The sequence below is a fragment of the Plutella xylostella genome, chromosome 13 (assembly GCF_932276165.1).
Source record: "Plutella xylostella chromosome 13, ilPluXylo3.1, whole genome shotgun sequence".
NCBI classification, from domain to species: domain Eukaryota; kingdom Metazoa; phylum Arthropoda; class Insecta; order Lepidoptera; family Plutellidae; genus Plutella; species Plutella xylostella.
The window spans coordinates 7,234,493-7,374,884 of NC_063993.1; the positions used below are offsets into that span (position 1 = coordinate 7,234,493).

The window sequence follows — 140,392 nt, forward strand, 5'->3', positions numbered from 1 at the left end:
TTTAACTTAAAAAGATAACCCGTAAAAAAATATTCTTCGTCTTAAATTCAGTATTGTTGGTGACCACCAAAGACACATTAACATATAAACGTAACGTAAACGGATCGCCTTTCTTTTCGTCTGTCGCGAGCGCGCAAACGCTTGGCTGACAGAAGAAAAGAAAGGCGATCCGCTTACGTTACGTTTATATGCGCTGTGACTTTATACCCTGAAAAATCCACACTTATCAGTCCAAAGTTCCGTAGCGAGTGTTCGAAACGATATCAGTCGCGGCAAGCGGAGGCCTCAGCCCAGGAGGGTTACTCTATACTGACGAAAACGTACGAACGAGAGCCGTCGCGTCATTGGAATGTTTAATACAACGACATAGAGTCGTGGCTCGCGCAGCAGCGCCCCGAAACTTAGTTTTTCGTCATATAGAGTGACCTCCCAGCTGTATCGATCCTGGCCGGAGTTCACGAGTTTATTTGTTGTTAACGTGCTGGAGCCTCCGTGATCAGAATGCGCCGGCCGCTGAATCACGGCGATTGATTAGGGGGAGGGCGTGAGGAGCTCACTATCGCTGTCTGTCTCCCATTGAGGTTAATTACCTACTAGATGCCGCTTATGCCTAACTGTGCAGCTCGAAGTTGGCTGGTGGTTAACTAGGATGGATTTCAGTAGGTATGAAGACTACGGCGGAAACCTGCTCATCTAGATTGTACATATGTAGAATTGTAGATGTTTACTCTAAGTGCACTGTACTCATCCCAAAACGGCGATACGGCCTGCGACCTATCACGGGATCACGATCTAGCAAATGATGTACTGCAAAAAGTGGGTTGCAAGTCTCCTCTCGGGGATGCTGGCTCAGACAACTTGATCTCTAAGTTAGGAGAGGTTCAGATTCCAAAATAAAAAAAATTACATAATACGTGAACTATTTTCAGAACCGTTTCCAACATAAGAAAATCATTTCATAAATTAGTATTTTTTCCTTAATAATAACGTTTTCAAAGAATTAAAATTATTAATAAGTTCGTTTTTATATCTTAACAAGTTTTTCATAAAATACATAAATATTTTCCTACAATGCAAACGTTCCATTGTATTCTAGAAATATACGTTTATTAAAGCTGTTTTATTATTTACAGCATTTATGTTAGGAACTTAACAGCGTGGACGTGAATAGAAATCGATTGTTATCTTGTACACTCTGCTTACCTATTTTAAGCCTATTGATGATGTACACGACTTGCGATTTGTTTACTGACTTGTGAGAACGCAAGAACGCACGTAGATGCGTTTTCCGTTAGTTGGATTGTGTCTCAATAAATAATATGTCTACCATTTTATAATAATCTATTGAACAAACAATAGTCTAGACTCGAGTACTGTTAGGTACTAATACAATCGGTAGATAGGTACCAAATATTCAATGGAGCATGCATTAATTGTGCGATACTTTTAAGAAATCAAACGCAGGGATCGACCCGTGTGACTTCAATAATTCACCCCCGACTGGAGGTGAGCGGGGGCGGCGCTTGTTAAATTATGAAGTACAGCGGTTTATCGTTGTTTTATATCGACTTCTTTGTGAATGAATGTTGGTATTATTTGTTCAGCGAAGTTTTGTTATGCGCATAAAAACAACAATACAGAGCATTAATTAAAAACTTCCGCTTTAACACGTTTTAATTGTGAGTTGGATTTGGCTACAGATAACTACTAGGATGCTGTTTAGAAAAACAGTCGTTTGCTTTTCTAAACAGCATATATGATACGTATGAGCGCAAATAATTCTTTCGCTCCATTACTGTCCAAATCAAAGTGATTGAAATGAAAGTGAGTACATTTCGTCAGCCAAAATACCTTTTTTCTACAACCCATATAATTGTTTACGCTTGGTCCTCTGAAGGAAATGGCTTTTAGCTGATCGTTCAATTTCACAATGTGTCCGATAAGGCTCGGGTTATCTCGGAGGTAGATAATAGAGTGTCACAAGTGTGAGTGATCGCCCGCAGTAGACACGCGTGACCGCCATTTAGCTCCCTCGCTCGCCCCGGTCGGCCCTTCTTCAACAATATGTCGAAGACATCATACCTCCTTCAAACTTAAGAGTAGGTAAAATTAAATAATTTTATTTTGTCACAAATTTATGTTATTTTTGAATTTAAAAACACATATTATACATACTGTATGAAAATATACCCGGATAAACGTCCCAGGCAGCTGACAACGATGGCACCTACTGGATAATTATAAAAATATACGAGGAAAACAAGGAGTTTTACCTGATTGCCTATAAGGGACGTGACGCAATTCTGAAATAGTTCAGGAATATAGCTAAGTATATATTTATATAGAAATTGTACGTTTTCATCCGCATCCCCATAAACATCAAGCGTGATCGAATGCGAAACACGCGGAGTCTCATTCATATTACACGCTCGCAGTATTCGGCGCGAACAAATTTTTGATTACGCCGCGTATCCGATGCAAAACGAATGGATAATTTAATAGATCGTGACCTTCGAAGATATGAGGGGAGGAAAGACAATGTCGTACATATTTTAAGCGGGCACGCCTGGTTTGCACAAAGATGTAATTTATAGAGGCGTGAGGAGACGGCCGGCTGAGTTATGTCCCGGCGATAGCGTTGAGCTTTTAACTGCCTAATGGAGCGATTTACTCGGCCACCTTGCGCCTGCTCCGGCGGGTTTACTGCCGGCCGCGGCTCCCGTCGCCGCACCGCCGCTATCTCCGACCTGACCAATTAATTCACTGCTCAATTGTTTATGTAGTTGACTAGTTTACGGGTGCCACGTTGCGATCGGGCTTATCTAGCAACTCTGGCTTGAGTGCATGTTTAGATACGGGTACAGTGCTGTGTAATATAGATGTCGGTCAGCCAGCACATGTCGAAACCAGTCTATTAGCAAAATAAAATTAAACCAAAACAACTGATAGAATTGTCTAAAATAAGTTGACAAAACCCTAGCGAATAAACCAAGGTATCAATCGCACCAAATTGCAATTGATGCATGACGTGTCATTCGGTGGCTGAAAGCTATTTGTAGAGCGGAGGCGCGAGGCGGCGGGCGTGACGTGGAAAGTTTTTCAATAAAACGCCGCTCTCCCGAGACACAACATATCAATGGAACGGCGATGTTTACGGCCGCCGCGCCGCCGCCGCGCTCAGCCGGCAAAATATTATGCTAAGGTTTTAGAGCTGCCTGGTACATGCAGGTGTTGGTGGCTATATAGAACAAGTTGATAAAAGTATTCCAATAATCTACATGGACCAATTGTCGACCTGACCTGCCCGTGGTGCACATTGCTGACATTAGGCGAGTCTGTGGGGACACTGAAGCTCACATACCGGTGATGGGCAGCAGCATCACCAGTACAACAGTGTAGCCCCGCGGTCATCTACCAGCAATGCCAGGAGTCAATCAAAAAACCAAAATAATACCAGGATTGGCGATTTACAATACCTAGACATTTAGATTTTACTTACGAGCACATAACGAAAAACATGAAAAGGACACGACATACGAAGTGCCTATTATAGTAAAAGTATTTCAAGCCTGTAAAGACAACACCAGGTAGCAATCTAAAGGTATTGCCAAGCTAGCTTGTACACAGCATGTACATCACTATCCAATCTAAAGGTATTGATCAAGTGGTTTCCGGAGTGTATCGTAATGCGGTCACTTGTGCGGTGTCTCTTTGTTAAGTAGATTAGTTCTGAAACAAACAAGGTTTGTAACTAGGTAGACTATGATGAGGTACTTACTTATGTATAAGTTTAGAACGGAAAATAAAACACATAGGCAGAGTAGCCGCAATACTAAACGTACTTTTTGGCAATGTACGCCAAAATGTGATAGGGGCGATCCTTTGGGCTCGAAGGTCTTTGTAAGTAATGCAGTGAAATAAACAAACAATACACTGCAGAAAATTTAAATGTGACTATATTACTATCCATATTATTTTAGCAAAGACGCAGTTGCTAATGTTTAAAGATATGTACGTACTTATATAAATATACTGGGTGACTTTGGAACTGAAAATTGTTAATACCTAAGCGTGCGTATCTTGCTCTTACACTGAAGTTGAGCATAAGAGGCCACGTTGTTCCTGGAAGCTTGTTTCTTTGAGAGTGTGCCGAGATCCGCCATATTTAACCCGAAAGTGGATATCTTCTGTGAACTCTAGGTGTAACTGCTATTCAATAATTTAATGAAACTAACAATTGAGTAATTCCTTTCAGCTATGTGTTATTTTTGTGGTTTACAGGTAAAAAAAACATTTCTAACTAACACCGAGCAATCATTTCTTAAAGCTACAAAACTTTAAGATGCAAAAAGCTAGCACTTCCGCACAGCTCATGGCGTGAAAATGTAAAAAGAATCAAATTTAAATGAGTAAATATTCAGTGACCCAGTTGAGCGTCTCTTGAGGAACCTGCTCGCATATTTATCTCACTGCAAATCTAATCTGGAACTAAAACTTAGTTGTGAAGCCGGAGCACAAACGTTACACTGTTTTTCGGTCTCTGACAGCTTCATCTCCTATTCCTGAATTTCAAAACATATTGTGAGAATTATTATTAAATTTATATGAAAGTTGGCTGGAAGAAATTGCTTTTTGGCAATAAGCCCGCCATTGTATACTTTTACTGTGTTTTTCAATTGTTGTGTATTTATATTATGTTTCTGTGTCTCTCTCAGCCTTCTGTAGTCCACTGTTGGACATAGGCCTCTCCTAACGATCGCCACCCCAAACGGTCACCCGCCATCTGCATCCAGCGGCTTCCCGCTACCTTCCGCAGATCATCAGACCAACGGGTTGGGGGGTGACCGACACGCCGTTTGCCGACACGGGGTCTCCACTCCAGAACCTTTCTACTCCAGCGGTCGTCGGCTCTGCGGGCTACGTGGCCAGCCCATTGCCACTTCAGCGTGCTAATCCTTTTGGCTATGTCGGTAACTTTAGTTCTCCTGCGGATTTCTTCATTACGAATCCTATCTCGCAGGGACACGCCTAACATAGCCCTTTCCATAGCACGTTGAGCAACTCTGAGCTTGTGGATAAGCCCTTTGGTGAAGCACCACGTCTCGGCTCCGTAAGTCATCACTGGCAACACGCCATATGTTTCTGTGTACCTACAATAAAAAAGTGTTTAAATAAATAAAGTTGAAATATTATCAAAGAAGACAGGTCAATATTCCCAACACATTAAAGTTCACTGATAAACTACCACCCTATATTTTTGCACAGTAAGGTCTAGTTAGTACAAATACATAGGTGCTCCCTTTTTTGAGGACTGCTCAGTAATAAAGAAGGAGGTATACACACAGCAGCAACTTACAAACCATGTATTATTTCTCTAAATAATCCTACGATCTAAGAGTATACATCTGGTACAACCGAAAACATTCCGTGAAGTCAAATTCCACATAAATTATCTCTGAAAAACATCCCGAACTAAGCGCAGGATCAGTCCCAACCCAACATCAATTTGGCACTAGGCCTACGTAAAATTGTAGTTGCTACGCCAGTGCTTACTAAAAATACACGACGGCTACGAAAATTCGTAGCCGCTACGAGAGAGCTAAACAAAAGGGGATAAATAATTAGTTGTATTTTCGGGCCACTGGTTACGATGTTGCCATTCATTATTTCGTGTATTTAGTTAGTTATAGTACTTAATTACCGCTAATACACATGTTGACATAACTATTAAATATAGACGTAAGTATTGTATTTTTATTGCACAAACATCTCTCGTCCGTTTCCATATTAAAGTGTATCGAATATGCTTAACAATTCTACTCAGGTACCGATTAGCATTTAGTATAGAGGACAGAACTACAGACAGTGGGGGCTGGGGGTTGATCATGGTAGCGCAAATACTAAATACCTAACAAAATCAAAAATAAAAATATACCAACACAATTTTTTTATTATTGTTTCATTTGTTTAGCAGAAACATACCAGCTACCACATTTCGTATTATTAGGTGGCTAAAGGCTCTTATATAATTATGATCGAGCAACTGCTTCCGACGGTTAGCGTAAGGCAATCCGTGTACCTGTGGCTACACATAGACGTTACTGATACTCTACTGAGGCAGTTATACATTTACGATAATTAACCTCTAAGCTCCCGAAAGCGCGACCGAGATGCAATGGATTTTTATTATGTCTCATTTCACGGTATTCAAAGGGTTAATTAATCGTGTTCTTCCAGAATTATCCCCGTTGTCTAATACAGCTGCTAATAGTGTCGTCACCTTGAACTGCGACGGTGGCGGCGGCGGCGGCGGCGGCGGCACGTGCCTCCCAGGTCCCGGACCAACTGCTCAATAATTGTCACCCTAATCTAGTTCTACTAGAACTCAATGGACTGATTTATAATTGATTAATTCTATTCCAGCTTGATTCCAGAGGTCGAAATTTGAACATTGCAAAGGTAGGTACATCAAGTATATATTTTTATTCGTTGTCTGTTGTCGTTTTATATGTCCTTACGAGTAAACTTTAATCGATATAAGAGCAGCTCAGCATAAAGTAAGTTTTTTGTAATATGTATGTATGTAACATGGATATTTCTGTAATCATTTTATTTATGTGCAACATTATTCGTGTACTATCCGAAAGTAAGCACGCTATTTAATCACTTAATGTGTTCAGTAACCCAAAATTAATGGAAGGCCCACTCTATCTTTACGAAAATGGTATTTCGGGGCATTGCAGCGCTAACCACAACTCCACTCCACGTTTTATAACCGTACCAATCAATAATATTTATTTTATTTATTTATTTAATACTTTATTGCACAAATATAACATAAGTGTACAAAAGGTGGACTTAATGCTAAAAGCATTTTCTACCAGCCAACCTACAGGAGGTACAAGAAAACAAGTAGAAAGGTGCAAAAAAAGAAAAAAAAATTGAACAGGAAAAACTAAATATAGTCACTAGATAATTAAATTAATAGAAATACATAAAATATACTTACATATTATACTATAAATTATATATAAATATATACATACATAATAATAATATTCAAAGAGGTACACGAAAATGCTATTTATCTAACTTGCTGAGAAAATGAGCACGGGTTAGTCGCTTGAAGACATTGCGAGAAGGAGCTTTCCTAATGTTCTCGGGAAGATTATTCCAAAGACGCACAGCGGTGACAGCGAAAGAGTCTGACATGAAACCTGAATGGAAGGAGGGCAGTGCTAATAGATGATATGACAGCCCTCCGAAACTTTCTACACATTTCGTGAAGCTAGAGTAGCCTCCCAGGAGTCAGTTCAGCAGTAATCAGGGCGTGAATCCACTTCCCACTGCGATATTAAAAAGTTTAAATCCTGTTCCCGCGTCGTCCTGTCGAGAGACAGTTGTGACGTGCCGGGGCCGTGACGAAAATACCACGCAGCCGCCGTTGTGACGCTCCACGACGCAGGGACGGACTGCTCCAGTAAATATATAATATTACACTCACGGGCAAAGAAACGGTTCCACTTACAAAATACAGACACCAAACAACCCCAATTTTTAAAACATTTCATTTTAAATATGAACAAAATCATACAATTTTTTATTGTTAATATCCTGATACTCTGTAAAATGTACTTCAATGTTGCAGAAGAGCCTTTTCCGTTTAGGAGTAATTTGATGCTTTTCTCAGTGGAACCATTTCATTGCCCATGAGTGTATTAATAGACTCTGTTTGTAAATTCTGTTCTTGTGTATGTAAACATAAATAATATTCTATATATCTTTCTATCTAGACCTAGACACAAGGAACCCACGTGCCAAATTTTGACTTTCTATGCCCATCGCTTTAGGCTGTGCGTTGAGTCTCAGTCAGTCATCCCGGAAATTCGGACAAATGATAATACAAGTATAGTAGTAGGTCTAAATTGGAACATACAGTGTCAGAATCAAAAGTCCAGATAATGTTCATCTTCAAGTGGTGGTCAATTAATTTTATAAAGGAAGAAGAATATCGGTTTCATTATTTCATTCTGCTTAACTTAGGTTTTAGGTTTTAAGTTTAATTTGGTTAGTTTAAAATCTAAATTGTTAATTAATGTCATTTAATGTTCCATAATTTTATTATAAAGCCACCTAACGAATACCTGACCAAACAATACAAATAACCTGCCTACCGTCCCCCACGATACGGGTTGTACCTAGTGTAGGGGACACTGTCAACACTATATAGATCAACTCCTCACCAAATTATTGTAACCACCAGACTATTGTAAAAACGTTTTATCGGTGCCAATAAATGATTTTTATTTTATTTTTTTTATTTATTATTTAAATAGTGAGATTTATAAGAATTTTTGAAGAGTGCACTTGGACCAACTTCTGCGCTATTACCTAGTAGAACCCTTTGGGCAATTAATTATATGCTACTATTCAATTTTGTTACTACACTACACGCTGTAGTGAAAAATAATGGAGAAGAATTGCCCCTTTCATTCCGTGTAATGCCGAGTAAGCCTTTAATTACTGTGACGTAAAATTATTACAGCACTTTTAATACACGGTGTATAATGAATAGGACAGGTAACAACAACAGCACCGTCACCCTAAGAAAATTACAGTTTTTTTTTAAAAAACAAGGAAATATCTCTACTTTCGTAAGCAGATAGATTTAAACTTTATTACGCCCGTCACACCCTTATCAAGTTTTAAAATATCTACTCTTCTCTCTACTCTCTTTGGTGTTCTTTTACACTCGATCTTGTGGTAGGAATTTTGACTAAACCTAATCTCGCGTCTTGAATTTTAATTGTAGGGTTAATTATGTGTATTAAGATAATGTAAGTGAATATACTTGTAGGTACTGTTTCTCTGAAGCGCAATTTTCCTGCATCAATCCCGTGTATAAAAGTAGCAACTAAAATTCTTTTGTTTCGCTGCAGATCGAGAGAACTATCATTTACAGGATTATCATTGACATGTAATGCTCGCCACATATCGCTAGCGAGGCGCGTGGTTGTATTGCAAATTAAAATTTGTTTATATTCGGCGATTAATGGCGCGGGCTGCGCAGGTACCCGCGATATAACCGCCAGTTTCAGCCGTAGGCTTTATTCCGCTGTGACGCTATCAGTGAAGGGCGGCTTAACAATATGTGTAATATCATAATGCTGTTTGGTAACGTTTTACCTTTTATATAGTAGAATTGATGCAATGAGAATACATAAAACATGCTTTTGTTAAGTAATACATAGATAATTAAATGACATCGAATACATTATAAAATGTTAACTACTACGGTTAGAGAAGTGAGTACTAGTAGAATCATAGTAAAGACAATTCTACATATAATGTGTTTTCTCCACAAACAAACCTGTTCTTGCTAAAAGCTAGAGCTTCAACTCACGTAACACGAAGGTAACACACTCGCACTCAAACCACTATCGAATTTATATGAAATTTTCATCCCAAAATAGAATACGCCCGTGACACACACATGTACAACTAATTGAAATTACAACAGAGCACGAACAATAAACCTCTATAGAGTGAAATGTTTAACATGGCTTTTGTATGCTTCACTCTCGTATGTCGTGCTCCGAAGCTATTTCGCTACAAATTGGTTTTTTAACATCGTTCTTGATCACATACTCTACCAATAACTTTTTACTTACTGACTGTATTTAATTGATAAAAAATACATTTTCTTAGTATTTGCCAGCAAGACGGCCGTACCTCACTTCTAGAAAATAAACTTGATTCTTCGGTGTCTGTAGGCATTTCCCGGAAGGCAGACTACTTGAGCCTATCTACCTCGAGGAATAAAACCTTGAGTTTATATTCGCAAGGTCCGTAGTTAAAGTGCGCTGACAGTGGGCGCGGGCCGCTGAAGTGTGCTCGGCGCGTACTGACCGTTCAGAACCAGAAGTCCTCTACGTTTATACTAGCTACATCTCCCAGAGAACCTTATCTTACCCGGAAATACGTTAGTTATTGTTTGAAGTTTCCTCGTCGGACAGGCCAAGCTAAAGTGAACCGCTGGTACGTGTCGGATGAACGATGTCGTAAACCTTCAGGCACATAACTCAGACTCTTCCTCCGGTCCCTATAAATTATGCCTCGGCGCCCATTCGCTTACCAACACACAATCCTCTTATTTTTTTACTTTCGCAGCCTAAAACAAATAGGGAAAAATACCGCTTTATATATCCTAATTTGGATGGCGAGTGAAGTTTTATGAATCTTTCTTGGAAATACTGCGACCGAAATAGACACACGACCTAACCTTTTGTGATGTAGATAAATGCCAGAGTGGAAACAATAATAAATGTTTCATGAAATTTCTCACTAATTCCGAATAGTCTTAATTTTTTTACATAAATGAAAAGTACATTTTACTATCACTTGATAAAGTAGGTATGTAGGTGAAAACAAAGTGCGAACATAAACACCTCATATACGTTAAAACCTTCCAAGGTTCTCAAATTGTGAGAGGTACTTGTAGAAAGTAATGGTGTTCACGAGCAAATTTTGTTATACGACTTTCGTAGAGAACTTTATTGTCAGCAATAAGACCGCCACGGCAACAATCACCCTTAATCCATACGACAGCGACTGCTCGGTTCAATTGTAGGTACCTTTGTAAATGGATGAGTACCAGAACTTCCGGAACTACATGTATAGTACATAGGTAACCTTGGTTCTTATAATTTACTTTAGAATTACAAAATTACTGCCGGAGACAAATTACTGCTGCAGAAAGAACACAGAATTTTGTTAAAAGGATGTTAAACTTTACAGATGCATCGTAATCTCAGTCAAATTTAAATTTTCAGTTACCGCACTACATACTGCTTCATACTTTTCTTATACTACTTCGTAAAATATAGCATGAGCCCTTAAATACAAATAAAATGTATGGATAGCTGTCATAGGGCTCATGCTGTATTTTACAGAATATAGTTTGATTTGCGGGTTGATAGAAGGTGATTATAATGCCAGTCCAGGACTTCGGGAGTCAGCCTCTTTCTATTATTAAGATATCTTAAAAAAATATACATATACTTAATTTAGGATCGAGCATAGCTCAGAGCTTTCTATGTGTCTGGCCATTCCCTCAATTTTACTCGTTCATTGTAATCGACTCAACATTCGAACTTCATTTCCTCGGCGAGTGGGCAATCCCCGCTATCAGATCCCGGTCGGATTCGAGCGCCTGATTACAAAATCCCTAGGATTTAAATGGCCCACTTATTTACGTTCGTCGAACTAGCCGTCTCCGTAAATACGTGTAAATAGGACTAAGCTATTATCTAGGTCCCGCGAGGTTAAAATTATGTAAAGGATCTAGCGGGATATTTGAAAATGGAAATGCGTTAGGGAATGGGGTTGGTGTGGTTAACTGTTTGTGATGTGATATTACGGGCTGCACCTGAAAACAAACCCTGTGGCACTCGACAAAATGTAAAGTGTATTATTATATTTGTCACGATAGGACTAAGATCAACCTATCCATGAACCTACCTATAAGGTACAACAATTAAATTGCTAACCACACCTTTACTCACCATACCATAAATTCTATCACACAAAATGTCTCCAAGACTACCTTGTACCTACAGAATCGAATCTAATTATAGAGCCTACCTACACATAGCATCTTATGTAATTGATGTCACCGTTTGCAGGATGTGAGGGTTCCGTAGACCACAACGCTAAGCCGGTGGTTCGCTTCCATTAGCACGGATAAATCCATTATTGAACGCTTTCTGTAAGCACTGTACTTAGCCATGTTGCGCTTGCTTGCTCCAACCATCATTCGCTTTAACTTGTCCTCTACATTTGGTGGATGATACTTGCTCTTGACTCTAATCAACGTTAGTATAAAGACGATTTACGATTAACACTGCGAGGTGACGTCACGACGTGAGGGGACCACAGGGGCCGCCTCTCAACCTCTTCTTGGAAATTATTGATGTTCGTGCTAAGGTGACGCCCGAGTGTTTGGGTTTGTGGTTAAGACTCTAGTTTACGTGCTGGCGAGACATTTGTGCATAGGATGTAGTAAAGGGTAGGGTGCTAAGGTGCTATATGTGGTCAGTGCAACAGTGTGAGTGGGAGGACCAATGGCACTACATATTATATTACACAAGAACAGGTAAGTACATTATAAGTTAAGGTTACCTACGTGTTTCTCCAATAATAAACTCCTAAATACATGTTTTTTCCACAAGCTCCCTTGTTCAAAGTAGGTAACTAACCTACCTGTCTAAAAAAATGTTCCACTTAATTTTACGTTTCCTTACTAAGCTCTATTACGGTCTGAGAAATGTGAGAGGTGTAACTGTAGTTAGTTCGTTTTCCTAACGATCTGACTTCGCAGAGACGTGGAAGGAAAAAAACTGTTAATTACGCATCGAGCTCGCGAACAAAGGTTCCGTATTGCGGACCAAAGAAACCGGACGCTGCGGTCAAATCTAGAGCAACAACGTGCTAGCACCAAAAGAAATATTTAATAGGAAACGGGTAAGGGAAAAGTTTAAGTAATATGTTCAGGACATTTAGGTAATACAAGTTAGTAAGTATACTGAATTATGGTGGGGATTAAAATCTAGTAGAAAATACCACAGGTTCGGTACATGTGGAAATTAAACTGCAGAAGTATTTATATACCTACATACAGGAAATAGGTATATTAAAAAAACTTAGTTACCTTCGCACCACATACGTAACTAAGGCAATTTTCCTTCTATCTCAAACTCTAATTTACACAACCAAGGGTGGATCCCTGAAAAAGTAACGAATGAATCTGTCGACACCCACTTCTTCAAATCGTCAGGGAGAGAGTAAACGAGCTGTCTGATAATGGGGCCGGGGAAGGACTGATGTAGTCGCTTTATGCCAATCAATCTGTGCGGACTTACGGCCACTTCGTACCGTGCCCACCGCTCAGCTCACCACGTTCCTGCCAGATTGACTTAAACGTATTTACGTTGAACCACTGAATGATTTGGTGCCTCTCTGTTGTTTAGAGAGGTGGGTAATTTTATTTTAAAAAATGTACATATTTAAAAAAAATTCCCTGTACCTAAAGTGTACACTAGAATAAAAAATAGCCTTTTTTTTCTACATAACAGCGGTAAAAAGTCATGTTTCTATTTAGGTATTTCTTACTAGTAATTACCTACATAGGTACGCATAGTTACCATATTCCAGTGGGGATAAAAAAGCCAAATTTCACCCTTTTTTCGAACTAGCAAAATGTCCATGTCCAAGGTAACAAAAGAAACTTGTCATTATTAGAAAAAAAAACTTGTGTTATTTGTGCGAACTGGGGATCGAATCCAGGATCGTGCTACTTAGACCACTGCAGCAAAGCAGTAAAAACCGCCCAATCTAAGTAGACATCTATTCTACACATAAACTACGCTTATCTTGATACGTGCTCAAAGCCAATTTGGCTTAGCTTCATCACAGATACGTAATGCCGCGCTTGGATTCATGTATCTTCATGCAAGGATAATAAATTAATTTACGAGTAATTAAATCGAGACGACAGTTTGGCTTGGCGGCGGACCACGGAGGCAGGCTGAGCTACGCCTATAGATATAGCAACGTATTGGTCTAGAAACTCTAGAACTAGGTCTAGAATACGCTGAGACTATAACCTAGTACCGATACCAATACATTATGAAAGACTTGAAACCTTATAAAGTGTAAGATTATTCCAATATTTCCGATCAGTACCTAGAGAAAAATCACATAAGTACCTACGTTTAGATTCTCGGACATCAGAATCCACCCTAGGGTGAATTTTCAAGAGTAATCAGTAACTTTAACTTTTTTTTTGTTAAATATAAAGCAATGTTTCATTTATGTTTTTGCTTTTAGTTTCGCTCCAGGGCCCATCTTAACTTTCCTCACTGTATAGAGTACCACATCAGGCCATCAGACTTCAAAATATGTGCACCTAAGGCAGTAATTAGCTTGGTAAGTACTTACCTAGTTAGGTATATTCTAGTACTGTAGCTCTTCGAATTGAGAGCGGACTTCCTATAGAACACAGAAGTTCCCATAGAAAAGTTATCTTGTTTTCATCATACCTCTACAGCCCCCTACTAGAACCCGAAACGACTCCCAGGGGACATGGCGAACAGTTATTAGCACTTCCTCTCAATTGTAAAATGTACAAATTCTAATAGCATGGCGAGGAAAATAATAAAGAAAACTAACCTGGTGAATATGTTTGAACTTTTCCATTTTCCACTCGTTCTTCGTCAACACATCATGCTGATTCTCCTTGGCGCGGCCTAGGGCTACGGATGTCGTAATACGCGGCGGATATTTAGCTTTTACCATCGCGGGAGTGACGGGACAATGCATGTCGACCGAATCGAACCGTGGCGATTATAGAAGTACGAGGGTCGGTTGTTGAGGTTGGTAGATAATAATTTTCATCTACCTTCAGTAACACAGTAGTGATTTATCTTTATTCTTTAGGATAGGTTAGGTATAGGTACTCACAAAGTTGCTTGACCCTTATGCCTATGGCCCCAAAAGAATTTGAATAGGATATTACATACATTATAGTTAATACAAATGCTAATCAAAAAGGCACACTTCCATAAAATTACTGAAAAGAATTAGCCTCAATAGTAAACCACCTTGCATCTTGCTACTGCCACATTCCTATTATGAATAGCAAGCTGGTTTCAGATTTTACCCTAACCTCATAACTGAAATAATATTATGGTCAGTTCACTTCAAAAAACTTGAATGTTCACAAATCACCCTGTTCATTCTTTCAAAGAATGATTGCTGACTGCTGTATTCTGTTAACTTCAGGAACATTCAAGTTGTTTGGACCAAACTATACTTAAAATTTATAGTAAATAGGTAATAACTACTTTCTGGATTTCCCTAGGCCCTCACCACAAAAACACACTGGTAATTTTTATGCTTATGTTTATTCTTGGCTAGCGTCAACATTCTCAGTCTGCAGACCCTTGATGGATGCGACGGGCACGTAGGTCACCAGGGTGAACAGTTTGTTGGCGGAGTCCTCATCGTCATTGCGTCTGCGAGACAACCTCACTCGGACGCGGAAGGGGACATTTCTGAAATAAAATAAAACAATTATTAATTCTAACATGGTTTTTAACTCTCATTAAGTGATAGGTTGATATACATCGGTCCAAACAACTTGAATGTTCATGAAATTGGCTGCAATTACACTTTAGTAGGTACCTTGTACCGTACTAACAAACCACCTATTCATTCTTTGAAGGATTATTATTTATATGTATAAAATTAACAGTTAGTGGGTTTGACCAAGCACAAAATTGTGATCGCAGACCATTTCACGAACTTTGAGGTTATAATAATAATAACCAAACCAAACTACTACTATTTACTTGCATTTGTTTGGTTGAGGTTTGGTTTAGATTTAATAAATGTAGATATTAGGATATTCTATAGAATTAAAAGATGCTAATTCAATTCATCTCCCATCCATTAGTAAAGTTCCGACAGTGTAAATAAACAGAACTTATAGGTTAGGATATGTGAAAACGAAACATATAAACAATTAAGACATCCACATATAAATTATTTGAGGGAATACTAGATACGCTAATACAAGATGTATTTACCTAACTCCCTTGGACCAAAGGTACTTGTTCAGGCGAGTGTCTACTCGGACATCAGGAGTTCCCATTTGAACTTCAGCGAACTTTCTGATTTCCTTGATCGCACGGGGAGCTCGCCTCTTGAAACCGACTCCATGGAGACGTTTGTGTAAATTTACAGTGTATTCACGTGTAACTACTTCATTGATGGCAGATTTGCCTTTCCTCTCTCCCTTGGGCTTTGCCATTTTTGATCTGTAATAAAAATATTTTCAGTTATAAAAATAAGCACTTTTGTGGACGCTTTACACTTTTACCATCGTAGTTTTGAAGAATTGCTATAAATACAACAATTATTCACTGAGATTACATTGGATTTTTAAATAAAACACACACCTTAGCGTTTCTTCAGCCAAAATCGACACAAAAAGAAATGTCAGAATCGGGTGACCTGTCAAAGTGACAGCAAGTTGTTAATCTGTGTGTTCGCCGGTTTTGGCCCTCCTTTGGCACGAAACTATTTTCTGAGATAAAATTATATTTTTATAACAAAACCAATATGAAATTGTATTTCTAATTAAAAGCTGATTGATACAATCCAATACAGTTTTATTATAATAAGTGAATAAAATTTATTAAGTATCAGAATAAAAGTGAAACAAAACATATTTTACCATGACAAATTTCATTGCACACAGAATAATTTTAAATTAAAAAGTTACTAAATACAAAAAAAATACAATAACAAATCAAGCCACTGTTGTTTAATACTTTTTGCACAGTATTTTTATTTGTTTACTGAGTTTACGAATCCAGCACTCAGCTCTTTAGAAGCAATTTTATTCAATTCACCTACCTAAAACTATGGCTGAAATATACAAGTAAGACAATACTTCTGAACTTAACCTAACATAACCCTACTGTTATGTTTCTATCTTGATTATTTAATATTATCATTGCAGACTCATTCATCCTGTGAAGTACTTCAACGATTATGTATCAAGAGATACTCGACCCGATGGCAGGAAGTTTGATGAACAAAGAAATGTGCGACTAAACATTGATTCTCTCAAGACTGCCGACTCGTCAGCTGTGGTGAAGTGTGGGAACACAACTGTTGTGTGTGGCATTAAACTGGTAAGCAGCTCCTTCTATTCATATATATTTTTTAGTATATTACTCCAATAGAACCTTTGTGCACATAATGGGGAAAACTCTCTTCCTTAACTTTGATTATCATGGTTGATTCAAACGTCTAATCTGCTTTCCATATAAAGGAACATCGTAATCATTAAGAAAATAATATATAATGTGGACTATAAAAAGATATAAAATGTTGTTTCTGCAACAGAAAAATACAATAAGTAATATGTTTTATTGAAAACATAATTACAGACCAGCCAATGTATACTTATCTAACTAATTTTAATTTCCAGGAGCTGGCTAGACCAAAGGCTGAAGAACCAGACATAGGATACTTAGTAACAAATGTGGAGCTGCCACCGCTGTGCTCATCCAAGTACCGTCCCGGACCACCGTCGGATCATGCCCAAATCACTAGCACATTAGTTGCAGACATTATTTCAAACTCAAAATGCATTGATCTGAAAGAACTGTGTGTAGTGCATGACAAATTGGCCTGGGTTTTGTATTGCGATATGGTCTGTCTTGACAATGATGGAGCGTTAGTTGATGCTTGTTTGATAGCACTTATGGCTAGTTTAAAAACAAGTAAGTTGACTAATTATGGGATTGTTTAAAAAACCTCACACATATTATTTTTTAATTACTTACTAATCTACAAAATATATTTATTAATCCCTTTCAGTTTCACTGCCAGCAGTTACTTATGATGAAGAAACAGAAGAAATTACAGTAGACACTAGTGTTCAAACTCCACTGACTATACACTCCTTACCTGTGGCTACAAGTTTTGCTGTTTATGAATATAATCACGGGTAAGACTGATCTTGATTAGTAAGTCCAAAGAACCATAAAATATCCTTAGTATACCAAGATACCTAGTAGGTCTACTGTGGTTAACATACCTATTTAAAATAAATTACCCATTCAATAGATATGTTTTTTTGTCCGCTAACTACCTACCTAACTTTTTTCTATTTCAGCAATGTCATACTAAGTGACCCAACAGTGTATGAGGAAGAAATATGTGGAGGACTTGGTTCAAATCTGATTGTGTGCTGCAGTGATGGTATCCTCTGCGGCATCCATAAGTTTGGAGGTAGCAGTCTGTCTGAAAAATGCCAAGAAGAAGCCTTAAAAATTGCGAAACAGAGGTCTAAGATAATTAAAGATGTAATTGATACATGTATAAACAATGAGGAATAATGTATTACTAATTGGTTTTTTATTCGAGTCTGGTGAACTTGTCTACCCATTTATTAATATTATTCAATTATTTATTGCACAAATATACATACAAGTGTACAAAGGCTCATCTGAATGCTAAAAGTATTTACTACCAGTCCAACCAACAGGAGGTGCAAGAAATTTTTGTAGGTAGGTAAAACACCTCTCTCTGTCTCTCTCTCTCTATAATGAAATATAGTAGTGGCTGTGGTAGTGGACAGACTCATGCTAACTCAGTCTATCTCACTCTTATCGTAGTCCTATAGATAATCCCACTTATGTAATGGCCACCATTTTCATATCGTTCTTTATCTGCGTGAGTTATTTTGCAAACTCTAATACCACTAACGACAGGAACGGTAGAATATTATAGCAAGGGCTTTGATGACCATAGGTACATCTATCACTGTGAGCGGGGCGCGGCGAAGTGCTTCAACAGGGTTGAAAGCATAATTGTGACATAAAGGTGATCGTGTGTCGTTTAGCTCACTCTCACATTTTGTTCCTCTCATTGTCCAGTTCCCTTGCTCTGCAAAGCTTACTTAATCATAAGATTAAGAAACTGAAAAAAGTTGTGCGGCAGTGTTCAGTTAAAAAAACCCAGTGCGTACACTGCTATTGTCAATTTTAATCTGTGGACAGTAATAGTTTTTTGCCCTAGCAACACCACCGACACCGTATTAGTTGAAATTTAAAAGTTAAAATGTCACCACGTCTCAAAATATCAAGCCATGTTATTGAGGTAAATTTTAGATTATTAAGCTTTTCCTCTTAATTATATTGCATATAATGCTCAAAATACTAGATTCTACAACTTTTATTACTATGTAAAGTTAAAAAGTGTACAAAAATCACATAACCTCATTATGTCAATTTGTTTTGATCTTCATGGAAGTTGTGTTCTATTCTAGAGACTTTCAAAGGTAGAAAGTGACGAAAGTACAGGATGCCTGTACGGCCTTATGTACGACGGGACCCTCCTCGTCGTTGGACTGAGTTTAGAATTGTTTGAAGATGATAAGAACACCTACAAACAGTTGTTGTTGAACCTGCCTACAGAAGTTGAACTATGTGGTGTCATAAAATTCGGTGACTCGCTCACTATGGACAACCAGCTCAAGGATATTTTAAAGGTAATCCTTTACACTATACATAGTATTACACAGTACATAATAATAAGATGAATAAAATCTTTACTTTAAAAAAAACAAACAACTCAATTTGATATCATGCCTCTATATTTTTCGACATTTCAGGATGTAGATATAACAGATAATCCTCTTGTTATCATAATAAATAAGGAAAAAGATATGAAAGCTCACTTCTTAGTGCATGACAAGTTTGAGGAGACTCAGTATGAAGTGCTGAGTGCTGCGGAGATTCAGAAACAGTTCCTGTATGTACGCCTTAACACGGTCCTGCCACTGAGGTGTGAGGCCACCATTGCTGGTGTCAAAAATGTTATGCAGAATAAAAGGAAAAAGGTAATAAAGTGGAGAGTTTTTAGTAAAGAATTGATTACAAGAATGGCAGCAGCAGAGTGTGCAATGTAAATTTTTAAGTTTATACTTATATAAATGTCTACTATTGTCTACTCCTAAAGCAATCCAGTATTAAATATTACATTTATTATAAAAAAGTTACTAGATATTATGATGGTTAATTAACTCAATATGTAGTCGAAAATTACATACAAAATGTTTATAATTATTACAGATAGCCTCTGGCCAAGTGTCTTTTCATGTGCAAGGCACATCAGTGTACATGTTTGGAGTGGCATCAGATGTGGCTCTGACGGGCATCAGCAATGACGCCACCGTCAGCGAGCTGGTGGAATCACTGAGTCCTGAACAACCAGCCAAGAAGAAGAAGCAAAGCAGTAACACTGTGGTGAGTTTGTTAATAATTATACATATTTAAATAAAAATATATAGCTTTTATCATGCATTTCTTGGTTGAAGTAAGCCCAAATATGTATTAAAAGAAAAATATTGTAATCAGTAATTCAAACATGTTACTATGAAGATGCTAAGAAATATGGTGGTTCTGTAGTTACAGTTCAATCATAGAATAACAAGTACGTGAGTTCAATTAACCTTTTTCGCAGGAAATAGTGCCTGTAAACTTAGTTATGAAATCAACAAGGGATATATTATCAGAGAAACTTGTGAAAACGGCTGTTAAAATGATGACTACTCAGAGAAAACGTAAGTATTCATTTTACAATATATTTATTATCATGAATCGACAACGGTAAGAGACATAAGATGGTTAAGCGGCCGATTGCATAGTAATTTCATCCATGAGTTTGTCAATTTTATTCAGGGAAACCCTATGTGATCAACCAATTATGTTCATAGTTCTTAAAATCTTAGGTGACACCGCATAGTTTCTTACAAAATGAATAAAAACTTCAACATCCATCCAATCAAATTAACACATATGCTCTATAAGATAGTCACAAAACACTAACAGAATTGTCATTTACCTCCAGCCGCATTCTGCATCAGCATGCCGCTGCGGGTGGACACTCTGGCCATGATCCACCGGGGCACGAAGCTGCTGGAGCTGTACTCCGTGCTGGTGGAGGCCACGTGCCGCGCGCTGCGGCTGCTGGAGACCGGACTCGTTGAGCAGCTGGGTATGATATGTTTAATTATTGTTATGAAAATTCACTATACGCATAATCTGAATACAATTTATACTAACGTCTGCTAGTTACATCAAGCTTTCCACATCCACGAACTGGAATGTTACCTGTATAACATATAAGGTTGTTGATCCAGCAGAATTAGCCAGCAGGGAGTTGATTAATTCGTTTCGTTTCGAATCGTGTTGTTTACTTCGTTTAACAACAAAATAAATTAATTTTAGGTCAAGAAGGCATTGGCGATGGTGCAGGGTTGCGGTTACCGGAGACCTTCCACTTCTTGCCGCAGGAACTCGGCCACTTCTTGACGAGAGTCGTTCCCAAAGGCATTCCTGATGAGAGCATGGGTAAGTTATTCATCTCTTTACATCTAATTTGTAGTGCAACGCTACAGATGACAACAATACCTACTATACACTTATTCAAATTTAGTTCTTCAGATATTGCACAAACAAACTTCCCTCCATATTAAATGAATATTCATTAGAAAGTAACTCAATAATCCTGTAGTTTTAAGTGGGTCAGTAGTAATAACTTCATGAGATCATCATCATTCAAAGAACGCCACAACACTCTGACCTTAACCTTCCTCATCCACTACTGTAAATAAATAAATACTGGCTACCATTTCCTACGTGATGCCTTCATACAATAACCACGCTATTATATTCGCAGAGAGCGAGCGGCGCGCGCTGCACGAGCTCCTCAACCTGCCCACGGACCGGCCGCTGTTCCGACGCGGGAACGCACACGCAGACAGCTACGGCGGCCGACTCATCAACCCGCATGAAGGTACAACTACTTTGCCATATTAGTCAGACTAAATAGAGATAAATATCACACTAGACATGGAACATAACTGCTCCTTCCTGAAAATCCAGCTTTATACCTGTTTTGGCGTTGCTACTACCAACGCTCTGCAAATAATTATACACCATCACGTTTTTCAATAGGCCGCTAATCCATAATTTTCACTTGTAGTGTGAAACATGGAGTCACATATTTACACAGCCCAACAAACCCTTTCCCCAGCCAGCCCCCCCCTCCGGAGAGCGGAGACACATAGCTTCATAATTTTTAGAATTTCTACTAGGCTGGCCATGCATAATATTCTTCACAAGTGTGAAACATGCAGTCACAAATCTACACAGTCTAACCAACCCCCAGGCAGCCCCCCGCAGCCCCTCTCAGACAGCGTGGTGGTGCTGGTGCGGGTACGGTACATAATTTGTAGACTCGAATCAATTATTTCGCTGTTGTACTGGAAAATGGTCCAGGCTTAGGAAGGTAGTTTAGACTTACTGGATATGCTCAAAGGTTCCATTCGGGAGAGCCAGGTACAGGTACTGTAACCCCCACAGAGAATATAATTGATCACTTGTAGTGTGAAACATGCAGTCACAAATTGACAAACCCTCTTCCCGCAGCCATCCCTCTGCAGCCCCGCGCAGACTCGGTGGTGGCGCTAGTGCGCGGGCGCTACGCGTACCACCACTACCTGCAGGACGGCGCCGCCGACGACGGCTGGGGCTGCGCGTACAGGTCCATGCAGACCATCTTCTCTTGGTTTAGGTGAGTTTGACGCAGTTGTATTAAAGCAGTTTTTACCGAGAGCTTCTCTTGCAGGTTTTGTCGTGGGAATTTCGGGATAAAAAGTAAATATAAACCTTCCACTTAAGGCCGGAGGAGACGGTACTATATATCACTGTATTTATTAAAAAAATACCGCATCAAAATCCATGGTGTAGACTACTGTAGACTGTGTAGTTTAAATATCTAAGTTTACATATGCACACAGCTAGATGCGAAAAGCGACTTAGCATTATGCTATGTAGTGAAGTGATAGTGAAGAGCGTTTATATTGATTAATTTATGCAAACTGGCTATAGCTAAGTTTCACAAATCCACTCATAAAGCCACAAAGACAGCCGAATTTTCATGCAGCCTGCCATCATAGCCAGCCCGTTGTGTATATTGTGTTAAGTAAATTAACAAAATTCCAGGTATCAAGGCTACACGACAGTCGACATCCCGACACACCGCGACATACAGAAGTGCCTGGTCGACATCGGCGACAAACCATCCTCCTTCGTGGGCTCGAAGCAATGGATCGGCTCTACCGAAGTCATGTTCTGTCTAGAGACCCTGCTTGGGGTGCAATCGAGGATCATATTCGCTAACACCGGCGCGGAGATGTCGCTTTACGCTCCCGAGTTGGTGCATCACTTTCAGAAGCATGGCAGCCCTATCATGATTGGTGAGTTGATGGAATGTAGCTTAATTCTTAAGTGAAAACTGGCGTAGCTAGATGATTTTTGGCATCTATAAAATCTAATCTCCACTCTTTGCCTGCGAGTTGGGGATAAATTCCCCTATCCACCTTGCTTCTATGCATGCGGTCCGGTCGAAAACCCAAAAATTGTAACCAAGACTAAGGCTCCCATATAGACCAACAGGACCAACAAGGAGATAGCATGTCTATACACAGTATATGGAGTGTCTCCTAAATAGTAAACCAACGGAAAGGGGGTGATTCAGTGAGGTCAATCTGAACAACTTTACTTGTACAGTCGGTCCACTATTTACGGTACGCCTCTATAACGGGTGCAAATTCCAAGACCAATTTCTCTCCCCAGGCGGCGGCGTCCTAGCGCACACGATCATAGGCGTGGACTACAACCCGGCGACCAGCGAGGCTCGCTATCTGATCCTGGACCCTCACTACACGGGCGCGGAGGACCTCACTACGGTGGTCAACAAGGGCTGGTGCGGATGGAAGAATGGAGACTTCTGGAACAAAACTGCTCACTACAATCTGTGTTTGCCGCAGACTAAGCCTTGTGTTTAATCTCCTGGTTTAAGTTGAGCCGTTTGGGTGGTAGAATAAGTTAGGTTGGAATGGATAACAGAATGAATTTTACAGTTTTATGACCCAGCCCAGCGGCTAAGTTTTAAAGAGGCCAAGTTTATAACATCGTTATGGGAAAGAAATGTAGGTGGAGATTAGTCGTTAATGCAAGGTATAAGTATTAATTATCATTGCCAACTTTTATGTACAATTGCATCGCCACGTTAATTAATATTATTACTGACTTATTGAATTACTAATGATTGTTGAGGTCTCCTGTAGAACCTTAGTTATAACATAACCAACATTGCTACTTTATTATTATTACAAATGAATGTATTTATTGAAATATTTAGCATTTTCAGTAGCATAACCTGTGAAGCATTTATCAATTAAAAATGTGATAATAATTGTGATTGTTCTGTTTCACGACGCTTCATGTTATTTATCACAATGTTATTGTTAATTGCCATAAATTATATAAATATTGTAGTTGGTTGAGGAATTGTAAGCTAAGACTGCACTATATTGTTTAGATTGATAGCGTAGGGTAAAGGTCTGACCTATAAGAGAGAATTCCAATTCGGTATGTTAAGTAAAATTTTTTGATGCTAATTCCAAAACCGTTTCGAGATATTATCTTCTTAATAAGTGTCTCATTCTTAAAAATATAAAATATTAAAGGATTCCGATTATTTTATCAAAAATGAAAATATAATTTGTCCTTCAAGACGCTGTGCAAGGTTAAAGTTTCAACCAAAGAGAATAAAAATATTCAATCGTTAAATGTCACTTTTGTCAATCTAAAGTGTAAATATTCACAGAGTTACGATCTTGATGACGTCAGCGGCTGCATGGTAGCGAATGACGTCATAAAATCGTCGAAGAGCCGATCTTTAATTATTTTTTATTAAATTAACGAGAGCAGTAAAATAAAAAATATTCAAATTAGTGTCTCAAATTCCAATATACTTCAATTTAAAATTATTAAAACAATCACCATAAAATTACTTAACATACCGAATTATTGTGTCGAAAATAATTTGTTTACTAGTAACTTTTAGGTCAGGAGTCAAATGTATTACGATGTGAATGTGTCTAAAATACGAGATGGAAAGTGTATCTGTAATTCCTCACAATATTAGGAGCGAGGTCATGTAAGCGAAAGAAGTTATATTATATTTTTTATTAATAAATTATAATTGAATTTTCAAATTAGTTTTTGTCATACGTATCATTACGTCGTTTTTTAAAATGCTTTTTGTTGCGAGAAATAACGTATAAAAAAAACACGAGATGAAGTAAGGTGAAATAACAAAATGTAGGTGCAGGAAAATTTTTTTTATTCAATTAATTAACCTTTATTTACATAATGCTTAGAGAACTTACAAAATTAACTAAGTCCGTTTTCTTAACAGCTACTAGTATGTACAACTAAATCACAGAATATGAACCTATTTAAAGACAGCTTTAAGTATCATTAAATAATTACCCCCTTATTCATAGAAAAGTTACAATACGTTTTAACTAATAAACTGTTTTGTCGCTCTCTGTCAAAGAACAAATTGTTCTTTGTCGGAGAGGGACAAAACAGTTTATTAGTTAAAACGTTCTGTAACTTCTCTATGAATAAGGGGGTTAATATCTATGTCTAAATGATAGCCCTTTACCTTTATGAATGATTTTCTTTCAACATAAGTAAAGTTGTAGAAACTTCTTTCAAGGAGATATTTTATCATACACATATCTTATCGCGGTCGCTACATCTTCATTGTCGATTGTTTTACAATCATACTCTGTGTAATTTTCTTAATCATTTTAAATCTGTGAGATTTGAAACTACCCATAAATGATATAAGAAGGCGATTCTCAACCGCGCGCCTTCCGAGTGTTAGAATCACTGCAAAATGGTCACTATTTATATTGCGGTAGGGCGCGTCATTGTTTACATGTAACATGCCCAATCAGTGGCGGATTAAGAGCATCGGGGGCCCTAAGCACGAAGCCTGTGTAGGCCCCTAATTTAGAACAATTTGTTCCTTGAAAAAGAGTGACAAAACAGTTCAATAGCTAAAACGTCCTATAACTTTTCTATAAAAAAGGATGTAAAACATTTTTTTAAAAATTTGCTTGTCTTAAAGGCCTACGACACGCGCAAGTATCATCACAGTTACAACTGCACATGTCATTGCGATGTGGTAACGACGTGGTCGTGTGCAGTTAGTGTGAATTCACACGTACCACAACCACACCACGGTCCACGTCGCAGCGACAAAATGTGGTCAAGCTGTGGTTACGTGTGAATAGTGTCACAGCGACTTTTTGCAGTTGCGTTGTGGTAGCGACAAAACGTCGATGTGGTTGCGTTGTCGCTGTCGTCGCGAAGTGGTAACCACGTGGTCGTATACAGATAATAGGGAGAGCAGGTGGCCGCGGTGCCGCCGCCACGTGGCGGCGTTGCCGTCGCGATGTGGTTGCGATGTGGTCGTATTACACAGGTGCTCGATAACATCGGCAAAATGTGGCACGTGTGAATTGGATTATTCATTTTCAATACAAAATATACGCCCGACCACACGGCATAGTTGTGGTGTGGTTGTGGCTGTGGTGTGGTTGTGGTACGTGTGAATTGACCCTAAGTAAGCCTCATTTTTGTCAAAATCGTCGGCGTGGAAACTGGAAACAATGTTTCCCAATGAGGAACTATTTCTTCTACTGGTATATTTTCAATGCCTGCAAACAACTAGAATTTTTTCACTACAAAAAAGTCTCGTTGCCTGCTATTCCCAAAAATCAAACCGTATACACGATCGAAGTAGACAAAAAAATTGCTGGAAAATTTAAAAAAACATTCACATGTCGAACTACTTGAGGATTTAAGAGAAGATTCTAATGAATGGCAATATTGTTAAAATTTCAAACATGTCGAAAAATGCGCAAGCCGCGCTTCGGGGTTGGCGCGGTATACAGTTTTACCACCCATTCGCACTGTATTCCATGTACAGTACCTACAAGCCGGCCTGCGCAGGCAAACTCTGGTGATACTTACACGTGTGGTAGGCCCTTTAATCAGACCAAACTCATTAGGCACATCGGACATATTGTGGATGAATAAAATGTAGGTATAAAATGAAACAGCAGCAGAGGATGGGGGCCCCTGGAGGCCCGGGGCCCCAAGCACGTGCTTGTCGTGCTTATACGTTAATCCGCCACTGTGCCCAATACAGTGAGTAACAAAGTGAGGAGAACCGCACACTGGATTCAACTATACATCATATCAAGTTGGGTACAACGAAAGCAATAGTCAAATACCGCTCTTGTTATATAATATATGTTAACACGCAAGTACCTACGGTGGCCTGCGCCTAAAAGTATACAGGCGGAGTTTTAAAAATAGCGATCTCTAGCTCACATGCTGCTCAAGCACATCCACATAAACACCACTGCTACACACATCACACACAACACGTCCCCGGATTTATAACAGATGTAGCTGGTCCCTTCATCATCAGGGATCGCTATTTTAAAAACTCCGCCTGTATACTTTTAGGCCCAGGCCACCGTACATTAATTTAAAGTTAGTTTGCATAAAGTAATTTAACAAGCTAGCTAACATTCTTTACAAGAGGTATAACATACACCGATAAAGAATCAAAATGAAAATGGCGACAATTTATCAACAGGACTATATTTTTTTTGTGATTTATATTTTTTGCAGTATAGCGGACTGGACTAGCCAACGAAGGGTGCGAGATAGCATAAGTCGGCCGCCATTTTCATACGGTATAATTACGGTACGGTACGGGTACGGTATAACATTAAATATGAATCAGTGGATATTTTGCGATAATATTAACACTGTACAAGATCTCTAGTAGGTATAAATAACAAAATTACATCAAGAACTATTTACCATGTCAATCTTGGGTTCGAGTACGAAATACGAACTAGCTCATATTCTACTAATACCTCATTATGTAGAAATTGCTTGCATGCTGATAGGTATGACAGTCCCCAATATTCAAATATTTAAACAGTCTTCAAGAAACATATTATTCAACAATAACATCAAGTTACCAATATAGAGTCTATCTAATCTAAAGCATTCAGCAGACCCCTAGATGGACCTAGATATTGAAGAAGGTACAAGACATTGAAGCTAAGACTAGGTGAGTCACCATTTGCGTTTACAACACAGCAAGACCTATAGTATTCAAATTTCTTACAAGCACTAAACAGTTATATCTAATAACACTAGATTTTCACCAAAAAATACCAACGCATTGACTTAGAAACGCGCTATCTGTCATTATGATTATTGTCTCACGAAATAACAAACCCGCAGGTGGTAAGCAATTACTGTCTTTAAATCCATCAGTTTCTGATAAAATAAGACTGTGGCCGGTATAGAGGTAGTGTCCTTACAGAATCTCTAAATCGCAGTGACGTATTTGAGGGAACTTTTTCTGTAACAAAAAAAAGAGTAAATTATTAGATCAATCGGCGGAATAGGAAAACTAAAATAATTTAAATAATTGAAAATATAGGAACAGTAGCTACTGTTTACTTCTTAGCATTTTGTCGGTGACAATAGTCTAAGATAGGATTACCCAGTTGGACTTATGTAAGGTAGGTACATTTTGATATGCCACTCGAGAAGGCTGTTTTTATGCACCCCCATATTCAATGTTATGATTATGATAAATATAAGAGTGCATGAAATGAATGTTAGGTTAGCCAGTTCATCATCACAACCCACGTCACCCACTGCTGGGTCACGGGGCTCCTTGGAATGAAAGAAGGGTTTTAAGTCTAGCTGGCCTAGTGCGTGTTAGTGGACTGGCTATCCAGTTATGAATACCAATACCAATAGTCAACTGACCCGTAGTTTGAGTTCTATCCTGTCTATCTCCCCCCCGAGCATGTCCACGATGTTCTCGCCGTGCTTCAGCAGGAACGCCTCCACGTCGTCTATCGACTGCACCTTCCTTATATCCTGTAAGTTGAATAAGTGGTTGAATACAATCGTGATATTATGAGATTTTCTCTTCATTTAGACGGTATTTAAAGTTAAAATAACTTAGATGTTTCATTTAAAAACGAACAGTTCATTTCTTTATGACATATTTGTTTAGGTAAGTACCTTATGTTTTTGGTAGTAAAATAATGATATATGAGAGAAAAATATAAAATAATATAATTACCTCTAATAACATATTTAAATCGTGTTTCTCTAAATACGATCTTGTGAGCGCTCTGCCGTCAAAATCTACTTCAGCCTGAAACAAAAAATATTTTAAACAATATTTTAACATCATCATGAGCCCTTAGTCGTCCAATGTTACATAAAAAAATAGTAATGATTTATAATCATAAGTTTAGTAAGTATAGTGTTAATTGAAGTGTTTGTACCTTATATCTTATTAGATTGCTTCCAATATCTATGCCCTTAACATCGTGAATGGCGCGAATCATAAAGTCCCGTTCTAACACGCTGTTGATTTCGTCCAACTGCTCTTGAGGAATCGATCTGCAAATAAATAATAACGCATTACTTCTTTATCTCCTAGCCTAGAGACAAAAAATATGATTGTATAGTAACTTTAAAAACAGAATTATAAACTGTCAATGCGTATCGGTCCATACTTTTCTAAGAGTGTGCGTGCATCCACAGAAGTCCGATAGCCGCGGCGCTGTTTTCAACGTAGTATTATTTACACTTTCTACTCTCAATATTCCTACTTAACCTGTAATTTACAAAGCGCCAGACGGGACGGCAGTCAAGAACTATTTCTCCCTTCAATGATTATTTTCACCAAAATCATCACCGAAATCATCATCACAAATAGCACCGACTCTTGACAGGGGCCCATAAAGGTCACACCATTGCCACACTCATCATCATCATCACCTGCCGACCAGCGCAACCACATTGCGAGAGTAAGGCTGACTCACGCTAATACTGTAGTATGCTGATCATATAAGAGTGAGGGTGTCCCACGCTACACGCGGCCCACTACTGACCTGCCCACCAGCGCGCCCACATTGGACAGGATGATGAAGCTGGCCACGCCGCCGAGCAGCGAGCCCACCAGCAGGCAGCCGCACGCGTCGTACAGCGGCGACCCGGTCCACTGTGACAACGCCATGCACGACGCGGCCACCACCACGCCCGCCACTGCTGCCGTGTCTTCGAGGAGGACCACGTTGACGGACGGGTCGGAGCTGCGTTTCACTAAGGAAAGGGTAAACGTCACGTTATTTAAGTTTCCAAGAAGCTGCGTTTCACTGGAGGGGTAAACGTAATTTAATGTTTCCATTTATTCTTCGTTGTAAAACAAGAGGGAAAAAGAGAGTGAAGATGGAGTCGACATTTGAAAAATCATGTAGAGCATATCTTTCTAAAAGATGTACTGTAATACTTTAGAAGGACTAAAATTAGTATTTCATAAGACTCTCTACGCGCGCCTAAACCTACAACTCCAAGGAGATCTAAAAATGATCTTCTGTCTGAATAGATATTGGTCAAGACTATAATGAACTAATGTATGTATGTAACTAAATAAGTTCATATTGTTATGGTGTGTTGCGGGATAGAATGCTCTCTTGTGTTTACTGTCGCAACAATGTACCTAAAGTAAATTGTGCTTTACTGTAAATTCAGCATAGAAAGTATTTTTTACACTAACCATAGTCATACAAGGTCATGTTGGCTTCTTTTGCACCTTTCCTGATGGCGTTCAGAGCGACCATCAGTGTAGCGCCCTCCGACACCACCGCACCGCCCAGCACGAAGTAGGCCTGCGAATATGAACATATTCACAGTAAGGGTTTGAACACAACTGCCATGCGACATTGCATTGCAAAATCGTTTGTACCTCCCAATCGCAGGTGTTCACGAATTTGCAAAACTTGTTCAGATTGACCTCCGAGTCACCCCCTTTCGTCTTACTATAACTTATGAAACACCCTGTAGATAGACAAGTCACTCTTAAATCTTCTTAGCGCGTCAGCTAGATAAGAGTTTGAAACTGTTGCGAAAGCATTAGCCATAGATAGTTTATGACTGCTCTGGGTGCGCCGGAAGAAGCAGAGATTGTTGGTTGTGGTTGATTGATTGGTTGTGGATGCAAAGGTCAACGTTCTATTTTCTCTGTGCTTGCCGACCGGCCTATAGTGGCAAATCATACCCAGTAGAAGTCCTGCATGGGCTGCGGGTCCAGGATGCCGGTGACGCCGTGGTAGAACGACAGGCCGCTGCCCACGCAGAAGATGCCCACGCCCGATATCAGCGACGACACGTAGCGCATGTTGGTGTAGCCGTACGGGTGGTCCGGGTCCGCCATCTGGGGTGATAGACAGAGGTTGTGGTGAGTATGAAGGTAATTGAAAAATAAAATAAAGGGTTATAGGAATAGAGAGTAGAGAGAGAAGAAAAAAACAAATTTGAAACTAACAGACATTTGTAATTATTGATTATAAACTTTCAGCATATAAATGGATGTCATAAAAGGGAAACATATTCATCCATTGTAAAAATAACGTCTATCTGCCTACTGCCAATGCTATTAATATTCAGAAATTTACATACATTACTATACTGACTACATAGGTACCTATGTTATCTACCATGTAGATCTAAATGTTCTACTTAGATAGCATTGTCAACATGTTACCTGTACAGATTTGTGTATTCCATATGCTAATATGAGCTGGTTGACTGTATCGGCCAAGGAGTGGATGCATTCAGAGAACAAACTGTGGGATCCAGTGTAGCACCAAGCACACAGCTTGAATACAAAGTTACACCCGTTTCTGAAAATAAAAACAATATGACTCACAAGTTGAAGGGTGCAAATAGGATTTTTATGTTGTGCCAAAATATCCTCACTTTGTTTCATAGCCATATAAAATATTTATTATTTGGTTTTGTTAGGTTGTCCCTAATCCCACCCAATGATAATGGTATGGTGATATCATATAGGAATGTTAAGTTAGATTTTGACTTCCTATTCATTGATTTTTTATATTAATAATCATTCATTCTTATTTAAATAATTGTTCAATTAGGGTGGTAATATCAAGTGTTACTACTTACATAGCCACAGCAGTTAGAACTACCCTCCCAGACCTTGTTCTCAAGCCGAGTTCCTCCTCCTTCTGACCCATTTCTCTTCTGTAAGTCCTCAACCTCCTTTTCACAGTAAAAACATCTGAAATGAATTGCATGTGGTTCTTTATTCATAATTACATCATAAAAGTAATTATATGGATAGGGCATTTAGTCAATTTACCCTGTTCATATCTTCTCCTATCTAGTTCTCTTCTAAGTAACTCTTTTTCTAAAGCATCTCTAGAACCCCAAATCTGAAAATTTTTAGATGTGAAATTAGTTATTTGTTAATCAAATAGAACACAAATTTTCATTGAAACAAAATACATACCTCTATAGCTTTAGCTTCTACATCTTTCCTGTAGTATACAGTAATAGGTGGAGCTGATTCATACGGAGATCTCCTTAGTACTTTTGGTAGAGTCTCTAGATCTGATTGTTTCAGCAAATACTCTGTCATGGCTCGCATGGGGGTGATGAAGTTGCGCTCCGTGTAGGACGCTGAGAAATCTATCAGCAGACGCTTCTTGGCTGTAAAGGAAAATAAGTATAGTTTTAGTACTATGCAATATATGTATATGGCTTATGTTCCTACTTCATAAAAGCTAATAATTATGCTGATTATAATGGAATAATATTTTGCTAGTAACCAACAAAATTTAAATATTAATAAAATATTTTGTTAAAAAATATAATAATTCAACATACCAGGTGGCACCGGAAGTTTTTGCTCTGAAGAGGCATCTTTTGTAGCTCTTTCTATAGTGACTTTAGTCACTTGCTGCTGACTGTCTACCTCAGTTTTAACAGCTATGGAGCCACTACTAGTTTTCTTCACAATGGTTTTCGAGCTGTTTTCCTCTGCTGCAGGGACATTTTCACTTGTCTTGCTCTTCTCGTTAAGACTTGAGCAGGTGTTGATGCTTCTCCACAAGATATTGTATGCATGACCAGTTTTATAGCATAAGTTTAATGATGATTCTAAATGTTTCGGAAAGATGTCTGGGCTGCCAAAACATACTGTATGCAGGTGTTTCATATGAATAGGCTTCTGAAACACTTTTCTACATAAATATTTCATCGCAACTGGAGGAAAAACAATCATTTTGGTGGATTATGTTATCGACCAAATAAAAGTAGTGAAAAAAGTTATTTTTTACGGTTTTAGGATGTACATAGCTGGCTGTTGAAGTAAGTTCTTTGTTGGGATATAATCTTTACAGTTCACTGGTAAATAAACGGTTTTAAACACTTTACAATCAAAAAGTTCTTTGCACTTTTCATCATTTCACATCACACATCACATCACAAACTGCTTTTGACATTGACAGTTGTGTACTGACAGATTCATAGACCAAATTCCAGACTTGACGGTCCTTAGTTGACAGAGTACCAACTTACAAGGAATGCGGAACATTGTTTTGGGAAATCACTTCATCATCACTATAGACTAGTATAGACCGTTTCACCTTATTAGAATAGACTAAGGTTGGATTTTGTCTGTTTAAGTCATGTTATTTGATGAAACGCTCTATACTCTATATAATCTCTCAGAAAAATACCGGACTAAGCGCCGACACACCATCGGACGCGGCTGTGCGGTCTATGCGGTCAGCCTCGACTTAAAGGTATCTAGGTAAGGAATGTACACTTACACTACACTGTTCAAACTATCGGACGTAAGTCGCGGACGTAACCTAGAGCAGTCCTTCAGCTTTCAGACGTCCGAGAGCGATCTGGCACGAACTGTCTCAAAAGACCGTACACACATTATCAGTCGCGGCTGACAGCCGCGTCCGATGGTGTGTCGGCACCTTAACTGCTCTGTGAACTCTGAACTCTTTGGTGACAGCATAAAAAATCTACCACCATTGTTTACGATACGATTTACAATTTTATACCAAAATAATTTTAGATAATTTCATAATTTCATGACAGGATTCTATAAATATTTGCGTATTTATTCCTGAACAATGAACTCTAATGGAAAGTCTGATAAAATAACCTTAAATTCATGTCAATACACGCCAATTTATTTGATACAAAACAGTAGTGTTTCCGAGGTATTTACTCTGCATATATTTGTAGAATATAAACATTATGATTATTTGTTGTTATTAAAATGTATACCGCTTTATTTACAGGGCCGGTCGTTTGTATTAGCCCCTACTATTAAAGAGGACTCAAGACCAGTGAGCAACAACCTAAAATTATTTTACGAAAATAGCGGGAACATCGAAAATAGTGTCCTTATTGATAATGTGCAATACGTCGCCAATCCTCCCGCTGCTCCTGCTAAGAAAGTGCAGGAACCTCTCGGCAATAACCTCAAACTTGCTAGTTTCCTTGTGCCAAAAAAAGATGCCACTAAGGACCAGTACATAGCTACTATTAGCAACAAAATCTTGAAACCAACAGTTAACTCAAGCAATACTAATGTCCTACCAAACATCAATATCGTCACATCCAAGCCGAATGGCTCAAGAAGCAAAGCCAATGCACCTCGCACACTGATAAATCCAAGATTACTGCCAAAGATAAAGCCAAAAGAGAAGTATGTTTTTTATCACTTTTATTATCTACTATTTTTTGTTAAATTTACCTCAAAATTATATTTAAAAAATATCTACCTCTCTTTACAGAATTCCGGAGCCGTCCAAGCAATCCTCAGTCCATTTATTAAAATTAGGAGGATCATATCACAGGTGAGTTAAATATTATTAGCAGTTTTATTTTTTCTGCAATAATTAATTATTTATAGCTGATAATAACATAATTATAAATGCTCACACCTTGTACTAAAGGTAGTTGTGCGCAAGGCCATTTTTTCAAACCCAGTGGTTACTTCACGTTTTTTTGTTTCAGCCTTAATCAATTGAATGAGCAACAGATAAAAATTGTAAACCACGCACTGGACAACATTAAGCTACAAGGCAATGCAGAGAAAGCAACCAAGCAACTCAAGCCAACTTATGATCCCGTCACTAATACAAGGATTATTTACAAGTAAGACCTATGCTATTGCTATTGCTCGGGAGCTAGGCTGGCTGACCTGAAATCAAGGGGATATGTACCAAGGTTCCACTCGAGAGAGCCACGTACAGGAACTTCGCCCCCTACCAGAATAGAATAGAATAGAATAGACCTATGCTATTCTTTGTAAGAATATAATGTGCATAAATATAAAATGTATGTATTAAGGCCTAATCTCCCTTCCTAAGTCTAGACCACAGGTTGTTTGGTTGGCCTACTAGAGTTTAGCAAGATTTCATGTTCTAGATATAAACTTAAATATTATACTATTTTGTACTTTCAGAATCGTCTCACCCAATGATCTAAAAGTGATTGGTAAAAACAAAATAGTCCTAAAAACAGCTGCACCCATTAAAGAAGAAACAGCTACAGAAGTATTTGAGCAAGACATTCAAAACCATGGAGTGGACACAAAAAATGCTCCTGAAGCCAAGCCTGAACCAGTACCAGAGGTAAGAATAATGTCTATTCATAGTATACAGGCTGGAGTTTGACTATAGTAAAGCCAAAGTAATCCTGTGTTTGCAAAATATTTTATGCCCACTTATTAACTACATACTATCAAGCACTATAACTATAATGAATCAAATATCTGGACCATGTTTGATACACAAGTAGGTATACAAGGTTGTAACAAGCCTGTATTGAAAGTTTAGTTGATACAAATAAAAATATACTATAAAATGCAGGTAAAAGTAACAAGAAGTGGGAGGACCGTGAAGCTGCCAAAACAACTGCAACAGACTCAGGATGATCCCCCACCCAAAGCCAAGAAGAAAGTGGTGCATCAGACCGTCGTCTCATGCTTCCAATGCTCTTCGGTAAGTGATTACAACACAATAATTAAGTATAATTCAAATTGTATCCACTGTCAAACATAGGAAGGTTATTTGTTGGTAATTCAACAGTCATAAAATCCACAATGAGGGTACAGTACAATCAATGTGGCTTCAGCACCACACATGGACAGGCTAGAATGCATTATTTATAAAGAAAATTGTCCTGAAACTGAAAAATGACTGTTATATTTATTATTATGTAAGATAGAATTTTTAAAATCTTACCTCCTACCCATGTATTGTTTATGTGCCAAATTAGTGGACAAAATTTATCATAACGTACCACTATACCTACATAAATCTTTTCACAGGAGTTCCAAAGCATATACCGACTGCAGCGGCACTACGAAGATCACCCGACGCACATTCCCGCGAACTTACACACGAGCTTATTCCACTGCCTGCTGGCGATGGTGCAAGACGGTACCGAGGAAGAGAAAGCGTCGGTGTTCATCAAACAACTGGAACAACTCGTGGAAAAGCTGCGGGCGCTGCTGCCGTGCCTTCTGATGACGGTGAATGGTGGAGAGACCACCGAGTGCACCATTAATGAGGATGTTGGCAGGTAAATAACTATAATTGATCAACAATTAAATTATCATAGTTAGTTCCCTACATACTCAACTTATCATCAAGCTGTAATCGTTCCCTGCTGGATAGGATGTATCATGTAAGCCTCTCGCAAAGAGCGCCACGACATTCAGTCCCCGGCCTTCCAAATCCAGTCAGTACTTCCGTTATTAATAGCCACTTACTGCCTACATAGCAGTAGTTAGGTACCTATATGAATATAACCCAGCATTTATTATTTGATGTTACCTAACTCATTGTTTTTCAGGTTATTCGGCATGAATCCAGGAAAGTACAATATGAACATAGACGCACTGTCGTGTGTGAAAGATAAAGGGGGAAGCTGTAGACATAATAATGCACCAACGCAAATTCAAATAAATCCAGACATCAGCCAACCCACCCAGATCTGGGTCACGCAACAGCAAGAAGACACTCCGGTCATTGAGAGCGAGGGAGAAGACTGCGCTAGAATTAACCCTGTAGATAAATGGCAAGTTAAAAGAATATGGAAGCATAAACTGAAACATTCAGACAGTAAAAATGTGCATAAGAAAATTAAATTAATTTGCGAACCAGTAGAACCCCTTATAGAGTTGGGCAGTGAGACTTTAGATAGTTTTGTAGATAACAGTAAACATCAAGTTACATTTGTTGTAGACAAAAATGATGTGGCAGATGAGACTGATAAAAGTACAAAACTAAAGGAACCTAAAAGTCTGAAAATTATTGACTCTAAGAAATCGAAAGGCACACACTCACAGTTTTACAGTACGCATTTCGATATACGTTCGTCGCCTATTAAACCGTCATCAACCGTGTTTAACAAATTTCAAATAATTCCCGATAAAATGCCTTTGAAATTTGATCCACCTATATTGCAACCCTTGAGTTTTGAACCTCAAAATGAACAAAATCAAGACTCAGACATGCAGATACAGCACAACTCGGAAAACTCTTTAGATCTCAATATAATATTGAAAGAGTTGACTTCGACTGAAAACCATAGTACAAATATAGTTTCAGAAGATTTAATCACAAGTGATAATTGCAAAGAAAGTGATATTCTTACTCCTCTAACCTTTGCTAGCTCTAAAGATTGGCCATTGGGTGTAACCAGTGACGACCAATCACAGGATAACTGCATCAAACCAAATAGTTTAATTGTACCTGCTATGCTACACGTTCAAGACAGTGCTCTTATTAATTCTACAGATTTTAGTACTACAGAGATTAATTACAATAATAGGGTTACAAATTATAATGAAACTGCCATTACTACAAATGACAATGCAGTCAGCAATGATACAATAATGTTAGATAATAATCAGGAATCCAATCAAGGCTCCTCTGTCCTCAACTTCTTGGAATCATTAGGCAATGATTGCCTTTCCTGTCCTGAGACTGAACTGAGAAACAATTCTATTGACTTTTCTCTAGACTTGTTCTCATTTAACCATACATAATTTAAGATTAATTAGTTAATGAAATTGTAAGATCAAACTATATGTGATTCATTGTATGTATTGTTTAAATATGTATTTTGATCATGTCTATGTTTTAAAATAGTTTTAAGAGCCGAAAATGGAATAAAAATAGATAATTTTATTTACATAATATTTGTTGTTTTTATTGATTGAGGTCAGTTACAGGTTCATAATAGACAGGAATTAGGTACATGTTAGAGCGGTGGTAGCTCAGTCGGTTAAGCGCCCGCTTCTCACGCCAGAGATGCGGGTTCGAATCCCGGCGCTGACATGTACCAATGAATTCTTTGAATTTACGTACAATGTATACCATTACTCTTACGGTGAAGGAAAACATTGTGAGGAAACCTGCATATCTAGATTTAGCACATCTAGATTTGTGAACCCACCAACCCGCAGTGGACCAGCGTGGTGGGAAATGGTCCAAGCTTAGGAAGGCAGTTTAGACCTTGGGGATATGCTCGAGAGCCAGGTGCAAGTACTTTCACCCCCACAGAGAATAGAATAGAATAGGTACATGTTGCCATTTATATGCGGGGAAATAAGTTAGTTCCCTTCTGTATTGATAAAATACAAGTTTTGACTTGAAATTTTACATTGGTTTATAATAAAGTTAAGCTGTTGAAGGACCATCATTTGAATTTAGTTTCAGTAGCCAGAAAAAATTAGGTAATTTTAAGCTTGTAAAACTGGTCTTGCATTCTTCCCTTCTAAGTTTTCATTAGTGAGAGCATAGCCCGTGCCTCCTCTTTGCAGTGGGATGATGTCCTTTTCCTTAAGTTTATCTCCTGTGAGTGGATGTAACCAGTCCTTCTTGATGAGGTTCTCCACACACTCCATGGTTACTATGTCACCAGTTGTCCTAAAAATAAATAAAATCATAAAATGAAATAAGATTATAAATATGATCCATAATTATTATATAAAATTATTATGGTGATAACCTAACGCTGAACTGTTTTCTCTTACCTGATTATGGCACATGGCACAGCATTGCTCAGTATGTCATGTGTAACTGGACACATGTATCTATTTTCTTTAGCTATAAGGGACTTTTTGTCATCAGGGTCCTTCACAAGAGTCCATTTCACTTCAATCAAGTCTTTCATTTTTAATGGTCTGCCACTGATAGGACAATATACTACAGGATCAGGCTTTTCTAATTTTGTAATTTTAGCATCAGGTAGCTGGGATGGTATCCAGAAGCTTGGCACTTGCTTTCCTTGACTTGATGAGGTGGATGTTGATGGTGTACTTGTGGAGGTTTTATTTTGAACACTCGAAATGTTCTTCTCTCTGTTCATGAACTTGATCAAGTTGGCTTCCTTTTCAGCAGCAGCAAGCTCTGCTTTCTCAGATTCTTCCTTTTTCAGTTGCTTTTCATATAGCTTCAGTTTGCGGGTATACTCTGCTTTTTTGGCGATGATGTACTCTAATATAGCTTCCTTATCGAACAGGTATCCTTCTTTGGTGACGACAGGGTTCCTACATGGCTGTAATGTCAGGCTGCAGCAGTCGAAGCTTTTCACTGAATCTTTTCCAACTCGTTCAGCCTGTGTGCCGTATCCAGATGCGGCCGCATCTTTTTTCTTTTCATGGTAGGTGTATACTGCACCCGCAGTACAGTTTCGCGCGTGTCTTGTCATAAGCTTGAGTTAAATTATATCAAATATAAGATTCCCTGAGAATTTTTATCAAGCAAAACAACAAAATGCAACATCGACATCGACAACACAGATTATTCAGAAAATAACGATATGTCATTCGTATTCATAGACCAATTTACGTCTACGCCACGGTCTACGCACTTCCACAACTTCCACGTTTGTACCTTGACAAATTGACATTGATGACAGTTGACAATAATGACAATGCATTGAAATGAAATGACAGCAAAGCAAAAAAGAGGGCATTGAACCTGAATTCAACTCAAAATTTATCATAATTTTCATTCGTGTTATTGTATTGTCGTGTTTTATCGTTATCATTGATAACACTTTCAGGCTTCGGATTAAATTTCAAGTATCATTTGGTCATTCCTTGTGTTGGTAATTTAGTTTCACTATGTCTTCGGTAAGTCTGGTTCAGTCTTTTACTATAATAAATTCCAGAAGTTCCTACTTTATTGACACATAATATTTGTACTTTGACTACACGTATGCTCAAAAGGGTAGCAACAAGCGCAAGAACAGGCACCAAATATCAGTTTTAAAACTTTTATTAAGTTGAAGCATTTTGAAGTAACTTTCCCCTTTGCATTACTAATGTGTTTCCTAATTTATCTCCTTCCGTCCCAACTAACACCCTTAACATCCAACGAATAGTACGATTATTGTCTGATAAAGTTTGTGAAGTAAAGTTTATGAGGTACCTACCTGGGCCAAACAAATATTATATCAGTGTATGAGCTTATTCTAATCATCAGCATTGTTTTTCCTTCACATTTATAACTTACAGTAATTACTTTAAAATAAATCAAACTTTTGAAACACAAATTAGACCAATCAAACCTAACCACACCTTTATTTTCAGACTCATGTGTTCAATGTTGAGATGACCTGTGAAGGCTGCTCGGGGGCCGTGGAGAGAGTGCTCAACCGGTTGAAGGGACAAGGTGTAGAAGATGTATCAATTAGCTTACCAGACCAAAAGGTATCTGTGACCGCCACCCTAAGTGCTGATCAATTGCTTGAGGTTATCAAGAAAACAGGAAAGAAAACTACTTATGTGGGGACACAGTAGATCATTAAAGATTATATAAGTACCTAAGGCTGTAAATATTTGGATATTAAAAATATCAAGACACTCTGTAATGTGTGCTATCTGAGAAGATAGATAAAATTATTAAAAATCTATTGTTTCATTATCATCTATCATGTTACCAGTTCAACTAAATATACTGTTTTTTTACAAATAACTATTTTTATTATATCTTAATAAAACAAAACTGTTTAATATCTGAATTTTATTTGAAACATAAATTAAATAATAATACACATACATACACATACATAACTTAAATAATATTATCCATCCTTAATATTCTTGGTCAGTATTCATTCTAGATTCTAGATTACTGAGACGTAAATCCACAAGGTCAACAGCTTCGTGCAAGGCATTCAGATGATCAACAATAGCATTCACTGTTGGTAGCACATCTGCACACCCACACACAACTCCTTTGTCATCTGGCCTATTCCCTTTCACATAATTGTATGTCTTGTCTAACCCACGCATCCTCTTCACATCGACTTGGCCGTGGTCTGGTTTGTCAGTTATTAACTTGAACCCACTGTTGAGTGGGTAGTTCCTTTTCCTGCCCACCCACTCTATTGTGCCACTTGTGTAGCACACATCATTTTCTTTTAAAGCTATCATACCATAAAATCCTTCTGACAAATCTGTTGGTTTATTATCTAAAAGTGTAATGGACTGATCTAATTCACCACCAGTTTGTAGTTCTTCAGACTTTCTAGGCCTTTGTGCAAGGGGTGGAACAGTAAATTTGCCAGGTTTGGGAGGTGTTCTTGGTAAATGGCTGATGTCCCCCACATTTAGACCAGGATCATCATCATGCCCAGAGTGTGTACTGTCTGGGTAAGATGTATGCTGTAAGGGATGTTCAGGTGTGGGTGGACTGTGGTTTGTATTATCTGCTACTGTTGGTCTGGTTTCTGACCTTGGAGAATGTTCTGATGGCTCTTCCACATCCTGAGTCCGGGGTGAATTTTCCGTTATGGTAATAGCATCATTATCAGTATTATCACCCTGTCTAGGAGAGCTTTCTGTCTCAATGGCACCATTCTGATCTTCTGAGTTTTCTAATAGATGGCTTTCATCATGATCAGTCCTGGGTGTGTTATTTAATGTTGGAACATTGATTGACCGAGGAGACTCCATAGTGCAGTTCTTAGATAATCTAGAAATGGCATTTTTGAAACTTTGATGTGTTCTATCAAATTCTCCATTTAGGGTACTGTTAGCATTAGGCTCACCCCCAGATCTGAATGTCGTGCACCCTTCCATGACATCATCAAGGTGAACGAATGTGGAGATAGGGTATTTAGTGTTGTGGTAACACTGATTCCAAGTCTTTGCTCCCTGATTACAGATGATTAATACAAATTAATAGAATTTAATCTAATCTAGAATGAAGCAGACCGTTTGATCATATATCTAATTGGGTTGCAGTTATCACGGAATTCAAGTTTCTGTATGGTTACTTGGTACTTGGAGGTCACTGAACTCAAGGACCAGTCCTGAATGGGAGGATTAATTATTTTAGATCTGGTACATACTATATTAGAAGTCTATGATAAGAGTGAAGCTCAAGGTTACATAAGAAGACTGTTGACTGATAAATTATTTACAATATACATTACCTACAGTACTACTACAACTTCTGACATTAAGTACTTTACAGGAATACACTAACTATTGAACCTACTAACACCAACGCTTTTTAAGAACCTGTGTTGCAGTTTTGGAACTTATTTTGGAAGATTGAGATGCAGTTTTTACTGGATTTTGAGGCACATTTTCATCATTTTGTAGTTCAGTGAAATTCGTTTTCCACAGAAAAACCTGAAAGAAGTATATTTTTATTTATTTAAATTGACCAATAGGGTCCCATGTTAGGAGAGGGAAATGCTTGAAAGCAGAACTTATGTAAAAGGCTTAAATTATCTACAGCAGGATGGGGATATTCTGACTAAATATATTACTCACAAGTTTGTCATCTCCTGCAGTGGCAAAGGAATCTCCATTAGGAGAGAATCCAACAGCATTGACACCCCCCGTGTGGCCACTCAGTGTGAATATGGGATGACCTTCCAACAAGTCCAGTATCTGAAATTAGAGTAATTTTATGGTGAAAATAGGAGTCATAGCATAGATAAACTTTTTATACAATTATCAATATTAATTCTTAATTTTTTTTATTAAAATTCATTGTAAAATTACACAATCAACATCAACAATCTATTGGATAGACACCTTGAATCTAGGTGTCCTAAGTATCTATTGGATCTGCTGTGGTAGGTACTATAAAATACATTGTCTGAGATAAAAAAATACCTTACCTTCATTTTACCATCTTTGCTTGAAGTCAGAATGTAGCTGCCACTAGGGTGGAAAGCAACATTTGTTACTGCATCACTATGGATACTGAAACACAAATATAAACAATTTTACAATAAAATCATTTTTTATTTTAATACAATACAATATTATTTAAAAAACTCATTTTACCTACCTGTAATATTGAACAAGATTATGAGTTCTAATATCATAAAGCTTGACATTCCCATGAGATGTTCCAACAGCAACATAGCAGCCTGATGGGTGCCATGCCAAGCAGATACCATGACCTTTCTGGTCTTTATATGTATGTATGCATTCTGCAGTATCAATACTCCATAGCTTGGTAGTCTTGTCATCAGATGAGGATGCTATAACAGAGCCATCATTAGATATGCGAGCACATCTAACCCAGTTGGTGTGCCCAACAAATGAAGCAAGGAACTTGTGTTTTTCACTTGACCAAAGCTTCACTATTTTATCATCTGATGCAGTTAAAATCTGTAAAATATAACGAAATGGCATATTAAATAAAATACATACAGCAATAATACAATACGTAAGTAATGTTCTAATGGTCTAACTTGCTTAGCTTTGGACCCAGTGATGATATTAATTAATCTCACAGAAAAAATACCTTTGTACTGTCTGGGCTAAACTGAACTGATCTGACAGTTTGAGAATGAGCCTTGAACATTCCGGTGCTCCCCGTGACTGTTGGTACCCACAACCTGACAGTTTTATCTCGAGATGCAGACGCCATGTATTTGCCGGTGGGGGAGAACGTCACATCCATCACAGCTTCATCGTGACCCTGGAACCTGTAACTCCTCATACAGCCCCGAAGATCCCACAACTGAAATTAGGTAAGTAAGGCAGGTATACAAAACACATAAACTTTAGAAATAAATTCGATTGATATTCCGGTAAGTAGGTCATGTATTCCTTACCAAAACACTGTTATCCAAAGAACTGGTGGCTATTTGATGTTCATTGGGGCTAAAGTGAAGAGCTGTGATACTATTCTTATGCCCCTTCAGCTGTTTCAATAAAGACGGTTCCATGGTGTCATTCAGTTGGGAAAGGTCCCTAAAACAAGTTGTAAGTTTTTACTTTATTTTTTCTATATCATCCAGAGTAAAATAAAAGAAAATCTATTAAAATCGGTCAGTTTTCAGCACTTCAGAGTTTTCAAATTTCAAAAACAACAACAAACAACTTTATGTCAGTTTCTATCCATAGACTAAACTAAACCATAGAGTAAGTTATATACCATAGACAACGACGGCGATACGGCTTGCTACCTATCACGCGAGGAGAAATGTACAACGAAAACCGGGTGCCTCGCGACGTGACGAGTATGTATGTAAAAACTGCATAGCAGAAGGGTTCCGAAGATTGGCCGGGTTGAAGTCGCAAGGTAACGACTGGACCAAATATCGTCGATATCGTCTATCTAAATAAAGGACAGTGGATGGACAGTGGTCTAGCTAGTTCATGCTTGAAAAGAGTCTCCATTCTGTGTGTCCTAAAAAAATATGCGAAAAAAGTTTTGCTCATGTTCCAGTTGTCTATGGACAATTTTGATTTGATCGAGAAAATTGCACGAGGTTCTTACAATGTTTTGAATTTAATTTCTTCGTTTTAGAAGTATAATCTTATCGCTACGTGACTATTAAATATTAACTAAATAAAATAAATAACTATACTCAAAGTTAGGAATGGGTAAGCCCATGTTATTCGATAATGCAAAACTTTATCCATGCTTCACAGCTGCACCGGTTACATGTCATTAAATTCGATTATTTCAATGATTTTGCAATGTATAAACATTTTATTTCTTTAGGTTTGTGACAACTATTATGAGATGAGCTGACTCAACTTATTCGCATTGGTTCAAGGAGATAAATCTGCTGTGGTTAGCTGGTAAGTACGAGACTAAATAAACAATGAACTCACTTGTATCAATGCATTCTGTTTACATCATTTTTCACAACCAATTCCTTATTTACTCCAATTATTACAACAGATCCGTACTATTGCTATACTAATATGTATTCAAACATTATAAATTGGTTTTGTGTTGATTCATGTTGAAGTAAATTATATGCCAACTATAATAACTCTTGAATAATTTGTTTTTATAGCAATATCCAAATATGATGAACGGAGCAGCCAGCAGTGAGGGCAGTGAGGTGAACCTCATAGCCGATGAGCTCAGCCGAGCTGTTGAGCTCACCCTTAATCCTGCAGTATCTCATGAGGCTCGCTCGCAAGCATATAATGCATGTGAGAGGTAAGTAACAAAGGAGTCTATGCTATCATATAAAAATATCAATTGCATCCTATCACTAATTAATTTTTTGGAAAATTTAAATTAAAGTGTTCATATCTGTGGTCTTTGCTATCTCTATGGAATATAGTATCACATTTCTTATTGTGGCAAAACAAAAAACACCATTTACTGGATCTACACATATGAAATTAAATATACTCAATTTAATTTTGCAGCTTCAAAGAGAATTCACCATGGTGTGCCCAGGCTGGTCTGCTCCTCGCCAGTGGGAATCAGTACTCAGCTGTAGTCAAACACTTTGGCCTTCAGCTAATGGAACACACAGTCAAATACAGGTGGACACAAATTGTACAAGCTGAGAAAATATTTATCAAGGTAATTTATAAAAATGTAATGATTCTGAATTGCAAATTTCCATATTATACAATCTGAATTGATACAGTATAAATTATTTATGTTTTAGGAAAATGCAATGAAGCTTTTGTATATGGGAGGTTGGGAAATTGGCCATCTAAATGATGCTCTAGCTAGAGTAATAGTTGAAATGATAAAGAGGGAGTGGCCGCAGCAATGGCCGACACTACTGCAAGAACTGAGTGATGCGTGTGCGAGAGGACATATTCACACACAGATTGTACTGCATGTGTTCCTAAGACTGGTGGAAGATGTTGCCACTTTACAGGTATACTTTTTGTTTAAATAGAGTTAATCCAAAAGCTTTTTTGCACCTGAAATGGTCCTGTTTGAATGAGACTTTATGAATAAAATATATAATATCATTGGCTTGAAAAGGGTATCATTTGAGGAGTTAAATTCACTCAGTATAGTATGAGACCTTTTCCTACAGCACTGTATGTAGGGGTGATAACGTTTCATTCTTATGACCAGTCAGTATTGACAGTTAGCTGTTGCAGGCTTTACAGCCTGCTGCAGTTATCGATTTACCTAACAATTTCCTAAATATTTTTCATTCATTAACAATGCCCACAGACCCTGGAGCAGCACCAGCGTCGCAAGGACATCTACCAAGCACTGACAAGCAACATGGCGGAGATATTTGCATTTTTCATGAGACTCATTGAGCTCCATGTCCAGGAGTTCAGGGAGAAGACTGCCGCTGGCGACTACGCTGCTGCCACCAGCAATGAGAGGGTGGTTCAGGTATATAACAAGTACAAACTTTATCTTGCAACTTAAAAGTTGATTGTGTGCTATAAAAGTTAAAGTATAAACAGTATCACCTTTAGTAACAGGTCACAGCATCATGCTTTTTTTTTATTTTTTTATTTTTTTTCTGTGATTTTGATCTGCGATCGGTTCCTTAACCATAAGCAGGTATGATGGAGGTATCAGGCGTTTAGAGTTACTTGTCCAGTGACAAGTACTCTTCAATCAGCAGGAAGCAAAGGTTTCATCCAGCTCCAGTATTGCATGACGTTTAAGCCGACGTTTGTGGCTGTGTAGAAGGAGATCTTGTGCCAAGGGATTGGGATGATTGTCCAGGCGTATTTTATATTTGGAGCATGATGTAGCTATTTCTTGCTTAACAGTTGGCATTCCTAGGAACTCGTGGACTTCTCTATTGGTAATAAACCAAGGAGCGTGCGATATGGATTTCAGAAGTATGTTTTGGTATCGTTGTAGAATCTCTATGTTAGAGTTACAAGCACTGCCCCAGAGCTGAATGCCATACTTCCATATTGGCTTGAGAATAGTCTTGTAAACTAAAAGTTTGTTTTCTAAAGATAGCATCGACTTTCTTCCGAGCAGCCACCATAGACTTCTGTATCTCAGGTTTAACTCATCTCTTTTCTTTTTTATGTGCGTTTTCCAGGTCAGTCTGCGGTCCAGGTGAATTCCCAGGTACTTGACAGAATCAGAGTGTGGGAGTGGTTCTCCTGCCAGCTTCACTTCAGGGCAATTTCCTTTCCTCAGTGTGAATGTGATGTGGGTTGATTTTGAGGCACTAGATTTTATACGCCATACGCTTAACCATTTGCTTATTTCGTCCAGTTCAGATTGCAGTAGAAACGAGGCGAGGAGGAGGGGTCTGAATTATTAGCCAAAATCGCAGTGTCGTCAGCGTAGGTTGCAGTCAGAGTATGGTTAGTTTTTGGAAGGTCGCATGTATACAGGGAGTAGAGAGTAGGTCCAAGAACAGACCCTTGAGGCACGCCTGCATTTATATCATAAAATCTTGACATGGAACCGTTCTCTTTTACGTGAAAAACTCGATCACACAGGTAAGATTGGATCAGCCCGAAGAATGCGTGAGGAAGATATTTCTTGACCTTGAATAGTAGCCCTTTGTGCCAGACTCTATCAAATGCCTGTTGGATGTCTAAAAATGCTGCTGAGCAATATTCTTTGTTTTCGAGCGCATCTCTGATTTTTCCACAGACTCTGTGAACCTGCTCTATACTAGCGTGCCTAGACCGAAATCCAAATTGATGGTCTGGAATTACTTTATTCTCGGTTAGAGCAGGAGACAATCTGCGAAGGATTATCCTCTCGCAAATCTTTGAAATGATGGGCAGCAAACTTATTGGCCGATAAGACGTTACCAGATTGGCTGGCTTCCCGGGTTTGTAGATCATTAAGATCTGGGAAACTTTCCAGTGTTGGGGGAAGTAAGACATCCTTAGAACTGCATTAATTAGTATAGTTATGAAAACGATTGCCTTCTTGGGAAGTTCTTTTAGAATTTTTGGCGTTATTAGATCGAAGCCAGGAGCCGAGTGAGTTTTTAGGTATCTTATTTGAGACCACACTTCCCGCGGTGTCGCAAGTTTTATCGATAAGTTATCTCTAAGGTCTTGGGCGAGTAAAGATTCGATAAAGCTTTCATCAATGCCGTCAGCAGCTGCATTAGGGCTGAAGACATCCGCCAAGTGTAGAGCAAAAGCTTCCGATTTTTCCTGACTGGATCTAGCCCATTCACCATCGGTCTTTTTCAGAGGAGGCTTGCAGTTCATCGGCTGATTTAGATGCCTCGTTGCTTTCCACAGGGAATATTCTGATGATTTATCTGGAGTCAACGATTCAACAAAGCTTTGAAAAGTTTTGTTCTTTAGAGAGGCTATGTCCATCTTCAACTGGAGACAAGATTTGTTGAGTGCTTTCTTATCATCCGGATGCCTACTTGTGTGCCATATCCTTCGCAGCTTTCTTTTCTCCGCTATTTTCTCTCTTAGATCTGCATTAAGGTTGAAGCGCTCTCTTTTAACATCATTCAATTCGGGGGTGTTTTTCCAAGCAGCTTCTTGAATGAGACATGTTATGTACTTGGTAGCTATCTCGATGTCCTCTTCTGATTTGAGAGGAATTTTAAGCTCGATATTTTTGTCTATGTATTCACGAAATGCGTCCCAGTCGGTCTTATGATTATGCAAATAGTGTGAGTCTTCACAATTGATTAAGGTAGAGCTCATGGTTACTATGACTGGAGTGTGACCGGAAGAGCTGTCTAGGCACGATTTAATATCAAAGTAATATTGTGAAATACCTTTTATCACGAAGAAGTCTATTAGGTCAGGTTGTTTGTTGCGATCAGTCGGCCAGTGTGTTGGTTCGCCAGTCGACATTGGAAGAAGATGGTTTTCTTCGATGGACTTCTTTAGTTCTCGGCCTCTCGTAGTGACAAGACGTGAGCCCCAGTCGGTATGTTTGGCATTCCAATCGCCACCCACCAAGAAGCGATTGCCCAGAGAAGAGAAGTATTGACTGAATTGATGATCTTTGATTTTGTGTTTGGGCGGGCAGTATACCGATGAGATGGAGAAGCTGCCGTCCTTACTCTCGACAGTTACTGTGGTAGCTTGAATATGATCAGTCCTGAATGCATGTTCTTCATGATGTTTTATGCAGGTTTTGATTAATATTGCGGTTCCACCATGAGCGGTCCCGTCCGGGTGGTTTGTAGAGTAGATTGCGAAGCCTGGAATGGTAACGTGACTCCTTTCTGTAAAGTGTGTTTCCGATATTAAAATAACATCTAGCTTGTGACATTCTATTAGAAGAGACAGTTCGTGTTTGTTTGGAGGTAGTCCATTTATGTTCCAGGTAGCAATCTTTAAATCAGTCACTTTGAGATTTTGTCAACAAGAGATACTATAAGCCCCATGAGGGAACTTATTTGTTGAAGGAGTAAGTCAATTTTCTCAGATTGTTTGTAAAGGAGCTGTTCAATTGAGGGGTGTTGAGGGTTGGCTTGGGGCTGGTTTTTCAGCATATCTGCATAAGATAGTGGCTTTTCTGTGCTGGATTGTCTACTGAAAGTCCTTGGACCAGCCGTAGCTTTTTCCTTGGTTTCATTATTCTGAGTTTCAGTTTTATTGTTGGCTTTAGCAACAAATGGATTTCTAGTTTTCTCTAGTTTGCGTTTCTTTATTTCCTGGTACACATTGCAGCCCTTGTAGTTGGCTGGATGACTGCCAAGACAAAGGGCGCATTTAGCAGGGCTGTTACGATCCTTCTTAGGACAGTCACTTGTTTTGTGTGGGAGGGCACATTTCACACACCGGAAGGGTCTGGTGCAATTGTTTTTTGTATGACCGTATTGTTGGCAGCGAGTGCACTGGACAACGGTTTGGCGTTTTTTGGGATCTTCAATGATTACTGCAGTATGAAATATGTACTTAATTTCCTTAGCTTTTTTGTTGTTAGGTCCTGGTTCTAAGTTAACAAAGAAAGTCGAAGTTGGCTTTTTGTCCGGACCATAACGGGCATTTATCACTTCTCCAACCACTAAGTTTCCAGATTTTGCAATTTCCTTAATAATCTCTTCATGTGGAGTTGTGTGGTGAAGGTTTTTAATCACAATCCTGCAGCATTTTTCATCTTTGTGGGTGAAGCATCATGCTTGAACCCATTTTCGTAATATTAGATTTTTGTTGTGTTATTTTTTGGAGTAAGTTTTTATAAACCCTGGAAAGAAGAAGAGCATAGGTCGAGGGAAAAAGCTATCCTACTAAAATTATAAAAGTGAAAGTTAGACTTAGTGAGTGTGTGTGTATGTTTTTTACTTCTTCACGTCACAACGGCTGAATGAATCGATTCTAATGAAGTTTGGTAAGGTGTTAGCTGACACCCTGGATTATCACATAGCTTTTATAGCACTTTTTATCACGGAATTCCCACGGGAAAACTTTTTAAGGCGAAGTAAAGCTCGCGCTCGCTCGCTATCAATCAATAAAATATAACCCCAACTACAATTTCAGGTGGTGCTCCTAACACTGACGGGCTTCGTGGAGTGGGTGTCGATGAGCCACGTGGTGTCGAGCAGCGGGCGGCTGCTGCAGATGCTGTGCGTGCTGCTGCAGGACGACGCCTTCCGGCTGCCGGCCGCCGACTGCCTGCTGCAGGTCGTCAACAGGAAGGGCTCCGTGAGTACAGTGCTCCTATCTATCTATCTATCTACTCGGATATCGCACATTGTCACGGGTTTCTGGTGTCTTTAGGTGTGTGTCCAGCTAATCAGATGGATTTTATGCTCCGGGACAGCATAGAGTGCGTGTTTTAAGTGGTTTGAGGTAATTTTTGCGCTGCAATCCGTCTTTAATAAAGCAGATGTTTGTCAAATACCGTGCAAGACGCTAGTAAAGCCTGTTCTGGAGCGCGTGACCCGTCTTTAATAAAGCAGATGTCTGTCAAATACCGTGCAAGACGCTAGCAAACCCTGGTATGGAGCGGGTGCGCGGAGTGGGTGTCGATGAGCCACGTGGTGTCGAGCAGCGGGCGGCTGCTGCAGATGCTGTGCGTGCTGCTGCAGGACGACGCCTTCCGGCTGCCGGCCGCCGACTGCCTGCTGCAGGTCGTCAACAGGAAGGGCTCCGTGAGTACACTAGACATGTGGTTAACAGATGTTTAGACTAAAGGCCGGTCGGCAAGCACAGAGAAAAGACTTTTTGCATCTACAAATCTACGACAGATAAATTAAATATAAAAAGGGCAATGTCGGTTTTTAGCTGAGCTTGTACTGCTGAAGTTAACTTTTATAGCCTGAAATTCTATTTAAAAATTCTATTCTAAAATATTTTATTTTCGGCTTTTAACAATCAACTATTAGTTGACGATGATATTCTTTTTATTTTGTACACAACAAATACGTTCAAATAAATAAAAATAAACACCATAGCTCTCTCTCTACTTCGACAAGTATACGTTGATAGTTAAACAATAAATATTACATTATTTCACAGACGAAGGAGCGAAAGCCACTGATGATCCTGTTCAGTGAAGATGCGATCTCGTGCGTGCACCGCGCCGCCGTCGCCTCCATCAACGTCGTCGACGAGAAGAACTACTTGTTCCTCAAGAAACTCACTCAGGTAAGCTTCGTAAAATTACTACTGAGCCATAATCCACTGCTGGTCATAGGTCTATCCCAAAGCACGCCACTGGATGTGATGAATAGATTTCCGCATCCAATCATTACCAGCCATTAGCCGGAGGGCGTACTACACTATGTTTGCCTAGTCGCGGTGTCCACTCCAGAACACTGAGCCATACTATAATTATATCAAAAGCAAATGTATGGAAAAGATTTTCGTGAAAAATAGCTGCATAAATTTTCAAGGTAAAAGTACTTTTCAAACGATTGTGATGGTGGAACGGATCGATTATACTTACTACAGCATATCTTTAATTATTAAATTTCCAGAGTATTTCTTCAAACATCGACTATTTGAAACCATACTTTACATTTATTTATTTATTTACTTACAGACAAACAGTCATACATAATTTATCTGTAAACATAACTAGGTAGTATATTTTAGACCTACAGTCCCATAAATAAAGTATTTATAACAATAATAAGCTAAGTTAGTATTTAAGTAAGTTAGGCTTTAATCAGTTACATTCGGCATCTTATTAATTTACATCTGAAAAGCATAGTATAATTTTTAAAACATCAATACCTACAAGCAATACGAAATCGGAATGATGTGTTCTAGTTTCATTGTAGGCGATAAAATTTTAATCACTCAAATGACCTAGATTTTTACTTCGCCTAGCGTTTACAAGGTAGCTAATATTATGTTTAGGTATTAACGATTCGAACCTGTAGGTATACATATTACGTATATATCCTGAATTTAGTTTCGGACATTTAGGTATATTTATCTGCATTTGGCATTATTTATTTATTTATTTAATTCTTTATTGCACAAATATGAGATATCTGGCCACTTATACCTATGCTGTCCTACAGTTATTTCAACCACACTAACATTGACTTCCCAGGTGGCAGCAGGCCTAGCCCAGCAACTCACCTCCCTATGGAGCAACGCAACAAACGTCGACTCCTGGATGCCGGTGCTTCTGGAAACGTTCCTAGTGCTGACGTCACATCCGTCGCTGACTCTCGCACACACAACCAACTCCGTCTGGCTGGCGTTGTTCAAGCACGAACAGATTAGTAAACTGCCGCATCTACAGGCTGTTGTGTCGCGGTGGTTGCAGCTCTCTGCGCCTAAGGTTTTGAAGGTATGTAATTTTTTATAAGTACCGTATGAGCAGTGTCGTGGCTTCGATTTCCGGCCGCATTTATTTGTGGTCGGTTCTTGGCTTAGTGATTCATCATCATCATTCATCGTAGCGTGCAGTGCCGCAGCGCAAAAATCGGTATACTAATACTAAGCCGAAAGGGGGTGACTCAGGGGTTCATTTTGAACAACTTTTGTTCTACAACATTGAAAATTCGCGAAAAGATATTGCTTCTTCATAGAAAATTTTGGTCACGTGACTTTTTACCATGCATGGGGAACTGAATATTTTTTCGTGAACTTCCAAAAGTCGTAGTACAAAAGTTGTTCACGATAACCCCCTGAGTAACCCCCTTTCGGCATAGTATATCACTTTTGCAACCCCCTGTGTAGAAGCTACTTTCCATGCTGTGGCCCAACATAATGTGCTTACTCCTTTATCATAATCCTTCCAGGTGTCGTTCCCACAATCACGCGTGAGCTCGGGCCACGACGCGGTGTCGTATGCCTGCATGGACTACGACAGCGAGCAGGAGTTCAACATATTCTTCAGCCGCTGCCGCACAGAGATACTGGAGAGCTTCAAGTATGTACACCGTGTGTTTTGGTGACGTGATTGTTGAAATGTACGGATTTGTGTGGAATTATGCAAACTCAAATTTAAATGGCGCAGAAGTGTCGCCACCTCGCGTCATTAATCATGCATTAAATCAACTCGAACATCGATGGGTTACGGCCAATGCTGTCTATTCCGCCAAAGACGAATCTCCGAGTCCTATATCTTTTCTTTCCTCTTTCATGAAACGATGTAAACTCCAAACATTAACGCTGCTGTTTCTCCCGGCAGACACTGTATGACCGCCGCGCCGCTGGTGACGTGGGCGCACTGCGCCGCGTGGACGCGCTCGGCGCTGGACGAGGTAGGCGCGTGCCCCGCGCGCCTGCACGCCGCGCACCCGCTGCACGCGGAGTGGGAGGCGCTCTCGCAGGCTAGTTGTTGTACTTACTACTCACTGCATGACGTGGGCGCCGCTGGTGACGTGGGCGCACTGCGCCGCGTGGACGCGCTCGGCGCTGGACGAGGTGGGCGCGTGCCCCGAGCGCCTGCACGCCGCGCACCCGCTGCACGCGGAGTGGGAGGCGCTCTCGCAGGCTAGTTGTTGTACTTGTACTGAAGGCCTAGCACAGGACGCAAGACGCGCACGCCAAAACGTGATAAAAGTTAAGGCGCTCACTCACTCGAGAGCGAGTGCGACGGAAAACTTTTGTCACATCTTGACCCAGAACAGACGCGAATCGCGAAATGCAGTCATGAAAGGCACGGTCAATTTTGAACACGCCCGGCTCCAAGACCTTTACACCAAACGCCAGCATCGGAAAGCTTGCCCAAAGCCCACCTACGACTACACAATACACATACGACTCAAGTGGCCAGCTCTTCTGCTACACCTGCCGAAGAGTATACAAAACAATGTTCGGGTTTGCCAGCCACTGCCGAGCACACGCCCGGGAACTCCTGGGAACTAGCCTGCTCGGTGTCGCCGTCGACGGATACGTCGTGGAGGACATCATCATCAGTAGACAACATATTAACTAAAGCCCGCTCTCGAAAATACCACAGAGAAGCATTTACACGAGAATCTGATTCCATCAAAACTAATCCTAAAATTTCTTGCAGGTCCTAGACGTGGTGCTGTCGCGTCTCCTCTTAGCTGAACCGCGTCCCGACGTGGCGGAGGGGCTGCAGCTGTTGCAGCGCTGCGTGGCCGCCGACCCGCCCGCGCCGCTGCTGCTGTCGCTGCTGCTGTCCCTCATCTCCGCGCTGTTTGTGTTCCTCAGCTGCGCCTACAGCCAGCTCGCAGGTGTGTAGTGCACTCTATCTATACATATGTACAGTACATACATAGACACATAAACAATAGGTTTGTGATTGCGACCCGCCCGCGCCGCTGCTGCTGTCGCTGCTGCTGTCCCTCATCTCCGCGCTGTTTGTGTTCCTCAGCTGCGCCTACAGCCAGCTCGCAGGTGCGTAATGTACTCTATCTATATCGGTTTTTTTTTAATTTTTCTAAGTATGTAACTGACAATGATAAAAACGTCTTTGCAAAATAGCACTCTTTATTTTCATGTACTAATAAAATAAACTTTGGAAGAGACCTACGTCCAGCAGTGGATTGCTATAGGCTTATGATGATCTACTTCAATAGTGCAGACGGCGTCATTAAAAGCTAGCCTCACTGTAATTTGGTGCTTGTGTCACTGGAACGTTTTCAGTGCTCGTGATTGTAATAATAATAACACCCTTATTATCCCCTCAGGGCCAGCAGTAGGCAGTGCGGGCGCGGACCTCCTCCCCCGAGTCCTCGACAAGATCTTCCTGGCGCTGGTGTACGAGGGGGCGGAGGGGGAGGGCGGGGAGGGGCGGCGCTCGCGGGCCGTCAAGAACGTGCGCCGCCACGCCGCCAGCCTGCTCGTCAAACTGGGCTCTAAGGTACCGAATATTAGCAGTAAACAATCCATAAGCACCGTCGCTCGTCTGTCAAACATGTGTCCAATCCATACAAGTTACGTCAGATTTGATAAGCAAGCAACGCTGCTTAGGGTTTTATTATTTATTTTTTATTCATTCTTTACCAGGCCAATCATTATATTTAGCCATAGTTCCCAAACTGACTACAGCAGGGCTTAAAACAAAATCATCTTGGCTCTCCGGATTTTCTAGGGGTATCAAGAACGTACTCGGGTATCAAGAACATTCTCGGGTAAGTTGCTAGCCTGCTCTTCAATCTGAGCACATAGATTAAAGGAATATAATTGGGTAGTTTATATTTTCTAATAGAGCCTGGCCTGCCGGCTCAAGAACAACCAACAATAGGAGTCTCTGAGTGCTAAGTACCCAACAGATCCATAATTATCATCTTGTTCTAACCTGCAACTTTTCCCTTCCAGTACCCGCTACTCCTACTACCAGTGTTTGGTAGATTCCACGCGATGACCCTGCAAGCACTAGCTCGACCCGACCTCAGCGCGGTAGAGAGTGTGACTCTACAAGAAGCCTTGCTACTGGTTTCCAACCACTTCTGCTGCTATGAGCGACAGAGCGCGTTGGTGGCTCAGGTAATGTAGCACTAATGTGTTTTAGAGAAGTGTCATATGACATAACCCTCCTTTTCGCTTCGCCGTAGTCGGGTAAAAAGTGCTGGTAACGTAGCATTCCAGTACCCCCTCCTCCTACTGCCAGTGTTCGGTAGATTCCACGCGATGAGCCTGCAAGCACTAGCTCGACCCGACCTCAGCGCGGTGGAGAGTGTGACTCTGCAGGAAGCCTTGCTACTGGTCTCCAACCACTTCTGCTGTTATGAGAGGCAGAGCGCACTCGTAGCTCAGGTAATGTACCACTAAAGTGTGTAGAGACAAGTGTCAGAAGGTTGCGTGTTCATATCACGTCGGGGTCACCAGTGTTGAAGTTAATGACGAGCGCAGAAATCTTTTGAGGGCAAACTATTTACTGATTTATACAGATAGTACCTAAACAAATTACATTTCTCATGTGTGTTAGCTAAATGGAGGTCTGCTTGCATTGTTTGCTACTGGGAGTTACCAAAAAGCTTGCATTGGAAAACGTGACTAAAGCTTGTGTCGCTACAGTACCATCCATGTGTGATATAGTGTTATAGTAACAAGACCATATCTACCTCCACAACCTCACCCTCACCCTTTCCCGCAGGTCCTCGGCGACTGCAGTTCCCGCTGGACCGCGCTCGGGCCTCACATCTCCTCCGCGTCCGGCCTGGCCAGCCTGGTGGGGCTGGACGCTCCGCCCAGCGACGAACAAGACGAGCGGGGCCGCGCGCGCCGCACCCTTCTGCACGCGCTCACGCTCGTGCTGGGCGTGGTCAAGCGGACCTGCGTGCCCGACGACCCCGACAAGTCAGTGCCGCCACGAGTGTCGTACAGTATAGAGCGACGAGTGAGAGAGCTAGCTAGCTAGGGAATAAAAGAGGACGAGCGATATGCTAAATGTATTATGTTTCCTTTCCTTCTTATTACATATACTTCAATCTATGTGTCTAAAGACCCTAGGCCCTATTGTCTCTTCATGTAAAATATGTTTAATTTTGTACTAAACCCTTCCCTACATAAATATATCCACCTAGCACCTCAGTCACCCTTATTTTGTCCTTATCACCAACCACCTATAAAACCACAGATTTAAAACTCAATTTCTCTCTTATTCCAGAGCATCCCGCGGCGGCTTCAGCGCCGGCGTCACGCCCTCAGGGAACCCAATATGGCGGAACCCGTGCGGAGCCCACGTCCTACCCCTCCTACCTCACGTGCTATCCCTAGCCAGGTCTCTACACGACCTGCACGCGCCCGGGGCGGCGGCGCTAAGGCACCCGGCCCACGCGCGGGCGCTGGCGCTACCCGCCGCCGAGCAACACAATCTGCTCGGGCTGAGAGATCACGATAATGTCACGACCGCGCCGCAAGATCGTATGCAGAACTTCTTGCATACGTTGCATGATAATGTGAGTGGTCATATTTTAGGTACTTGAATAATTTTTAAGGTGACTTAACGTAGTTTTTGGCTGTCGAATAGTCAGAAAATTTGCACTTGAGATGGTTTTTTAATGTTTATTTCATCATCAGCCCTTAATCTTCCACTGCTGCTCATAGGTCTCTCCACAAACGCTATAAAACTCGGCCTTACTTATTTAGCTACTACCGGCAAACATTTTAACGATAAATTATCCGAAAATACTTTCACACTACAACCTTAACCTACTAAAAACACCTCTCAACCCTAGGTGTGTCACCTAGTCGGCTCGGCAGCCACCACCCTCGGGCGCGAGCTCTACTCCGTGCCAGGGCTGGCCAACGCGCTCTCCGGGTCGCTTCTCCACGGGCTGGAGTACTTACCCGACCACTGGCTGCGGCCCATCGTGCGCAGCGCGTTGAAGCCCCTGCTTCACCACTGTCCGCCGGCGCATTTTGCCGATGTTGCCGTGCCGGTGTTCGAGCATTTCGCGCCGTTTAGTGAGTTGGTTTTGTGTGAATTTAGGATTGTATGAATGAATAAAATGGTGGGCTTGTTGCATTGATGAAGAGTCTTTGCCGCATTACGCTGCATATCTGAGTTGACATAAAAATTCCTTGTCAGTGCCTTGAAGCCGTTGTAATATTTTGAAGTTACTAATGGGGTTATGAGAGGAATAGGCTATACATATTTATTTAATTAATGAAAGTCAGAAAATGAAAAATGCTGAACGTAAAGAGGACATCATGCATTTAACTGTTTAAAATGTATAAATATACAATAATCTGTATCCAAAGAAAAGTGTTTCAATTACTAAAACTATTGTCCACATTTCCAGTGCTAACGCATCTGACGCAGCGGTGGGACTACATCACGTCTCTGTACGAGTCCGGTAAACTGGAGGAGGAGGGCAGCAGCGACGCACAAGAGGTGTTAGAAGATATGCTCGTCAGGAACCTTACTAGGGAATATCTGGAAGTGTTGAAGGTGAGATCTTGTCTCTAGAAATAGACCGGTACGATAAGTGTAATTATTACTGTAAATTTGTTTGGCCCATCCCTAATTATTATGTATTTTATATCAGAACGCAGCCCAATGCGCTTTGGTATCGTGTATGAAGTTCATATAAAATACATTGGAGCGACATGTGCGATTGTGCGCTGCGGTTCGTAATCATGTTCACCTTTGCGTTTGATTCAATCATTTTCCGATCCGTCCCCTATTGATCAAGAACGACCTAATTCTGATATAACTCTAAGGGCTCCTACACATAACTGCGAATCGCATCGCAAAAACGTCTCCTTCCAACTCGCAGGTTTCATAGGACAGAGCGTGACGTCGCGTGTGTTTCTACCTCGCAGTTTTGTGTATGGGCCCTAAAATACCTATATCATGTTCAAAAAACAAATGAAACTCCACAGATCGCATTCGTCGGCGGCTCCCTGACCACCCCCACCGCCGGCTGCAACGACATGGAGGAGGACGCCGCGCCCCCTCCGCGCGCCGCCGAGACCGTCTGCGAGCTCGGCGCGCTGCTCGTGTCCGCGCCACACTACCCGCACGCCATGCACACGGTACCACACCCACTGTCTACACTAATGTACTATCTACAGTACATACAGTATAGAGACATGGAGGAGGGCCGCGGAGACCGTCTGCGAGCTCGGCGCGCTGCTCGTGTCCGCGCCACACTACCCGCACGCCATGCACACGGTACCACACCCACTGTCTACACTAATGTACTATCTACAGTACATACAGTATAGAGACATGGAGGAGGGCCGCGGAGACCGTCTGCGAGCTCGGCGCGCTGCTCGTGTCCGCGCCACACTACCCGCACGCCATGCACACGGTACCACACCCACTGTCTACACTAATGTACTATCTACAGTACATACAGTATAGAGACATGGAGGAGGGCCGCGGAGACCGTCTGCGAGCTCGGCGCGCTGCTCGTGTCCGCGCCACACTACCCGCACGCCATGCACACGGTACCACACCCACTGTCTACACTAATGTACTATCTACAGTACATACAGTATAGAGACATGGAGGAGGGCCGCGGAGACCGTCTGCGAGCTCGGCGCGCTGCTCGTGTCCGCGCCACACTACCCGCACGCCATGCACACGGTACCACACCCACTGTCTACACTAATGTACTATCTACAGTACATACAGTATAGAGACATGGAGGAGGGCCGCGGAGACCGTCTGCGAGCTCGGCGCGCTGCTCGTGTCCGCGCCACACTACCCGCACGCCATGCACACGGTACCACACCCACTGTCTACACTAATGTACTATCTACAGTACATACAGTATAGAGACATGGAGGAGGGCCGCGGAGACCGTCTGCGAGCTCGGCGCGCTGCTCGTGTCCGCGCCACACTACCCGCACGCCATGCACACGGTACCACACCCACTGTCTACACTAATGTACTATCTACAGTACATACAGTATAGAGACATGGAGGAGGGCCGCGGAGACCGTCTGCGAGCTCGGCGCGCTGCTCGTGTCCGCGCCACACTACCCGCACGCCATGCACACGGTACCACACCCACTGTCTACACTAATGTACTATCTACAGTACATACAGTATAGAGCTGCACGCCTAGCTGCAACAATAATATTGTAGTGGGCAACCTAGTTAGTGCTCAGCATACGGAAACAAACTATAAATACCTGCAACCAATGACATGACCAAACTTATGTAATTTTACCTAACCATTTCCGTCCACCAGATATACCGCGCCCTAACCTGGGGCGATTCCGCGGCCTCCCTCCGCGCATGCGCTCTCCTCCTCCCAGTGACACGGGCCGGGCTGTCCGCGGGGCGTCTGTCCGCGGCGGACGCGGGCGGCGCGCTGGCGGCCGTGCTGCAGGCGCTGCGCACGCACGGCCAGCACGACGCCAACCAGGCCGCGCTGCTGCACGCCGCTGTACAGGTTAGTGCACTTATGAGACATATACAGGGGGTTGCAAAAAGGGTATAATACATAAAAAGTGTGCTATTTACTATGGATAATGAATTGACTTTCGGCTCAGTATACCCTTTTTGGAACACCTGTATACTATGGCAAGCGCTCCCGTGATAGCCCTGTCGCTACTACTGCCAGTGACACGGGCCGGGCTGTCCGCGGGGCGTCTGTCCGCGGCGGACGCGGGCGGCGCGCTGGCGGCCGTGCTGCAGGCGCTGCGCACGCACGGCCAGCACGACGCCAACCAGGCCGCGCTGCTGCACGCCGCTGTACAGGTACCTATACTGCACCAACCCGTCATCATCATCGAGCTTATAGCAGTCCACTGCTGAACGTAGGCCTCTCCCAAAGCACCGATCTGTACCTCTACTCTTGAAAGGCAATGTATTGCTGTAGGGATGATATGTACTCAGGTAGTGACGTAGGGTAATTAGGGTAGGGTCTGTCTTGCGTTCTCAACATTAAAACAGTCATAACTTCTCTTGAAAAGCGTTTTTACAAAAAGTGAAAATACATACATGTTTATCAAGCTACGACTATTTTAGAACCTAGCACCAAGTACCTTGTATGAAGAATGTATAATTTACTTTAGTTTCCGCAAAAAAAGCCTTTTTTTAACCTCTAGAATGCCGTGTGCCAGATCTGTCCCAACCCCCCTTGTCTGCCTAGTGACAGATCTGTCCCAAGAGCACTTCATCGCGATTTTTGTGATTTTAGTTATTTATTACCATGAAATAGAGTATGAAATCACCTGTTATTTATTCTATATGAATGAAACAACCATCGACAACATTCATTGAGTCAAAAACTTCACTTGTTTACTAGTAGCGCGAAATTCAAATTTTGGTACCTTGAACAGTCCTTGTACTCGCGACTGTTGGAAATAAAATAGTGATTTCGTATGGAAAAAACGTCAAAAGGTAACTAAATACTATGTTTTCTTGTTATTCATTAAATTTTGAAGGCATAGTGATAAATCAATAGTATAAAAAAAATACAAAAAATCGAGTTTTTATCGATCTAAAATTGTACCGGATTATTGCCTGAAGGGTGCGTAACTTTGTAAACTGTTTTCTATACTGTTATGTAAAAACATCAATAAATAATTTATTTCATTTATCAAGATAATTTTATTGATATTACATATTTATATCGGTTTATTCAATAAATTGCCAAAATATTAGAGAAAATCAATATTTATCAAGGTGCATCCAAAATTCACACACACACATACGCAAACAAAATGGCCGCCGCTCGTGTGTGTACACGAAGTGCGTTGGGTTGTTATACAGCGTGTTTTATTTTTTAGGATCATCGCTCTAGTGAACGTGAAGTTTAGGCTCTTTAGAATGATATCGATGTGTAATTATATAAATAAATATATGTATATATTTATAGTATCATATTTGTTGAAAGTATGTCAACAAATAAGTAAATATGATTCAGTAAGTAACTTATGTTTAAGTTTTTATAATTTAGTATGCTAAAATACCAAACATTATAAAAGTATTATCATTCTTGTTTTATTTCATCAAAAGTGAACACCCTTGATTTGGGACAGATCTGGCACACGGCGCACTGGAGCAAGCTCTAGTCACGCACACATGCACATGTACAGAAAATGGAGTCTTTTGAAATAGAGCAAATTATAGTCAGTTTTCAAAATATAAATTATGTATCTATTTCCTCTAGAGTTTATACTTTATTGATATCAGTTGATAGCTATATAATCTCTTCAAGTAATAAGTATAAAAAAACCTGGATTGAAACTAAAATTATATTGAAATAGAGGTATTTTTCTGTGATGGATGCAGTTTCAAGTAAAATTCTGTAATCAATGACCTATAGAAATCAAATAAAACTATTATAACCAATAAAATTCATTGTAACACGTTCATTAGCTATCTGACAATAAATTACAATCGATACATTATTGAGTACCAAACAATAATACCCAAATATTCATATAAATGTGATTCCCGCGCGGGCGCTCTCAACTGTCAAAAAGCTCCGGCAGACGGCAGTTACATGTGTGCGCGGCGGTTCGGCATAGGAAAGGTAGCCTTTGTTCACCAAAGTACGCACCATTTAGCTGAACAAACCTGTATTTTTATTTCTTCGAAAAACGATTATAAAAGTAAGTTATGATTGTTTCAATTTTGGGAACGCAAGACAGAAACAATACATTGCCTTTCAAGAGAAGGGGTGCTGTCAGTTTCATACTATTCCCGAACCAGAGCTGATAAGCTTACAAAATCTCTAAAAGAATATGGGCGCTGGTAACAAGCGTCCTTTCTGTACACAGCCATAAATCTACTACTGCACCGACTGACCTGACTCCCCCCTCCCACAGATCTACGAAGCCCTCCGTCCGTCGTTCCCGGCGATCGTGAGCGTGCTCGGCGCCATCCCGGACGTGGACGCGCACGACCTGCACCGCCTCGACGAGAAGCTGTGCTCGCAGCCCGCGCGGCCCAGCAAGACGGACAAGAGCAAGCGCGAGCTGTTCAAGAAGATCACGGCCAGGGTGAGTTGTCCCTAACTGTACCTGCTCACCTGCCTTAGGGGAATCTTCACCATCAGTCAGTTATTGTCCTCTGCTGGACATATTAAGCTCGTCCAGTCAGTTTATTCCTCTGTGTCAGTCACTGCTGGCTACTTGTCCGAGCCAGTCAGTCCAGCAGGCCAGAGGGCTCCCAGTCTCATTAAGTGATTGTTACTCTCATTATCTTAGATCCTGCGGCCAGAAAATTTAACTTGTTAAGGCTGTCACTAAAGCTGGAAGAAAATCAGAATCTGTCAAATCTAGTGAGGGGGGGTTGAGGTATGCGGGGCGTTCTACGGACAATGACATGAAATTTTAACATAGTACTCGAAAACATAAAAGTGAAGACATGCCACTTTGTTAAAAATATACTAAGTAAGTAATATTGTTTTGTGATACGAAAATATTTATTTTTATTTGAAAGTATTTTTAATATTTAATAATTAATTATATATAAAGTCGTACCCGTGCCGATATTTATACAGGTTGTTGCAAAAAGGGTTTAATACTATGCCGAAACCTACGTGTGCAGCATGTTATTGATGTTATTTCTAAGCCAGGAAATGAAATCAGAATGTAAAAAAATCGCGAAAATATTATCAGAGTTTAATAGTTCAGGGTGTTGTATTAAACTCTGCCCTCGTGTAATAAAAAAAGTATAGTTAGCCGAAAGGGCGTTACTCAGGCGTCACTCTGAAAAACTTTTATCCTACGTAATTTTTTATATTCATGAAAAAAACGCTTCTTCATATAATTTTTTTTTGGTCACGTGACCTTTTAGTTAGACGACCTGTTTTTTTTTGGTGTTTCAAAAGCAGAACAGTAGTTTGCAGAACTCTGCATATACAGGGTGTCACAAAAGGTTACGTAGCTGGCAAAGGGATATGGGGAGGTCACCAGAAAAATAATAACATGTAAGTACCCCCGCAAGGGAGTACATTAGTACAAGGCGAGAGTGTGTATTTTTTTTTTAAGTACTTATGTGTATTTGGGATATGATAGAAATAATATTTTTGTTTCTTAAAAACCAAAAAATTTACACCTTGCTGCGCTCTTTTGCTCACTGTAAGTACACCTACAAATATTGCTGTATTAAAAAAAACGGTTTTGTTATAACGATTATAAAAAAAAGTTATTTTCATGTCAAGGAGTCATTTCGTCACCTTAAATCGTAAACCGCCTAACTCCACTTTTTGGCGAAAATGACTTTTTGGTATCAATAGAAGCGTTTTTTCAAGGCGCATCTACTCGTATTACTCGTAAATCGATAAAAAATCAGAATTCTGAGAAAATTTAGTTTTCGTTTTCCTCCTAACTCTAAGTCGTGATTTTTAAACAATAAAACCTCGTAACTCCTCCTACTCCCATACAACGAGCGATGTAGGCGGGAGTGAACGTACATTTTTGCAATAAAACTATGTGTTTGGCTTTGTTTTTATTACTACATTAATAAATTATAGAACTTAACATTCTTATTGATCAATTTATAGTTAAATTTTGCATTTTTTTAGCAATATTATGCTCTTAAATTAAAAGTTACGCGTATATCACAAACAAAATATTTTGTATATTTTGGTTGGAATCAGCACTTTACTACATACTAATATAGGTTTTTTGCAAACAAGGCAGGACGGCTGCTGCAACCCGTTGCTGACGAATCCATGACTCCTCTAACCGATCTCATCACAGTCATTCTCTTCGACTTGACCAGATAGGTGCTCCTTGAAGGGCAGTAGATTGCACGGCACCCGTATAGATGCGATGGACTCATTTGCGAGGGCCCTCAGATTTGAAAGTAGCCCGTGCACTGCATGGCGTGTAGAGCACCAGCTACTCTTTGATTCTGGGGAACTAACATCTTGCAATGCTCCTTGAATGACCAGCAACTATCTACGACTAGGCTGAGGTAGCACATAATGTGCCGTTCTATAGCAATATGAACCTCACTAACCCGCACCGACAGATCTGTTGGCTCCCTGCAGGGGCAGGGGCTCATTAGGAGTTTGTAGGATATCAGGAGGGGCGCTGTTTTAAGGCCTAGGCGGTGGATCATGCCACTATCGTCTTTGATAAATCATCCTCGACGGACGCTCTCTCAGCCATCTTCAATGTGACACACATTGGAGATGGAGATCAGCAGAATGAATTGTGCTAACGCCTTTTACGAGCTTCATTTGCAGGACAGTATTGTATGCCAAGTTACATTGCAGAGGTGTCCAAGACTGACCCCTGTGGAACTCCACAACTGACCTCCTTCTGCGAACATTAACCCTCTCTTATCGGGTAATTATTGTACCAGTTGGACCTCTGACTATTTGCTGGAGGTAGGATCGGCCGATAGTATTCAAGAGAGGCCCTGAAGGTTCCTCAAGGGATAGAGTTGAACGGGTACACCATGTCTAATCCTTGGTCTAATCTAACACCCAGCGCAACTATCCCCGCGGTTCACATCCTGCTCCGACAGTAATATATAATACGTATTGTATATAATACGTATTGTATCCACTATCGATTGTACATTTCGTAAACCAAACTGACAATCCGAAAGGTAATGACCGTTCATCCAGGGGTGTCACTAATTTAAAAAGCTTGTCAGCCTCTTACAGCAGGCAGATGGGTCTGTACATAGAAAAAGAATCTGCAGGACTGCTTTCTTTCTTCAGGAGCTTTAACGTGGCCTCGTTTCAGTCAGTGGACACCTCACTGGCACTCTGGCTGCTGTTCAACAGACAGATAAACTTTCTGTACAAACCAGCTTTGAGCGCCAGCACTCACACGCGGTCTGGTATTCCATCGGGGCTAGGAACAGTCTTTTGCGCTCCGTTTGAACTCTAGATCCGTCACTCCTTGCTCGTCAGATGATAGAATAGAATAGAATGCTCTTTATTTTTCACCATTAAATTAAACGTGATGATGTTCCTAGTCCCTGGGAAACAGCGTGCTTACCACTAGGGATTCAACGGCAACGGCGGGACCATGGCCTCCTAGTACTGATTTATGTTTTCTACTGCTTATAACGATGACTGCTGATTATATAATCATTTTATTAAGTACATCAATCATACTATAAATTTGAAGTAATAGGAAAAGGTAAGTAGATTTATCTATATTTGAACAGCGTAAGTCCATCAAAGAGAACAATATTTTTCATAATCAAAGTCCGAAAAACTCGTATTTCCAGGAAAAACACTTATCTCCAATAATAGTATTCACATCGAGATTGGGAAAAGATCGTAAGTCCATTTTATGTATAAAGCGATAAAAATAACTAATTTTTCATAACGCCGTTGAATGCGCAACCACTTTTTTAGTCTAGTATCAAAAAAATATTAGGGGGTATCCTAAGTAGAAGTACAAAATAAACAGTTTTTTTGTCTCCTGTAAAATTTGCTCGCGTGGAGTTGGGCGGTTTACGATTTAAGGTGACGATTTACCTAATTACGATTTCACTCAACAGCAGGTGAACTGAAAAAATAAGTTCTAGTTCTATCATCACTTTAGATCGCAAACATTGTAACTCCACTTTTCTCGGCGAAAAGTACTCTTTGGTGTCAATAGAAACGTTTTTTGAATTCACATGTTTTCCTCTTTATTCGAAAAAAAAAACAGTATTCCGCATTTTACCATTTGTTTTCCTCTAAACCCCAAACCGTGATTTTTAAACAAGAAAACTTAGTAATTATACCCTTTATTCTCATATATACAACGTGCGATGTAGGCGAACGTGAACGAAAACTATGCAATAAGCCTTTGTTTTTATTACTACTTTAGTAAATTACAATAACATACTCAACAATGTTAATTTTTTTTTGCAATGTTATGTTGTTAAATTAAGATCTAATATTTTATTAACATGAAGTTACTTTCAACTTTTTTTGCATCTATGCGTCGAATCACAGCATGACGGCTGCTGCAGCTTCCTGCTGTCCTGTCCTCCAACCAATCCCACCAGTACTGCAGGTTGCGTCGAATACGAGCCATTCTCTTCGACTTGACAAGACAGGTGCTCCCGGAAGGATCATAGATCGCACGGAACCCGTACCGTATAGAGGCAACGGACTCCTTTGCAACAGCCCCCCAGATTCGGAAGTAGCCCATGCACTGCATGGCGAGCACAGCTGCAGCAATTTTTTCGTAATGAATCATTGGGATGTCATCCCCGAAGGAGGCTCTCAGCCTACCTCACGACCTGTGTGACATTAGAAAAATGCACTGTGCTAACGCCGTATGCGAGCTTGATTTGCAGGACCGCGTTGTATGCCAAGTTCCACAGCAGAGGGGTCCAAGACCTACCGCTGTGGAACTCCGCAACTGAACTTCTTCAGTGAAAACAAACCCTCTCTTTTCGCATCCTTAATGTACTTGTTAGACACGTATGACCTCTGTCAATTTTCTGCAGATAAGAAGACAAGTGATGGTATACAAGAGCCGCCCTAAAGGTCGCCCTCTAGGGGATAGAGTTGAACGCGGTTACTATTTTTAAGCAAACAGCCAGCGCAACAACTCGCCCGTGGTTCTTATCCTGCTCCGACAGTGAACGAACGCAAAGTATTGCACTATTCGAATCCGCATTTCGGATGCCAAACTGACTGTCCGAAAGGTCGAAACCGTACCACCACAGAGGTATGACTCGTTCGAAGAGCTTATCAGGCTCTTACAGCAATCAGATGTGTCGGTACACTGAAAGATAATCTACAGGCCTGCTTTATTTATTTAGGAGCACTAATGGCCTCCTTTCAGTCATTGAGTCACTGGCACTCAGGCTGCGGTTGAACAGGAAGATAGACTGTCTAAACAAATCATTTTTAGGCTAGTTAAAAAAAACTTTAGGTGGGTAGTATGCCAACTAGAACTACAAATAAAACAGTATTTTTGTCTCCTCTAAAATTTGGTCACGAGGAGTTACGATGATTACGATCTAAGGTGACGCTGACGATATTTTATACAAGGTATTGAAAAAAGGGTATAAAGCTTAGCCAAAAGTGGATTTAGGTGCCATTCTGATCCACTTTTCTTCTACAATTTTAAAAATTCACGTAACAAAACCTTTTACATAGAAACTTATTCGATCACGTGACTTTTTACTATAGAGACCGAATTTATTTTTCGAGAATTTCCAAAACTTGGAGAACAAAAGTTGTTCAGAATAACCCCTGAGTCAAACCCTTTCGGCACAGTATACCCTTTTTGCAACATCCTGTATAGGTAATATCAGGTTTATAAAAGACCTGGGCCTGTAGAGTGAGACTCGGCATGGGGAGTCATAATTTGTAGATCTTTTAGGTTGCAGTGGCGAATGGGCACTGGTAGCCCTGCCCTTTTCTATAACTATAACTATAGGTAATTTTATGGCAATTTAAAAATGGTATAACATTTATCTATTTGAAAAAATCGTTAAAAATATACATTACCTATCACCCTAATTTAAAAAAAAATTCAGCCCTTACTTTAAACTTATAACACCCCTCTATTTCCTTCAGGGGTTAAAAATCCTGTGTATTTAATATTTTCTTATGAGTTTTTTTTTAAAAACTAGGCTCTTACATAGTTGTACATAATATTATGCGGTATTTTATTCCACTTGTAACGCATAAAATTCATAGCTACAGTAAACATTTCATTTTTTTCATGGCGAGATACAGTCGCACTTAACCGCTTTTTTGGAAAGCTTGTTAAATAGATTTAAAAAATTATGTAAATTTTAGATCTTCAATTTTTAAAAATACTTATTTAATTTTAACAACCTGTAGTGTACAGACTACCACATCTTAAAATATATATATTTTTAATTAACTACGGTTTTTGGTTTCAAATAAAACAAATTATGAACTTACTTTTCAACACCCTGTATATTGTGTAGCTTACCTACCATACACAACCGTTAAAATAAAATAAATTACCCCTCAGAATATAAACAGGCTCGCGCTTTGGCATACTGCATTGACCGTATAGTTCTTATTCGGAGAATCTAATAAGTGTCATTATGTGCAATGTTTACCTTTATCTATGCATCTGTAACTCTATAGTAAAAAATGTAAACAAATCGAAAAGGCGAAATGTTTTCTAAGAATTTTCGGCTTTTCTGCATCTAAAATGATTAGAAAATTAACTTTCCATAGCAAATGCATATGTATTATAATACTTGTAGTCATAATTTGTTGATTTAATCAGTTTTTGTGAAATATTTGATAAAAAATAAAATGGCGTGGGTATCGCTCCTAACAGGCCGCCACCAGGGCGACGACTGAAGAAATCTGAAATCTGTCACGGTGTCATCATTTTTAAACCGGAATTTATTAGTTTTTTGCAAAAAAAGTTGACTTCTGGTCCATTAAATCCAACTCTTTAAGGTAACTTTGTTAAGAATTTAATTACCTACACATACATATAAGATTCCATGAAAATGGGCCCTCTGATTTCGAGGGTTTTTTCATAATAAGTCAAAAAATGGCAAAAGACATGGTGTGTTTGCAATTTTTTTTAACATACTTATTATAATCCTGCACCAATTTATAAGCAACTAACATGTTCAGTATACCCTCTGCTACAAAATATATTTTTATCAATGTGATAGAAGCCACCGTTTTTCCAATCTAATCAAGTATATCAAGCCGACTTTAGCATTTTAGCTTTAGGGATCCCCTTAAGGTACTAATGCTCCCTGGTTAATTCCAGCAATCAATTACTTACTACTTTTTATATCAAACATAATTTTGTTGTCCGCAGTTAATCGGCCGCAACGTCGGCCAGCTGTTCAAGAAGGAGGTGTTCATAATGGACCTGCCCACCATGAGCGCGCCGAGCAAGGAGAAGCCCCGCGCCGCCGTCGACACACCAGAGGGCGCCGGCCTAGACAAGCTGTTCCAAGCGCCCGCCACGTAGCGAAGCCACCCCGAGCCAGTTAAGAAACAAGAGGAAATACAACTAGGGATTACCAGATTATACAGACTAGTTATCGAAAGCTAGCACTTGACATGTTGCGCTTGTGCGGTGTCTTTGAGTAAGCGCGTGACGTTTTGCTACTGAGGTCCTATCAGGCGCTAACGTGGCAATTCGATATTATTTTCGATACTACACAAACATTTGGAAAAATTACAGCGCCAACGTAGTCACTTTTGGAACTAACAAAATTGCCTTACATTTTGACAGTGACAGTTGACGATACGCAACGTAAACGGTGGTTCGAAAATCTTGGAATCGCTGCACTGTTTATAAATACAGCATGATATTTTCGGTGTTCATTTGTTAGTGACAGTCACGTGTGATCGACGCGTCGTGTATGTTAAACATACTGTATAGGGAGATTGCATATGTGTGAGCACTGAAAACGTGTCAGCTTTAGTTAACTGGCATGTAATACAGACCAATCAAATGACTGTGAAAAAAATGCTTGCATTGTATCGCTTTATTCACAGGCTGTGCTATTGGTTACTTGAATGTATAGTGTGTTTTGTATAGAATGTGACAACCGTTTACTGTATATCCCTAGATTTATTTCATCTAATCGGCCGATCTGACTTATGACATTTTATGAAGTAATACAATCGTATAAATAAATTATAGACAAATAAACGGAGCCCTAAAAATGTGATAAGTTTTTAAACTATGTAGTAGACTATGTAATTTTTTTAGTCGCCAGTATACAAGTTTCATGTTGTGTCGTAAGTCGGTTTTAAGTAAAGACTCGCGTATAGCCATATCTACTCGCAATGTTACTCTTATTGTACCATTTATATGTTATTTAAATAAATAAACTAAACGAAAAATTCAATTCACGACTTTTCTTTGAGACCTTAAGGAGTCTACACACCAAACCCGCCGACCCGCCGACACAGCCCGGCGGCTTGGGGTCGGCGACCCAAACCCGCCAACCCGCCAACATGTGTCATGGGGCTGTGTCGGTGAGTTAGTCGGCGGCGGCAAGAAATCAGTACAACTTTTTTAGTTAGTGATGGCAGTGTGTACGAACGTGGAGTGTCGGCGGGCAACTGAGCGTGCGCGTACGCAAGTCGCCGGCCATGCCGCCGACTTGCACGCGCGGGTACGAGTCGCCGACATGATTCTTGAAACAAAGTCGCCGACACCAAGCCGCCGGGCTGTGTTGGCGGGTCGGCGGGTTTGGTGTGTAGACTCCTATACGACAGGAATTAATAACGTTATAGGGTTTATACAAAAAAAAACAAATGAGTATGACGGATGTATATTGCAATGAAACATTGTTAACAGAAGTAAGAAATGGCAAATAAATAATTTATCATAGGTAAAAAAGTACACACGCCAGTCATGTTACACAGACTTTTCGTATGTGTATAACATTTGTAGACCTAAATCTATGTTCTTTCCATTCGACACAAGCTCAACTTTGTTGGCCGTGGTATCCACTTTTAATACTGCAGCGTTGTCCAAAGTAATACATTTGCTGGGATAGTCGCCGATGACTGGGATCTTGCGAGGGCCGAGCACCGGGTCTTCATACCGCCATAACTTCAGACTCGCGATATCTGTAATTAAAAAAACATGTTTTCAATTTTAGACTATTATAAATTAAATTGGCTTTAGTGTTAAATGATCTTTAACTTCTAATTAGATCTTACTGATGGAACTTGGATATGATTTATATAGTATCGCCCTTTGTTTTTTATCATCAATTCATCAGATACTGACATACATAACATAGTTTTTTCAATCTGCAAGTTAAAGTGGCAGTGGGTCGGCCATATAATAATATGCTAAAGAACCGGTGGGGACGTCCTCCAACAGGCTTAACCAACGACGTTAGACAGGTAGCCTGTTGCGTTGAAGAAGGCCGAGGACAGAGTGTTGTAACGTTCCTTGGGAGGGGAATATCATGTCCAGCAGAAGATTACGCGATGATGAGAATACTAACCCTTAACAGCCTTAACCTCCTTCGCAAGCTTCCCCTTAACCTTCTCCACAGTGTCTCCATCAGCCAGCGTCAGCGTGACGGTGAAGAGGCCGCTCAGAGGCGTCGGGTTGTGGATGCTGACCGCCACTCCTGGCTCCGTGTAGAAGCTGACGTGGGGTTGCCCTGGAGAGCAGTCTTCTTTTGTCTTCTCTGGCGCGTCGGGACTGTCCGTGTGTTTCACTTCTATGGAGTCCAGCTGGGGAGAGAAGGGTGGGTTTTAATGACGTGTTTTAATGACTGCAGCAGGCCTAGCACGGGATGCAAGACGCGCACGCCAAGACATGACAAAACTTTTGCGTCGCGCTCACTCACATGGCGCGGCTTCGAGAGCGAGTGCGACGCAAATCTTTTGTCACGTCTCGAGTCCCGTGCTAGGACTGCAGATATCGTGTATCGATTTTAACTTTTAGTTTTTACGGGATAGATTAAATCGGCCCTTTCTTAGGTTTTCGAATACCGGCCTGAATCTGATGAAACAATACAAATTGATTAACCATTTGTGTCAATACGACCTTGGCACTATTGTAAACCATGTTACCATACTGTGTACATTACATAGGCACGCTGTCATGCTAAATAATGAAACGTATGTATTTTTGACACACCTTCCGGCGTTACGGAGATAAATTAAAGCGCGTAACCGATAAGTGTTACATAATTTAATGATAAGGAGCAATGTAAATTGTATTGAGGTCACTATACCCTTGACTTTGCGCGTTCAACTTGAACTTTTATATCAATACAATTTCGGGTCAATCGAATAAACTTATTTGAGAATATTTTCAATTGCTTGTGGGCGGCTAAATCGATATTGATCAATATCGCATTAAAGTGTCTAGGTTTGATTAACGTTTATGGAACTCATATTTTCTTATCTTTAATTTCCAGCACTAGAAGATTACGGACTGTTTATGATCTTAGAAACGTAGCCGGTAGTGGCTGCAAATAGAATATTTTGTCACTTAGAGAGCTTACTGGTGGGTGCACCAGTGGACTATAATAATAAGGAACCACACACAAAAGATCAAAACTATCCAACTCACATCAAGCGTGCTCAGTAAATACGGCGTGTTGTCCCTCAAAATAGCAGCCTCGTCGAACAGCAGGCCGACCGACAGGGCGTCCGCGCCGATCTTGTCCATGTTCTCTCTAGTCGCTTGCACGAAGGGCATGACTCGCTTCATGTACTTCTTCAGGTCAGGTATAGAGTTGAGAGCTGTGGAGATCGCCTTGTTGTCTGGCAGTCCTGTCGGCTGTAAGGAGGAAAGGTGGTATGAATTTGCGAAAGAAATTAAAATAGGTGATGGCCTTATTATCATGTTTTCTCTCAAGACTTCGGATGGAATGGATTAAAATGCTGAATACATATTGGATTATATCACGCTACTTCATTTGATTGCATGGGGCGTATAATAACCTCACTCAGACCCATAAATATGTCGACCCCACCCACAAAATGAGTAAGTCTGCCTGCCTTCCAAAGGTTGCCTGGATGAGAGCTTTTAGCGATAAGGCCGCCTATTGCGTTATATCCGCTGTGTAAATTGTTATTTGTGTTCTGTTTAGTCAATAAAGTAGTAATGCTATTCTAAGTACACATACCCCATTAAGCTGCTTCATTGTAGTCAGAATAATATGCTGCCACTTAGGGTACTCCTTCGCCACCCACAGGATAGCTTTATTCGGCTTCTCAGCGGGTTTCGGGGCTTCCCCCTTCTTGGGCTTCTTGACAGCGGAATGGTTCTTCAGGTAGATGCGGAATGAGTGAGCGGCGTCCATCAGGTAGTTACTTGCTTTTACTGCCACCTCGTCGATCTCGCCCGCCACTGGCCACGTCTCGTGGAGGATGCTTCGCTTCTGGAATGGAGTTTCAGATAGTTACTGTGATAGATTTTCTCTCGAATGAATTACCTAAAAGGTTCCATTCAAGAGATACTTACACCCCCACAGAGAATAGAATAGAATAGATCATATATATTATAGATTAGTGCTAAATTGGAAAGTAGCTTCTAACTCAAAATCACATATCATATACTATATGTTAACACCCCACTTGGTTATTCGTTTTTGGTACAGAGTAGTTAAATATAGTTTTTTAGTATTATAAAACTGCCATGTGTGGTCAGTATATCCGGCGAAATTATTGCCGAATTTGCCAAAATTTTTGTTACTTAGCTAATACGTACAGCAAACATCAAATAAAATAAAAATAGCCAAGTGGGCTTCCAGCAATAGGTACATCAAACAATAAACTCCACATACATTCCCCAGCAGCTCCCACACATGTTCCGCCACGTGCGGGCAGATCGGCGACACGAGCTTGGCCTGCGTCGCGATGTAGCGCACCACCAGCTCCACGTGCATGCCGCCGTCGCTGCACAGCTCTCTGGGGGGTGAGGTGAATACTGGTTTAATTTGAATATAATGTGCTGAATTTATTTACTTCTATAAATAAAGGGATACTAATACTCAATCAAGATAGCTGCATAAGTAGCTATACTCTTTTGTACGTTGTCAAACTACATACTTAACAAGCCGTTATGTTTGAATGAATGAAGTATGTGAGTGATGATGATGTGACAGTTTGTGAGTTTCACATGGTAAAAAAGCGTATAGCTACTTATGCAGCTGACTGTACATCACTAGCCCCCCTCACTAGAATACCCTGTGTGGGTGTATGAGCCACTCATACGATTTTTATTAATGCTAGATTCTTCCGCGGCTATAAAAATTTATGCATGCTAGTTTTAGGTTAGAATAATTAAAATAATTCTAAGACCTATGTACATACGTCTTAGAATTATTACACGTTAATATAATTATTACGTCTTAGACACCAATAACCAAAGTAAAGTCAGTCAGCTAAAACTTTAGAACCAGCTGTACATAAAATAGCCCTCTTGTAAATATAGTGAGCTAATCAAACCGTACAAACCTGTACTTATCGCGCGCGGCCTGCAGCTCAAAGAATCCGGTCCTGAGGGCCTCCTTGAACAGCATCTTGTTGTAGTTGTCGTCCGTCTGGTTGATCTTGAGGTTCATCTCGCTCGTGAACACTTTGTCGTGGAAATTGTGTTCACCTGAAACATTGTTGAGTGATAAGGGGCATGTCTGTGGGATTTAGGAAGAAATAATGAAGAATAATGTCGCGGTACAGCGTTTAAAACTCACTGAAAAATATTATTAGGCAACATCAAACATTTATTAATAGTTTCCGAAACCGACTAGCGTGTATAAAGATACTTATGAATGGAATGGATGTAGAGGAAACAGGCGTGAGTATATGTATGTAATTATTATCCGTACCTGATCTTAAAGAAGCCTTGGTAGCGACAATCTCCTTAACCCACTCGATGAACGTGAACAGCCTCAGGATGCCCGCATCGGCCGTGCTCTCCACAAAGTTGGCGTCTTCCACCGAGTCCCCTGCGTCGGCGAGCGACAGCCGCATGCCGTCGGCGCTGAACTTCGTCACCGACTCCGCCAGAGTCAGGAAGTTACCCTCAGACTTTGACATCTTTGCCGAGTTCAACATCAGATGACCATTAGCGCGAATACTCTTCGGCCATTTGTCCTCTTCATTAGGCCACATGGCTACATGGTTGTATATAAAGAACGTCAAGTGGTTCTGTATCAAGTCCTTGCCAGACACTCGTAGGTCTACTGGATACCAGAACTGGAAGGATTTCTTCATTTGGTCTAGAGATTTCTTGGCGATTTTCGTTGTTTTCGGGAAGGGAGCGTCGTTGAAGAAGATGTAGTTCCACACTTCGTGTGTCATGTCTTCTGGCTTGATATTGAGCTCGTTGCCTTGGTCTGCGCGGTACGTGCCTCCTTGCAGGAAGTGAGCGATCGTGTAGTACGCGTTGTAGATTGTCGAGTCAGATAGAGACTCGATCAGCCATTGTTCGTCCCACGGCAACTTGGTTCCTGTAAAGTTACTTAATTGTTAATACTAGAAAAGATAAGAATGCTACATGGCTGGTAGATGATAGTTATATATGTATGAATACGTACCAAGACCATAAGTTCGTGAGCAAGCATACTCATGCAGCCAGTTTAATGTAGCGACAAAATTCTTGCGGACTTCGTCGTGGTATGTGTTCATCTTCTCTAGCGCTTTCATGACTTGCGCCTTCCACTGCTCATTGCCATAGTCCAAGTACCACTGGTTGCACAGCGCCACCACGCACTCATCCCCAGACCTTGATATGATAGTCTTCTCAGGCTCATAGTAAATCTTGGCCCCATTCTCGTTTACCAGTTTGGTCTGCAGATTCTTCTTCACATCTTGGATCTTCTTGCCCTTAAATTCACCGACTAGTAACACGCCGTCGTAGAAGCCTTTCAGATAAACCATCTCTTTAGCCTGGAGCAGCTTGTCCTTATCATTCTGACTTTGTATCTTTAGTTTATCGTACACGTGAATGGCGGATAGGTTGCCGTACTCAGGGATTTCTAGAATAGGTACAGCCTCAAATGGGAGCACCATCTCATCTGTAATACCATACTTTTCCCTGAAGGCTGGCTTCTTCTGCAGATCAACAAATGCAGCGTAATCGTCTGGTGAGTCAGAGATGACGCTAGTAACGATTCCAGTGCCTTTGTCTTCTTTAATTGTAAGCATTGGGAGAGCGTAAATTTTTGGGTAAACCGTAAGTGGAGACTTCACAGCTGCTCCTAGCAGGTCTTGTCCAACAGCTTCTAGCACCACCTCATACTGTCCATCTTTTTTGGTAAATCCTTGGTAGGACATGTTCCGTGCCGCGCGCCGCGTGCAAATGTAGATGCCGTCGTCAGTTGTTTCGAAAGCAATGTACGTGATATCAGGATGGACCCAGAAGTTGGTCTGCCCATACATTGTTTCAGGTCTTAGTGTAGCCGCAACAAAGTTTACTTTCTTGCCTTCTAGTGACCTAAAAGATTATGATTTTGTTATTTTCTACTAGGATATTCACAGACGGTACTGGAAGGGATAATTGAGAAGTATACTGACTTGAGAACCTTGGGGAAGGGCTTCAGAAGCTCCATCTTGATGAGGGTATACTCCTGGGGCCCGGCGCCCTCGCCCGTGCTGCGGTCGTGGTCCATGCACGGCTGGCTGTCCATCGGAGAGAAGATGGTGTATCTCTTACCATACATGATCTTTTTACGCTCCTTCAGATGGTAAAACTGCCATCTTATGAAGGAATCATAAAATTTGTTGGCATCAGTTGTGATGAACTTTCTTCTCCAATCTACCTGTTGGGAGTTGAATCACATTAATTTAAAAGATAACAATGGATGTTATAACGTGTGAGAAGGTTATCAATAACAGACTAAGGTATACAAGCACTTATATGACCTGAATACTTACATGTATGCCAATTCTTTTCAAATCCTCAACAGCCCTCGGTGGGAAGTAGTCAAGCCAGTAGTAGGCATCAGCAAACTCCTTGATCTCTTCCTCGGGCACCCCAATACTGCGCATGATCTGCCACTGGTACTTGGCTGCGCCTGCCTTCGCTACTGCTTTGCTTTTCTTCCCTTTGCTCTTATCTTTAGGGACAATATCTCCTTTTTCTTCAACGACAGTCTCTTCTTCTTCGGGAAACACTGGAGGACAACCGTAGAGTGACATCTCCCGCTTCAACTTGTCCGCACAGGCCTTGATGGGCATTCCTGTGCAGTGGAAGCCAAAAGGAAACAGCACCATCTTCCCCTTCAGCCTGTGGTACCTGGTAGCAAACTAAGTAAACATATCTGTTAGTAATGTCTAGGCAAGTGTAAGACATCATACTAATATTATAAAGGCTAATAATAATATAAAAAGTTTGCTGAACCGAATTTAATGAAATTTGGTATGGAGTTAGCTGACACCCTGGATTAACACAAAGGTTACTATTTATCGCGGAATGCACACGTGAAAACTCTTTAAGGTGTAGTGAAGCTCGTGGGAACAGCAATTAATACTATAAATTAGCTTAGTGCTAATAATAATACTTACTTCACATTTTGAGAGTGAGAAAGTGTGGCCGAGGTGCAGGCGTCCATTCATGTATGGATACGGGAATGTACACATAAACTTCTCGTGAGGTTTCCCATCATTCGGAGCTTCCACTTCAAATATCTTCTCTTTTTCCCATCTCTCCTGGACCTTTCTCTCAATTTCTTGAAGATATTCAACTTTGAAGGTTCCCTTTCGATCTAGAGCAGCCTGTTGTGGTAGAAACATCAAGGTCAATTGTAGTATCAATAAAAATATACTTATTTATGAATGAACAAATGTATGCAATAGTAATGATTTACAAGACAGATGTGGAAGTAAATTTGTTGGAGAGGCAGTTATTATTTCAATGTTACGAATCCTTTGAAGTATACATATATACAAAAAACATATAACTTTTCCATTATAATTTACTATGCTATTTATTGCATCAGCCCAAAAACTTCCAGGTATTTCAAAAACAAATATTTAAACAAACTTAGAATAATTGACTTCACTGGAATGAGTCAACCTTGGTCTCTAAATCACCCAGAGATACCTAATAATTAATAAAAATATTACAAATTATTGATAGTAACATAACCTCTAAAAACTTATCAAATATGTTATTGGTTGCATAAAAATTTAAATTAAATTTGTTTAAAATATAAACAGAAACCTACCATTTTATCTTTTCACACAGCAGCACAGCGGTGACGAGATCAATTTCTATAATTTTAAGATAAAATTAAAATATAACAACACATTTCACCGCACACGTCGGCAATCCGTCAACGTCAACTGTCAGTCGTAGTAGTCGTCAGCGTCAACGCCAAATGTCATTAATACGTCAATAATTACAAAGTGACACAGACAGTATCCGTCGAAGCGGTCAGTAAGCAAGTAAGTGCAAAAAGCTGGCTGGGCTGAGCTTTGATAATGGACTATGTACATCATCATCATCATCATCATGAGCCTATGTCAACCCACTGCAGGGTATAGCAAGTCCCACGGTCCTGTGCTAGTGTGCTACACAGTTACACACATCTAGTTTGGTCCTGTTACTCTCCTAATGTCAACGGACCAATGCAACGGGTCGGCGGTCTACCTTCTGATCGGACATGGACTATGTACAACTGACCTCTAAATTTGTATTATGTAGAGGTCAGTGAATGTGCAGAAGTCCATGTCACTTGCCAACTCATTGTCCGATCGTCAGTCGCGGAAAACTTTTTCAGTAATCTGTGAATTTAAAAAAAGAGGAAGTGGCGGCAACTCAACTGTCACAGTCACTGTCTGACTGTCACTTTCGTTTCGGTTTTTCGTTTCGGGTTTGCCGGCGAACAAAACGAAGTCAAAAAAAACAACGGTGTTCTTCTGTTCTGCCGTTTAAACTCATTTCATATACTTTCTGTTGTTACTAAAATATACGTACACGTAAATATGGCACCGCGTACTGCAAAATCAAAGGTATGTGCCTAATATTACAAGTCCGTGCATAATGAATTTTGTATTTCAAATAACTTGTCTTTGTTAACGGCATCCATACGATAGCAACAATGGGTTTGATCTCTATCAGTATTTCTATGAATACTGCAAATACAGTAAAGTATAATTGATTGGTACCAGGTCAAAATACTTCCTGCCTGTATTATGAATTCATGTAGAGTATGGGACCAAGGTTATTGTGATACGCTGACGCTCGGCTGGCAGTGGCGACTAGGGTAGGCATATCTCAAGGTGTTCAACCAGCCACGAACCAGGCACACTTATTAACAGGGCCATTTTCAGTTATGACAATGTGGTCAACTGCCTTGGGTTCTCTTCCACTCACTTCTCTATAGTACAGTACCTATTCTCTATGTAATTTGTCATTTTGAAAGCATTAAAATCATACCTTTCTGAATTATTGTCAGTATTATGGTATGGTGACAACATTATGGTACTTGATTGATTTCAGAAAACTACTGAAGCAAAAGTAGTAGAAGACATAACTGAGAGCAATGGCCATTCAGAGGAGATTACAACTAATGGAAAAGCTAAAAAAGTAAAAAAAGATGTCCCAGAAAAAATAGCTCAGCCTAAAAGTGGGCGAGGAAAGAAAGCTACAAAAGTTGAGGAGACAGAGGAAGCAGAAGATATTGATGTCCCTGAAGAGAAGCCAAAGCCAGCAGCTAAGGGAAGAGCACGAAAAGCACAGCCTAAGAAAGAAACAGATCAAAAGAATGGTGATGCTGAAGATGAAGTTATAGATCTACCAGTAACCAAGGGCAGAAAAAAGGCTGCTCCTAAAGTTGTGGAAGAAAATGTTCCAGAAATTGATACAAATAATGGAGGCGAGGAGAATAATGTACCTACAACTTTTACTAAAGGACGAAAGAAAGCTGCCCCTAAGAAAATAGATGAAAAGGTTCCAGAAATTGAAACAAATAATGTAGATGAGGAGAATGATGTACCTGCAACTCTTACTAAAGGACGGAAGAAAGCTGCCCCAAAGGTAATAAAAGAAAAGGTTCCAGTTGTAGAAACTAATAATGTTGATGAAGAGAATGATGTATCTGAAGAAATGCCTGCAGAGGAAAAAGTAGAGAAACCAAAAAAAGGAGCAAAGGGTAAAAAAAAGCCAACCAAGAAAGCTCAGACTATATCTGAAAAGGAAGATGAGGATGATGCAGAGAAAGAAGAACCAGCTTCAAAGAAGAAAAAGTCTGCAAAGAAAGAAGAAAATGGACAAGGTAGTGTTTCTTATTGTATGTCTTTTAAGTATATATCTTGAATTAATTTATAAATAGAATAAGAAATTTAGTTGTCTTTTTGACAAACCTTCATACTTAAATAATATTTTTTATTTATTTGTTTACTTCTACTACTTATATATTATCTTACAGGATAAATCTAACACAATAATAAATTTACAGGAGATGCAGAAGTTGAAGAAGAAGTAACAGAAGAGCCAGTAAAACCAAAGGCAGCTAAAGGTAAAAGAGGCCCAAAGAAGACAGCAGAGGCTCCAGCCATGCCCGAGGACGAGGCCGAAGACACTGGAGAACCAACAACCAAGCGTCGGCGCAAAGTAGCTGAGGAAAAGGGTAATTAAAGCTAGAAATAAGGATGATCTCATCATGACTGTTATTATGATTATTAATGTTCATTTGTTGCATTTATTTCTTTTTAATAAAAGGTTTTCAAATTATGTATGGTGTATGCTTTTATTTAATCATTCCTTTGCTTGGGTATTTTGTATTTTTTAGTACAATTAATTAGTAGAGGTGCTAAAATTTTGTTATAACGGGTATTTAAGATAACAAGCTAATTTTCATATTCAAAGAATCGTGCATGGAACCAGTTATTATATGGCAAGTTTAAGTTATTTAAATGAGCTGCATATTTTATTAACTAATGTGCCTTTTCATTACACGTAAATTTAATTTGCAGCACCTGTTGAAGACAGCAAAAGTAAAGCACCTTTGAAAAACAAAGCATCTACTAACTATGACGAATTAGATTTCACAAACGTCTCCAAAAACTCGAAAGGCAAAGAATGGAATTTTAAAATAGCCAGTTGGAATGTGGATGGAATTAGAGCATGGATGACTAAAGGGGGCTTGGACTACGTTAAATATGAAAAGCCGGACATTCTGTGTATGCAAGAGGTGAAATGTTCCAAGGAGAAACTGCCAGCTGAGGTGGAGAATCTACCAGGATATCACGCCTACTGGCTTTGTAGTGATAAAGATGGATACGCTGGGGTAGGTATCTACACCACGAAGTTAGCGATGAATGTCCAGTACGGTCTGCAAAACAAGGAATTAGACAGTGAAGGGCGTATCATCACAGCCGAGTATGAGGAGTTCTATCTCATCTGCACCTACGTGCCCAACGCCGGCCGAGGTCTAGTCACATTACCTAAAAGACTGCAATGGAATGAGGAATTCCGAAACCACGTTAACCCTTAATCAAATATAGGGAAATTATTTCCCACTTGCTCTGAATCGAAAAAAATATTTTTATTTTTTTACTGGTTACTCTGATCAATATCAACATTAGAAACAAAATAATCTTGATTAAGTTTTAAATTTTATTAATGCCAACACTTTTAAAAAAACCGCAAGCTGTCATCGTACGTCAAAGTCAAAATCACGATTTCAATTTTTCTGTGTCAAAAACCGGTTCTCGTGACGATATTTCAAAATTTTTGGAGAAAAAAATCTGCTAAGTACCTAACCACAATACTATTGTAAACTTAACTTGTTTTACAAATGGATTTTATGGTGATTGGCACGGTAAAACTGGTGTTTCTTGCTTTTTCGTAGGTTCAAATAAGTGGGAAATTATTTCCCACTGTTTGTTCCTGCATTAAAAATATAGTAAATTTATCTATACATAAAATATAATGTTACTTTATTGAACGAACTAATATGTATGGTTTTTGATAAGTATAAGCAGTTTATTACTCCAGATTCTTCTTATTTATTTGCAGCATTTTGAAACAATTATTAAAAAGAAACGTAATATCGCTTACTACGAAGAATTTAGAAGAGACTGTCGAAAACATAGCTGACATTTCTGATTTATCAGACACAGATTCGGAAGACGACTCATGCTATGTCAACAGTATTAATTCTCTTTCCGATAGTTACCTCAAACAACTTAACGACTGCATATTTCCTTATTAAAATATTGTTCTTAATACTATTGTATCATTTTATAGTTTTTTTTCTAAAACAAAAAAATATTTATAAAAAAACAAGCAAAGTAGCGGCAACTAGCTTGTATAGAAACTGTAGTAAATATTAATTAAAATTTGTGATCTGTACCGGATAGTGGGAAATAGTTTCCCACTTGATATTATTTTGCTTAGCAATCACGAATAGTGGGAAATTATTTCCCATAGCAAAACCCCCCTTTCCCCCCACTAAAAAAAATTTAAAACATTTTTTTCGTAATCTACGGACCCAACTTACCTAAAAACAATACATGGTTTACACTTTTATCAAAAAAAATCCTCCATTTGATTAAGGGTTAAAGAATTGGACAAGAAAAAACCTGTGATAATATGTGGCGATATGAATGTGGCACACGAAGAAATAGGTGAGACTGACTTTTTTAATTTAAACTTATACCAACTTAGATTTTTTTGTTGCTTAGAGGGTGATGAGTATTATTATTATTCTCTGGTTCAACTGTTGTGGAAGCGTGTGAACGTGTCTTCCGCCTATTATGATGAGTATTTATAAACGAGGGGTGACTCGACATCTCGGAATATGCTTTGAGATATTGTACCTATTGTGATATACATTTACCATTAACTTATTATTATTACTTCCAGATTTAGCGAATCCCAAGACTAATAAAAAAAACGCGGGATTCACGGAGGAGGAGCGAGCCGGCATGACTGAGCTGCTAGGGGACGGGTTCGTCGACACCTACAGGAACTTGAACCCCGACAAGACGGGAGCTTACACTTTCTGGACTTACATGAAGAACAGCAGATCTAAAAATGTTGGATGGTAATATACTTAAATAATTTTCTTACGCGTCATGGGCATGAGTACAGGCATATACTTTCTAATATAACTTAGGTATGTAGGTACTCATATTATTTAGATAGGTAGGTAAGTACATTGTAGAGCTTTAGAATAATTTTACTTTGCAAGGTTGATGTACAAATCCATTAAATACATGCAATACTGAGCATAGTGAGTGAAAAGGCAGCCGTATCGACATCCCATTACGATTCGTAGAAGATCATAATTATATAAACCGAACATTTAGGGACCTTAATCAATTCTTGAGCAGTGTAATAGTAGTCTAAGTTCATGATATATTTGTTTCAGGCGACTAGACTACTTCATAGTGTCCGAGAGACTAATCCCCTCAATCTGCGACAGTGTCATCAGAAGCGAAGTGTTCGGGAGCGACCACTGCCCAATATCCTTGTTCCTACACCTGACCAGTGCTGAGAAGCCAAAAGATGAACAGTAAAGTTATTCAGTAGGGAAACTGAATACAGAATCATCACAATTTTTTATATCATCTTTATAATTTGTGATTAATATTGTTTTTTTGAAATAAAAATGTTACTTACAATGATTAAATTTTATTCAACTTTACAGATAAAAAAAATAATTTAGGTACAAAAAACTTCATGCATGATGTTGGTAGTTAGTTTTCCATAATAGACATGTTTGCCCCTTTGCGTCGGTACTTCAGGTGTGCCTGTAAATAAAATAATAAAAACATCTGTAGGTAACAATTCAGATATTAAATCAAATAACAGTTCATAGCAGTCAGGTACAATAAATCAAACCTGTATTATTTTGCTGAAAGCATCCCTCTTCAGTAACGAATACGTGGAGACCAAACTACTAAGGGCACTAGGTTCCAACTCAGGAAGGCCAGAACAGAACAAATTTATTCCGATTTCTAAACCAGTTCCGAAGTCGCACTCATCCACTGCTATGCTGGCGTAAGTTATAACAGGCTGAAGCTCTGATAGTATTTTATCCTTTTCTGACTGGGAAGTTGCAGACTCCAGTTTTGCAAACATTGACTTAATTTTTCCTGTAAATTAAAAACTCAACTAAGTATAGTCCTGGAGCACCTGATGGTGTGTCCTGGATGTCCCAACACCTGCACCCGGGAAGACCTCCTCAAGGCCAACCAGAGGGGTATCGACGTGGCGGTCCACTGGGCCGCAGAAGTGTGACAGTTGCCATTGACACGACCGAAGAAGTCGTAAAAATATGGCTGAGTCATATGTTATTAGGTAAATAATGCAAATGGATCATATCATTATTATCTGAACTACAACTATCTTACCATCAGTTTCAACTAGTTTCCGGTACCCTATTTGTGTCTTCTTGTTATATGGTACCACAATGCCGGCACCATGTAAGGTTTTTGTTACTATCTTTGGTTGTCTGTTTTTCATTGTGAACTCCTCTAAAGAGTAGTTGCTAGTCTTTGCCCATTTCGCTACCTTGTCCATCATCTTTTGGCAAGCCATGGCCGTGAATGGAGACTTCTTCTTCTCTGTCTGTAGATGTAAGCTGGAGAAATTACATAAATAATTATAAAACAAATATAAGTTAGTTTTTGCCCTTGAGAATTTAGTTAGGTACACATACTGAAATGGAAAGGTTTAGTTTTAGTATATTTATTTATTTATTTATGGGAAAATCACAGCAGTAAACCTTAAATAACACAATTCTTAATTACTAAATACAACATTTGATTTACTCCCTTAATGCTTTCCTCAAAGAATTAATTACAATAATTAGATAATTGGCAGCACTCATAGTTCATAATAAATATTATAAAATAATCATATATTTACGATACATTGTTTACAGAATAATACAATTGAAATTAAATAAATTAAATTAAATTACCTATCTACACAATTACACATGCTACTTTACATGCACATGCAGTACCTAACTAACAGTCACACTATCATACCTACCTATTAAGTGGATTTAATCAAATAGTAATAATAGTAATAATATAAATAACAATTTTAATCATTTAGTTCATCATTTAAAATTTGTATCACTTCCTTTTTAAATTTCATTTTATTGCAATTAAATATGTCTGTTGGCAGGAGTTGCTTATGTAAGGTAAGTATAGGTATATTATGTTCTATAGAATAGTAATAATAACTTACTAAACTGCACCAAATATGTTTTTTGCTATTGGAGTAATGTGGCAATCCTTAGCACTGTCATTGCTTGCCACAAATACTGGCAATTCATCTGGAGCATCTCTGAAGTACCCAATGTGAAATTGACTTGCATTTTTACTCTTCAATATGGCCTGTAGAATTAATTAACATTAGCAAGTACAGATAAAACAATAGAATGTAAGTATTAAATTTATAGTTTTATATATCAGTTCGTGTAAAATCCAAATCACAAATACCAACATTGAAACGCCACTGGCCATGCAATCTAAACTAAATACTGAATTAGCTTTCAAACAAACCTGAAACTCTGGAGGATCAAAAAAGAATCTCCAATGAATCAAATACAAATCAGGATCCACTATGGGCAGCTTCCCGAGTAATAAGTCAAATGGACCAATGAGTTGCAAGTTCACTGTCGATAGTAATGTTTCAAATGAGTTCTCTGATTGAAGACATTCAAAGAATTTATAGAAGTCGCCTGGCATATCGACCAGGAATAGTTTTCTCATCAGATTTTCATCGCAATTATTGTGGTATGTTAAGTTATCCGGTAATTTGATGAGGTTATGTTGATGGGTAGATGAGAGCGCATCTCTGGGGCTTGCAGTCGCTGAAGCGGTGTCACTTGGCTCCACGGTATCTCCCGAGACCTCAGTTTGGCTAGTAGCAGCCTCTTCATTATCGTTCGCCACAATTTTAGGCCGTTTAACCGTGTGTCCTTCAATTTCAACTTTATGTCGTTTAGTTTTGTGAGGAGGGTGTTTAAATTTAGATAAGTGATCCGAATTCTTTTGATAACAGTTTACACCATATTTACAAATAGGTCTAGGGTCTTTTACGTAATATTTCCATTCGGTAGACATAATTATTAATTTATACAAATAAAATAATTTTCCCGCCTTGCTTAATTTTTGTTTGTTTTCTTTTGCTAAATGTCATAATAACATTGACATGACAGATGACAGCTACTGCTGACACGGCCGGGCTTGTCGGACGTTTTGGTCGGACGTCGGACGGACTGATAAAGGTAAGTACACACCTACTACACACTATCCCACACCAAAATCGTACAAATAGCCCGGAGGCCTCTGAGTCCTCCGACTTTGAGACTTGATTGACAGTTGAATCAAGTTCGTTTTCCATTGAAAACCAATAAATGACAAATACATACGTTCTATCGGAGCAGTATCCTCGAATCCATAATCTACACACTAAGGGCCTTACCACAAAAACTTACAGTATTTAACAAGTGTTCAGCGCTGTTAAACGCCTACAAAATATGACAAATTTCGTTTTAAATACTTGTTAAACAGTGTTTTAAGTTTTTTGTGGTAGTACAGTATATTTTTTAATAAATAAGTGTGTCTAATGTTGCCATGTAGAGCATGAATTAAGATTTTTGTTAGCAAAGGTATTTTTTTTATACCAATAAATAAAAGTTTCGTTAGTTAAAATATTCCATTGAATATATATTTAATAAAACTCTTTAATTTTATCATAAATAAACTTATTTCATAAAGTTCAAAGAATTGCTTATTATTATACGTTTCAGAACGCATTTCTACTGAAAGCTTGATTGTTTCACGACGAGTTTTCAGTTTCAGGTTTTTATTTCACTTCAGTTTCATTTTCAAGGATTTTGTCAGTGTCATTCTCAAACAGGCGAGGTTGCTTCCAATCGAAAAATGTTTTTGGGTTTTAAGTGCAGTGAAATGGCAATTTGAAATGTTTTTATCATTAAACAAATCAGTGAACACTAGTTTAATGTCGTGTTTATTGATTTTAACTCATTAATTTGTTTCTATACAAATGAAAATTTGAAGTGGCTACAGTTTTCAGGGATTCTTAGAATAAGCTAAAGCTTTTTGCCTTTCTACATTATTTAAATGTTATCAATGATTGGGGGCTTAAATTCATATAATTTATTGAGGACATGTACCTTATAAACCATTTCCATTCGTGCTTTTCATCGTTTTCAAAAGATTACGGACCACGCTTCTCTGGTAAGTAATAAATACTTAAATATTTTTATTGTGTTACGTTCAGACCTACCTTGATATACAGGATGGATTATTTTGATGAGTTAGTAAAGTAGCTGCATAGTTAATAATATTTTATTACGTTTAATATTTTATACCTATAAAAAAACTTAGAACGTATGAATAAAAAAAATCTTTAGCTTGCAGAGAAACTTGACCCCTCTTCTTAGAGAGGCATTGCTACTGAGAGAGGGGGGAGCTTTTCGTGCAGGCCAGATACATCTAAAAGGCATGCTTTTGGAAATATTCTAAACTTGATAATAATAATAATGTATTAAAGTTCCCATAGTGTAGGTACGAGACATCTACACATATAATTTTTTTATGTTTAGATTTGACTGCCTCAATACCTAAGTCACTGACCTGAAGGTAGATCGGCAGCTAGGTAAGGTGACCATTTTTGGCAGATAAATTACATGAGTTTGCAGCAGACGTTCGTCACATCTTATCATATTCAAGTTATGTTTTTTCGACTGTTATAGGTATTCGCAGTGGTAGCCGCCAATTAAGTTTTAGGTATAGAAATAGGTAGGACCAAAGTTGAAACTGAAACCAATCAGTAAAGTTGCGGCACTTTGTGTGCATCTTCGTCATGTCGTCCGCCGCCAATTTGCATTTTTAGTTAATCATTCGACTTTTTAGCGTACTGTCGGTGACAAACTAAGCTTCTATAGGATTTTATTATAACTTGGCCAAAGGATTAGCCAGTCTGATTACTATTTATGTTGTCTACCTATTAGATAAAGTTATTATGTTGTTTTTTAATAGTTAAATAGAGTTTCCATAAAAAATGCCTATCTCCAGTACTTTCATATGCCATTGCCGTGCCGTGGGTATAGTTATTACCATTGACATATAGTGTTAGTACAGTATTGTTGTTCCTTATTATTAGCGCAAGCGAAGCGTAAGCGTCCAAAATACGGTCCAATTTACCTGCGCTTCGATTCCATGCTTACCGTTAAATACCGTATGGCGGCTACACTGAAAAAGCTATATTTAGTTTCATTGTGTGTTGTGCACGTTATTATGATTAAGCTCCGTAGGATTCAGAGTTCATTATTACTCTTTATGTATAAATAATTGTTTTGTATAATTAAATCTGCTTTTTCGTAATAAAAACCCTTCGCGCATCACTTGACCTTGGTATAATAATTTATGGCATTCGTTCTGGAAATGTTTTGCAGATTCATTCATCTCTCATCTCACAATGTTTGTTCGTGAAATATGCCAAATTATTTATATTATTACGTTATCTTTGTAGTAAGTAGGTAATAATTAATTAAGTACTTACTTATTTTAATTCGGCTGGAAATAAAAAGATGCAGCCGTAGAACGACACAACGTGGTGGTGGGCGGTAGGCCGGGTACTTAACTACCTACATACCTATTAATCTGAGCTGAAGTTTTTGTAAATTATACGAGTATAATAAGCACTTTAATAAGTAGAAACCTACCATACACTGTTACATTAAGCTACATACTCACCACTAGGTGCCTAACTACCTACTTCGGATTATTTTTTATACAGGTTGGAAAACTATGGGGAGAAGGTACCTACAGTGAACTTATTCAGTTTGACTGAATGATACTTAACTAAGTACCTTTTTTATGAAGCAGGAAAATGACCAGTAATCTAAACATATTTGTTTGTATTATTTTCACGGACGTTAATTGCCTAAATGGATCAAAAGCCTCAATCTGTCGCACTCGGTCGCACTTAAAATATTTAATATTTAACATGTACGATTGTACGTAGCCTGCACAGAAACCTGACTCCTATTGGAGTGATATTAAGAGTAATATCATATTACCTAACTAATTATTATTGCAGCATGGTGTTGGTTAAGAGTTGGTTGGTGGTGGAGAAATAGAAATAAACATCCTTAAAGTTTTGTTTAATTCCAATTTGATATGATAATAGCCTGCATTTCATCCAATCTCCTAGGTAGGTACGTCTCCTTTAAATAACTAAAATTTCAATAAATGCGGTTCTTTTATTTATAGTTAAGTAGTGTATACCTATAAGGCACTGTTTTATTTTTGTAATCTGTACCGTACGATAAGTTGAAAGCAAATGGGCATTAGACTGCGTCCTAGATACGTCGGGCCTGCGCGGCAAACGCCAAAACGGAAGTCGACTACAGACAACATTGTGCTGTTCGATCCTAACATACCTACCTACTGGTAACGGAAAATGTTAAAATCATTGTGCATTCCAATGAACATGAGCCATCATCCCCATTATAAGCACTTACATTTTATCTACCTTTATCATTAGATACACAAGCTTTGATAACGTCACATGGATAAGCCTAGGAGGAATTTGTGGTAATATTCCCGTAACATTAAACCTATATCGTTGTCCTCAGGCGATGAACACTTGATTGCGCAATGGAGCAGCGAGATGGATGGCGCGGCGCAGCAGAGTCTGGTTTGGGCACGTCCGAGAATGCGACCGACCCAACGGCCGAGGAACGCGACCGCGTCCGCATCGAATTCTACGCCACCTACGATGTCATGACCGGTGTGCGAATAGCCGCTACACTTGGTGGCTTCTTCGCCTTAATGGTCTTTTTGGTCGTTTACAAAAGTCGAAGCAAATCTGTTAAAGCTCTAAATGACCCCAAACTAGTAGAACTAGCGGAGGCGGTGGTAGCCGAAGAAGAAGCGGTGGAGGAAGAAAGACAGCTCACGGCAGCTTTAGAAGACGCTATTGCTGAGCGGGCCCGTTCACGACCATCGCTAGGTGAAGTTCCCCCGTGGCCACGCACAGCACGCTTCGCGTCATACGGTGGAGGGTATGGCAGTCTCCTAGCACCTTCCCGACGTCTGTCAACGCTCAGGGGTGACTCCTTGCCAGCATCGGCGTTGAGGTTTGCTGAGAGGCGAGCGTCAGGTGGGATGAGAGACCGTCGCCTGAGTTCCGCCACCTGTTCTAGCTCTGGAAGTTCGTATTTAGAACGACGTGCTTCTTCAGTAGTATGCGCACTACCAGAGCGTCGACTGTCACCATGCCCGAGTGAGCGTTTAGCACCTTTAGCATCAGTAGGGAGTGTTGGACCATCGTTTGCAGTAGAATGTGAACTTGTATCTATGGGTGCAGACTCTGTGTTCGCCGAAGATGAGGTAGACTCCACAGACGATGAAGTGGAACAGTTCTCAACTGATAGTGGTGGTGGTGCAGAATGTGCAGCCGCTGCTGATTCCACTGAGTTGACAAGTCGACCAAGAACACTGCCACCAAGAATCGAAAACTCCTCGCACTCGCGAGAAACATTGTTCTAGTCGACCGTTGATTGAATTTCCGGTCAGTGTTAACGATTTTATTGGCCACGTTAAAATATCGGTATTCTAAACCAAAAGGTAGTTTTTAAAGTACACACACTGCGCAGGTTTGATTAGGTTAGGTAGGTACCTAAACCAACTGTAGTATTTTAAGTATTATGGAAAAGAGTACTAATAAGGTAGGTACTAATTGTGTTGGTAGTAAGTTTGTGCCAATACTTACTTGTGAGACTATTCTTATTTAGTAACATATCATAAAAATACGATCTAAGAACATAGTTAAGTATATCCTTCTATTTGGATATGTCTTCAAATGACCTACAATTGATTAAAAGGGTATGCAAAGTGTAAATCTTCTAAGACATAACAAGTGCATAATTATATAGATACGTAAAAGAAAAAAAAAACTGAAAATTTTATAGGGATGAAAAACTAAGTCCCTGATATACCTACTTACCGAAATTAAAGGTAGGATTTTAGTTGCCGTTATCGATAGAAAATTTGGAAGCACGACAGTGCTTAAGTCGAACTTTGATGCGACTGGTTTAAAATTACGATATTTTAACAGGGTCAAAAATAGTGTGTTGTACATATAGGTACTTGTAATTTTGTTTTTGTTAATGATTAATGTTTTTCAATGTTAATATTTTGAGACCACCTAGAATCAGGAGATAAGCAAAGTTTGAATCTTCTAATGTTTCTCTACATGAGGCTATTTGGTTATTATCTGTAATAATCACCACTTAGTGTTCTATATAAGTACTTACCAACAAGGTACTGACCTACCGAATTAGTCATTTATAGGCACTTTTAATTACCTACCTACTTGTTTAATAATAAATAAAAATAGCCAAGTTAGTTTTCGAAGAATTTTAAATCTCTTACAACGCCAATCTATTTACACGATTCTCAGACTATATACGACATTCAGGCTCTAACTTCTTATTTCTGGAATAGTACCTAATGGTTGCAGTAACCTACTGTATGTATGTAGATAATATATACTAGGGTAGTTGTCAATTCATATGGAGCAGTGTTGATTGTTTTAATGGGTGGAAGGGCACAGAAGACCAATTCGTCCTTTGAACAATAATTATCGCTCTCTGCGGCCTAAAATGTTGCTGTTGCGTATAGCGAGTCACTTAAACTGCCAAGCACTGCTGTTCTTGTTCAGAGTTGCGAACACAAGAATTTTATTGATTCCTGTGTTCCTAAATACCGCCTCACGGTGTTTTGTGAATTGCAGTAGTTTGACCACTCGTAAGTCGTTTTTATTACAATTTAGATTTACGTGTTAGTTTATTGTAACTGTTCGTTGCTCGAATTAAAAAGAGCTCCTGGTAGCCTGTAAAATGTTGAAATGTATGTAAAAAATTGTAAATACAAACGCATCGTAATTCGTCGTTTTATTTCCACTATTTTTATTGGTTCGTCATCATCTTATCTAACACTGGCAGGTGCCAATTTACCTACTACCTATCGTAGATTTGTAGCTGATGGTGTTTTGGTAAGTTTAAGGAGGTTCGAATGATCAAAACCTGCTGTACTCATAAATTCTGACTGTACACGATTCAAAATTAGAATTCATGTAAGTAAATATGTATACAGACACAAATTCAGAAGTAAGTAAGTACCTAAGTACACCTTATTTATATTTACACTTCTCATAACAACTTTTTTTTAACTTGTCATAAAAGGTAGGTAAACAATCTTAATGTGTCCTAATAATTGAATTACTTAGTATAAAAACATAACATATGTTTTATAACATAACATAAGAACCAATGAAATACTTACATTACATTTGGCTCGTAATTTTTTTCACACCCTGTACAGTCCAACTATAAAGTCATTTTAAAAATAAAATACTGTTTGGTAATGGCTTTTTAAAAGATTTGTCTTTTAATAAATATAATTTACATAATATAAATAAATATAATATGTAGGTTGATTGAATTGATTAAATATGTTTTCAGTACTTTATACTTTTACTGTACCTAAGTGATAAATTTTATTGTTCGTTTTGAAGATGGCGAGAACGACAAAAAAACATCAGTTTATGAATAAGTAGCTATAGTTATCTAGGTACTTTACATTTAACTATAAGCCATTAAATAAATGAGATTACACTAGAATGAGACCACAGTATCTTTGCACAAGTTATACATATACATTAACCAACGAAGTAGAAAAAAGTTTTTCTACTTCGATGGCAGCAACATTGAAAAATCGCAACTTTAATTTCAATGCTCAGAATAATAACGAACTTTTTATTATTATTTACGAAGTAATCTAAAGGGTCACTTTTTACAAACGCTAAACCATCACTAAACGTATTTAGCAGTCTGTCAAACGTTTGTCAGTTTAGCAAGGTAAAAGTTTGGTAAGGTAAAAGCTAAGGGTAAAAGTAAATTTGTATACAAATTTTTTGTAAGTTATTTTTTCATTTTTCTCTCAGAATAATAAATGATATATATTTTTTTTTATTTGAGGACTTTTTCACTACAGTAAAGCTATAATTATTTAAAGACAAATCCGTTAAAAAGCCATTATCAATCGGTATTTTATTTTTGAGACGATAAGTTAACAGTGATAAAAAGTCTTAGCAAAATCGCACTTTTTACTGTCATGACTTTATAGTTGAACTGTACTTAAATACCTAACACAAACAATTTTATTTAAAGTCACCAGACTTTAAATAAAATTGTTTGAAAATTAGAATACTAATTTTACTCGTGCTAGACAAGGCTCGTCCCATATCTCCCTGAGAAATAAATTTCGAACACAGCTTTGCTTGGTTGTCAAAATGACCGACTGACTCATCAGCTGTCAAATTTACTTTATTGAGTTGAAGAAATTTCTTTCTCTTGAAATTACTTACATTAATTCACTACAAATCCCAGTGAAACCAGAAAAATGGACGACGATTTACCGACAGACTTTCAGGTCATCGTAGTTGGGACAGGTAAGTTGTATATTTCTCGCAAAAACGGACCGGGCGTGACGCGCCTACAAGACACCTTTTGTATCGATCTACTTTTCAGTGTGGCTTAATTATTCTCCAAACCTTGTTTTCAATTCGCATTCCAAACATGTATTTTAACTACACTTTAATACACAAAAATTATGAACGACTGAAGAAATTAGTTTACTAGCGACTGAAGGAATGACTAATATTCGTCCAAGCATTTCATTTCTGCTAAGCTGCTGTAGGAACCACTTTGGTCTAATTCAATAAAGCGCTACGAATATATTATGTCTGATGTGTTCAGAATGGAAAATCTCATTATAAATAAATTCATTAAGTATAAGGAATGATTAGTTTTCCTAATAATCTGCTCTTCCCCAAGGCTGGAAGGGCTGCATCACAACACCCTGTCTCCAGCCCTCAATATCCGTCCACAATTTACTATGGAGTAAAAAATACTATGGATTTTAAAGTAAAAACCAGCCTGGTTTGATATAAAGTCATTTTTAGGTATATTTTGTTTAAACATTCTTCCTTCTAAGGTTTTTTTTATAGCACACATTCTTCACAGGCATGGTGGAGTCCATAGTGGCTGCTGCTTGCAGTCGAATAGGGAAAAATGTCCTCCACCTGGATTCCAGTGACCATTATGGTGGGCTCTGGGCATCATATAACTTTGATGGGCTACAGAAGTTCATCAAGGAGGTCAGCTCAGACCCTAAAAGGCAGTTGCAAGTCTACAACTTAGCTGAAAAGTGGTACATTGAAAAGTAAGTTCTGGATGTATTTTTAATTAAGTATGTAATTCTATTTTTGAGGTGGTTATGTTGGTTGTTATGCCACTAGTCATAGAGTCTGAAGTTGTCTTAAATCTACCATTGTCTGAATGTGTATTTATATGAAGAGAGAGACTAATTCTATGTATGCTATTTAACCAGTTAAGGATCCTGAGTTTTATCAATAACTACATTATCTTCATCCCTTTCGGCCTGTTTACTAATAGTGTAACACATAATTAATGTTATACAATGATTATCTTTATCAATTAGAGAATCTCCAGAGCCAGAACCAAGTGAGGGTGACGAGAACAAGACTGACGATGGGAAGGCGGAGGCGGCCAAGAAGGTGTGGAGCCAGGCGTCCTTCGCCGCCGAGTACAGGAAGTTCAACATTGACATGACACCCAAGGTATGTTGCAAATGATGACAGCAACTTCCTGAAATTAAAAGCGGAAAACTTGAGTTTTGATAAAAGTTATCAAATATGTGCCTGGCTCCACTTTCATTATAATTTAAAGTACTTTCCAGGGTAATAGTAGAGTATCTGCACTGCCAGAAAGTTTTTCATAGTTTGCATTCCATCAGAGAGCTTCAACCATATTGGTCTCTCCAGTCTAGAAATTTCTATTGAAGAAGAATAAATCAAGTGTTCCACGAGAGGGTAGGAACAGGAGCTTCTAACTAAACCATAACAGTTACAAGAAACAATAATTAAGCTTATACCAGACATGTATCATTTGCACGAACCAATTTTGCTAAGCCTGTTTTTGTCTGATCATCAAAGTTGATACACATAAGAAACAGACATGGTCTTGTGTGGGTATTCCAATAAAAAATCCTTATATAACTCTTTACCCTCTTCCACATAGCTGCTGTTCTCCCGCGGTCCTCTAGTCGAGCTCCTCATATCGTCCAACATCGCTCGCTACGCGGAGTTCCGCTGCGTCACCCGCGTGCTCACCTGGCTCGAGGGCCGCCTGGCGCCGGTGCCTTGCTCCAGGGCTGATGTCTTCGCCACGGAGGCAGTGAGCATCCTGGAGAAACGGATGCTCATGAAGATGCTCACGTCTATCGTGGGGTATAATGAGGACGAGATGACTAATGAGTTTAAGGGTGAGTTTGGCTAAAAAGAGAAGCTGGATTAAAAATAAGTCTCGCTGAAATAGTCCCCCAAAAGTCCATAATAGACTCACGAAAAAGTAGAACTATGAAAAAGTTCCAGTGACCTAAGGAACGTTAATAGCAGGTGGAACTTTTCAATTTCTCTTGAGTGTATATTTCCAACATTCCAATCAGGTAAATAATCCCCCTAAGACTCGTTGTTGGTATCCCCTGCCCGCCGCATTACTGGTCACTATAATCGTAATTTGGGATGTAATGGAATGTTACTTACCTATATTTTTTGACTCGGCAGTGTACTTGAATACAGATCGATGAGTCATTCTCTCGGCATGAAAATTACGGGCATTGACCTCTGATACCATAAGACTCGTTCTATAGGTGTTTAAACGTTTACCTACGTACCAAATAAAAAGCCCTCGTCAATTATTACAAAAAAGGAGCTACTTACCTACATTTTTTGTAGGAGTACTAATTTTGATAATAAAGAGAGCCAAGTTCTTATAAAAAATTCAAACCCATCCTTTTTTTCAACATAAACTTTTTAAAATAATTTGATTAAACACACAGACATCCAATTAAACAAATCTATAACTTCACATTTCACACTCAACCTCCACTCCGCAGACTGGGAGAACAAAACCTTCAAGGAGTATCTAACGCACAAGGGTCTGACGCCCAACCTCATCCACTACGTGCTATTCGCGATCGCCGGCGGCAGCAACCAGATGCCGTGTCTGGAGGGCGTCAAGGAGTGCAAGAAGTTCCTCATGAGCCTCGGCCGCTACGGGAATACACCCTTCCTGTGGCCCATGTATGGCAGTGGAGAACTGCCGCAGTGCTTCTGCAGGTTAGTTTGAATGTTTTAACCCTTAATTGGGCATTGGGCATAGTGATTATGGATCCCACATCGTCTTGGACTTTATCCCATTGACGAAAACCAATGAAATGCTTTAAGTAGTAATGGTTTTCTGTTTGTAAAATATTTGTAGTAACGAAAAAGATTTTAACAGGTGAAGATTAGATGGTCTTGATTGAGAGATAGATAGACGGACAACAAAGTGATCCGATAATCACATTTCGAATTGGCTTTACATGAGCTTATTAACCTACATGCGGCCGGTACATCCAACAATAAAACTCACGGTTTTATACCGTCAGGATTATCATAATATTTTACTGAAATGTTGGTTAAAATACTTTAAAATTCAATTTGAACAGCTCACTGACACAAATGCTCAGTGATGTGGCCGAGTTGTGGAAGTGAGATGACTTTCTAATGTTGCATGCTGCGATTTCTGGTGCCGGTGCACCCACAAAATGAGTCATAAATCTTAATTGGGCATGCCTTTAATTTCATATCACACTTGTTACTGTTGACTAATGATCTTTATGTACCTATATTTGTTTTATAAATAAATTGTATAAATAAAATATCATTATTAATTTATTATAAATCCCACTAGATTATGAAGAATTTTGTTTTAAAATCCTAATGCAATCGAAGCGATATGCATTACAATGCAATAAGTACACTTAATTGTATCAAGAACAAAATCTATATATTATTATGATATCTATAATCCGACCTTAATATTCAACTAAGTACTTGTTTCCTGGGATATAATTTACACCTTAAAAAATCCCGTGGGAATTCCGGGATAAAAAGCAGCCTATAATATATTTTAGGGTACACAATACATTAATACAATTCCTTGGTATCTTGATATACAATATATCCTTCTACAAACAGCTTCTCTCCTTTCCAGACTGTGCGCAGTATTCGGCGGCGTGTACTGCCTGAACCGCCCCATAGACAAAGTGGAAGTTAAAACCGTCGACGAAGGCAAGACCGTCATCACCGTCGCCAGCAAATCCAAGACGCTCAACTGCGAACACTTAGTCATCGGAGTCAACGAGTGCCCTAAAGAAATGATCGCCCCAGAAGCTGTGGAAAGCTGTGACATTTCTAAGGCGGTGTTCATATCGAATGGCAGTATTATGAAGAGTGAGAAGGAGCCCCTGACCTTGCTGAGGTTCCCGCCGCTGACGGAGGAAGGGAATCCCGTGACCGTGCTGGAAGTGGGGCCCGCCACCGGGTCCTGCCCTAAGGGATTGTGTAAGTTGTTGTTTGTTTTTTTACGTAGCTTTAATTTGTTTGTTTCTTTTTTTTCTATTTAAGTAACCATTCAATTGCCATTACTTAAGCGATTCAAAATCGATTGTGTCTGCGTGTCCTCTCTAAGATGCTTGATTGATTGACTGCCTTCTGAAAAGGGCTATACTATTTAGCCACATATCGAACAAATACAAGTCCATTAGAAGCCCCATTAGTTACGGTTTCACAACTCAACGACATTGTCGGTTTCACGTCCTAAACCACATAATAAGTCAGCAGTGAACCGACAATTAGATTGACCTTGCGCCACCAGACAGGTCTTGCGATCTACAGAAATAAAACGACCAAACACGTTAAATGAGGTCATACACCTTCTTTCCTTCCTAAAAACATCTTAGCAACCAAGTGACGGTGTAAAAAACATCGATTGATTATTTTTTGTATGGAATCCTATACAATACCTGTATACACGGGCTATAGATTTTTTCTGCACTTTGAAATTATTCGATTGAAATAATTATGTATATCTATTGAACCACTGCGGTGTTCTATTGAGACTAACAACAATAAATCCCTCTATTACAATATCCATCAAGTTAACTCCATGGGTGAAACGAAATAAATACTTTATTATTTTGTCTTAAATTCCACGGGACTTAACCAGTTAATAAATAACATTCCTCTCTTCCCTCAGTCGTGGTGTACATGATCACGAACAAAGTGGCCGACGCCGCCACCGACCTGATGCCGTACGCGGAGAAGATCTTCGACATGGGCGGCGACCAGCCCGCTGAAGAGAAACCTAAGGTTGGTTACTTATGACGAATGACAAACCTAAGGTTTTATAAATACATTGATTTATGAGATATGTATGACCTATGAGAAATGAGAAAGCTTAGGTTGGTTACTTATGAGAAATGTTATGCTACCAACCCACTTGGCTATTCGTATTTGCTTATTTGCCAAAACTACCAGTGTGGTCAGTATATTTGCCAACATTATTGCCGAATTTGCCGAAATTTTTGGCAAGAGTAGTGCCATCATAAGATTGTTGGAGAATTGCGAACCCTCAGATTTGTTATGAATAATTATAAACAGAGCGTCTAAGAATTCTGTCGACTCTTTTCTACTGTCTAATGATTTTAAATTCAAATCTCTGAGTGTTGTTATGTTGCAACTCAGTGCTAAACTGTGAAGATAATTCTGGTCCCCTTCGAATAATATTGATATAATCAATGATCTGGAACATTTCCATGTATCCCGCAGTGCCTGTGGTCCCTCTTCTACAACGTGGCGGACAGCAGCGCGGCGGTGCGCAGCGCGCGCGGCGGCGTGCACGTGTGCTCCGGCCCGGACGCGCAGCTCGACTTCGACCGCGCCGTGCTGCAGGTATCATATTATTCTCTATCCTATGAAAGAAAGAAAGAAAAGTAGTTTATGGCCACAAGCAGAAAATACAATTCGAAAGCTTACTTAAATACAAAAGTTGCAACTCAATCATATCAAGTTTTATATTCTCTGCAGCTGCAACACGGGTTCGGGGACGTCGATAAACTCGTTAAATGTGCGTTCCATCAGTCACGGCGCCGTATTTATGGTGAATTGCGATATACGTCGAACGAATTGGTGCATATGTTCATAAAGCGGGCCGGGACCATGAATCCCGCTAACTAACAAACACTGTGCTCGACATGAAAGTGTGTGGGTGCGTAGGTGCGATGTAATTACACAGGTTTATGGCGGCGAACTGACTTACTTTGAAATCAACTTACTTAGGGTGCTCAGTTTTTAGTTAGCGAGCCTTCTTCCGCCTTTTTTTCTACTTTGATGAATGGAATGGATACAAATATGGGCATACGAAGCGATGTTGATAGATGAGGAATGTAGATTACATTAAATGTAAGACAGTTGCCGTTTAAAACTTGTAGTCCAGGGATTTCATCCATTTAGTCTAGTAGATGCAACTATAACGCCCCTGAAAAACGAAATACACTCACGCGCAAAGAAACAGTTCCACTTTTAAAACGCAGATACCAAATGGCCCCGCTTTTTTAAACCATTTAATAGGAAATTGGAACAAATTATTTACGCTTTTAGTTGGATATATTCTGATGTGTCGTTAAATATACTTAAATATTGCAGAATGCGTCATTAAGTTAGTATTTTATTTGGTAATTTTTTCAATGGAACTTTATCATTGCCCGTAAGTGTATAATTATCTACCTTGGTAAAACCTACTCTAGCATTAAACTCAATGGGGTGTTGATGTTGACATAAGAAGATACTTTATGTAAGCATAGATGCATAAGATACGGTGCTGTAGACAATAGGTATAAATACTGAACTTTACAGACATCTTGGGTTGATAGCATTCGTGCATAATTTACGTCGTCACAAATTATGCGTGATACTTATCTCTCCTTCAGTAGGCATTTATTTGCAATTTAAAACAGATCTTGAATTCGAAATAACTTATCTACTTATGATGCTTTCGATACATTAGTTTATGTAACAAATTACTATGTAAAAGGTGACAAAGTTGAAAGTAAATAACAAAAGATTTGTCAGCTGCTATCCTAACGCTGATAAGTGGATAACCCCGTGTCAAATGATTATCAATTTAAGTTATGGACATATTTTTTTACTTACGAGGACTTACGTAATTACACGTGTTTAAAGGAGCATGAGTTAAGAAAGTTTGTTGGAAATATTTGCAATATTAGTATAGTAACAGTAACTTATTATATCATAGTTAATGTTTTTAAAAATCTTACTATTTGTTTATTCTCGATGCTATGTTCTACATCTTCAAATATTAAAATAGTTTTATATGAGCATTGAATGATAAAAAAGGTAACTCGAGATCACCCTCACCAGAAGTCGATTTCCGTTAGCTAGCCCATAAGCATCGTAATCGAATAAGGGCGAGGCCCCATGCGGTGCGTTGTTTTCCATAATGTTTTTCAGATTCATTACATAATCATAGGTCTTTTCTAAGCTTGGCGCTGTTCTAAAAAGGTTTTCTTACCAAGTTGGCTCCTCTTATTTCTATGAACGACTAACAACACTGACTGCAGTTATTGACTTCTCTTACTTCGCTTCCAGGCCGAGCAGATCTTCAAGCAGATCTGCCCCGGCGAGGAGTTCCTGCCGCGCGCCCCGGACCCAGAGGAGATCGTGTTCGACGATGACGTCACGCACGGACCCGAGTTCCAGACGGACGACGCCGAGGGGGACGCCCCCAAGGAGTAATACTCGGACCACCGAGTTACCCCGTCTACGTAATCAATGACACATTCGAGCTTGCGTGCTGCTATCTGACAAAAGTTCCTGTGTGTACCGCTGTACGTTCCGGGAACATGCTAGGTGAATTAATTAGCTATCATCATATCATTATGTTCGTTTTCAATTAGACAGTAACGCTGCATTTGTAACTTTTTAACGCTGTTATTGTAGAGTCAATCAATAAGGCAGTTGTCTTGCACGAAAGTCTCGGCTATGATCCCGAATAATTATAATAGACTTATAAAGCTCGAATGTGGCCAACTTAATTTAAGGTATAATCTCTTAAGACTTTATGCTTTGGTCGCTTGAGACTCGTGCATTCCGGCTGGTGCGTAGAAATGCACGTTACGCTAGATAGAAAGGATCATTCGATTATACGAAAATAGTTTTACGTACTCCAGTTTACTACTACTCATATAATAAACATTATTTTATTATTTCGAAGCTTGTGAATAATGAATTTTAATAGGTACATGTATTATAATATGTAATGTTTTTTCGTATGTAGTAAATTTGAGATTGAGAAAACTGAACGTGAATTAAGTGGAAGGCTTGGTTATCTTGAAAAGATAGTGCAAGATGAACTAACAGCGAACAATATTATTAACGTGGTTTTTATATGACTGAATCCAAGATCTCTTGTACTAATTTAAACAAGCTTGCAGTATACTTACCTATATTAAGAACCAGGTAATACCTACTTATATTTAAGCTCTCTTAGGAAATCATAGCATTATTTCCAGTATTGATTCCAATTATTATTCTGTATGTATTTATTTTTTTACTTAATTTGTAGGCTGGAATATTGAGAATGTGTGCAATGGATAGTTTATAGGATAGTTTTTGCAGTCTTGGACGCACCAGTCTAAGGCACCGCATCTTAGCACTTTATTTTTATAATTTAATTTATTGAGCACTAGTATTTATTATAAAAATGAGCATTATCATGCATAAATGCTTATGCCTTTATAATTCCAATAAAATGTGATTACAACATGGTTTTTTTTATTTTACTTTTAGAATGAAAGAAATGCAATATATTTTTCAACACTTTATTCTGGTCCATAAATTGTAAATGAAACCTCAAAACGATAAATTTTCATTTAGTATAGAAATAAAAAAATGTTGACAAAATAGATAATTTTCAAGAAATACTTCTCCATTATGGAATACTGTGTACATCACTGAAAACAAACCTCATATTTTTTCGTAATTACATTCTTAGGTTACAGTTACGTAAAAACAGATACTTTATATCTCTTAATATACAGACACATAGACATTTTATGTTCTACATAGTATTCTTAAATTTAGATTAAAATTTCCAAAAAGTTAACAGCTATTACAAACATATGACACTTGTAAGATCTATAAAAAGCATGGGCGATTAGAATAACCTTTTTTCATAAGAGAACAAGCCATGTACATTGCCCTCAAGTTGTGCAGAGTATGTCCTCTTCATGAAGCGCAGCATGCCGGAGTAGCTCATGTCCCGCAGCGTGGTGATGGAGCGCGCGCCGAGGTCCTGGCAGCTGTGCTGCACGCCCGTCTGCAGGTACGGCAGGAACCGCAGCACCGAGCCCTTGTCCACGATGCTGCCGCTCACCCCCTGCGCCACTCTGTGCTTATCTGTCTCCTTGTGGAAGTAACGGCTCATAGCTGATCCTTTACCATCTTTGTTCTCCATTGCCTCCAAGCTTCCCATACCTCTGTACTTCTTCAGCCTGACACCATCTGAGAAGAAGTACTCTCCAGGTGCTTCTGATGTACCGGCCAGCAGAGAGCCCATCATTACTGTGGATGCTCCAAGAGCCAGAGACTTCACTATGTGACCCACTGACTGTATTCCACCATCAGCAATCACTGGCACATTGAACTGACGGGCAAAAGATGCTACCTGGTACACGGCTGTGGCCTGGGGACAGCCGCAGGCCATCACCTCCTGCGTGATGCAAATGGACCCACTGCCCATGCCCACCCTCAGGGCATCAGCTCCAGCTTCTATCAGATTCTTGGCTTGCATTCTAGTTACCACATTTCCTGCTATAACTTGTATAGATGGGTAAGTAGTTTTGATGAATTTGATCATCTCAATTTGATAGATTGAGTTTCCTTGGGATGAGTCCAACACAATGACATCCACTCCATTGTGTACTAGTAGTTTCAGGCGGTCCCTGTCGGCCTCGCGGGTGCCGATGGCTGCGCCCACCAGTAGTTGTTTGTTGGAATCCTTGGAGGCATTGGGGTAGCTGCGAGCTTTCTTCAAGTCAGTTCTGGCAATGAGGGCCACAAGTTCCCCAGCTTCATTAATTATTGGCAGTTTTCCTTTCTTGCTCTTCTCTAGTATGTAGTTGGCGTCTTGCAGGGTGACTCCGGACTGGGCGGTGATCATGTCGCTGATGGGGGTCATCACCTCCTTCAGGCTGAGCTGTGGGTCTCCCTCCCTGAAGTCTATGTCTCTAGAGGTCACTATGCCGATAAGCCTCCCTCCAAGTTTGCCGTTTTCAGTGATAGGGTATCCAGTGAATCCGTTGGTCTTCTTGGCTTCAATGACGTCGGCCACGGTGTGGTCGGGGCCCATGCAGACGGGGTCTCTGATGAAGCCGTGCTTGTACTTCTTGACCTTGTGCACCTCGTTGGCCTGGTAGTCGGGCGTGCAGTTGTGGTGGATGATGCCGATGCCGCCGCACAGCGCCATGGCGATGGCCATGTCCGCCTCGGTCACGGTGTCCATGGGGGTGGACACCAGCGGCGCTTTCAGGTTAATTTTCTTAGTGAGTGGAGAGGTGAGGTCGACCTCCTCGGCGGTGAAGTCGATGTAGCCGGGCAGCAGCAGGAAGTCGTTGTAGGTGAGCCCGTCGCTGGACGCGAACATCTCCTGTGCTGAGAGTCCATCGCGAAGGTCTCCTTCCGCGTTCACCGACATCGCGACGAGGGGCTGGCGCGGCGCACGTGCGACTCACAGGAATGTATGAAGGGTTATAGTGTTCAACCGCACTTAGATTGTGTTTGCCTTGATAAATTGCTAATTCTAGCAATAAATTATTATCACATTGATATTAAAACTTCGTGTACACGTGGTGAACAGTCAAGTTCTGAAGTCGCGAGCACTGCGTAGCCGCTGGAGGCTGATAGTGAGATATTTTATTTGTTATAGTTTTGCGCTACTTTATTTTATAGTAATAATTTCTCTAAGAATAGAAGTATTCGGAAGAAATATAAAAAAATAAGGAGCACGACACTCACACCGGCATCCTTTTATGTCGGATAGTGACAGTTTTATTTTATTTACCATAGACAAGACAAAGACCATATGCGAAAGTGCGCAAGGCATAAATTCTAAAATATCAAAATTGATATTGGAATGCACCTTCACAAACATTATTCTAAGGTTAAGTATAGTATGTTCCTTCCTTGGGCAGGATCTAAATTCTAAAGGAATAGTTCAAACATCAAATCGAGTTATCTACAATGTATAAACATACCATCATAACGTTACGATTAATAATTAATATTTTAATACTATGGTGTCCACTGACCAAGGCACATGCCGATGCCGATGCCACTGCCACCGTGGTGTCTGCAGTATACCTACCTGCGTATTTAACTATTGCTGATTGATTAAATCTTAATCTATTTAAGTACATCTTAGATATTAACTTCCACGGCGTACATCAATATCATATTGTTCGTCTTCATAGTTTTTATCTGCGTTTTCCTTAATTCCATCGACCGCGACCGGTTTCGTCGATGCAGCGTCTACCACACTCGGAGGTGTTGGTTTTAATTCTATTGAAGGGTTTTTATTGTTTAATTCTTGATTTAAATCTGGTGTAGTGTAATATGGATTGTCTGATTCTTGGTCTTGCTGATTGTTTCCAGTAGGGTCGAATGTTCCAGATTGGAATGGATACTTTTCTGGGTCATTAACATTATTGACGTCACTGACTCGAAAAGTGAATTTCGACAAACCGTTATTCGACAAGGTTCTACATTGACAGCATGAAACTCAGATAAGTCTTATTTTCGACAAAGCATAACTTCGAAATACCTGAATTCCGATACTACTGAACCCCGACAACGCTTTTATTCGACATGACTAAACTAGGAAACGACGCGAGTTCGACGTCATTTTTGTTAGACAACAACGCTGGTCCGAAATGTGTCAATTCCGACGTATTGTACTCAGACGTGCTGCACTCCGACATTACTTTACATCGACTTTAGACATATAAGACACGATGCTACTTCCAATTTTTTTTGCTTCGACATTCGACTTCAATTAGATTTTTTTTAAAAGGTGGTATTGTTTTATATTTCAAATTAGCTATCATATGGGGGGAGCAGCATAACATATTTATCATCATCATCAAAAAATTAATGCTCGTCCGTACAAAGTTTGTTGGTCACGTGGCTTTTAATAATGGGAAGTTATTTTTTTCTATTTATATTATATTATTATTGGGACTACGTAAATAATTAATAAATATTATTTTACTTTAATTATATGTTTGTACCTAATCCTACCTTAGTCTTATAAAAGTTAATCTAACTACAATAAAACTACCTATAAAAAAAGTTTTCAATGTTCTTACATATTTTAAATGTGGGTACTTTGAAAAATCTTTCACAATCTAAGTCGCATTCATTCTGTTTTCATTGATCAGTGTGTTTACTGACTAACAAAGAATAATACGTGTTTAGCTTGTTTATATCACGAAAAATTATAATAATGTCGTTATGTACTATTATTAAATCGCGAAATGGAAAAGAACAGTTAGTAGTCGATGGTTTCATTTACTGTATAAATAAAAATCGTGACGATGTTTATTACTGGCATTGTATTGAAAAGTGCAACAATAAATGTACGTATGGCTGAAGACTCACGGAAATGAGCACCATGTGGCCAGTAAAACTATCAGAAGCCATTCCCACATGCCACAACCGGAACTGGTCCAGGTGAGAAAACTACAAAATGACCTAAAGCATAACGCTGTTTCCTGTGGAGATAGACCCTCACAAATTATACAAAGATGCAATTATGCTATTCCATCTACAAGTGCCCCATTCATGCCAAACAAAGCCGCAATGCAATCTATGATTCACCGAGCCAGAAACAAAGATGTTCCTAAACTACCTGCCACACTTGAGGAATTGGTTATACCCGAAGAGTACCAAACGTTGAATGACAAACAATTTTTGATTGCTCATTACAATTTTAAGGGAGGTACTGTGATCGTTTTTGGAACAAAAGAGAATTTAAAATCAGTTTTTGAAGCAGATTTTTGGCTTATGGATGGCACATTTAGATGCAGTCCTGAACTTGTTTACCAGCTTTATACAATTCATGCCATCGTGGGGAAAAAAGACGCAGCTCATCAAATTTTACCATTAGTGTACGGACTGTTGTCAAGCAAGAGTGAACACTGCTATTATATTTTATTTGAGTTATTGAAAAGTTACACTTATAATAGCATTGGCCTAAAATTGAAACCAAAAATAATCATTACGGATTTTGAAAAAGCCGCTATTAACGCTTGCAATCTTAGTTTTCCCCAAAGCCAACACAAGTGTTGTTTTTTTCATTTTGTTCAAATTGTATGGCGACGTATTGAAAGAGCAGGTTTATCAGAAAGGTACAGCCAAGACAGCCGGTTTGCTCACAAACTAAGACACATCACAGCTTTGGCATATTTGCCACCCAACGAAATCCCAGATGCATATCAGCAGATAAAAGAAAATGTACTTCCAAAATCTGCTGATGCTTTTTGCGAGAAGTTTGAAAAAGATTTTGTCACTGGAACACGCCAATGTGTCTCAAAAGCAAGCCATTCAAAAGTTTTTATTCGAAACCTTCCACCCAGGTTTCCACCTGAAATGTGGTCCATCTCTGACTCAATAGCATGTAATGTTCCCACAACCCAAAATGCTTGTGAAAGCTGGCATTCCAGATGGAACACTCTCCTAAATAGAAAGAAAATGAATATTTTTAAAACTATTACAGAGCTAAAGAAAGAACAAAGAAACGCAGAAAATGAAATATCTCGCATTACAGCTCAAATACAAAAACCGAGTTACTTCCGACAAAAAAAACACGATGACAGATTAAAAAACCATTTGGCAATGAAGGAAACAATGGAAACAATTGACTTTTTAGAAGGAATTGCATACATTATGTACCTACATCAAAAAGAAATAGGTTACAATTATAGTGCAGTTGTTTCATTGATTGAGTTTTTTGTTATTTTGATTTCTTTAAGAATGAATGCATTTCGATTGACACGTTTCTGTATATATAATGTATAATATTTTTTCTTTAGTTGACAGAGATTTTGTCTCCTTATTATGTTGTTTTTTATTTATTTATTCGTTGCTATATTTATACTTATAAATAGTGAAATAAGAAATTAAAAAAAAAAAACATGATGACATGATTACTGTTATGTATATTTACATTGTATTTTTTGATCACTTAACAGACATTTGTCCCTGTTGTTGTTGTTTCATGTTGTTTTTGTAATTGAGCAGAGAATTTGTAGTTTTGTTTGTAGGTTTTTGATGTTGTGATATTAATAATTAGGTATACATTTTTTTTATAAGTACCTAATCAGAGTGGTTACATTTTTAGAATCACTTAACTAAAATATATGTATAAGGAAGTATTTTTTTTTGTTCACTTGACAAAGATTTTGTGTTCGTTTTTCTTGATGCATTTAAATGCATTTTAATAAGTAGGTACCTTTATTAAATTAGGATACCCAAGTATAATATACTTAATAAAAAATGTGCTTCTATAATACAAGTTATTATTAATTTCATATTTTTAACTTACCCTGTCTAATCATATTTTGGCCGCAAAGACGGAATGAACGAGCTTAGGACTCAATAAAAGTTCAATCAATATGAACAACTATTAGGTGCACCTCGAAATGCAACAATGTTTCGATTCAATTTTAGGGTATCCATATCTACATGCCATACTTACGCAATTCATATTGACGTGCACTATTGATGCCTAACAATTCGTAAAAATGCATATGTGTAGGTTGGCAAATTTATTATTTTATAAAATTTTAGCCTTTCTATCGAATGTCGAAGCAGAGTAATTTCGAAGTAGTATCGTGTCTTATATTGTGTAAAGTCGATGTAAAGTAATGTCGGAGTGCAGCACGTCTGAGTACAATACGTCGGAATTGACACATTTCGGACCAGCGTTGTTGTCTAATAAAAATGACGTCGAACTCGCGTCGTTTCCTAGTTTAGTCATGTCGAATAAAAGCTTTGTCGGAGTTCAGTAGTACCGGAATTCAGGTATTTCGAAGTTATTCTTTGTCGAAAATAAGACGTATCTGACTTTCATGCTGTCGATGTAGAACCTTGTCGAATAACGGTTTGTCGAAATTCACTTTTCGAGTCGACGTCACTGAATAGGTTTCCGCTAATCCACGGGTTTAAATTTAGGCCAGCGTTAAAATTTGGAAATCCGTTTAGTGAAGGACTTTGTATATTATTATTGGGCCTATTAACATTCGTGTTAAATGGATTTAAGTTTTGAAGATTATTGAAGAAGTTGTTATTAATCAAACCTGCCTGTGGACGGCTATTTGTTACGCTGTTAAATAAATTTCCATTGTTCAAGGGGTTTAAGTTGAACATATTATTATTAAATCCATAATTATTTAGTCCGAACGGCGCTTGCTGTTGGGTCTGAAGGCTGTTCCAATTCGGTCGAATATTCTGGTTTCCAAAAGGTAAAGCGGCTGGCAATAAGCCGGATACACGTTTGTTTAAACTTTGCACGGAGTTCTGTATATTGGCCGCCAAGTCTTGCTGAGCGCGTAATGGATTCCAGGTACCGAAGTTCGTTGTACGCCGGACGAGGTTCACTTGTCCGTTTGTATTTGCTGAGAGATCAAAAGCCGCGGCACAGTTTAACACGATCAGTAAGAACAAAACTTTATACGGACACATACTTAGTTATTTCTATAAGTAAATACCTTGGTAAGGTTCCTAAGTATCGAAATATATAACAACTAGCAGCTCGGCTTGACAGACTTTTAATGAATAAGTATCTAATCGGTACCTAACCAACTACGCAACTACCTACTCTATTGATCATAATAACATTAAAAAGCATTTAGTTAATGACACAGTAACGAATTAGCTAAGTACCTACATATAAGAACATAATAAGGTCACTTCACTTAAGTATAACAAATTCATCATCATCATCAGCCTTTGTCAATCAATTCACTACAGGGTATTAACTAAGTACTTTTTGCTACATAAGCATCAAAACACAAAAAATCTTTGATTATTGGCATATTTCCGGGGAGTAGGATTATAATCAAAGCTATAAGTACGTCCACGGGTAATTTATTTATTTATTTATTTCTTGGAAAACAAACAGCATGCTTAATACATAATGTTACTTATCAAATGAATAGTACATAGGCCAGTAAAGTTTTCACAAACAATAATTTGGTACTTTCGTTGTTACAGAGAAAAAGCTATAATTACTTAATACATTTTAACATCGGTAACTTAGTAATCTGCTGTGCCCATAGGTAACACAACACCTAGTAAGAAAATATTATAATGTAGTTACTTATATCTAGTAGTTTGTGCTATACACAGTAAGTACCTCCGTATTTTTACCAGGATCTAGGAATTGAACAAATTATTAGAAAATTATAGGTAGGTACTTTCTATTCTAGAAAAACCACAACAAGTAATTGGATACTTAAACCATATCCTACCCACAGATAATTTGAGAAGGTACTTACCTACACCTATCGAATCGAGATCTAGACCGGTCGCATTACCTTCGCCTCGGTAGGAAGAACTTTTGAGAACTAACAGTAGGTACCTTTGTGTGGTTTTACTAATTGGTAAATCCCCTTCCCCACAACATTAATTTAATCCCCTACACAGGTTTTTATTTTTGGTTCTTAAGGAATTGGGATTACCCATTTACCGATAGACACAGAACTTCGCAGAACTAGTTATACCTACGCGGTACCGGTACTACGACCCGCTTCCTATATTTTTTAAATAAATTTTATCTTATTAATGAAATTTCGTTATGTGGTTTATTTACTTACTTACCCAAATCCTGACCGCCCGGCATGTCCTCCAATCAGTAAACAAACATATACCTAGTTACTTACAACTTAAATTGCCGTGGGACCGTAACTACTACTGTATATAACTATGTAAGTATATTATGTTCCGAACCAGAAATTAAATCCTACTTAATTTATTCATCTCTTTATGCTTCTTTACTTGAATAATGATAATAACTTATCAAGTTATGTTGGTATAGTTACTTATACCTACTTATACTTACGGTACACTACATTGACCTAGCAAAGGGTGATTTATACCTACTGACAAAAAATCCATAATGTACCTACTTATAGCTATGTATGTAACTAATATTCTAATAGTAAGCTGTAATGTACCTAAGTGCTTACTTACCAAAATTTTGACATGATAATAAATAGCCATCGTCATCATCATTAGCCCGTAAACTAGCCCTGATTGAAGACGTTTGTCTGAAGAATTTGAGGAACGGCCGTGGTAGGCTGATAGATATAAGTACCTACTTACACCTATAATGCAATGCAGTCTACAAAATATTTGCTTTGCAGCAGTTATGGAGCCTCCGGGTCGAAGTTGTATATATTCCTGTCTGCACAATGCAATCTATAGTCATTTCGTCAAGTCCAACAAACATTTATTTATACTTATTAACATTAAAGCAGTCAATAAAGAGATTAAAGGAAGTAATGAAAGTTTAAATTACCTCGTTCCAATTAGTTTATATTCAAAGTTATATTATTTTAAGTAAGTACCTACCTAAGTAATTTATTTTATTTTACAATAATGAAAAAAAAGATCACATTTACATAAATAATTTACTAAATAATGTTGGTAAGTAACTTATACAAAAGTAGGCAGGTATATTTTGGTAGTTAGTTAAGACACGCTTCAGATTAGATCAGATGTTATAGTTGTATGTTTACCTTTTTTAAGTTACTTAATTAGATAGGCGCCTACCTACTTACGTCAATACCTAGAGGCTACGGAATAATTAATCTCTACTTTATTCATCCTTAAATCTAATATCGATAGGAAATTCCTCGTCATTTTCAGCTGGTTTATTTGTTTGTGTTTCTCGTTTGGGCTCGTTAACAGTAATTTTATCTCCTCCGTATGTATAATCGTTAGGTAATAAAGGCACGAAAAATGGATTATTATCGGCAGGATTTTTTGTTGTTGTTGTTGTGTGCTGGTATGGCTTCGGCTTTTCAGTGACTTTGTTGAAATCTTCTTTGTTATTATTACCTTGCCAGACCGGATTAAACCCGTTATTTTGATTAGTCGCTGGGAAATCAGTGGACGGTTCAGAATTTTGACCAAAGCTTCCATGTCCTTGTTGATTAAACCCGTTGTTCTCCTGTCCACTATGATGCTGGCCTCCTTCGCCGTTGTTGGAGCCTCCAAAACTACCCTGACCCTCGTTACCATTGTTGTTTTGTCCTGCATTATTGTTTTGTCCACCGTAACCTGGCTTATTTCCACCAAAACCCGGTTTATTTCCACCGAAACCCGGTTTATTTCCACCAAATCCGTTATTCTGCTGGCCACCGTAACCACTATTTTGATTGCCATTATACCCATTCTGCTGTCCACCGAAACCATTTTGCCCATTGTATTCATTGTTGTTTTGTCCATTATTACCTTGGTTTTGATTCTCCCCAAATCCATTATTATTTTGTCCACCATATCCCTGGTTGCCGTAACCATTTTGTCCACCGTATCCATTGGTACTAGATCCACCGTATCCGTTAGTACTTTGTCCACCGTATCCATTATTACTTTGTCCACCGTATCCGTTAGTACTTTGTCCACCGTATCCATGATTACTTTGTCCACCGTAGCCGTTAGTATTCTGTCCACCGTATCCATTATTATTCTGTCCACCGTAACCATTATTATTCTGTCCACCGTGTCCTCCGTATCCGCCACCATGTTGGTTGTTCCCGTGTTGTCCAGGGCGGTGCTGCTGTCCCGGCTTGTAACCTCCGTTCGGCTTCTGATACCCTGGTCCTTGTCCATGGCCGTAGTCGTTGGGTTTCTCTTGGACGATCACTACGACGGTGTCTCCATGGGGTTTGACGATGGGTCCATGGGGGCCTGGCGGGGGTCCGAACGGGGGCTGGCCATGGCCCGGGGGCGGCCCCTGCCCGTGCTGGTGGCTCACATGCCCCTCGACGTGCAGGTTCCCTCCGTGAGCCAGCACATTCGTCACTGTCGATGCCACTTTATTAATCTCTCCCGTCACTTGTCCGAAGATCCCACCGAGCAAACCTCTACCCAAATGTCCGTGACTCGAACACACGCAGAGCACCACCAAAAAAACTGGATACAAACTCATTTTAATTTAATATTTTTCGTAAATAAATAAATGGTTCCGCGTGAGATACCCGCGGTCGGAGGATGTGTTTTTATAACTGACTACCGCAGGATGGTTCTCGTGATAGTCTGCGAATTATGAGGTGAGTAGGTGACGAGTCGCCGCCCATCCTCGGGCCAACTAAACCGGTTCCATTCGAATAGATCACTGCCAGTAGGAAATTAGTTGTGGATAGTAAAACTAAAATAATTATTATAACCACTTTAGATTAGCTGTTGGATTTAAAGGTCATCTAGATGTATCTTTCGTATTTATGTATACCTACTTAAGTAGGTAAGTACGTATTAGAATTATCTACATAAATAAACTTTCTCGTATTAATTGCGTATTTAGTGTTATCACTATCAGTCGATACCTACCAATAGGATGCTATGATAAATACCATTACCAAGTACATTACAACTAACAACGTTATGGTGATATACGGGCGTGGGTAAAAACAATGGAAGGAGTCTATCTTAGTTTTTTTAGGGTACTGTCGAAATATTTTATTCCATTCTTATACAAATTTAAGTATACATCAGAGCCATAGAACACCGCGCGGAATCGTGCCAGTCTCATTGTTGCAAACTTAAAGCTTTAATGACCTTTACATTTTAATTCGCTTAAATACCTAAATCTAATTAGCTGATTAAGTAGGTACCTAAATGTACTTCACAGTAGCAAGTTCAACACGGAAATCGGAAATACCTATAGGTATTTCTCGGAAAGACTTTCAAAACTTTAAGCCAATGTCAAATGAATCACATAGGAACAAGGTAGAACATAAGAAGAACGTAGGTGTATATCATGGACCTATGGAAGGTATTTTTTTGATTGAGACGTGGCCGTGGCGTTCCAGATCGTAAATATGGATGCCGTACATTTTCCAATAAAAATATAATGTTTTGCTCTAGTTTACAACCGGATGTTCTTGGCATTTCAAAATATTCCATCATTACTTAAGTACTACCACACGCCACATGTTAAGTACCTACTACCATAATTAATTAAGTATCAAAGGATGAGTTTAATAAAAAAAATACATTTCGGTTAAAAGTGTATTCGTATAGTACTTATTCTTACATATAAACAACAGATCTAGAATGTGATAAGATTTGGTAACTTTAAGGTACCTAGTTAAATAATTAATGAATGTAAGTTAAAATGAGGCACTTAAAATAGTTAAGTAACGATTAAATGACAAAACAAAAAAAATATATATCATTGAATAGGCATTGCTTAAAATTTCTGAATTTGTGTCAAACCTCGATTATAATTATAACTCAGGTATTTAATATTCTTAATTTCCCTTATTTTCCGATCTTCAGTAAAACCTAAGTACAGTTAGGAAAAATATCAATACTCTTTAGATTACTTGATTGTTAATACGTAAGTTGTTTTTTTTTAATAAAAAGGTGCTTGCGATAGAATGTTATTCATAATAAGATATTTTGCCGACTGTAGGTACATAGGTAACTGGATTTGGGTATGAAGTAAAACGGAACAATTATAAATAATAGTTAAATCTGTTCTAACATCCACCCCTTAGTATATTTCATATAGATTTTCTACACAATATTATTCTTTACTAACTATGAATTAAACATTAATAAGGCACATTTAGCTTAGGTATGTTCTCTGGTATTATGTATGTAACCTAACTACTATTTACAATGTAACTCAAATTACTGTGGAAAAATAAATACAAAATCATGATATATAGTTACATTATATCTTCTAATTTTTTACAGTAACTTGAACATGTCATGTTTTCACAGTAATTAGAATAAACGACTACATTTTATGATAATAAATTATTATGTGGGTAGGTATGAAAATATAGCACCATTTAAAACTTCATTTAACAGCTGTTTAATTATTAAATACTACGCCTAAGTAAGTGCTTATACTTGTTAATTGTCGAAAACAGATCTTAAACAAACCAAGTCAACTGTAGTCGATAGCTAAATTATTGATAAAATTCTACCCTATACTAAATAATATTCATTTCATAGTGAATCAACCATGTAAAGCGAGTAAATTTTAAAATAAATAGGTATATATTATTTAATTAAATGTGGCTTTACATGATCTGTTACCTATTTCACAAGACTAAGATTTAAATTCGTTCACGGTTTAGCTACAACGTTAATTACACAGAGTGTAAGTAATTCCATTTATATAAATTGTAACTATTAATGAACACATGGAATTAACTATTTAAGTATATTTAATTTTTAAGTACTATTTAGACTAGTCCCTGACTATTTATTAGATTCTCAACATTTACACCATCGTAGGTATTTGTAGCATAGCTTATACAAATAATTAAGTAACTATGCAGTTGCAGTGATTTTAATTTTAATTCAGAAATGAAGCGTGTCGGCGTGATTATTTTTTAAATTAGCATGCATTTTAGAGCTATGATAACATCCACCAGCATAGATGATAAAAGTGTTAATTTCATAAATTTAAACCAACAAAGGTACGCTTAAGATAAGTAGGTCATTCAAATCATAATTATGGACTCATAAATGAATGATATACTTAAAATGCGCAATTTTTTAAGTCGGTTTTTTTTAGTTTGTTTTTGCCTTGCATGATTTTGATTTGTCTATTTGGGATAGAACGCGACGATGTCCCATTTAACTCCAATTAATACTAACAATGGTGTAAACTATTACCCTATATACTGACATTATCACTTATAGTCGCTATTGGCGCGGTATCTTTGGTCTCCGCTGGGTGTAGCGGGCACGGTTTTCTCTTCACACTGCGCCTCGGCCGCGGCTGGGGCTTGCTGATTGGTCGTTGCAGCTGCCGCACGGGCGGCTTCGACAAATCACCGGCCGATGCCGTCTTGTCGAACACCTTCCGCGAGTTCTTATTGGTCGACGGTTTAGGCCGGGGTCAGTCGAGCACGTGTTTGATCTTCACATAGAGTACACAGGAGAATAGGAAGCCGAATATCGGTATGACGGACATTCCCACCCCGACAGCGGCTAAGATGATCAGGTGTTCCTGGATGTGGTTCGTGAAGTAACGGAGACAGCCCTAGAACAAATATTAGGGAAGGGTAAGAAGAAAATATGAGATTTAGGTTTAGTGGTAAAAAATAAAATCTGTGATCATTATCAATCACAACAGATCGTAACCGTAACTGCGCAGAAGGTACTTTGTAATTCTCCACACCGGATGAATCACGGACGGAAAATGGGCTACTAGGCTACTACAGCATTGCCACACTCATGAAAGCGGATTGCCGCCTTTTTGCCCTCCTTAGTGATTCGAGTTATACTCACCACATAGTGTATGTTGGAGGGATGGTCGCGCGCGCCGCAGCGAGGCGAGACAGTCTTGCAGCACGAGTCCGGCACCAGCTGGCGCGGCTCGTGCTGAGGTGACAGGTACTCACCACATAGTGTATGTTGGAGGGATGGTCGCGCGCGCCGCAGCGAGGCGAGACAGTCTTGCAGCACGAGTCCGGCACCAGCTGGCGCGGCTCGTGCTGAGGTGACAGGTACTCACCACATAGTGTATGTTGGAGGGATGGTCGCGCGCGCCGCAGCGAGGCGAGACAGTCTTGCAGCACGAGTCCGGCACCAGCTGGCGCGGCTCGTGCTGGTGCCACGGCGAGTGACGCCAGTCCTGGTAGTTGACCGCGCCGCAGCATTTGAACTGGAATGGAGAAACGGGTGTGAATGGTAAGTCTAGGTTACACAATTTACACAATTGTCATATACCTATATGACCTAATAATAATAATACCCTAATAGTGGTAGCGGAATGCGTCGCTCAGTATTGACGTCATTATTACTACTACTATACGATACTATGCCACTCGATTGCTATTTATAGCGTTGCCGCAAACGAGGCCGTTATTACTCTCAGGTCTCACTGCTCTCCTAAGGTGCGTCCAGATATTGCGCTCAAACATTATTTAGGTGTCTGAATGTACCTTTAGATTCGTCGGCTGTTTCATTTGCCTTATTTGTCGCCATTTTGTCCCACTACTAAGTTATACCTCCTGTTGCATCCGGTCGGCGGCGGCGGTGGCGGCGGCGTCCAGCGCGTAGTTGCGCAGCAGCGTGGTGTTGAGCTCGCGCCGCAGCTCGCCCTCCGCCGCCCACGAGTAGTAGTACGCCAGCCCGCCGCCCGACCACTTCAGGATCATTTATATGTGCAGCTTTTAGATCCCTTTGTTACCTACCTACTTTATGTCGCGGCGCGTTTTGACGCGGGTTTTAGAGCGCTCTATATCACTTGGCCATATCCACATTCCGACAGCTCTCTTAAGGTGCGTTCATCGCTTATTTTCTAACTACAGAGCGCGGCCACATTGTTTCCTAGAAGCGACTTTAATATTCCTACATCCATCGTCATTACCACTCTACCGTCGCATCACCATTAGCCGTATCCCCACCAGACGATCCAACGTGATCCGATCGCGCGATCCAAGGATTTTTATATATTAAACTGCTTGGATCAGGCGATCGGATCGCGTTGGATCGTCTGGTGGAGATCGGGCTATTCAGCAATCCGCGTATCATTTAGTCCCACTATAACTAAGCTATAATACCTCCTGTTGCATCCGGTCGGCGGCGGCGGTGGCGGCGGCGTCCAGCGCGTAGTTGCGCAGCAGCGTGGTGTTGAGCTCGCGCCGCAGCTCGCCCTCCGCCGCCCACGAGTAGTAGTACGCCAGCCCGCCGGCAGACAACTTCAGGATCAGCGTGATTAGCAGGAAGTATGTGTACTGGAATAGATAGGGTTTAGGTTAGTTGTAGTCGTTAAGCCTAATCAGAGGCAGCTTGAAAACATCTGACAGTCGGGTTGCCCAATTACCCGGCAACTCTCTCAGAACAAGCTTGCATGTGTTGGGGTCCACCGACCCGCACTAGGCCAGCGTGGTAGACTAGGCCTAAACCACCTAAAACCCTTCCTTCATTGGTAAGACACCCGTGCCCCAGCAGTGGGGACGTGATGGGTTGTGATGATGATGATGATGATGAATGATGATAGGTTACTTTTAGGATAATCAATCTAAGCTAAAAGTTTGTTACAGAAGCTATGATCTCTAGTTTCTTTTCTCCATGTGATTGTTATAAATTTATTATGTTATTTTACCCAGACTGTCTTTATATTGAGCCCAAAAAAAATATCCAAAGGAGGTATGATGTTTGTACTCATTCAAAGACGGCGATACGGCTCGCGACCTATCATTCACGTATGTACAGCGGACTCATTGTAGGTATAATGCACAGATAACGTCTTACAACTCTTACATTATACCTACTTATATTATCAGTTCTAAAACTCTACACTTATTACCAAGAAGTAAACGATTAAAATACAATATTAATAAAACTCTAAAATTTTACCAAGAAAAAGAAGAAATGAAAAGATTAACTAATCAGCAGATTAAAAAATTTCTTGAACAAGTCATACCAAGTACTTTTTTAAAAATAATAATAAGATTAGTAGATTTCATTTGTATGGATGGATTTAATTTTGCTGTGTAGTTACCGTTATTATTGTGACGTATCCGAAGATATCTATGCATGATACTGCTATGACGATTTTGATAAAGATTTCATTAGTAATCGATAACAGTTACATTATCTTATCGACCCTGCACTTGATAAATATACAGCCTGAGTCATTGAATCTTCATTTTTATTTCACATCGGAAATAAAGTTTTGTTTTTAAGCGATTGATTTTTTTGGGAGGAATATAACTAATTACGACAAGAAACAATAGTTTCATTTTTATAGTAACTTCCAGGCTAAAGCTACTAGATCCTTGGTTCTAGGTCCTAAATATAAACTTGAGCTAGTCCAGTATTTGTCACCAAAGGAAAAGAATAACAAGATTGTTTTGTTTTATTTTAAGATCAAAAACCCAGCCTTAAATTAAAATCAAAACCTCAAATATAAAGCTACATACACACAACAGACTCGTCCGGTTCTCAGTCTTCAGCCCGCACAGGCCGAGCGCACACACGGGGACGCCCATCGCGCCGGCCACTATCAGCAGGTACGCGATGGCGGGGTACGTCGGCGTGGGCAGCAGAGCCACGTAGCGATGCTTGGTGGCCACCGTCCAAGCCCCTACTATGAGGATGCCGATGCCTGCGAACTGGAGAGAAGATGTTATGCGTTATGTAATATCGTCGATTGACAGGAAAACAAATCAAGGCTGATCTCTCAATAGCCAGATAAAAGCCAGCTGGGGAATAATTTTGATGCTGTCGTTTCTGAATAGACAGTGACCGCAATAACTTTATTCATCAGAAAACATTCATCTGACTATTAAAACATCAGCCCTAGTGAGTTTTTCCTGCCAACTGAAAATAATATACGTAATGTGTTCTGAGATGGTAGTAGCCGTAAGGACAGATGCAGTGACCACTTTTACAGAATTTGTTGTGTGTTGAAAAGAAAACATGTAAAATTTGGTTTTATCATGCATTACAGAAGTTTTTGAAGTCTTGTGATTACAACTCATGTTTTAGCTGAGGCCATTATTGTGTTTTACAGTTACAGATACAGATCCAGAGATTAATATGTTTCATACTGACGAGTTGTATGACCCCATTTGGAAATACTTATGCTTATGTGTAAGTGCTCAGTTTGAATGTAACTATACAGAAGATACTTATGAAAATTAGTACTGAGCATTTGTTGTTGACAAGTCTTTTGAATAGCAAATTCATTGTAATGGGCTGAAAGAGTGTTCATAACTCATAACTTAAAGAGATAAACAAGTGAATGAATAATTTATTTCTCATGATATGCTCTAGTGCATTATTGCAAGTACTTAGACGAAAGTAAAGTAAAAGTATCTTCAGAATTTCGCAACTAATATTGTATCCATGAATTTAATCACATGACCTGCACATACTGTTGAAACAATGTAATACTTATTCTAAAGTTTAAATAGTTTTAGATATAAAGTTTTTGTTCGTTGGCAACACTGCCCTGATAGATTTTCATGGACGTTGTGTGTTTAAATTGTGCCTGGTGTAAAATAAAAGTTCAGTACAAAAATACCTGCGTTTTACTCATTTCTACAGGTTATGGGCCCAGGCCGTAACATACCACAACTGTTTCGAGACTTGAGTAAAACCAGGGAAGGATACTTTTCGCTAAAAGTTTAAATATCGGCGTCACGGCCGGCGGCCATTTTCGACGCGTGCGCCGAGAAGGAAAATACTTGCTCAGCAGCAAAGAGTAAGGAAGGTTGGCGAGAAGGAAGGGAAAAAAGGTGCATACCATGGAGGGTAGTCAAGCTGGAATCAAGCTGGAAGGTTCAAAGAATTGGAATGTTTGGAAATTTCAAACGATGGTCGTGCTTCGAGGTCATGGCCTCCTCGATGTGGTTGAGGGGCGTGAAGTGAAGCCCGAAGCTGCCGGTACTGCAGCGGAAGCCTGGGCGTCCAAGGATGCCAAGGCTCAGACGTTCCTGGTGACAAGGATGACGGAGGAGGTGATGCTACATATTATCACCTGCAGCAGTTCTGCGGACATGTGGAAAAAGTTGGCCAGTGTCTACGAGCAGAAGACGGAGACAAGTGTACACATTGTACAACAAAGATTCTTTCAATACAAGTATGAGGAAGGTATAGAAATGGCTGTATTTCTATCAAAGGTACAGGAGATGAAGAATCAGCTCAAACAGATGAACGAAGACATTTCAGACAAGCTGGTAATCACTAAGGTTCTTATGTCTTTACCGGAGGACTTCAGCCACTTTATATCAGCCTGGGAGTCTGCGCCTGATGACAAACAAACTTATGACAATCTGGTGGCAAGATTGTTGGTCGAAGAGGAGCGAATAAAAGAAAAAAGAAGTGAAAGTAATCAAAGTTCAGCCTTTATGGCTAAAAGGTTTGATAAAAAGAGTGTAAAGTGTTATAGATGTAATAAACTTGGACATTTTCAAAGCGAGTGCCACAGTAAAGTGGATAACCAAAACAGTGCAAGCTCAAGTGTTAATAATAGGCATCAGAACTTTAATAATTCAAATCGAAAGTGTTTTTACTGCAACAAAGTGGGACATTTTAAAAGTGAATGCCGATTTAATAAAAATAAAAACAATGGTAATGCGTTTGTAGTGCAAGAGACATTCAATGAACATTTTCAACAATCGCAGTGGTTAGTAGACTCGGGTGCAAGTGAGCACATGTGTTGTGATCGGGAGTTGTTTTCAAGTTATTCAACTCTGTCTCAAAAATCAGTGATAGTCGGAAATGGGACTGCAATAAGTGCCCTGGGTCGTGGACAGGTGGCAGCACAAGTTTTCAACGGAAGTGAATGGATTGATACGACCATAGACAATGTGTTATTCGTTCCTGAACTAAAAACGAATTTGTTTTCTGTGAATCGTGCGGCTGACAGAGGATATGTCATGTTGACAGATGACAGCGGATGCAAGTTTTATAAACAAAAACAAGTGTGTGCGATTGCAAATCGCGTCGGAAATATGTACTACATGGACTTACGATACAAAAATAGTGCAGCAAATGTTACCCAAGTAAAATCCGAGTTATACGAGTGGCACGAAAGATTAGTGCATCAAAATATGCAGTATGTGAAAACTGTACTTGCTAAAAACAACATTCAAGTGCAGGATAGTGACGTTGATCAGTGTCAGGGATGTTTAGAAGGGAAGATACATAAATTACCCTTCAGTACGAGTGAGACAAAGACAAGCAGAACTTGTGAATTGATCCATGCTGACACTTGTGGACCAATGGAAGAAACCTCAGTTGGAGGTTCAAGATACTTCGTCATACTCAAAGATGACTACTCAAACTACAGGAGTGTATACTTTGTGAAAGGGAAGGACGAACTGAAGAAGTGTATCGAGGATTTCATAAACCAATCTCAAAACATAACTGGAAATAAGGTTAAGACCTTTCGAAGTGATAATGGGCTTGAATTTGTAAACAAAGAAGTAAAACAACTGTTCCAGTTGCATGGCATAGTGCATCAAACTACTGTGCCATATACACCTGAACAGAATGGAAAGGCAGAAAGAGAGAATAGAACACTCGTTGAAGCAGCTCGGACTATGCTGTATTCAAAGGATATGCCTAAGAAGTTATGGGCTGAAGCTATCAATACAGCAGCATATGTGTTGAATAGAACGGGAAAAAGTAATGAGCCAGGAAAGACTCCATTTGAAACGTGGACAAAAGAAACTTTTGATATAAATACTCTGAAGATCTTTGGTACGCCTGTGTTCGTACACATACCAAAGGAGAAGAGGAGGAAGTGGGACTCTAAAGGAGAGAAAGGAGTTATGGTTGGCTATGGACAACATGTGAAAGGCTACAGAATCTACTTCCCAAATAAAAATGATGTTGAAACCAAACGAGATGTGGTGTTCATAGAACAAAAGGAAAGGACAGAAGTTCCAGAAGAGAGAGAGCCACTGGTGAGCCTTGATGTAGAGGGTGGCATGTCAGAACCAAGCTACGAGGGACACGTGAATGAAGAATGTGCCGTCATACAGCAGAATGTGCAAGACATAAATGTAGGGAGCGATGACAGGCTGTTGCCAGGAGAATCTTCTGATAGTGAATATGAACCATGTGCAACATCTGAGGAGTCTGCTGAAGAAGTAGCAGAGAGACCAGACCAAGAGGTACGGAGAGGTCAGCGTACTCGGAAGCCGAATCCACGCTATATGTGTAACAATGTGACGACAGAGACGGAGTACCCTTCTACGTACAAGGAGGCTATGAGGAGGAAAGATGCGAGTAAATGGGAGGAAGCAGTGAAGAGGGAACTGGACACTTTGAAAGAGAATGAGACGTGGACAATCTGTGAAGGACATGATGGACATAACAGTGTTAGTTGTAAGTGGGTGTTTAAAGTAAAAAATTGTAACAACTTAACGCAATATAAAGCTAGGCTAGTTGCTAGGGGCTTTGAGCAGAATGATATGTTTAATTTAGGTGAGACCTATGCCCCAGTTGCCAAAATGTCAACATTTAGATTGTTTATAGCTGTAGCAACTAATATGAATTTACCTATTTACCAAATGGATGTAACCGGAGCATTCCTTTATGGAGATATTGATGAAGATGTTTTTATTAAACTTCCTGAAGGGGCATATAGTAATGAAAATGAAAGAATTGTAAAATTAAATAAAAGTTTGTATGGTTTGAAGAAAAGTCCCAAATATTGGAATGAGAAGTTTAATTCTGTAATAACTAAAGAAGGATTTGCTAGTTCAAAATGTGATTCATGTTTCTACTCGAGATGTAACAGTAACAGTCAAACTTATGTATTACTTTATGTTGACGATATTTTAATTTTTGGAAATGATGAAAAACAAATATGTGACCTTAAGTCTAAGCTAAACAAAGAATTTAAAATGAAGGATTTAGGTCTGGTGTCAAACTTCCTTGGTATAAATGTGAAACAAGATTTGGAAAATAATATAACCACGCTAGATCAGAAAGAGTACTTAGAAAATGTTTTAAAGCGATTTGATATGCAAGATTGTAAGCCTATGTCTACCCCAATGGATCCAAATAGCACAGAGATTTTTAAAAATTGTAAACTAGACAAAAACTCAGAGAATTTATGTAGACAAATTATTGGTTGTTTGATGTATGCTGTATGTGGAACGCGACCAGATTTATGTGTAGCTTTGTCGATATTAAGCAGATATCAAAATAGGGCAGATAATGTTTTGTTAACAGCACTTAAAAGAGTGCTTAGGTATGTTAAATACACCTTATCATATAAGATAGAGTATGTATGTAGTGGTGAGACTTTAGTTGGATGGGTAGATGCCGACTGGGCAAGTGATGTTGAAGACAGAAAGTCTACCACTGGCTATGTATTCTTTTACAAAAACTGCTTAGTTTCATGGAGTAGTAAGAAGCAGTGTTCAGTATCATTGTCATCAACTGAGTCTGAATATGTAGCTATGAGTGTAGCGGCTAGTGAGGCGTGTTGGCTTATAAACATGTTAGATGATTTTAATATTAAAAATGTATGCCCTTTGAACATAATGTGTGATAATCAATCCGCAATGATGGCAGCGAGCAGTGATAGTATTAAGAGGCTTAAACATGTAGATATAAGATTTCATTTTGTAAAAGAGTTAGTTAAGAGAGAGAAGTTGAAATTAATGTATGTTAAATCTGAAGATCAAATTGCTGACATGTTCACAAAGCCCTTGAGAAAAGAATCATTATTAAAATTTTGTTTTATGTGTGGTTTAAAGAATTAAAGTATAGTAGAGTCATGTGTAGAGTAGAGTCAAAGTTTAAGAATGAATGTAGAGTCAAGATTAGTTACTGTATTAATGTAAGTATTACATTGAGGGAAGGTGTTGAAACAATGTAATACTTATTCTAAAGTTTAAATAGTTTTAGATATAAAGTTTTTGTTCGTTGGCAACACTGCCCTGATAGATTTTCATGGACGTTGTGTGTTTAATTGTGCCTGGTGTAAAATAAAAGTTCAGTACAAAAATACCTGCGTTTTACTCATTTCTACACATACAAGCTTAATATGTAACTAACATCCTATGGGATAAAACACCCTTATCTCAATCTTATTGTACATACGAAGCATGTCTGTATGGGAATCTATTTTCGACAGTCTTCGGATTGCATTATTGCACGTGAACCGTATACTCGTGATATAAACAAAGACTACAATATACTTAATTTACTACAAATTGTATGACGTAAGTGTAGGAGGGGAAAGGTAATTGATTGACGCCGGCACCAATAAAACATTTCCGCCCTTGAACTATGGATCTAAGAAATACTAATTGGCACCACGGCCATATTGCTAATCAATACCACTCCTAAATACTTCAAAAAGACAAGGTGCGGAGTGAATATTCGTATGACAAAGACGAAAGATAATAACACATGTTCTACATTCGTACGTGTATAAATAGAAAACATTTGACGATACAATAACAAAGTATTTATTCAATAGAATGCAATAGAGGTCATGTTATGCGGCGGAGTCTATTAATGAAGTCTGATGAATTAGTACACATTTGAACAGCTGTTGTTCAGTGCAGCCTAGTACTACAGACAGACTAGAAATGATCATACGTGTACATAGCTATAGCTATGTTATCTCTTATTTAACATAATTCGTTAGCCACATAATGATGTCGATTCTGATTGTACATTTCATATAGATATTTTATAGCAAACTTTAAATTTGGCCTTAGAAAAAAATATAGGTACGGTGGTACATATAGTACGACTATAGCCTAACTACATCCTAAAACGTAATCCGAATTTAAGTCTTATGTCAAATATCAGAGAGAGTAAAATAAGACCGCGGAATACCTACAAGGAGAGAGTATGTATATTTATGCTATGTAAAACATATTAGAAAATCCAATTTTAAAAAAATTGCATAGGACCTTACCATAAACACGACGTTGAAGATATGCAGCACGCACTTGAGAAAGTTGACGCTGCAGCAGTCGGCGTCGCGCGACTTGCGCGGCTTCATCTTCTTCTTCTTCGACAGCAGCGAGCCCGCCTCCTTCTTCTTGTCAGCCATGATGCCAGCAGACTGCGGCCTCCTTGCTTTCACCTCCGAGTCTCCATCCTCATTAGAATGACTGCAATAGAAGAAAAATAAAGTTAGGAAATTCATTCCATTTTTAAATTTATACAAAAATGTTAGCACAAACTACTTACTTGATTAATTACATTACTGCTCTTGCCTTACTTAGGGCTAAGGGATTTTATATGGCTTCGTAGGATGAGGTCTGCATTTGTTTCAAATAAAGCCATTACTATGAATTATAGTGTTTATTCATTCGCTGTTAAAGCCTTAATTATAATTACAAAATGGAATGAATATGTTAAAATACTTAAGAAATTAAATATTTGATAATATTTGTCTCAAAATAATAGATTTTACAGATTAGATTAGAACCTACCTATATTCAAAATAAATGTAAAAAGATAAAAAATATACTAAAATACTTCGTGAAAATTGTAATAATGCAAAGTAATCGACAACTATGTACAGAAAATATTAACAAAGTCTTGGTATAAAACCATTTTTAGTTAATTTCAGTCAGTATTTCATCACAATGTTAAATTCATTAGGATAGAAAAGTTAGTTATTCCTTTGGATTACATAGTCTAAACAGGTAGATAGTTGCATACATGATAGATTTTACGCATAATAATATACATATAATTTGGAAAAGTTGACAAGAATGATCCCTCTTAAAATACGACATAGAAAACTACGTACTTTTGTATTACATTTACGGTTCCACATTAATCATCGTATAGATGTAGTGTATTCTCTAGCTTATCAACGACTCGTTTGTAAAACATGATTTGTTGTTGTAAAAATTTCTGCATAGTGGCTTTAAGGTCCTCCGTCCGTTCGACTTTGAAGTGGTTGATCTCGGCGAGCAGAGCGTAGGAGATGACGTCGGTCCTGCGCAGCACCTCATTCAGTTGGGCCACCTCCATCTTGTGCTCGGCCGTCAGCCGCTCGCACTCGCGCTTCTTCTGTACCGCTCCCTTGTGATTGGCGAGCACGTCGGGGAAACTCCCCACAATCCCTTTGTACAAATGAAACTTATCCCCCAACGGCTCCCAGTCGTACTTCGGCTGCTCGTCATACATCCTGCCTATCTCTATGTAAGCACCACCGGTCATCTTTATAGCTGATGTCAGCTTGGAGCGCGATACCATCGTACCTTCGTCTAAGCCCAGTGCATTGCCTAAACTATAAAATGCTTCACCCACCTTCTGACAGTCACTCTTGTAGGGCCCCTGGCACCTCTTGGTTTGCGCTAGGCACATGCTTGTTATATTCTTAACAGAAGTGTCCATACTGTTGATGAATGTATGACACTGCTCAGTAACTTGATCCACCTGGGATTGAAGTAAAGCTTTCTCAGGTACTACTAGTGATATGCAGTAATTGAGCCCAAGTAAATTGTCTTTCTCGGCTTGTCGCTTGCCTGCCTTCCAGCGCTTTTCATCTGTGCAAGTTAAGAAATGTTGCCACACCTCACATTTCGACAGTACAGGGTGCTTGCACATCCAATCAACAAATTCTTGCAGTTGAATTCTTCTACGCTCAATCACTTGTTCATCATATCTGCCAGATATTTGTTTGTCTGGCAGCGGTGGTATGGGAATCAATGTGAACTTCTCTTGTAACCTTTCATGTAGCCAATCAAAGTGTTTGTATCTCCTTGACACTTGAATGTTGTTGAATGATGGAGTCAGCTGGTAGGCTATGAAACTTTTTATTCCTTTGAATTTGGATTCCTTTTTAGGTGATGCAACTGTGACTGAAAATGGGTTTGGTATGGGCGACCAGGCATACCCTTCTTCCTCCTGAACTATGTACACTTTTTCGGAGTCTGGTACTTCAACATTAAGGGTGCCAAGAAGGTAACTCTCACCACTGACCTTTGAAGATGGTGCAAATTTACTTTTTCTTACGGTACCTACTTGTGATGCATAGCTAGAGGCGGTGTCATCGAACTGATGGTTGCTGTACTCACTGATGGGCATGCCCGGCAGCGGGGTGAGCTGCTGCTGCTGGTGGGCTGGCTTAGCCTGTTGGTTGGCCGGACCTATCTCCGAGTAAGTGTCATCATCCCAGTCATCGTCCCAGCCGTCATCATTAGAGGCTGTGCGCTTGTAGTTGTTGTCTCCCGCACTGTAGGCCTGGTCTCCCCACTCGTCGGCCGCCTGGTCGTAGCGAGGGGCTGGAGGTGCAGCTTTAGTTTGTGTGACTTCATCGGGAGTTAGTTTCCGCACATATGCAGCTGGGAAAAGACCAGTTTCTCCTTTAGAGTTCTTCCCCTCCCACCAGCCTTCGCCTATCTCGGTGTTGATGAGTGTGAGCACCTCCCCGGCCGTGATGGACATCTCCGTGGTGCCGGGCTCACCAGAGAAGTCATATAAAGCTTGTACTTGTGCTGCCATGTTGGGACTCTTTCACCTACAACAAATTTAAGAAAGTTTAGAAGCCATCAATTTGAAATTTACACTGTGTTCTGTTTTATCTTATCTTGAGTATTATCTAGAAATGTGTACATAAAGGGAGATAAAAATATAGTTAAGAGCTATGACTAGTTTAAGATACATGTTCAGGTTAGACTTTTATGGATTAGGTTCCCACAATCACAATACATTTCAAAATTAGGACACAATTAAGGATCATGTCATCAGAGGAACTGACACATTTCACTAATTAATTACCCAATTAGAGGCTGGTGTATCTAATTGGTAAAAGTATGCATGTATAGACGTAGGGAAGGGTCTTTAAATAAATGATTCAAGACAAGAACAAATGAGATTAAGTAATCTCACAACAAAAGAAATAACACACTTGTCTCAGTTGACTACTAAAGTAAGAAATTATAAACAACAGAATTTAACCCAAACTGCCCTCCTGAGAGTAGATCTAGACAAAGATTATCTACACTCATTAGGGTAATTCTAGAGCTAAAGAATATACGAAAATAACACACAATCACGAGTAATGTAAAATATGCAAACAGAATGATCTTTTTCCGATGGAAATAAATGACGTAAATTACGGGGTTGTTGAAACAGTGATACGATGTTAGTTATATTATTTAAAATGAATTGAATAGATATTTGATATATACTGAATATTACTTACTGTTTTACACTAAGTTTTAACAAAAACAACAATTTCAAGGCGGATAAATAGATTGAGGAGTCATCTGAAATTCCTTGAATGACAGATTAAAACTTCAGGTATGTTTTCACTATCAGTATTTCGTAAAATAAAACGTGGCATAAGTCTCCCACTTAATTAATGTTTCTATTGGTTAAATTGAACTCTCTGTTCTGTTACCCGTAATTTGCACCAATCACGTTTCTGTATTATTTGCTGTTTGTAATTGAGAACAGACTATGATATCAGTTTGTTGTAATGCTCACTAGGTGGCAGTGTTGAGCGCTAACGCTGCGTTCGAAGATAAGTTTTCTGCGTTCATTTAGCTCAGCTGGTTTTTATTTTTACACATTTGATTAATCTAAGAATAATAACAGCCTCGAGCTTTTTCTATATCACTTTTCCTTAGAGAAGTTCCTACTTATTGTATTTGTATTTATTATTCATAATATTCATTACATGTCAAGGAAAAATAATAATAATATAAAAATAAAGTCATACCTAAACTAAAATGAAATACTAATATAACATTAAAATGTACTTAGTAGTACAAAATTTAAACAATGGTAAATTATACAAAAAAAATAATTATAATCATAAAAATAATAAAATGTCAAGAATAAAAAATAAAAATTATAAGAATATACAATGTCAGTAGTTAGAAGTCGAGAAAATGAAAATCAATATAATTTAAGTCTTCCTGCTAATGAATTCACCCACAGTGTAGAAGGCGTGCTGGACAAGCCACCTTTTTAAATATTGTTTGAAAGCTGGCAGTGACGGCGCATCCTTGATCTCAGTAGGTAAAGCGTTGTAGACCTCCGGGCCACACACGTGCACGGACTGCGCGCACCTCGCCAGCCGGTGCTGGACGGCGAGCAGCTGCCCCGCGCGTCTTGCTCTTTGGCTTTGCTTGTACAACTGCAGATTTTTCCTGACAAACAAGGCTACCTGCAGTATGTACAAGGAGGGTACCGTCAGCAGATTGAGCGCGATGAAATGGTCACGTGCCGACTCATCGCATCGAACTCGGGCTATAGCCCGCACTGCTCTTTTCTGCATAACGAATACCCTGTGCCAGTCAGCCGCGCGGCCCCACAGCTCGATCCCATATGTGAGGAGAGACTGGATCGTGGCAAAGTAGCACGATCTCACCACCTCACTCGGGACGGTGGCTGCGAGCCGCGACAACGCGAAGCACGCGCCCCCGAGTCGACCGCACAGCCAGTCGATGTGCGTATCCCAGAACAGGCCGCTGTCCAGTCTGAACCCTAGAAAGCAGGTCTCATTGACTTGCGACAAGGTCTCCTTCTCAAGAGTCACCTGGAGTGGGCGACCGCGTCTACCTGCCAGGTATTATTAAATGTGCCTTGGTCTGGGGCCTATTTGCCTAGCTTACAGTTACAGCTACAGCCAATGGGGAATAAGTTTAATTACCTGTAGTGGTTGGAGGAGGAGTGTTGTTGCCGCTCCTTGGGACTTGTCGGCTGTTTGTGATGATTATGTCGATAATGTCGTCCCGGGTATCCTAAAATCCCCAATCCACACTAGGCCAGCGCGCAGCGTGGTGGACGAGGCCTAAACCCTTTTTTCATTGGAAGGAGACCCGTGCCCCAGCAGTGGGGACGTGAAGGGTCGTGATGAGTAAAAAAACACGGTAGCCAGGTTTGAAACTTTGTATGTTTACTGTAAAAAGTAATTGAAGAGATAGAGCAAACTTTAGGTAAATAATGTAATTGAATCCTGACCCATATTGTCCCGGTTTTGTACACGTATGTACCTAGCCTGTGCGTGACTCCGAGTTAGGGCACGAATGGCCCGATACAGGTAAAGATAACAAGTGGGTTTGGCTTTTCGTATAAAGTTCGACCTAACTAAACATTGCTTACAGGTCTAACTAATCCAATAAGAGATGGCGAATAGTGTAGTAATAGTTTCCGATTTCTTATAAGCACTTACTTACTTACCTAATTATTATAAAACTTAGTCATTGATACTTTTTACTATTACAAGATACCTAACCTAAGTTAGTTATATTTAGGTAGTATAAGTACCTGCTTAAAGGAAGTATAAATATGAGTAAGTAACTATAAGTAAGTACTATGTAGTTATAAGTAAGCGTTTGTTTTTTTGTATGTATACTAACTTATAGTTTTAATACTAGTTTTTTTACTTACTTATTACTTACTTCTAAGTAATTAATAATATATATTATATAATATGTACAAGCTTACTATATTTATGATAGAATCAAGCTTATTATACTATACTTACTTACCTATATTTATGTACAAGTATATAAGGGTATAATAAGAAGGTATAATTTCAGTTCTTAACGCCAATAACTTATTAGTAATGAGCTGATAATACAATTTAAAAAAATCTATTTTAGTTTTTATTGAATAATGCTTGGTAACAATCATAGATCTCCTTGAATTCAATAATCCTATCATAAAATCATTGATGTCCTTAAATAAAAAATAATTACTAACTACTACTAAAATCATTACAATAACAACAATATATAACTACTTACATGAAAAGTAATCGTTCAAATATTGTTTACTCTTTAGAGCTTACCTAGTTCAAAAGTTTAGAGAAAATAAAATGAAACTTTATTTTGCCATAACGCTAACAGCGCCACAATACGACTATTCTGCGGTACTTTCAGGAACTAATTTAAGTGCCGGCGTCGTCCGTAAGTTCCCGCTTCGGTCGTTGAAAATTAAAGCGATAAATTGGAATGCTCCTCATGTGTGTCTTCTTTCGTTTCGGTCACATGGTTCTCAATTGAGTTTTTAGATTGTAATATTGTTGGTAGGAAAGGAGAGCATTTTCACGGTGATCATGTTTAGATGAGACTAAGATCCAAAATAATCCTTGTAGTACCTCCACGTAATTAAATTAATTGACTACACATTTCTATTCCAACACCCTGCCTCTGTTCCGTTATCGCTAAATGAAACGAACAATCGTTATACTTAATAATTTATCTCGGATGGCTAACCTTACAAGTACTAATGTTGCTAGTAAATTGTCAGTTTGGGAAAAAGCTATGTATCAAGTAGCTTTCGTAGCAGCACAGTGGTGTTGCCTAATGGCCCATTTAAACGATCTCACTTTAAAACAAATTCGTTCTTTCGGCAAAAATTTCACCGGCATTTTCCTGTTGAATTTATTATAATGCACCCGGAACGAGCACTTTATTTTGGAATACAAGATGTCTTGGGTAAATCTTTATGGTTTTCTTTTGTGTGGATTCCCAAAAATTATGAATTAAGTATGCTTACTTATTATTAATTAACTTTAAAGAAACGTGTTCAAATTCTTATTTTAAGTATTTTTACAAGTACCGTCTGGCATATTGCAAAAGAGGGCTCTGTAATGGAATATTTCTAACTCCTGGAAGAAACAGAATAGGCCGTCTAAAAAGAGAAATTGATGATTTTACTATGTGTGCCCTTCGTCAACAAATCCGCATATTTTATACAGTTGTAATAACGCTATCTAAATAAATATTTATTTGTTTCACTATTAGCCTTCATATTAACACCCTCTAGCTTGAATAATGAGCTTTTTTGTGGATGGTAAGTTGTTTTTAAATACAGAAATAGCATAGGTAGTCACAGGCAAAATTTCAAGTATCAAAGTCAGTTTTGTTTCGCTATATAGGGTTGCTACATGAAAGATAGCTGCGCCCTCATTTAATTTCAGGACTTTATAGTTTCACTGTACTTACTACTTAGGTACCAAAGCTTGCCTGGATAATATCGCAGTCATTCTAGCTACACCATGATTAGCAATTTAAGTTTCTTCATATACCTACTCGTAAGTATACGTAGGTTGACGACCGAATGGCGTAGTGGTTAGTGACCCTGACTACTGAGCCGATGGTCCCGGGTTCGATTCCCGGCTGGGGCAGATATTTGTTTGAACACAGATATTTGTTCTCAGGTCTTGGATGTGCCCGTAAAATGGCAATAGGCCCGCCCCCTATTACATTGGGACTAATATAACACTCTGGCGAAAAGTGGGTGCAGCAATGCACCTCTGCCTACCCCGCAAGGGAGTACATTAGTACAAGGCGTGAGTGCGTGTTTCGTGTTTGAAAAGTATACGTAGGTAATAATAAAGTCTGTAATTGCTCGGTACCTGCTGCATAAAACACTCCGCATTTTTAGGCGTATCTCAGAATCCACTGAAGAACATTATAATGTTATAAGTAGGTACCTAAATGTAAGTACAGTGGACTGCACTGCTACTACAACAGACAGTAATGAGAGGGGTCAAGTTTCTTTGCAAGTTACTACTACGTGGCTGTAGTTGATGATATTGTACTATATATAGCTACTAGCTAATTAATTACTTACGGAACTTAATCTAAACAAAAAGTTTTTAGCGGCAATGGTGGCGCCGCGCTACCAAAGGGACAATTAATTACTTTTTAGGAAAGTTTTACAAGATCTCCTAAATTGCGTTGTCTAACTTTGAAAGAATAATACTTTATAACTAAATATCGCGTGAAAATCTAACTTGGTGAGAGTTGTCGGGCACTTATTGTATAGGGTTGGTCTAATTAAAGTCCGTCTTTTGTGCTATTCTAAATGAGGATTCCATTCTACATTGCGGGCGGTTACTTTTGGTAGTTTTGCTTCACTTTTGCTGAGTTCATCCAAATATTTTTGAATCCAACAATGCATCCATGTTATCGGCCTACTCGTCGGATTTGTTTTTAATTGTGTTGTTTGCTGTGCTGAAAATAAAATACCATTTTACTTTTCCAATCAAAACTTTTCTGTTCCATGCGGAAATTGAAACTCGGCTTAGCCGTTAGGGACCCACAGTCATTACTTACGGGTGACCCACACACAGCATCAACCATTGTCTATTGCTAGAACGATGGATCACGCACTAAGGGTCACTTTTACCAAACGCTAAACGTATTTAAAATTGTATTTAAATTAAATTTTAAAAACATTTTGTACTGATAGCCGTTTGACAGGCTACTAGATACGTTTAGCGTTTGGTGAAATTCCACCTAAGTTAGACTAAACATACGACTTTGGAACAGGCAGTGCGATGATCTATCTGATTTCTTTACGTAGAAATAGGCTAAAAGTGGCTTAGTGGAAGGCTTATCTTCTGATATTATTCATATACATAGAGTCTAATGCGTATTGTTACAAATATTTCAGAAAATAAAGGTAAGTACCTATAGATAGGAGATTCAGATACTGTTATATATACATACGTAGGAACCTGTACCTAACATTACCTAATACGCAATGCCTCAGGTACCCAACTATTACCGACGGACTTCCTGTAATCCTTGTGAGCACATTAAAACCAAGCCCACCCGTAACAACTAAAACCAAGGATTTGCATAACCCCAGGAAACTGCTAGCGAATCACAAAGTGTAAACTTTATGGCATAGCAGTGAACAGTGAAATAGACTGGGCGGTCTCTGGGAGGCACTCGATGTCAGCAATTACTGGGCACTTAGCTTCGACTTAGCAGTAACTGGGTCGTAAGACTCCCTCCTAGTACTACCCTTATCTTGGGAACACAAGAATCGCAGGGGAAATTCAGCTTTAAAGGCTGCAATCGCGTCTTTGACCTCTGAAAGCCTTACGACAACGTGGTAGGGTAGCATTGTATGTTTTAAACTAATGATTCAATGGTGACATTCACTTGTAAAGGGGTCTAAAGGGCTGATGTGTTGTATCAAAGAACCTAGCTATAATTAAGTATGATTGCTGTCAGTGTCAAATAAAGTTTTATCTTTCTTTCTTTCTATATTTTCTTCTTAATAAAAAACAATTGTACTTAAAGCGAATCCCCTCAATACGTACCATTGACCAGCAGCATTCTTCCTACACTAGACTCGTCCGTCGTACCGATGTACTTATAAGGATTCGAGAACTTTCTCCCTGTACAAAGGCTACGTCGACATTTCTTCGTCCCGAGATCCGAGTATGGCTGACAATTTTCTTAAGCTCACCTACACTCAAGTGTAATTAGGTCTTTCATGCTGCTTGTAAGCTTATTAGAACCTAAATTGTTCGTAATGACTTTCCTTTGAGAACATGTTCTGTCGGTTAATGATGAGAGTTAATTGCTTTTTACAAAGAGGATATTACTTACTTGGGTATTATGAAGCGTATCTTTAGTATGTGTAGGGTATATTAAGTTAGCTTTTCTTGTGAGAATCAGCACATCCGACGTTTCTTATTTTCGATCCCACGGGACATATGCCAAACTTATAAACGATTTTTTTTCAGCGGTTAAAATTATAATAGACACGCCTTGTTCTACAGTCAGCAAAACAGACACGTATCTACCCCAATGCAGATACGCTAGCTTATTATGACATAAGTATGTACCTACGACAGTTACAGTGGAGAGCAATGAAATATATACCTATATACTTATCTCTTTCCATATAGTAATATAGGTACATAGTCATACCAACAGTGCAAATTAACCGTATCCAAAGTATTCGTGAATAACAAAAGGAAGAAGCGGTTATTTGCACAGCCATTTAGATGTCGAATAAAACGTCAGCGATTTTCCAAGCAGGGTTGAACCTGTGATCTAAAAATATAAGTACCTACGCAATTTTTGTATGTGACATATTTTTTTTATCCTCTATCGAAAGCAGGGGTGTTACTAAGTACATATTTAAATTATGTAGCGTATTATGGATAAAATTATATGCTTAAAGGTTACGTACCTGTCAATGTCATAGCGTTGCTGCGAAACAGATGCAACGGTACCTACGTTTCTTTAGTTTTTAAAAGTTAACGTGATTGTCGTTTATATATAACTTTGCTGACCATTGAATTAGAAGTAAATATACCTACTAAAATAATAATTATTTTGTTTGTTGCAAAAGTACCAACCCTGAGCCGTATATTGGTAAATTGGGCTTCATCAGTTTGGGCCGGAGTGAAAGAGCCAGTTCCTCCCGATCTCCGTAATTTGCATAAGTATCTCCACAAGCAGGAAGCCAGTTTCCAATATATCCCAGTAAAATGATTACGAATAAGTATGTGTCCCATTTTGTTATTGATTAAAATAATTTTGGGTTCAATCAGTTTTCCTCTGAGTAATTCTAAGGGCGACTTGCACAAGAATCTTAAATCTAGAGTTAGTGTTAAATCTCGATTTTTTACGTTTTTTAGATCTTTGTAAGTGATAATTTTTTTGCATGATTATTCAGTTATAAAGAAACAAAATTGAGGCAAAGATAAATATCACGGAAACTGTAACATAGGTTTGAATTTTGATACCGAGTAATTCGATTTGACTGCGATTTTATTGTAAAGATTATGTTCTAGGGTTTTTAAAGTAAACATTTAGTTCTTGGGTAAACTAATAAAAAATGGAAGAAAATAGCTTTTTAGCCTTTAAAAAATTATGCATCAATTTCAAGGGTGTTTAAAATTCAGTTACGTTACAGCATTTTCTTTTCGTTTAAAGCTCGCAAGTTATCTGCTAAAAGCAGTTGACTCCAGCCGCTCGCTTCAAGTTATGAGTGTTCTTTTACACCGTTGTCTTACCACAAGTTTCAATGTAACTTTTGGAGGGAAGTGCACTTTAAACTTAGTTAGGGTCGAGGGGTCGACCCTTTCAGAGATCGATGGATATGCCCAATAAGACGCACCCAATTACTTAACTACTTCATTGTAATACGATATCTTTGATGCGGTAAATTTAGGTATAACTTAGTTTTGGAACTTGCATTATTTTTGTAACGTTAGCAAAGCAAGCTACACACCTTTTAATTTTTAATTTTAGATGGGTTATTGTTTCAAAAGTGGCACGCTCATTCCCATTGAATGCAAATCTGTCATAATGCCAGCAGTGCTATCGTTTCCCTGATTTTTTTGTGAAAGGAAATAATTAATGGTGGCATCTCATAATCGAGAATCCATTAAGGTTTGACAATAAGCGAGGGGCGCTGATTGATTGATGGTAGGCATAATAATATCGAGATTGACTCACAATCTAACGAAGAAAGCAAATTATGATTGTTTCATTTTGTGCCACAACTTGGGTAATATCGATACAGTTCGCTTTAGTAGGTATTTCATTCGAACCTTTTAATTAATCAATTTATAATGTACTTATAGAAGTATCAATATACCCTGTAAAAGTTCTTAAACTATAAACATAAGTACTTAGTTACAAGAAAAAGTGCCTAGTCTAGTACTAATACCAAGGTATAGTGTTTGTTAGATCTAATTTTTGTTTATATTTTCCCTTTTTGTTTAATTAGAAACATTTGGACAAGGCACGTCCCGCTCAGACCCTGTACATAGCATCCATTTGCATTTAAAAAAACGTGACATGGAAAGCAGAGTCAGAATATAAATAAAAAGGTAAAATTAACAATGAGCCGTTTTCCTTGACAGCTGTCAGTTGAGCTTTTGGGTAAGCCGATAGATGGCGTGAAAACGCAGTGTACCAACTGTCAAAAATTACATAGAGAGCAAAGAGTACTAAACTCAGAATAAGAACTCACTAGTTGTGATTTAATGTCGGGTGGTAGCGCGAGCCATCCTTCCGAGGCTGCATGTGGCTTGGGATAGTGCTAAGTATTCTGTGAATAGTTCTACCCGCGCCGTCACGTAGTGTTCTTTTCTCTATGCGCGCCGTTTGAACGGGTGCTGCGTGCGAGAACTGATTTTCTATTTTTATTTATTGTATGATCCTAAATAAGATCCCAAAGAAATACTTACAAGACAAGATGAGAATGTGTGCCGTCGCAACTTGTAAAAATAAAGGACATCATAAATTTCCAAATGATGAAAGCCAGGCGCAACAATGGATTAAGGCGACTCGGATAAATGTGCGAAAAATTGATTGGAAACTGCGAAAAGAATCATGGTTGTGTTCGGATCATTTCATACCAAGTGATTTTCATTCACGTAAGTAAGTTAAATCATTCGCGGTAATGTAAATTAACCATTGTTACATAACATGATATATTATGTAGGTACCTACCTATCTAACATAAGCACTCAAAAGAGTCACTATCTCAAGTGCACTAACTCTACAGTATCAAGGGAGGAGGAGCAGATAGCTCAACTACAACTCAATTAATACAGGAGAAACACAAGGAAACTGAGAAAACTTGAAAAGAACGGCTGTACGCACAATCGCACTGAACGCTGAAGCAACAGTGACATCGACATCATAGAGAAAATAATACTACAATTCTACCTACCTACGTCACTTTCACATTTCGTTAGCCTCACAGAATAACATATTGTGATCTGAGTGTGTTCTGAGGGTTTGAAAGTTGGTACAACCCCAGACAACGCCATCTATTTCTCCAAAAAGGAACTTTTTTTTTTTTTAACAAACGCCTCATTTAAACAGGACCCGTCAACAAGTCTGGGGTGCCTCCCGTGATGTCACATAAATTTCAACTTAATTTAGATCCTGGAATAACACGTAAATAATGTTGTAATTATGCGTGATATTTTGGGAATTTTGTTAAGGCTCGGCGGGTACCTGCATATTAGGTATAATAGCTAGCCATATACGCACGGATCTGCCCGACAGATCTGCCTGACAAATTTACCTGGCGTGTGAAAATGCTCGTAAATGTGTTACAGAAAGGCACAGATTTCAGATCGGAGAGATGTCCTTGGAGACAATTTCAGATTTCAATAATATCCTTTACTTCTAATCATAAGCCTGTAAATATTACAGTAGAAGGTATTTCTAAAACTCCCATCGCCTATCCCCATAATTCCATTTACTAATAAAGTTAAAGGTTTTCAAGTAACTGATGGACGGGACCTTCTCAATTGCTAATAAATTGCTATTTTACTTGCCGTCACACATATTAGACAAGCTTTCAAACACATTCAATGTAGAGACCCTTTCTATTGGCTCGGGCTGGTCGCACCCCTGAAAGCTATTTACGACGGGTTGTATGAAAAATGTTGACACATTCAGTTTCGGGCCTTCCATTTGAAACCATATGTTTGCTTAATACTGCTTCTATATTCGTAAAGTGTTGGCTGCTTAGCCGTGATCGTTTACGGTTTGTTTAGTATTCATTGAGGAAGATTAACTACTTACCTACTTATACCTGAATCGAGAGCTTTCTGAATTAATGCTTTTCACATAATCTAATCTTTTGAATTTCTATGATTTTCTTAAGGTACATTGTGGTCTTGTGGTCATGGAGCTAGCCGTAATAGCCATTTAACTATAATTACTAAAGTTATGATCAATAAATAATGAAGGCTTAAAGATGGACAGATTACGGCTTACCAATATTATTTCGACCATCCTTCTTTGTCAAAATTAAATCAAATTCACATCTCGGTACGTAGAAACTCGCTTGAGGACCCGGACACCGGGTGCCGGGTACCCGAGTCACCCGGGTGGCTTTGAGCGCGACATGGGAAGTCTCTCAAAAGGTCGCACTCCTAATGAGATGAATACGCCCGGCCGGATAAGCTCCCGGTTCACTCTTGCTCACCGAGTATCTTTCTCTGACTGTTTGCGCATTTACAATTTGCTTCGTTGGCACATTATGTGTCAAGGTGTTAACTCATGCATTTAGGAATAATTTTATCAGAAAGCAGGTAAGTAAATGTAGGCCAATATGTTCCTCGTTAAAAACTGAAGTGATACACATAGGTGACATAATAGTAAATCCTAAAATACCTTTGCAAATGCTTAAACGTGTTCTCTTACTTGAAAATCAGAAGATTAATTTCAGTCGCCGGCCGTTGTTAGTTGTGCCAGGACCGCGGATCCAATGCTGTGGTTTCAGCGCAGTCACTGGCTACGCTCTGGAAGGTTACTCTATCCTGACGAAACACGAACAAGAATTGCCATGCAGTCGGCACGTTTAATACAAAGAGATAGAGTCGTGGCTCGCGCAGCAGCACTCCGAAACTAAGTTCTTCGTCATATAGAGTGACCCCCCTGGTCACTGCTTTAGTTCTGAATTTCCCAGCTCCGACATTTTGCTCGACTAAAATCAAATTACTTAGTTAACGGGTGCTGAATAATGGAACAGATTGAGATCATATTCGTATCGGCTGCGGTGAATTTTCCATGAGAAACCCTTGTTTCGGAAACGGACGGGGTTAGACTCACGTGTTCCCAATTAATAGTTTATGGGTGTACCTACGGTATTGTGAGCCTGTATTCTGTTGAAGAATACGTGAGTTCTATTTTGTTTGTTATTTATATTTGCAATGATATATAGGTATTTTTTAATTCATAAAAATGCATCCCGCCGATCAAAAGTACCTAGGTAAATTGAAAAATAACTACTTAAATTATAAAAAAGGACATTCGTATAAGTTAAGGTTTACCTATGAAATAAGTTCAATTTACACATATTACACTCTCGGAATAATTATTTTATCATACATATATTATCTTTTATCGAGACTGTTAACTGTAAAGGCTTTTTAACTGTAAAGGCTTTTATGTTGGATGAATTTGTATTTTTCCACTAATGTATTTCCACTTAGTTAGGAAATTATAAATGCAGAAATAGATTTTATAAAATAAAAATCTTCGAACAAAATTATTTCTAGTTAAACGTAGTCTTTGCGAAACAACAATAACTATCATTGTTGTGTCTGTAAAAAGTGCTCCAATTCAACTCTAGAAATAGGTTGGCGCAACTCTATCCTCATTAAAGATGTTCCAGGATACCTAGCCTTGTTCTGACTCGACTGTAGTACCTAGTTACTACACTCCAGTTTACTAACGATAACGAGCTACTTGAACCGATAAGATCTTCTTAAATTTTCCCTCCGGGCTGCTAACAATGGATTTTAGAGCTGTTCTATGTAGATAATGGCTGTCTGATATAACTAGCTAAGTAACTACTTAGAGATTCTTGTAAGGGTTGTTTTACGAATATTTTACGTAAAGTTAGTATCTAGGTGAATACTGGCGTGTGGCGTCTTCATGTAACTACCTATACGTGTTTTATTTGATGTTAATCTAATCCTAGGAAAATATGGAAATAATGTGTTGCGGGTTAAAATGAACCCCCAAAGTAAAAATATAATTATTGACATTTATTTGATACAAAATTTTCTGAAAAATATAAAAGATTCAAATGTTAATTTAAAAAACGTAATTAATTAATTAAGCAATTACAAAAAATATATAATCTTAACTCTAAAAATACGGGTTAATAAGTACTTCATATTATATATTTTGTGTTTACTGTTCCGTGGTCATACGATGGTTAGGTTAGCTTAGGTATGGTTGTCGTTTGTTTTTCACAGAGTGCCCGCAGCTTCTCGCAATAAATTCACAATTAGTTTTAAAAAAATAGAAATATTTTTTCTCTGTTTCCAGCCAGTATCCCGCGCGACCGCTCCCACTAAGAACGGACCTCCACGGAGTTTGCAACTAGTGAATAGTTTATGGCACATAAAAGCACGTTTACGGCCGACTGATGCAAGCCGACAAGCGGTGGTGCACGTCGCGTCGCGTGAGCACGCAAACCTCACTAACTTATCCAATTTGTTCCTGTGGTTTCATGCTTTTCAAGTTTTCATGTTCTCCATTCGTGCCTACAAGTTTGTTTGCTAACAAAAGTAGCGAGA

General features: G+C 39.1%; 19 protein-coding genes across 22 annotated transcripts; 8 read left to right on the top strand and 11 right to left on the bottom strand.

The window, feature by feature from the left end:
- Positions 1-14,945: 14,945 nt before the first annotated feature.
- Positions 14,946-16,033, bottom strand: LOC105387598 (60S ribosomal protein L31). Its single transcript, NM_001305495.1, is given in 3 exon segments — positions 14,946-15,113; positions 15,648-15,878; positions 16,020-16,033. Coding segments are annotated over 2 exon segments (375 nt in total). The 5' UTR covers positions 15,872-15,878; positions 16,020-16,033; the 3' UTR covers positions 14,946-14,962.
- Positions 16,034-16,328: 295 nt separating this feature from the next.
- LOC105387597 (exosome complex component RRP43) lies at positions 16,329-17,992 on the top strand. The gene is made up of 5 exons (XM_011558346.3): positions 16,329-16,504; positions 16,586-16,760; positions 17,060-17,354; positions 17,452-17,581; positions 17,750-17,992. Exons 1-5 carry the CDS (start codon positions 16,488-16,490, stop codon positions 17,970-17,972), a joined length of 840 nt encoding a protein of 279 aa, XP_011556648.3. The 5' UTR covers positions 16,329-16,487; the 3' UTR covers positions 17,973-17,992.
- Positions 17,993-18,654: 662 nt separating this feature from the next.
- On the top strand, positions 18,655-23,901 carry LOC105387167 (probable Ufm1-specific protease 2). The gene is made up of 11 exons (XM_048625116.1): positions 18,655-18,735; positions 18,905-19,126; positions 19,250-19,477; positions 19,710-19,883; positions 20,101-20,200; positions 20,488-20,634; positions 20,868-20,990; positions 21,319-21,435; positions 22,071-22,215; positions 22,647-22,900; positions 23,280-23,901. Exons 1-11 carry the CDS (start codon positions 18,697-18,699, stop codon positions 23,489-23,491), a joined length of 1,761 nt encoding a protein of 586 aa, XP_048481073.1. The 5' UTR covers positions 18,655-18,696; the 3' UTR covers positions 23,492-23,901.
- A 3,437-nt stretch (positions 23,902-27,338) lies between these two features.
- LOC105387166 (zinc transporter 9) lies at positions 27,339-32,900 on the bottom strand. The gene is made up of 12 exons (XM_038112023.2): positions 32,313-32,900; positions 31,936-32,135; positions 31,786-31,858; positions 31,590-31,704; positions 31,168-31,306; positions 30,682-30,837; positions 30,181-30,292; positions 29,516-29,726; positions 28,904-29,021; positions 28,696-28,770; positions 28,374-28,487; positions 27,339-27,957 (listed from the first exon to the last, which is right to left on the bottom strand). Exons 1-12 carry the CDS (start codon positions 32,707-32,709, stop codon positions 27,913-27,915), a joined length of 1,755 nt encoding a protein of 584 aa, XP_037967951.2. The 5' UTR covers positions 32,710-32,900; the 3' UTR covers positions 27,339-27,912.
- Positions 32,901-33,436: 536 nt separating this feature from the next.
- On the top strand, positions 33,437-37,663 carry LOC105387594. Its single transcript, XM_038111906.2, has 8 exons — positions 33,437-33,667; positions 33,749-34,158; positions 34,247-34,309; positions 34,470-34,610; positions 34,921-35,089; positions 35,327-35,458; positions 35,788-36,041; positions 36,315-37,663. Exons 1-8 carry the CDS (start codon positions 33,578-33,580, stop codon positions 37,510-37,512), a joined length of 2,457 nt encoding a protein of 818 aa, XP_037967834.2. The 5' UTR covers positions 33,437-33,577; the 3' UTR covers positions 37,513-37,663.
- A 454-nt stretch (positions 37,664-38,117) lies between these two features.
- On the bottom strand, positions 38,118-39,282 carry LOC105387592 (nitric oxide synthase-interacting protein homolog). Its single transcript, XM_011558341.3, has 2 exons — positions 38,503-39,282; positions 38,118-38,395 (listed from the first exon to the last, which is right to left on the bottom strand). The coding sequence occupies exons 1-2, from the start codon at positions 39,177-39,179 to the stop codon at positions 38,209-38,211; spliced, it is 864 nt and encodes a 287-aa protein (XP_011556643.3). The 5' UTR covers positions 39,180-39,282; the 3' UTR covers positions 38,118-38,208.
- A 139-nt stretch (positions 39,283-39,421) lies between these two features.
- Positions 39,422-40,488, top strand: LOC105387591 (copper transport protein ATOX1). The gene is made up of 2 exons (XM_011558340.3): positions 39,422-39,606; positions 40,066-40,488. The coding sequence occupies exons 1-2, from the start codon at positions 39,598-39,600 to the stop codon at positions 40,273-40,275; spliced, it is 219 nt and encodes a 72-aa protein (XP_011556642.2). The 5' UTR covers positions 39,422-39,597; the 3' UTR covers positions 40,276-40,488.
- A 9-nt stretch (positions 40,489-40,497) lies between these two features.
- On the bottom strand, positions 40,498-41,559 carry LOC125488430. Its single transcript, XM_048625063.1, has one exon. The coding sequence runs from the start codon at positions 41,557-41,559 to the stop codon at positions 40,570-40,572; it is 990 nt and encodes a 329-aa protein (XP_048481020.1). The 3' UTR covers positions 40,498-40,569.
- Positions 41,560-41,678: 119 nt separating this feature from the next.
- On the bottom strand, positions 41,679-43,835 carry LOC105387590 (POC1 centriolar protein homolog A). Its single transcript, XM_048625062.1, has 7 exons — positions 43,563-43,835; positions 43,250-43,468; positions 42,788-43,113; positions 42,615-42,699; positions 42,262-42,381; positions 42,004-42,117; positions 41,679-41,792 (listed from the first exon to the last, which is right to left on the bottom strand). The coding sequence occupies exons 1-7, from the start codon at positions 43,674-43,676 to the stop codon at positions 41,679-41,681; spliced, it is 1,092 nt and encodes a 363-aa protein (XP_048481019.1). The 5' UTR covers positions 43,677-43,835.
- Positions 43,836-44,176: 341 nt separating this feature from the next.
- On the top strand, positions 44,177-70,228 carry LOC105387607 (exportin-5). The gene is made up of 22 exons (XM_048624819.1): positions 44,177-44,337; positions 44,459-44,538; positions 44,760-44,908; positions 45,124-45,283; positions 45,372-45,590; positions 45,899-46,069; positions 50,128-50,292; positions 51,109-51,237; positions 52,154-52,396; positions 52,851-52,981; positions 53,243-53,384; positions 54,074-54,257; positions 54,714-54,886; positions 55,345-55,512; positions 56,123-56,325; positions 56,636-56,927; positions 57,207-57,435; positions 57,774-57,922; positions 58,357-58,509; positions 59,676-59,879; positions 62,266-62,439; positions 69,184-70,228. The coding sequence occupies exons 3-22, from the start codon at positions 44,772-44,774 to the stop codon at positions 69,337-69,339; spliced, it is 3,582 nt and encodes a 1,193-aa protein (XP_048480776.1). The 5' UTR covers positions 44,177-44,337; positions 44,459-44,538; positions 44,760-44,771; the 3' UTR covers positions 69,340-70,228.
- Positions 70,229-70,641: 413 nt separating this feature from the next.
- On the bottom strand, positions 70,642-78,173 carry LOC105387587 (leucine--tRNA ligase, cytoplasmic). Its single transcript, XM_038112016.2, has 12 exons — positions 78,032-78,173; positions 77,370-77,579; positions 76,740-77,111; positions 76,380-76,624; positions 75,401-76,299; positions 74,690-75,313; positions 74,319-74,463; positions 73,646-73,769; positions 72,986-73,240; positions 72,427-72,636; positions 71,345-71,579; positions 70,642-70,958 (listed from the first exon to the last, which is right to left on the bottom strand). The coding sequence occupies exons 1-12, from the start codon at positions 78,032-78,034 to the stop codon at positions 70,744-70,746; spliced, it is 3,537 nt and encodes a 1,178-aa protein (XP_037967944.2). The 5' UTR covers positions 78,035-78,173; the 3' UTR covers positions 70,642-70,743.
- A 465-nt stretch (positions 78,174-78,638) lies between these two features.
- On the top strand, positions 78,639-83,439 carry LOC105387586 (DNA-(apurinic or apyrimidinic site) endonuclease). The gene is made up of 7 exons (XM_011558333.3): positions 78,639-78,818; positions 79,309-80,083; positions 80,267-80,437; positions 80,784-81,292; positions 82,370-82,439; positions 82,678-82,858; positions 83,186-83,439. The coding sequence occupies exons 1-7, from the start codon at positions 78,792-78,794 to the stop codon at positions 83,331-83,333; spliced, it is 1,881 nt and encodes a 626-aa protein (XP_011556635.3). The 5' UTR covers positions 78,639-78,791; the 3' UTR covers positions 83,334-83,439.
- LOC105387585 (histone PARylation factor 1) lies at positions 83,433-85,977 on the bottom strand. The gene is made up of 5 exons (XM_011558332.3): positions 85,335-85,977; positions 85,018-85,166; positions 84,171-84,400; positions 83,659-83,912; positions 83,433-83,567 (listed from the first exon to the last, which is right to left on the bottom strand). The coding sequence occupies exons 1-5, from the start codon at positions 85,896-85,898 to the stop codon at positions 83,514-83,516; spliced, it is 1,251 nt and encodes a 416-aa protein (XP_011556634.3). The 5' UTR covers positions 85,899-85,977; the 3' UTR covers positions 83,433-83,513.
- A 651-nt stretch (positions 85,978-86,628) lies between these two features.
- Positions 86,629-91,756, top strand: LOC105387584. The gene is made up of 2 exons (XM_011558331.3): positions 86,629-87,038; positions 89,444-91,756. The coding sequence occupies exon 2, from the start codon at positions 89,466-89,468 to the stop codon at positions 90,357-90,359; it is 894 nt and encodes a 297-aa protein (XP_011556633.1). The 5' UTR covers positions 86,629-87,038; positions 89,444-89,465; the 3' UTR covers positions 90,360-91,756.
- Positions 91,757-92,937: 1,181 nt separating this feature from the next.
- On the top strand, positions 92,938-101,623 carry LOC105387583 (rab proteins geranylgeranyltransferase component A 1). The gene is made up of 9 exons (XM_038111765.2): positions 92,938-93,324; positions 93,899-94,097; positions 94,377-94,515; positions 94,976-95,219; positions 95,853-96,075; positions 96,995-97,344; positions 98,039-98,151; positions 98,611-98,733; positions 100,450-101,623. The coding sequence occupies exons 1-9, from the start codon at positions 93,276-93,278 to the stop codon at positions 100,594-100,596; spliced, it is 1,587 nt and encodes a 528-aa protein (XP_037967693.1). The 5' UTR covers positions 92,938-93,275; the 3' UTR covers positions 100,597-101,623.
- Positions 101,624-101,667: 44 nt separating this feature from the next.
- Positions 101,668-103,976, bottom strand: LOC105387582 (inosine-5'-monophosphate dehydrogenase). The gene has a single exon (XM_011558329.3). It carries the CDS (start codon positions 103,553-103,555, stop codon positions 102,017-102,019), a length of 1,539 nt encoding a protein of 512 aa, XP_011556631.1. The 5' UTR covers positions 103,556-103,976; the 3' UTR covers positions 101,668-102,016.
- Positions 103,977-110,530: 6,554 nt separating this feature from the next.
- On the bottom strand, positions 110,531-112,258 carry LOC105387581 (glycine-rich cell wall structural protein 1.8). The gene has a single exon (XM_011558328.3). It carries the CDS (start codon positions 112,070-112,072, stop codon positions 110,738-110,740), a length of 1,335 nt encoding a protein of 444 aa, XP_011556630.3. The 5' UTR covers positions 112,073-112,258; the 3' UTR covers positions 110,531-110,737.
- An 879-nt stretch (positions 112,259-113,137) lies between these two features.
- LOC105387606 (CD151 antigen) lies at positions 113,138-124,922 on the bottom strand. 4 transcript variants are annotated; one of them, XM_048624863.1, is made up of 8 exons: positions 124,792-124,922; positions 124,514-124,712; positions 118,038-118,229; positions 116,766-116,846; positions 116,118-116,210; positions 115,697-115,771; positions 115,396-115,583; positions 113,138-115,147 (listed from the first exon to the last, which is right to left on the bottom strand). In XM_048624863.1, exons 2-8 carry the CDS (start codon positions 124,649-124,651, stop codon positions 115,105-115,107), a joined length of 810 nt encoding a protein of 269 aa, XP_048480820.1. In that variant the 5' UTR covers positions 124,652-124,712; positions 124,792-124,922; the 3' UTR covers positions 113,138-115,104. The 4 variants fall into 4 exon arrangements, with proteins under 4 accessions (XP_048480820.1, XP_048480821.1, XP_048480819.1 ...); XM_048624864.1 differs by lacking the exon at positions 115,396-115,583 and having other exon boundaries at positions 115,622-115,771; XM_048624862.1 differs by lacking the exon at positions 116,118-116,210 and having other exon boundaries at positions 116,673-116,846.
- On the bottom strand, positions 124,891-127,920 carry LOC105387580 (sorting nexin lst-4). Its single transcript, XM_011558326.3, has 2 exons — positions 127,766-127,920; positions 124,891-127,078 (listed from the first exon to the last, which is right to left on the bottom strand). The coding sequence occupies exon 2, from the start codon at positions 127,060-127,062 to the stop codon at positions 125,386-125,388; it is 1,677 nt and encodes a 558-aa protein (XP_011556628.3). The 5' UTR covers positions 127,063-127,078; positions 127,766-127,920; the 3' UTR covers positions 124,891-125,385.
- Between the last annotated feature and the right edge of the window lie 12,472 nt (positions 127,921-140,392).

What these genes read in the sequence shown, in the direction of transcription:
- LOC105387594 (XM_038111906.2), top strand. Translation starts at nt 33,578, where the DNA reads ATGAACTCTAATGGAAAGTCTGATAAAATAACCTTAAATTCATGTCAA. An exon ending in AAAACAGTAGTGTTTCCGAG is followed by an intron (nt 33,668 to 33,748) that starts GTATTTACTCTG and finishes CTTTATTTACAG; the next exon opens with GGCCGGTCGTTTGTATTAGC. An exon ending in AAGATAAAGCCAAAAGAGAA is followed by an intron (nt 34,159 to 34,246) that starts GTATGTTTTTTA and finishes CTCTCTTTACAG; the next exon opens with AATTCCGGAGCCGTCCAAGC.
- LOC125488430 (XM_048625063.1), bottom strand. Translation starts at nt 41,559, where the DNA reads ATGGAAGGGTGCACGACATTCAGATCTGGGGGTGAGCCTAATGCTAAC.
- LOC105387167 (XM_048625116.1), top strand. Translation starts at nt 18,697, where the DNA reads ATGTCACCACGTCTCAAAATATCAAGCCATGTTATTGAG. An exon ending in TATCAAGCCATGTTATTGAG is followed by an intron (nt 18,736 to 18,904) that starts GTAAATTTTAGA and finishes GTTCTATTCTAG; the next exon opens with AGACTTTCAAAGGTAGAAAG. An exon ending in TGGCAGCCCTATCATGATTG is followed by an intron (nt 22,901 to 23,279) that starts GTGAGTTGATGG and finishes TTCTCTCCCCAG; the next exon opens with GCGGCGGCGTCCTAGCGCAC.
- LOC105387166 (XM_038112023.2), bottom strand. Translation starts at nt 32,709, where the DNA reads ATGATTGTTTTTCCTCCAGTTGCGATGAAATATTTATGTAGAAAAGTG. An exon ending in GTTCTAACTGCTGTGGCTAT is followed by an intron (nt 31,307 to 31,589) that starts GTAAGTAGTAAC and finishes TTTTATTTTCAG; the next exon opens with AAACGGGTGTAACTTTGTAT. An exon ending in ATTTAAATATGTTATTAGAG is followed by an intron (nt 28,488 to 28,695) that starts GTAATTATATTA and finishes TTCAACTTACAG; the next exon opens with GATATAAGGAAGGTGCAGTC.
- LOC105387582 (XM_011558329.3), bottom strand. Translation starts at nt 103,555, where the DNA reads ATGTCGGTGAACGCGGAAGGAGACCTTCGCGATGGACTCTCAGCACAG.
- LOC105387581 (XM_011558328.3), bottom strand. Translation starts at nt 112,072, where the DNA reads ATGAGTTTGTATCCAGTTTTTTTGGTGGTGCTCTGCGTGTGTTCGAGT.
- LOC105387592 (XM_011558341.3), bottom strand. Translation starts at nt 39,179, where the DNA reads ATGACAAGACACGCGCGAAACTGTACTGCGGGTGCAGTATACACCTAC. An exon ending in GTGCCATGTGCCATAATCAG is followed by an intron (nt 38,396 to 38,502) that starts GTAAGAGAAAAC and finishes ATTTATTTTTAG; the next exon opens with GACAACTGGTGACATAGTAA.
- LOC105387580 (XM_011558326.3), bottom strand. Translation starts at nt 127,062, where the DNA reads ATGGCAGCACAAGTACAAGCTTTATATGACTTCTCTGGTGAGCCCGGC.
- LOC105387607 (XM_048624819.1), top strand. Translation starts at nt 44,772, where the DNA reads ATGATGAACGGAGCAGCCAGCAGTGAGGGCAGTGAGGTGAACCTCATA. An exon ending in AGTGGGAGGCGCTCTCGCAG is followed by an intron (nt 53,385 to 54,073) that starts GCTAGTTGTTGT and finishes AATTTCTTGCAG; the next exon opens with GTCCTAGACGTGGTGCTGTC. An exon ending in TGCTGCACGCCGCTGTACAG is followed by an intron (nt 59,880 to 62,265) that starts GTTAGTGCACTT and finishes CCCCTCCCACAG; the next exon opens with ATCTACGAAGCCCTCCGTCC.
- LOC105387606 (XM_048624863.1), bottom strand. Translation starts at nt 124,651, where the DNA reads ATGGCTGACAAGAAGAAGGAGGCGGGCTCGCTGCTGTCGAAGAAGAAG. An exon ending in ACTACTCGTGGGCGGCGGAG is followed by an intron (nt 116,211 to 116,765) that starts GGCGAGCTGCGG and finishes TGGGCGGCGGAG; the next exon opens with GGCGAGCTGCGGCGCGAGCT. An exon ending in CCTCCAACATACACTATGTG is followed by an intron (nt 115,148 to 115,395) that starts GTGAGTATAACT and finishes TATTTGTTCTAG; the next exon opens with GGCTGTCTCCGTTACTTCAC.
- LOC105387590 (XM_048625062.1), bottom strand. Translation starts at nt 43,676, where the DNA reads ATGGAACCGTCTTTATTGAAACAGCTGAAGGGGCATAAGAATAGTATC. An exon ending in GCAAAGATGGTAAAATGAAG is followed by an intron (nt 42,382 to 42,614) that starts GTAAGGTATTTT and finishes CTCTAATTTCAG; the next exon opens with ATACTGGACTTGTTGGAAGG. An exon ending in CTGCAGGAGATGACAAACTT is followed by an intron (nt 42,118 to 42,261) that starts GTGAGTAATATA and finishes TACTTCTTTCAG; the next exon opens with GTTTTTCTGTGGAAAACGAA.
- LOC105387585 (XM_011558332.3), bottom strand. Translation starts at nt 85,898, where the DNA reads ATGTCTACCGAATGGAAATATTACGTAAAAGACCCTAGACCTATTTGT. An exon ending in TTGATCCTCCAGAGTTTCAG is followed by an intron (nt 85,167 to 85,334) that starts GTTTGTTTGAAA and finishes TTAATTCTACAG; the next exon opens with GCCATATTGAAGAGTAAAAA. An exon ending in CTTTCAGCAAAATAATACAG is followed by an intron (nt 83,568 to 83,658) that starts GTTTGATTTATT and finishes TTTTATTTACAG; the next exon opens with GCACACCTGAAGTACCGACG.
- LOC105387587 (XM_038112016.2), bottom strand. An exon ending in CAATGAAGCAGCTTAATGGG is followed by an intron (nt 72,637 to 72,985) that starts GTATGTGTACTT and finishes TCCTCCTTACAG; the next exon opens with CCGACAGGACTGCCAGACAA. An exon ending in ATTTACTGAGCACGCTTGAT is followed by an intron (nt 71,580 to 72,426) that starts GTGAGTTGGATA and finishes TTCTCTCCCCAG; the next exon opens with CTGGACTCCATAGAAGTGAA.
- LOC105387586 (XM_011558333.3), top strand. Translation starts at nt 78,792, where the DNA reads ATGGCACCGCGTACTGCAAAATCAAAG. An exon ending in ATGAGGAATTCCGAAACCAC is followed by an intron (nt 81,293 to 82,369) that starts GTTAACCCTTAA and finishes ATTTGATTAAGG; the next exon opens with GTTAAAGAATTGGACAAGAA. An exon ending in AGATCTAAAAATGTTGGATG is followed by an intron (nt 82,859 to 83,185) that starts GTAATATACTTA and finishes TATTTGTTTCAG; the next exon opens with GCGACTAGACTACTTCATAG.
- LOC105387583 (XM_038111765.2), top strand. Translation starts at nt 93,276, where the DNA reads ATGGACGACGATTTACCGACAGACTTTCAGGTCATCGTAGTTGGGACA. An exon ending in GGTCATCGTAGTTGGGACAG is followed by an intron (nt 93,325 to 93,898) that starts GTAAGTTGTATA and finishes CATTCTTCACAG; the next exon opens with GCATGGTGGAGTCCATAGTG. An exon ending in TCGACCGCGCCGTGCTGCAG is followed by an intron (nt 98,734 to 100,449) that starts GTATCATATTAT and finishes CTTCGCTTCCAG; the next exon opens with GCCGAGCAGATCTTCAAGCA.
- LOC105387597 (XM_011558346.3), top strand. An exon ending in TATGGCTAGTTTAAAAACAA is followed by an intron (nt 17,355 to 17,451) that starts GTAAGTTGACTA and finishes AATCCCTTTCAG; the next exon opens with TTTCACTGCCAGCAGTTACT. An exon ending in GTTTATGAATATAATCACGG is followed by an intron (nt 17,582 to 17,749) that starts GTAAGACTGATC and finishes TTTCTATTTCAG; the next exon opens with CAATGTCATACTAAGTGACC.
- LOC105387584 (XM_011558331.3), top strand. Translation starts at nt 89,466, where the DNA reads ATGGAGCAGCGAGATGGATGGCGCGGCGCAGCAGAGTCTGGTTTGGGC.